The sequence below is a fragment of the Vicia villosa genome, linkage group LG6, assembly GCF_029867415.1.
Source record: "Vicia villosa cultivar HV-30 ecotype Madison, WI linkage group LG6, Vvil1.0, whole genome shotgun sequence".
Lineage (NCBI taxonomy): Eukaryota > Viridiplantae > Streptophyta > Magnoliopsida > Fabales > Fabaceae > Vicia > Vicia villosa.
In genome coordinates this window covers 151,030,176-151,174,354 of record NC_081185.1, presented here as the reverse complement: position 1 = coordinate 151,174,354, position 144,179 = coordinate 151,030,176, and the positions used below count along the sequence as shown (strand labels likewise).

The following is a 144,179-nucleotide window of genomic DNA, read 5'->3' as shown; positions in this document are numbered from 1 at the left end:
ACTGCCCTGAAAATCAAGAGGGTGAATGTTACTGTCAACTAGATTCTGCCATTAGGAAGGCAAGAATTTCTTTGCCAACTTTTAAAACATTCAAATTCAGAGATTATCCTATATCATTAACTAATTTGCTTAAACATGGACTGGTAAGTGTAATTAATGTTCCACCATTATATGACTTCACTCCTTATTTACCAGCATTTCTAGCAGATACATTAGAAACTATAATTCCAGAATTTCCACAAAATGCAAAACTGGAAATAACATCGTTATATCCAGATTTTCACAATAATTGTCCAAGTCATCACTTAATCTGGCTATATTTCAAGAATTTGGACATTGAATTTGAAGAATTCCAAGTACAAAATTCTGGTCCAAAGACCTTACACTTGGAAGACCTCCCACAACAGATAGAAATTGCTAGAGCCAAAATAATTTCCAAAGACTTTGGCTGGTCCAAATACAAAATGGACGAAAAGAATCTTCTAAGAGAAGATAAAACAGGGAAAATTTATTGTAATTCAGATATTACAAAAAATTTCTTTTTCCCTTTTGAAGTCAAACATTCAAGGCCGAAATTGGTAGAGGCATATAGAAGAAGAAGCACATCATGGGGAAAAAGATCAGCATCCTCAGAATCCTCACAGGATAATCCTCTAATTGTGTAAATTTCAAAAAGGATACGTCACTGATGACGTAAAATTGGGAGAAATTATTGCCGACAAGAAAAAGGCTAAAAAAGATAATTATTAAGGGAACAGTTACTTGACCCTTCAAAGATATGAAAGGGTAATTCTGACACAAAAGGCTACGAAAGGGGGCATGTCCCTTTCAACTTCTATCATGTACATTACTAATAAGTGAAGTTAGGTGTAAAATTGTCTTGTTTGTATTAAAGTAAATAGTACTTTAGATAAGGCTAGATATTAGTATCTTATCTTTTCATAATGTACAAATAATAAAGTATTGTTCTCTAGAGACTTCCCCTTTACTTATAAAAGGAAGCTCTCACCATGTTTGAAAACACACCACTACGAATACTACTTCTCATAACTCTTCATATGCAATCAAATATAACCTATGTTTTTCAACATGCTTAGTTTCAATTTCCAGCACTAAATTCCTTATTCCTAATTCTTATTGCTCTCAAAGGTATGAGTTTTTAAGCAATTAGTTTAACTTGTTTATGTATGTTTATCTTATTACTAGTATTAATTCATGTTTATTTTACAATCAAAAGACGTAAATCCTGTTTGAACCGAATGTGTTCTAGTCTAAAGAAATAATCCGATAGGGAAAATCCAGAGAGAAAAATAGTACCGCTAGGATGAAGTTCTTAGACGATAAGGAACATTGACACAGAGGTTGTCTCTGGAAGAAACTCTGTGGAAGTAGGTTAGGGATGAAAAGGTGAGATTCTTAGATAAACAAGGACTATTTACTATTAATATGAATAAACATACATAAATAAGTTAAACAAGTGTGAAGAACTTATACCTCAAGAGAAACAAGCAATAAGAAGAAGGAATATTTTCATAAAACAAAAACACCTTTTACTCAAAAGAAAATAAATTTACATTATGGAACTAGAAAATAAAAATTCTAATTTCAAAACACAAAGGTATTTTTCAAATTATTTTGGATTTGATTATTCTGAACTTAATTCCACCAAACAATTATCAGGACTCGTTTTTATCCAAAATTTTGATGAAAAAATAACATACTTACTTCAGGCATTCCCATACCCTGATCTAGTTAAAATTATTCTAAAGAAATTAAAATTTTCCTATTTTCAAGAAAAAATAACATTAGAGACATTACAAGACATAATAGAAAAAGATTTTGAAGAACATGAATTGAAATGTCTAGTTAGTAATCTAAATGAATTCACTTCCACTTCACTTCATTTAGACTTTTTTGAAGGACATTTTTATGGAGATCATTCACAGGTATTTTACAGAATGAGAAACCATAGAAAAATTCAACCAAGAGTAACTCTAAATTTTAGGAGGTTTAATCCTACAAATTCGGATGGTTCTATAAATTTTGATGAAGATGGATATGAGACAGACTAAATTATCTCAACATAACTCTGATCACATGTATCTGACATTTACATCACTTTACATTTACAATTTTACCTATCACACTATTTAATAGTAATCTAAATGAATTCACTTCCACTTCACTTCATTTAGACTTTTTTGAAGGACATTTTTATGGAGATCATTCACAGGTATTTTACAGAATGAGAAACCATAGAAAAATTCAACCAAGAGTAACTCTAAATTTTAGGAGGTTTAATCCTACAAATTCGGATGGTTCTATAAATTTTGATGAAGATGGATATGAGACAGACTAAATTATCTCAACATAACTCTGATCACATGTATCTGACATATTAATTATTGTCTCTTAATATTTGAGTGAAATCTGAGGCATTGATTTTAAATCGTATGGTTATTATTGAAAGTTCTCAGTTCTTATAATAACCAAAGTTCTCATTTGATATGTCCCCTATATATATATATATATATATATATATATATATATATATATATATATATATATATATATATATATATATATATATATATATATATATATATATATATATATATATATATATATATATATATATATATATATATATATATATAAAAGATTCACTCATAATCTCCACCATTGATTTTAAAATCCAATGGTTCAGATTCATTCTCACATTCTCATATAAATATGTCATTCTCATATGATATGCCATATATATATATATATATATATATATATATATATATATATATATATATATATATATATATATATATATGATATATTCAGACTTATGATTGAGAATGATTTTAAATTTTTAATTTACATGATGACTCATAAAATCACATTTTGTCTACTTTGGTCCGATGAAAGTTTGTGAAAAAAAGATGGATGTGTCAATTTAAATCATACTTAAGCATAAAATAAATTATTGTGCAAATTAGTTTTCAATTGTCATTTTTGACTTATACAATATGAATCTACTCATCTTTCACAATATTCCTTCGAATCAGGACCGGTCCAAGGGTAAGGCGGGCTAGGCCCTCGCCTTGGGCCTCAAGAAATTTTTTTTCAGGTATTTTAAGCCTCAAAAAATTTAAAATTTAGTATATTTATTCAAAAACGGAAAATTATGTTTAGATGCTTGTTTAGCTTAGTTGGTAAAGAAATAATGTTTTATTTAGAATGTCATGTGTTTAATTCTAGTATGACCCTTTTTATTAGAACTAATGGCTTTTTGGAGGAATATATTATTTCTCTAGAGTAATTTAAATACATAAATCATAATTGAATAAATTTTTTTTATATATAATCATAATATCAATTTCATATTTAATTTTTAAATATATTTTATGTTTTAATAGTCTCCTTAGGTCTCACATTACTTTGGGTCGATCCTGCTTCGAATGAGTTGAATATTCTAGTATTATTTAAGGATGTTTTTAGGGTGTATTTTTTTAGGCTTATTAGAATTTCCTTTTAGTTGATTTTCTATTTTCTATTGTTTTTTCTTTGGATCATAAACAATCACCAATAACAAACATTAAAAGCAGAAACACTAATTCAAAGAAAAACTAGTAAGAAAAATATAAGTACGTTTGCACAATCCTGAATTAGAGAAAAATAAAAGACACAATTACAAACACAAAGATATATTGTGAAAACTCTAAAAATGAAAAAAAAAATAATCATGGTCATTACTAAATGACAACAAAAAAATAATTTTGTAAAAATTGTTACAACACATAATTCACTTTCAACCACCTTTGGGCTCCAATACATCCATACATCCAAAATAAATATAAATATTTAAATATATTTCAAAACACTCTAATACAAAAATATAAGAGAACAACAAAATCATATACAATCTTGAAGTGCTTTTAACTTATGCATTTTGTAATGAAGAACTTGAATTATATCTATAGCCTTAAACTCCTTATTTCTTTATAAAACTAAGTGATGTGAGTCTTCTTCACCGTGTATATTTTCAACTAACATCAATTGTTTGATGGTTTAGACCTTAATTTAAGTAATCAATAGTAAGTTTAAATTTCAGTTGGCATAAGTTAACCAGGAAAAAAATAATTGGATGGTGTCATACCCCAAATTTGTCCTACCCTTTTACTTTCATCTGGCTTAGGCTTATGCATTTCATAATCTCATGTACATACCTCCCATTAGGTCATATAACTCATCATGCATTCATTAACTAATAAAATTGACATCGGGATCAAGGATCTTGAATCATTAAGGGTTCATAGTGATTTTGAGGTGTACATATCAAATATCACTAATTCATCGAGTGCTCCTCAGAGCATTGGACTGTGAGAGTAAGGTCTGGATTCATGGTTATTGTGTACTTCAGGGCAAGGCCTCCCTCTATGCTTCAAATCTCTAGGGAGAAATTTTGTCAAGACAAAAGGGATCTATGGATTGCAAATAGTAAGTTAGAACGCAAGGATGAGGTTACAGATTCATTTTTGTGATAAAGGTATTATTATTACTTGTCACTTGCTATGTGGGCGTGGCTTGAAAAAGATGGAAATTAAAATCAAGATTTCGTTAATGCAAGATTTTCCCTAATATTCGAGATTTGGATCAAAGGTCATATTGGAAAATTCAAATTACAAAAAGTAAGAAAGAGATAAGTTCAGAACTTTCGAGTGGCGAGGTTCCACATCAAGTGATCGTGGTTTTCATCTCATGAATACCATTCCTATTGGATTTCCTCACTCAAATGTGCAAAGATGAATGAGAAGTCGAATTAATTATTTGAGAAGCAAGCTGCAAGTATAAAAATTCAGAAATTTAAATTTTATTACAATGTTGAGGAGCATTCATTACAAAGTTACAAAGTTGCAGTACAAAAACTACAAAAGGAAAAAGAGATCATAAGTCTATTCCTAATGTTCTTATACATGTTTCATTCTTCAAATTTTGCCAGGTGCGTAGTAAAGCCGAGCTCACATACCAATACCGAAATCCAAATAATAACTAGCAGTGTACAAATGACTACCATAACCTTCTTCACTGAGCAGAAAAATCCAGAAGAAACATTCAGCAGCATCACCTTTTACTCAGACTCAGTTCAGCAAAAGAAAAGCACAACCATTAAATTCAGCAACTGATCTTGCAACCTGTCATCAATACCAACCAGAATTTCAGCATACATAAATGGCATCACACTTTATCATGACAAAAACTAGCCTTGCAGCATACACGCACACATATCAGCTCTGCACGTTTGCTATCATATTCCAAACAAATTCAAACCATTGCCATACATACAGCCATTCACAAACTGAGCAATCGCTATACCCAACTTGGCCCTGCACCCTTACAAAGACAAATCTCAGTTTCACTATAACCTATTTCCATTCTAACCTAACTCCTATAACTAACTTCAAAAACAGAATTCCCTAACTTCTCATAACCTCCCTAACCTCTATAACAAACTTATGACAGCTTTGTAACTACCACTCTAAACTTTCTAACCATACGCTTTAACCATCATTCATACTGTCATAACAGGGTTGTCATAACTAACTGTTAACCACCAATAACCCATTCAGTTACTATCTAACTAACTCACTCAACTTCCCTAACAGAATTTCTCAACCACCTATAACTACTAACCACCTCTAACAGATTCCCTAACTACCTTCTAACAGAGCTAACAGAATCATAACCAAACCTATAACTAACAGGTAGCCAATTTGTAACTAACTGAAAACAGAATTGAAAACAGAAAAGAGGAGGTGATGAGAAAGAGAGGATATCAGAGATGCAATAGAAACCAGAAGAAAACTCACCTATATAATCCAATCACCACCTTCATTCTTCGGATTCCTTCATAACCTTCATCTTCATTCTTCTCATTCCTCCATTCAGCTTCCATAACCATCTTCAATATTCATTCTTCACCATTTCTCCACAAACTGTCACCATTCTCTTTGAATCTTCACGATCCATCTTCAACATCCTCCACCATCTCATACTCTTCCTCTGGCTCATTCTCCTCCATCTCCTCCACATACCTGCTTCAATATCTTCACCATTCATCAATCAAAAAGCTTCAGAATCGAACCTCTTGATCTTTCTCTTCAAGACGCCATCAATCTTCATCTCTCTGGATTTTGCAATTCTCTGCAACGAGGAAGAAGAGAACAGAAAATCACCATAGCTTCGTTCTTCATCTGTGACACAACAATAACGCTACAAGCATCAGAATATCGCTCCTCACGAAATCGCGATAACGACAATTTTGCGCTCAGAAAAAGAACGAAGAACGAAGGGAAAGACGTCAACCAAGACGTTTACCTGAAATCGTGGAGCTTCCTTGGATTTCCACCTCCATCGCCGTTGATTTCGAAGCACCATTGTCGGTTGAGTCGAGGAAGCGCCGCCACCTGAGCTCGAATCGAAGATGAGAGAGGTATTGAGAGCAGAAGAGAGATGAGAAGAGACAACGGGAGGTCGATTGTTGGTGACCGAAGATTCATCGGAGAAGGAGCTTGAGTCGCCGCCGCCGTCGTTGCTGAAGGAGAGTGAGAGGGGCGAGAGCGACGTAAAGCTGAAAGGTCATATCTCAAACCCTAAATCCCCTTTTCATTTAATTATTTTTAAGTTTTATTTTAATTCTTTTTTGAAAACAAAATATAAAATCTGAATAATAAAATGGATCATAATAATTGGAACAAACTTCTTTGGGCCTCATCACGAATTGCTGTTCATCACCCCCCCTAAGGCCCACGCGCTCCATCTTTGGTGTGCTAAAGAAACTTTGAAAACTTCCTCTGGGCCTGATTCTATTCGCACCCCCATTTGGCCCATGCTGTACCGTTTTTGGCAGGCTAGGTAACAACAAAAATAACTCTTCCGGGCCTCCCTGTTTGGGCCTGCGCCCTGTTGCTTATGACACCCCTGCAACTCAGGATTGCACCCCTTGTTTCCTTTTTTAAATTGTTTCTTTTGTGTTTTAAATAGATTTTTTGTCATTTCTTTTAGACATTAAAAATACTAATCTTTCTCATACATTTTAGACCTTTAATCCAATTTTTGACATAAAAATAATCACTAAAAATATTAGTTTTTAGGATATTTGTTTTTAGTCTTTTTACTTGACTTGTAATTCAATTTCTCTCATAAAAAACCCATAAAAAATAATAGTACTTTTAATTCACTCTTGTGCTATATTTTGACTCATGCTTTTATGCTATTTTCAATATTCTACTTACCGCTTTATTTTTCATGTTTCTTTTATTCCTAACCTTAGGTAGAAACCATGATAACATTAGGTCGAAATTCCCTTCATACTTAGGCTAGTTTCTTTTTCTTTTACAACATTAAAACATTTAAAAATACTTGAATAAACTCCCATAAAAAATACCAAGAAAACTCATAAAAAATGACTAATAAATACTTTGACTAATAAAAAGGGAATGATAGCTTGTAACTTCCCTTGCTTAAGGGATGTTCGAGTGCTTGGAGCTCCCTTGCTTAAGGGTTCCATTCAAGCGTAAGTTCCCAACCTTTAAAAAACACAAACCAAAGAGTAATTCGAGTTTCCCTTGCTTAAGGGATTTCCTCGAAACACTCAAACTCTCTCTCTCTTCTCTCGCTTTCTTAAGGGCACCGTTATTTCCGCTCCATTGCATCCTAGGCTGTCCCCTTGTGCAAGAGCGCGAACGTTAACGCCGCCCAATTAAAAAACACAAAAACAAACAAAACTAAAGAGCCGAACTACGGCGCTCTGATTCCTGAAAAGGATACGTAGGCATCAAGTCGCGGGGCTTGAACGAGCACATTTGTAAATAATTCCTTCTTTTCCCCGTATTTTCTTTTGCATTCATTCGCATGTAGACATAGACATAGTACACACCCTTTAGATAGAAACAAACATAGGTGGATACCATCGAGTACGATGGGCGTGAGGGGTGCTAGTACCTTCCCCTCGCGTAACCGACTCCCGTACCCTATCTCTGGTCGAAAGACCTTTTCTTATCCTTTCTTTATTCCAGGTTTTCTGATATTCCTTTCCCTTTGGGATAAATATATTGGTGGCGACTCTGTCTGATTTTCGCGAGCGTGCGACAGCTGGCGACTCTGCTGGGGATACCTAAGCAAGTCGATCCTAGCCTTTGTTTGTTTTATTTTATTGGGTGTTTATTTGTTTTATGTCTATATCTTGTATATATGTTTGCATGTTATTTTCTGCTTGCATATCATGTTTATTTCTGCTTGCACATCATGCATATGGATTATATTTTGTGTTCCTTGGGGTCTTCTGTTCTGTTTTGCAGGTGGGGGGTTTGTGTGAGGTAAAAGGCCCACTACCCAGGCCAAGTGACACATAGGATTAGTGTGGATGCTCATGTTGACTACCGTAGCGCTTGCTATGGATGAGTTCAATATGGGGTACCACAACTGGGCGAGGTTCTTTCATGGAACACTGTGTCTGGCACGCTTGTTGCCTCAAACACTTTGTACCCCATGGGAACTGTAGACCCTGGTGACCATTAGGGACCACTTGTCCGTGTCTAGACTTCATACCCGTGAGATTGGGGTGGGACAGGAAACCTTGGCTCCTACATACCACTGCTTCTTCATATTTGAGGTCGGACCTTTATTTGGTCCGTTCTCATGGTGCTTGATATTCTGGTATTCAAAAAGGCGTCGAACCTTTGATCCTGTGACACTTGGCCTGTACAGAAGCTTCACATCAGTTATTCAGAGGATTGTGTGGTGGTTACTCAGATCATATGGACCTTGATCCCATGCTTGCATTGCATAACATCATTGTTTTATCCAATTCATTTGTGAGGAATTCTAAAGTCTATTTCCAAAAAAGAAATGAAAAGAAAAAGGAAAAAAGAAAAGAAAAGATTCTATAAAAAAGAAAGCTTTGGTTTCAAAAAAGGATAAAAGAAATAATGTGTGAAAAGACTTTAGGATTCCTCGGAAATGAAACATTGCATTCATATCATATTGCATGTCATGGTTCCACATCAGAAGCTAATTGGGGTCCCTTTCAACAGATTTCTGCTTCATCATCAAAGCTGACTTCCCTACATTCGTATCATACAAGGATTAATCAGAGGAGAATCATGGACCATCTCGAACAGAATCAGGCTGAGCTTCGTAAGGATTTGGATACTATGGGTGAGAGGATGACCCAACTCTTGGAGACTCTCAATGTTGTTGTTCAGGGACAAGAAGAGCTTAGACAAAGTGTTGTTAAGTTGATCAATGATACTCCGACCACTGTTGCTAATGGGGGACCAAAACCTGTGCCCGTGGAAGTTCCAAATAAGGAGGATTCACATTATGAGAACGATTCTGAACTCGAAGCTTTCAAGTTCCCGATCGAAGAAAATGAGAGAAAATTCCACCTCCTGGAAGAAAGATTGATGGCTTTAGAAGGTCGAGGCTCCTCTGGTTTAAATGCTATTGATTTGTGTCTAGTGCCTGATATCAAAATTCCTGCTAAGTTCAAAGTTCCCAGTTTTGAGAAATACAAGGGTATCACTTGTCCGATGAGTCACATTAAGGCATTCTGCAACAAGATGGCTCCGTATGCGGAAAATGATAAGCTTCTAATGCATTTCTTTCAAGATAGCCTCAGTGGAGCATCCCTTGAATGGTACACACGACTTGAACGAACCCACATCCGCACATGGGATGAACTAGCAGAGGCTTTTCTCAAGCATTACAAGTATAATAGTGACATGGCTCCTACTAGACTACAACTCCAAAGTTTAACTCAGAAGGTTGGTGAGTCTTTTAAAGAGTATGCACAAAGATGGAGAGAATTAGCTTCCAGAGTTCAACCTCCTCTTTTAGAACGAGAGCTTGTAGACATGTTCATGAATGCTTTGAAAGATCCATATCTCAATATGATGGTTGGATGTGCTTCCTCCGAATTCTCAAGTTTGGTTGTCGTAGGGGAACGAATTGAAAACGCCTTAAAGATGGGTAAAATCCAAGATATGGCCAATGCTTCTGAATTTACTGAAGAAGAGAAAAGTGAAACAAACTCAATCTCTGAGATTGAAGAAGAGGAAGTCCCTGCTTATCCTCAGGTTCAGGTTCCTAACTATCAGATGGTCCTAGTTTCTCCTGGCCAATATATTCCACAAGCCTTTGCCACCACTATCAGTCAACAACCTCAGATGGTCCAACAACAACCAATTCAGTATTTGCCGCAAAAGCAAGGTGCTCCACATCAACAAGGTCACCCGAATCAACGCCGACCTAGAAATAATTTGGAACGAAGAAATGCTCCTTTGGACCAGATTCCTATGACATACAGTAAACTTTTGCCATATCTAGTTCAAAGCTTATTGGTGAGTCCCAAATCTCTAAAGCCTCCACCACAACCGTTTCCACCTGGGTATGACCCTAATGTGCAATGTGGATATCACGCTGGATCAGCAGGGCACTCAACTGAGGACTGCAACGCTTTCAAAGCCAAAGTACAACAGTTGATTGATGGGAAGCATATAACCCTTCAGGAAGGAAACATGTGGGTGAATGGAATTCCTTTGCTCGAATGAGTGCCTAGATTTCAGAAAGTATCCAAAATCAACCAATTCGCTGTTTAAACTCGTTGGTAGGATAATAATAAAAACACCTCTCCTTCTCAAGGTTCTTGTGCTCAGTTGTATCCCTGAGAGTTGTTGTTTCAGTTGGTGTTTTTGGTCTTTCCTTGCAACAGATAGCTTTTCTAAAGTTTGATGGCCATGCAAGGTTCCTCCATGATTGATGGCAAATACTTCTCTAACATCTATGCTTGGGGCTCCCGCACGAGGGATAAGCAAGACGTACTCTTATCTTGAGCATTGCATCACTCGCATTGCTCGAATCCCTAAAGTAACACAAAGGTTCACAACTCTTGGATGAATTCGTTGGAATTTTCTTTTGAAGTAACCTGAAGTGTTTGGAAGGAATTGCAAAAAGTATTCAAGATCAACAAGTCCAGACGGAGCCAAGCCTCCTCAACAATGGCAATCATCAATTCATTTCTGCATTTTCATTTGTAATTTTCTTTGTTTTGTTAAATGTTTTTCCATGTAAAACTTGTTTGTTTTCAATAAAAAAAAAAAATGCACGGCATATGCTAGTTTCGAATCAATCCATTCGTGTTCACTCATATCTTTCTGTCTATCGATATCAAACTCTGGTTTAAGCAAAATATCAAAAGGAGAATGATGAAAAAATAATAAAAACGCAAATTGTGTGCTTTTGAATAAAACTCTGCTGAGGATGTACAGGCATTGTTTCTAATCCCCAAACACTGGAGATATAAGGAGATAGACCATCGTTAACCCCTTTGAGCCTTGAAGTAGGAGTTTCTTTTCTATACAAAAATATATATAAGAAAAAACCCTCACATTTAACCCAGGGGCAGGTTAGCGTTCAATTAACCTGATCGAGCAATCAAAATTCATCAAGAGTTTGCATCCAAGGATACAACAATGGTTATCCTTCAAAAGGTTTAGAAAAGTCAATACCACAATGGTAATCCCTCATCAACCAAAAAATGAGGCAGTCACAATCACCTCCCACAAATCGAAGATTCAGGATCACACGACTTGTCCAAAAAAAAAAGATTGAATAAAAAAAAAAAGAGCCCGCTAAGTCAATAACTCGAAAGCAAGTGACTTAGGCAAAAATTAGGGCATCCCGCTGGACTTCAAAATAAACTTCAAAATAATTTGTCCAGGCAAAAGTCAGGGAAACAAAAAGCAGAAGCGAAAAACGAGGATTACAACGTAAAGATCCTCATCAGAGGAACAAAGTTGTGTGATCAGACACCAAAAAAAAGTGAGTGACTGCCATGTCCAAGAAGACCTCATTGGTTCCTCGATCATCTCAAACTCCTCTTGAAGGATGAACGCTCGTATCAGGTTAAGTTGAACTCAGGACTGGAGAACATCACGAAGAATGGGTGGGTTAGGTTAGACTTTGAGCCTTAAATCCTTTCTTTCTAAAACCGTGAACCAGGCCACGTTACAACCCTTGAAAGACCTAATTGAAGCTGGGTTTATTTCGAAAGCACACCACACCAAGTTGTGTAAAACTGACTCCTAGATGTTTGCTTACCATTTATGTTGATATCGATATGACAAATAATTCAAACACTGAATGTCACAACTTTGTTTTAATAATTTTGATCTCGAAGCTAGCATAAGCATTGCATTAGGATCGTCATCTTCAAAACAAATATCTTTTACTTGTGAATAAACACTTGACATCAAGGAAGATCAAACAATGAACAACTGCAGAAAAAGTTGATCGATTCCATGAGCCATTCACTTCAAAGGCTGATTACTCCAAAGGGCGAGTTGTGTGAAGACTCTGTCAACTGAGGCATCCATTCAAGTTTCCATCAATCTGGGGCAATCAAGTCGAGGAATCTCTCTTGGGGTCAATTAATCTGGGGCAATTACGTCGAGATTTGACAAATCTCTCCAAGGATTCTCTGGGGCAAATTCCTTCGTAGTCCACGAATCTTGGGGCACAATCTTCTGAGTTGTATTGCTCTCCCCGATCATAGGAGTTTATTTCTCCTAGAACTTCGGTCTCTCCCCAAGCACATGAGTTTATGGGAGTTTGTTCCACTCCCCCCAACCTGGTCTCCTTGTCTGAATTTCTCATCCTCAACATGCTGAATCGAGGGAATCTCCTCAAGCTCACCATCCCCAAGCAATTCAAGATGTAGGGAAAGTCAAATGAAGTCACTTCCTCCCCAACAAAGCTACATTCCAACCCTCAAGGCAGTTGCCAATAATCTTTGGTACTGTAGGGTTTCCAACACCGATTCATATTGGCACCTCAAGACAATAAGCAACGGACCCCAATGATCATGCTTCACCATCACTCTAACGCCTTTATTTGGCACTTCGCATATAGAATCCATTGCATATAGCATTGCATTCTCAAAAGCGTAGCATATCCATCAAAATGGAGCATTACGCCACAGGAAAATTCAAACATGCATACAAAGCATAAGCCAGATAATACAAATCAACACTCAATCAAGACGACGGTACTTCCCCACATAAAAAGTTGTCCTTACAAACTCCGATTGATATCTGCTACTACATCACAAATCTTCTCAAAGCCCAATTCCCGCCTTGGCAAACTTTTTCAAAGTCCAGTTCTCGCCCTGGCAAACTTTTTCAAAGTCCAGTTCTCGCCCTGGCAAACTTTTTCAAAGTCCAGTTCTCGCCCTGGCAAACTTTTTCAAAGTCCAATTCCCGCCTTGGCGAACTTTTTCAAAGCCCAATTCCCGCCTTGGCAAACTTTTTCAAAGTCCAGTTCTCGCCCTGGCAAACTTTTTCAAAGTCCAGTTCTCGCCCTGGCGAACTTTTTCAAAGCCCAATTCCCGCCTTGGCAAACTTTTTCAAAGCCCAATTCCCGCCTTGGCAAACTTTTTCAAAGTCCAGTTCTCGCCCTGGCAAACTTTTTCAAAGTCCAGTTCTCGCCCTGGCAAACTTTTTCAAGGTCCAGTTCTCGCCCTGGCAAACTTTTCAAAGTCCAGTTCTCGCCCTGGCAAACTTTTTCAAAGTCCAGTTCTCGCCCTGGCAAACTTTTTCAAAGTCCAGTTCTCGCCCTGGCAAACTTTTTCAAAGTCCAGTTCTCGCCCTGGCAAAAATTTTCAAATTCCAGTTCTCGCCCTGGCAAATCATTTCCATCATTTTCAGTCCTCGTCTAATATCCTACGGTGAAGTCAGTTCCCGCCTGACAACCACCATTCATCCATAATTCTTGCACTAGAAAAACAAAAATAAATTTCTCTTTCCCCAGCAGATATCAAAACAAAATAGAATAAAGATAACACTTACACCGTCTTTTCAGGACAAATTTCTGGTCTTGGTATTTAATCTTCTTCTACCTCGAATGTTTGAAAGGCTAACGCCAATCTCACATTCAGGTATAAGACGATTAAATAGGGGCAGCTGTCATACCCCAAATTTGTCCTACCCTTTTACTTTCATCTGGCTTAGGCTTATGCATTTCATAATCTCATGTACATACCTCCCATTAGGTCATATAACTCATCATGCATTCATTAACTAATAAAATTGACATCGGGATCAAGGATCTTGAATCATTAAGGGTTCATAGTGATTTTGAGGTGTACATATCAAATATCACTAATTCATCGAGTGCTCCTCAGAGCATTGGACTGTGAGAGTAAGGTCTGGATTCATGGTTATTGTGTACTTCAGGGCAAGGCCTCCCTCTATGCTTCAAATCTCTAGGGAGAAATTTTGTCAAGACAAAAGGGATCTATGGATTGCAAATAGTAAGTTAGAACGCAAGGATGAGGTTACAGATTCATTTTTGTGATAAAGGTATTATTATTACTTGTCACTTGCTATGTGGGCGTGGCTTGAAAAAGATGGAAATTAAAATCAAGATTTCGTTAATGCAAGATTTTCCCTAATATTCGAGATTTGGATCAAAGGTCATATTGGAAAATTCAAATTACAAAAAGTAAGAAAGAGATAAGTTCAGAACTTTCGAGTGGCGAGGTTCCACATCAAGTGATCGTGGTTTTCATCTCATGAATACCATTCCTATTGGATTTCCTCACTCAAATGTGCAAAGATGAATGAGAAGTCGAATTAATTATTTGAGAAGCAAGCTGCAAGTATAAAAATTCAGAAATTTAAATTTTATTACAATGTTGAGGAGCATTCATTACAAAGTTACAAAGTTGCAGTACAAAAACTACAAAAGGAAAAAGAGATCATAAGTCTATTCCTAATGTTCTTATACATGTTTCATTCTTCAAATTTTGCCAGGTGCGTAGTAAAGCCGAGCTCACATACCAATACCGAAATCCAAATAATAACTAGCAGTGTACAAATGACTACCATAACCTTCTTCACTGAGCAGAAAAATCCAGAAGAAACATTCAGCAGCATCACCTTTTACTCAGACTCAGTTCAGCAAAAGAAAAGCACAACCATTAAATTCAGCAACTGATCTTGCAACCTGTCATCAATACCAACCAGAATTTCAGCATACATAAATGGCATCACACTTTATCATGACAAAAACTAGCCTTGCAGCATACACGCACACATATCAGCTCTGCACGTTTGCTATCATATTCCAAACAAATTCAAACCATTGCCATACATACAGCCATTCACAAACTGAGCAATCGCTATACCCAACTTGGCCCTGCACCCTTACAAAGACAAATCTCAGTTTCACTATAACCTATTTCCATTCTAACCTAACTCCTATAACTAACTTCAAAAACAGAATTCCCTAACTTCTCATAACCTCCCTAACCTCTATAACAAACTTATGACAGCTTTGTAACTACCACTCTAAACTTTCTAACCATACGCTTTAACCATCATTCATACTGTCATAACAGGGTTGTCATAACTAACTGTTAACCACCAATAACCCATTCAGTTACTATCTAACTAACTCACTCAACTTCCCTAACAGAATTTCTCAACCACCTATAACTACTAACCACCTCTAACAGATTCCCTAACTACCTTCTAACAGAGCTAACAGAATCATAACCAAACCTATAACTAACAGGTAGCCAATTTGTAACTAACTGAAAACAGAATTGAAAACAGAAAAGAGGAGGTGATGAGAAAGAGAGGATATCAGAGATGCAATAGAAACCAGAAGAAAACTCACCTATATAATCCAATCACCACCTTCATTCTTCGGATTCCTTCATAACCTTCATCTTCATTCTTCTCATTCCTCCATTCAGCTTCCATAACCATCTTCAATATTCATTCTTCACCATTTCTCCACAAACTGTCACCATTCTCTTTGAATCTTCACGATCCATCTTCAACATCCTCCACCATCTCATACTCTTCCTCTGGCTCATTCTCCTCCATCTCCTCCACATACCTGCTTCAATATCTTCACCATTCATCAATCAAAAAGCTTCAGAATCGAACCTCTTGATCTTTCTCTTCAAGACGCCATCAATCTTCATCTCTCTGGATTTTGCAATTCTCTGCAACGAGGAAGAAGAGAACAGAAAATCACCATAGCTTCGTTCTTCATCTGTGACACAACAATAACGCTACAAGCATCAGAATATCGCTCCTCACGAAATCGCGATAACGACAATTTTGCGCTCAGAAAAAGAACGAAGAACGAAGGGAAAGACGTCAACCAAGACGTTTACCTGAAATCGTGGAGCTTCCTTGGATTTCCACCTCCATCGCCGTTGATTTCGAAGCACCATTGTCGGTTGAGTCGAGGAAGCGCCGCCACCTGAGCTCGAATCGAAGATGAGAGAGGTATTGAGAGCAGAAGAGAGATGAGAAGAGACAACGGGAGGTCGATTGTTGGTGACCGAAGATTCATCGGAGAAGGAGCTTGAGTCGCCGCCGCCGTCGTTGCTGAAGGAGAGTGAGAGGGGCGAGAGCGACGTAAAGCTGAAAGGTCATATCTCAAACCCTAAATCCCCTTTTCATTTAATTATTTTTAAGTTTTATTTTAATTCTTTTTTGAAAACAAAATATAAAATCTGAATAATAAAATGGATCATAATAATTGGAACAAACTTCTTTGGGCCTCATCACGAATTGCTGTTCATCACCCCCCCTAAGGCCCACGCGCTCCATCTTTGGTGTGCTAAAGAAACTTTGAAAACTTCCTCTGGGCCTGATTCTATTCGCACCCCCATTTGGCCCATGCTGTACCGTTTTTGGCAGGCTAGGTAACAACAAAAATAACTCTTCCGGGCCTCCCTGTTTGGGCCTGCGCCCTGTTGCTTATGACACCCCTGCAACTCAGGATTGCACCCCTTGTTTCCTTTTTTAAATTGTTTCTTTTGTGTTTTAAATAGATTTTTTGTCATTTCTTTTAGACATTAAAAATACTAATCTTTCTCATACATTTTAGACCTTTAATCCAATTTTTGACATAAAAATAATCACTAAAAATATTAGTTTTTAGGATATTTGTTTTTAGTCTTTTTACTTGACTTGTAATTCAATTTCTCTCATAAAAAACCCATAAAAAATAATAGTACTTTTAATTCACTCTTGTGCTATATTTTGACTCATGCTTTTATGCTATTTTCAATATTCTACTTACCGCTTTATTTTTCATGTTTCTTTTATTCCTAACCTTAGGTAGAAACCATGATAACATTAGGTCGAAATTCCCTTCATACTTAGGCTAGTTTCTTTTTCTTTTACAACATTAAAACATTTAAAAATACTTGAATAAACTCCCATAAAAAATACCAAGAAAACTCATAAAAAATGACTAATAAATACTTTGACTAATAAAAAGGGAATGATAGCTTGTAACTTCCCTTGCTTAAGGGATGTTCGAGTGCTTGGAGCTCCCTTGCTTAAGGGTTCCATTCAAGCGTAAGTTCCCAACCTTTAAAAAACACAAACCAAAGAGTAATTCGAGTTTCCCTTGCTTAAGGGATTTCCTCGAAACACTCAAACTCTCTCTCTCTTCTCTCGCTTTCTTAAGGGCACCGTTATTTCCGCTCCATTGCATCCTAGGCTGTCCCCTTGTGCAAGAGCGCGAACGTTAACGCCGCCCAATTAAAAAACACAAAAACAAACAAAACTAAAGAGCCGAACTACGGCGCTCTGATTCCTGAAAAGGATACGTAGGCATCAAGTCGCGGGGCTTGAACGAGCACATTTGTAAATAATTCCTTCTTTTCCCCGTATTTTCTTTTGCATTCATTCGCATGTAGACATAGACATAGTACACACCCTTTAGATAGAAACAAACATAGGTGGATACCATCGAGTACGATGGGCGTGAGGGGTGCTAGTACCTTCCCCTCGCGTAACCGACTCCCGTACCCTATCTCTGGTCGAAAGACCTTTTCTTATCCTTTCTTTATTCCAGGTTTTCTGATATTCCTTTCCCTTTGGGATAAATATATTGGTGGCGACTCTGTCTGATTTTCGCGAGCGTGCGACAGATGGGTGCCACGATGGAGGAGATGAACTCCTTGCAAAAAATCAGACATGAGAGCTTGTTTAACTTTCTAGGGGGAGAAAGGTCATCATCAGTTGTAAGTGAGTGTTCAAGAGAAAAGTAGTAGTAATAGAAAAAGATGGGAAAAAAATTCAAGACTCATCTTGTAGCAAATGAGTACTCATAGTAGAAGAGGATTGACTATGATGAGATTTTATCTCTGGTCATCAAATACACTTCTATTTAAGCTGTGGAAATGTGTTAGCCTTAACAGTCATCCAAGATATGCATTTAGAGTAAATGGATATAAAGACAAAATCTCTTCATGGTAATCTAGATGAACAAATTTGTATGGAGTAGTCAAAGGAGTTCATTGACACTGGATATTACAGACTAGTTTATAAATTTAAAAGGTACTTGTATGTTTTAAAGGAGTCTTAAAGACAATGATACAAACACTTTGATTCATACATACTTCGGATTTGCTACATAAGGTATGAGTGTAACATCCATATATAATATAGTCTAGAAATACATTATATGTAGTGTTAACTGGTACTGATACAACGTAAGAGTCTATCGGCATTCATTATATATACTTGTCCAAAACAAAATATCAATTATGACACATAATATATAAGAGTGTCTAATTAGCGTAATGCCAGAGTGTCAAAATTATTTATTAATTTAAAATATTTTTTATTAATTTCCTCACTCGATTTAAACATGAAGCTCTAATAAGTACTCCCTCCGTTTTTTATTATAAGTTGTTTTGGAAAAAAATTTGTATTTAAATATAAGTCGCTTTACAATTCCAATGAATAATTAATGTTATTTTTCCTATTATATCCTTAAATATTTATTATTCTCTCTCCTTTTAATTGTAATAATTTATCTTCCACATGTCATTAATGAAGAATAATTTTGTAAAAACATTCATAATTTCTCATTTTCATACAATTATTATTATTTTTCTTAATCTGTGTGAAAAGTCTAAAACGACTTATAATAAAAAACGGAGGGAGTAATGAATTAGGTATATATTAGAATTTCTGAAAAAATAATTAACAAGACCTTTCTATATTTGCAAAAATCCATACTTTTTTTTAATGAAAAATGCAAAGAAGGAAAGTTACAAAATAAAAAGGTTTGGCTCATATAGACTATACTCAACTTAAAGTTGAGAAATAGTACATCTTAACTTATATGATTTGGAAATATACTCATTGTTCAATCTCAATCAATTATAATTAAGCCAAAATCACAATTAATGACAAGACACAACTAGTTTTGATTTGTATACACACTGAAAGCATTTTCTCTTATATATCACATCTTGAATAATTATTGTATACTTTATTATTGTTAAGTAATCAAATCATATGAATAATCTACATAAAGCTCATAATGTATATCGTAATAAAGCCAAACATGTCACTGTTTATACGGGTGATTATGGACCTCACACTAATTAAGCAAAAACATTAGAGGGGTTAATACGGCATTATCTAAAGTTTTTGCTATAGTAGTAGTTAGTAGGTGATTGATTGTGTTTAATTGTCCCTATGAATTAATTTGAATTTTTGTTGTGATTAATTCATGATTTAATACAACACTGCAATTTGGATTTCACTAATTAATTGAAAGAAATGCTGTTTGTGAACACCAACAGTCGGTGTGAGAGGATATGATAGGTTAGTGTTCTGGCCTGGGCCGAGCAGGCCCAGCTCCTCTCACTAGCCGAGCAGGCCCAATCCATTGGGCCCATTTACTGGATAACCGTCAAGGAGTTATCCACGCGCGAAGACCACGCGTCACGCAGCGGGGGATTCGGTCAACCACCTCCGAACCCTACGCTATGATCATCCGGAACGTGAGTCTCCTGCTGACTCAGCCCTAGCATGGGACGTTCTGGCAGTTCCCTAGCACGTGGGCCTCCAGTTGGATTTGGCCCATTTAGGGAACCTTGGCCCAGCGTTGGGGGCTATAAATACCCTCTTTCACTAGAGGGTCAGGTATTCTATTCTTCACTCTCAACCCTCATTCTCTGATAGCTACTAACTTAAGCATCGGAGAACCTTGCAGGTACCCCCCCCCCCCCATCTTGCTCTCCAAGCCAGATTCTGCTGCCTTGACGATTCTTCTGATCAGGTACGATCAGTGGCGCCGTCTGTGGGAATCTTGCTCCCCCTTCTTTAACAAAGATCAAAGCATAACCTTTCACAATCGTCATGGCTAACAACAACATCCCAAGCTCCGACCCCTTCCTCCTGGAACATCTGATCGAAGATTCCACCCGCGAGGTGACGAATCGCCGCCGGCAAGAAGAACCTCAACATGCCCTTGCCGGACAGGGAAGGTCGAGACATGAGACTTCGCAACCTAGGAGGCAGCGGGTCCAGAACGTCCAGCAGCTGCAGGGCCTCCAACAGGTTCAGAATGTCGAACAAAACCCTCCCGAGGGACACGTTCAGAACGGGGAAGACCAGCAGGCCCGAACCCACAATGGGCCTGAGCGCCCCCAGAATGAGAATGAGACCGACGCCAGAGATGGGCACGCTGCTTCCTCATTCACCCACACCTCCGACAGGCAGAGGACCCGTCATGTAGAAGAGGAGGAACCGCTCAACATCCCCGAGGATGCTGACCCCGTCACTGTCCTCCTGCTCAAAGAACTGCAAAAGACGAACAGCCTCCTCCGACTTCAGGACGACCGTATCCACGAGCTGGAAAGGAAGCGACGGTACCGCTCCCCTCCACGGAGACATTACCGGTCGCGCTCCTATTCCTCCTCGCGCTCACCTCCGAGGAGGCACCGCCGGCGTTCCCCATCCTCTTCACGCTCGCCACCTAGAAGACACCGCCGTCGGAGATCATATTCCCGCTCTCCACCGAGAAAGAGCAGGAAGAACCAGAGACCAGATGCCACTGAAGCAAGAAGCCTCTCCCCCGAGCAGGGTCATCAGGGCCCCTCCAAGGCTGTGCTGAAACCCCGGGAGCGTCCCTCTCCTCGGGATAATCGCGCCGGTCCCAACAATGACCAGGAAAGACCCCGGCGAGGCAGACATTCAACTTCACCAAGACCGAGCGACGAAGAGGACTTCCGCAGCCCTTTGTCCGAGAACATCCGAAGAGCCCGCCTTCCTCGAGGGATGGAAAAACCCCCGGCGTTGGACCAGTATGATGGAACCACTGACCCCGACGACCATATTCGGAGCATCGAAGCGGTCATGGACTACCACGTCGTCAAGGGCTCTATCAAGTGCCGCATCTTCCCGACCACCCTCAGGAAGGGAGCAATGACTTGGTACAGAAACCTCCGCCCTAACTCCATCCATTCCTGGACCGACCTCAAGGAACTCTTCCTGAGCCATTTCACAGCCTCCCGACGACAACCAAAATCAGAGGCCAATCTCGAGGCCGTGATACAAGGGCCCAACGAACCTCTTCGGGATTACCTCGACAGGTTCAACAAGGAGGCCGTCCAAGTACAAACAGAAGACTACATGAAGAGATACCTCTTAGAACGGGGACTTCTCCCCGGCAGTGACTTTAAGAAGGCCATTAAGATTGAAAAGGTCCACTCCATGAACGCCCTCCTTCGCAAAGCTCAAGCGTTCATCGCGTTCGAGGAAGGAGAGGCTGCTGCCATCAAAGCCTCGCGAGGCAGTGACGCCGCTCGCAGTTCAAACTACGAGCACCCAGGTTCGAAGAGAGGGCATGAAAAAAGGAAAGACGACAGATCTCTCGACATCAAAGAGCGCCGAGGACCATCTGGTCGCTTCAATGACTACACCCCTCTGAACACCTTCTCGGCGAAAAACTTGCTCGACCTTGGAACGCCGAAAAACTCAGACGCTACTACAGTTAGAAACAACCTAACGCTGCCCGGCCGCTCGTAACGAACACGAGGAAAAGCTGGGCAAGGACTCGCGCCATGGTACAAGCGCGTATGCTCCACGACAGCTTCAGTCGGATAACCCCACCAGGAGGCAAAGCCGACTACGCGGCGGGCCTTACACACAGACCCTCCGCGGAAGTACCTGCACGGCAGAACCCCAGCTCGCGATGGGATCGTTCACGCCACGAGCACCTGGCCCCGACCGCGGCCTCGAGCTCGCTTATAGCGCACACCTGCTCTGCGCACCCGGACCGTTCCCCACACGCCCGGGCCATAAACCTCGGCCGAGCACAAACATAAATATTCGATTAACAGATAAGCATAAATATTGGAACATAAAACGCAGAACAATATTAAAAACCGACCAAATTGGCCGGGGATATCCAAATATTACAAAAACTATCCGGGCGTCGCCCAACTAACTACATTGGCGCGCAGGCCACAAAACATTGGCACGCAGGCCACAAAACATTGGCACGCAGGCCACTATCATGAAACTGTCTAGACATCACAATCCTCCTCCTCGGCACCGTCGTCCTCACCCTGGGGCTCCTGCTCGTCTTCCCAGACCTCGAACTCCGAATTTGACTCAATCCGACCGTCCACAACCTTGTTGTACGGACCGATGCCCTTCGTCACCAAGCGCGGATTGAGGACTTTCAGCTGATCCACTGCGGCTTTAAATCCAACCCCCAAGGTAGCGACACAGTCAACCTCCAGCTCCCTCACCTTGCCCAGAAGCTGGGAGCGGGTCACCAAAGCTTTCTCGTCCTCATCCTCCTCGGCAGCAGGGAGATGAGACCTCTCTAGCTCGGCAATTCGCTCACGGAGCCTTTCCCCCTCGGCCTCCAAATCCCTGACTTTGTTCCGCTCTTTGCAGAGTTCTTCGACGATGCCGCTCTGAACCTCGTACTTATCCTTGTACTGTTCGAACTCGTGCTCCAGCTCATCATACTTGGTCTGCAGAGCATCATAGTCCTTCTGCGGGCAGACCCTTTGGGCATTGAGGGCCAAGGCCAGGGCGGCCACCCTCATCATTCCTTCAAGATCCTCGGACAAGTCCTTATCCCGGGCCGCCCGATCACGCCTGACTATATGCCTCACCTCCTCGCGCTCCAGCAACACATTCCTCTTGGAGAAGATCCCCCTGTGCAGAGTACATGAGGGCAGCACAATGTCCTCCTCGGACGGGTTGTCATTGATAAGGGGGCGGAGTTCGGGAGTCCCCTCGTTCTTTTGTTTTTTCCCGGCCGGAGAACTCCCCGAAGTCGTCCCAACCGACGAAGGGGAGCCACCGTCAGGCGCACCCGCAGCAGCCGCCTTGACCTCCTCTACCCGAGATCGCTTCACGGTCAGCTTGATGGGCCCCTTGTTCTTTGCCCTCATCTTCATAATCTTGTCATGCAGGTCGGCCATTTTTCCTGCAAAATAAAGAGTTAGAACCGAAAGGATATTATTTGAACAGGAAATAGTTATCTCACCTAACAAGATTATCGCATCCCCGTAACTCCCACACTCGAGGATGGCTTTTGTGTTGATATGCCGAGGCTCCAGCATAGGACCTCCATCTTCCTCGACTAAGGGATCCCCGTTGGGATAGGTACATACTGCCGGTCTAAACCCGTCCACGAAAGAAGCGAGCCGCTGACACCCCCCCCGTATCACGCTCATTGAGATCCTCGTCCCGGAAGATGTAATAGTCAGTCCCATGCTCGAAATGGTCGGGTTGCCACTCTAACGGGAACCGAGCAGCTGGGCCCACTCTCCTCACCCCATCCTCAATATACTCGCGCTCCTCGAACAAATGATTCTCGGCATCAGGAGTGAGCGGCTTAATTATAAAATACCGACTCTTGAAATGCTTGATAGAGTCCTGGTAAATGGCGAACAGCTTCTTCGGCTGCTTAAAGGACACCCAACTCCACTTGCCGTCCGGATCGCGCAACCTCTGCAAATGAAACACTCTGAAGAAAAGAGGCAGAGTCGCTTCGACCTCCAAGTACCCGCATACGACCTCAAAGGCCCTTAAGAACGCTAAAGCGTTGGGATGAAGCTGAGACGGGCACAGGCGCAACCAACTGAAGACACTCCGTTGCAAATGAGTGAAGGGGAGACGGAGACCAGCCTCCTTAAAGACGAACTCATACATAGCGAAACGGGGACCGGGGAATTGCAAGCAGATCCTCTAGTGAGATTTGGGCACAAAGGCGCCCCAAGAAGGCTCCTCGTCTTGGTCAAGGTCCTCGATGACGTTAAAGGCTTCCTTGGGACGACTCGTGAAGCGCGATGCAATCGTCCTCGGAGCAACGGCCACCCATTCCTCAAGTTTCCTCGGGGAAGTCTCGACGACGGGAACACCCTCGTCCTGCGAGCAACCAACAGCTTCATCCCCGTCTGATATGTCGAAGACGACATCGTCTTTGTTCTCGTCGGTCATTTACCTGAAAAGCAGAGGAAACAGTGAATTCGACTGGTCAAATCCACCCTTCCACCGCAAGTCAAGTGAAAGGGCGAGGAAAAGAGACGAGGAGAGAATTCCACCCTCCTCGGACAACGACGAGCCAAATTAGAAGCACCCGCGAAGTAAAGCCGCCACATACGACGATGGACGGCAGGTGCATCTAGCTCCCCGGCAAACTCACACCCTAACTGAGGCATGCCGTCTCCTTCGCTCGTCTCGCGCAAATTGTTCACTATTAAATCTAAAGCATGGACGTCTAATTCAACTATTCCTGTCCCGCTCACTCAAATCTTACTCGGAAAACACATGAAAAAAATAACGATCTCCTACGACTACTCGGCAAACTCATGAAGCTTGCTCGACGCACTCATCAATCCTGCCCGCCGCACTCGAAGCTAAAACATAAAACTTAAATAAAAGCAAGGAGGAGACGAGGAACTTACTTGAAGTAGCAGAGGAAAGAAGTGCGAGACGAAGAGGAGAGCTGTGAGCGAGTCTTGTAGGTTTGCAAAATGTTAAGTGACAAATGAATGGTCTTCTCTCTCTTTATATAGGGAAAGGAGGCCAAAGGGTGTCATGATAGCCTAGGCAGCCTAGGAGACGCCATCATTGATTACACCCCCAAGGCAGCTCCATCCACGAAAGGGTGCCACGTCACGAAACAACTTTAGAAACCCAAACGGCGCAGTCTGCATTTATACCCAAAAACGGCGCTGCAATGATGACACTCTCCAAAACTGCCACCTGTCAGCCACACTCTGACAAGCAGCAACCAAACATGCCAAGAGGAAACCAAGGGACAGCCATCTCCTCGACGGGTCTTCGAGGACACCATCCGACCACACTTGGCTCTTATCCCCGGCAGCAACCTTTCCCCTCGCAGACGTAGTCGTACGACGAGATCCCAATTGACGACCAACATTCGTGCTCTTGCTCGGCCAGCCTCTTGGCTAAAGTCATCACTCTCATAAGACTAATGACTTGGGGGGGCTCCTGTTCTGGCCTGGGCCGAGCAGGCCCAGCTCCTCTCACTAGCCGAGCAGGCCCAATCCATTGGGCCCATTTACTGGATAACCGTCAAGGAGTTATCCACGCGCGAAGACCACGCGTCACGCAGCGGGGGATTCGGTCAACCACCTCCGAACCCTACGCTATGATCATCCGGAACGTGAGTCTCCTGCTGACTCAGCCCTAGCATGGGACGTTCTGGCAGTTCCCTAGCACGTGGGCCTCCAGTTGGATTTGGCCCAATTAGGGAACCTTGGCCCAGCGCTGGGGGCTATAAATACCCTCTTTCACTAGAGGGTCAGGTATTCTATTCTTCACTCTCAACCCTCATTCTCTGATAGCTACTAACTTAAGCATCGGAGAACCTTGCAGGTACCCCCCCCATCTTGCTCTCCAAGCCAGATTCTGCTGCCTTGACGATTCTTCTGATCAGGTACGATCAGTTAGTAATCAATATAACTTCTCATTTCTTTTTTTAAACTTTTTTAGACCCTATAAAATTAATTTTAGTTTTTGATGTTAGGTAGACATGCATTTCTGAATGATTTATTCCAAACATCCTTACAACATCATAAAAAGTTATTTAATAAAAAATAAATTTAAACAAAAGTTTGATTGATATATTTTTATACATGAAAAAAATATTTATGATTCAAATATTTTTTATTCAAAAATAATATACGAGAAAAAATCTATTATTGATATAAATATTTTTATATACGACAATTTATTATTCATCCAAATTCAAATATTTTTTTTAAATCATACTGAAACAAAAATAATATTTGTATAAGGGAAAAAATTTATTATTAATCTAAATATTTTTATATACGAAAAATTGTATTTATGATCAAATAGTTTTGATTCCAAAATGACATACAAGAAAAAATTATTATTGATTTATATTTTTATATATATAAACATTGAACTAAATATTTTTTTTTAACCTTCTATTAAAAAGACTAAAAAAATATTGCATAAAAAATGATATTGAAAATTTTTTTCTCCACTAAAATTACATTGGCTTTTCTTATTCATCTTCTCGTTTTTAAAAATAAAAGTTATACCGTTGAGGTCTGCACTTGCAGTACACGTATTCCCAAAGGGTTCCCGCCGGCCATTCTTTCAAACTCGACACAATCAATGAGCAGAAGTAGAAGCAGCAGCAAAGCCACCATGAACACCACCCCTAACGGAACCGAAACCTCTAACCCTCCACCACCCACTTCCCTTGATCTATGGTCACAAATCGTCGCCGGTGAAACCCAAAACCCCGGCAACCAAATTGACGTCGTTTTTCGCAGAAGAAAGCCTCGCAACGACTCTAACAATGCCAACTCGTAACTCTTTCCTTCTTCATTTCATCTCTGTTTTGTTTTTGTTAATTTGTTTTAGGTTTTGAAACAGTTTTTTATTTTGATTTTTATTCTTGCAGAATGGTTTCCGATGATGTTACCCGGCGTCCGAGTCGGGTGAGTTTTGCTGACCCAAATAAGCGAATTAGTTGGAAACGCTCTCTCTCTACCAGGTTTGTTCTCAGTTTCTCTAAAGTTTGATGCTTTAATATTTTTTTAGTAAAACCCTTTTTTGTTTTCAATTTCAGTGAAATGATTGATTTCAATTGTTGAAATTCATTCCATAGTATTTTGCTGTACTCCCTTTATTCCAAATTTAGTTAATTTTGTATAAGAACATGTAAGTTGTGATATAGCAGTTTTAGCTAGAATGAGATATATTTTGGGAACCTAGGTAGAATTTGTTAATTTTCATCTAATTTTCGGAAAATTACTTTTAACAACAGAGGGAGAATAAGTATAGCTGTTGGTTCTTCTATGGTTTATCAGCCTGAGCTAAAGAAGGATAAAAGAAAAGGCAAACCACCTGCTGTTCCCAAAGTATGTTTTTTTACCTTACACTTTGATTTTTCCAATTAATCGTCTTATATTTGTGTAAGATGATTTTTCAAATCCATGTTGTTCTATTCTAATAGACTTAAATTGTTTGTTTGGTATGTATAGGGTAAGAATGTTAAAGCTCCCAACTTTGACAAGGAAAGATTATACTTTCAAGAGGTTGATGCTTTTGAGTTGATGGAGGAGAGTCCCTCTCCGAAGAAAGCTGGCACATGGGTTGTAGGCAATAATATGGAAGAGGTCCCATTACCAACACTATGCTCTAGGTTGGAAAGATGGTTACATTCCAGAAGATTAAACCCCAGATGTGGTCCCTCAAGCACACTATCCAAAATCCTTGATACGCCAACAATGAATTTAGAAGTTAGATTGAGATCGGTGGATCAAAGTGGGCTAAACAATTTACAATTGAGTAACTTTAAATCTGGAGAAAGTAATAGAAGTTTAAACAATGTGAGTCTTATTGAGAGTGAAGGTTGTGAAGAAGATATAGAAGCTGGTGTAAAGAAACTTTCTCTGACTTCAACAACATCCTCAATATATGATGACCAAAATAATCCATTTTCTGTTCTATTAGAAATTTGTGGGCAGTCCGCACCTTCCTTGTTACAAGATTTGTTCTCTAGGTATAGGTATGTTTCTCGTTTCCTAGTAGCATCATATCTGGTATTTGGGTTACAAAGGTTTGCGTAAGTTAGTGCTCAGAGAGACATATTTTGTTACTTTATATGCGACACACTTCTTTAGTACTCTATGTACAATAAGTGTTTTTGGTGCTTCATATTATTATTAGGTTGGAATTGCATGAGAATTTTGTTTACAATGCCATTTTTACTTCAATCCAAAAGGATTTTTTGTTCGTATAGTCGTATCATTATATGCCCTCATTTATATAGGGAATACCATTTTTCTTTTTTCCAGTGGTTCTGAAACTGTTGTGAAAGTTGGCGAAGGAACATATGGAGAAGCTTTCAAGGTTGGGAATTGTGTATGCAAAATAGTTCCTTTTGATGGGGATCTTAGAGTGAATGGAGAAATCCAAAAGGTAACAGTAGCATTTATATTGTAATGTTTTTGTCCCCAAGAGCAGTTTTTCGAATAATACTATGGTCATCCTACTTCATTTAGAATATTTGATGAAGCATGATCATTTCTTTGTTAAATTTAATTGAAGTGGTTGGATGTTGCGGTCACGGATAAACTAAATAGTATTGTTATGTTAATGGACTTTATGTAATTACAGAAATCAGAAGAATTGCTGGAGGAGGTGCTTCTTTCCAAAACTCTGAATCAATTGAGAGGAAGTGATGGAGTTTCTAATAATAATCTATGCAGAACATTCATAGAATCCAAAGAGTGAGTTTCCAACTTAAATAACTTTAAAATGCTGATCAAGAATATTTTCCATAGGAACTAAATTTTATTCAATTTTCCACTAACCATAGGTTTTTACTCTTCCACTTTTGGGCTTGTATTTTTGTCATTGTGGCATGGGTGATTCTAGAAATGTGATGACCAGAACATTCTATTCCATCATTCACAACTTAATAATTGTTTTGCTCGGTGCCTTGAGCATAACTTTCTACTAATTTTTCCCATAAGCACTATAGTCTCTCATCTATCTATGGTTCGTGTTCATGACAGATTTAGAGTATGCCAAGGTCTATATGATGAGGTTCTGGTTCGAGCATGGGAAGAGTGGGATCACAAGCATAATTCAGAGAATGATCACCCAAATGAGTTCCCTGAGCAACAGGTTTCCTGTTTTTCCGCGTTGATTATGGACCTTGCATGTATTTCTAATTTAAATTTCACTTTACAGTAATATATTGTTGTGAACATAAATGATGGGAACAAGTTTTTAAGATACTAGCTTCTTATCTGAAATACGTCGTTTTTAGTTATTTCCTACTCCCAAGTGTTACATGAACAAACGGATTTGAAAGAATAGAATGTGGATCTACTCTTTGGTTGCCCACTTCACTATATTTGCTGTTTTAAGTTGAATGTGCATAATTTCATTACACTAACTTGTGGTCACGTTTAGTGTTACATGGTCTTTGTGCAACAACACGGCGGCAAGGATCTTGAAGGTTTTGTGCTCCTTAATTTCAATGAGGCAAGGACTTTGCTTGTTCAGGTATGTTTTACTTGTTATTATTGCACATGCTTAATGCTTGCAGCTTAATGAGGGATTATTGCTATTGCTGAATGCTTGCAGCTTAATGAGGGATTGTTAATTTTTTATTTCCATCATAAAATACAGGTTGCAGCCGGGCTTGCTGTGGCTGAGTCTGCCTTTGAATTTGAACATCGAGATCTTCACTGGTGGGTATTCATGCAGTGCCGTTATAAATTCAATCATTATATTTGTAAGATTACTAATTTACAAATATCCATTTGGTTAGGGGAAATATACTTGTCAGTCGAAGTGATGATTCAGCAACGTTGCAGTTCACTCTTGATGGAAAAAACTTATTAGTCAAAACATATGGATTGATAATATCTATTATTGACTTTACGCTATCTAGAATGAACACTGGTGGGAGTTTGAATTCTTGCCTTAAATATGCTATTGTATAGTAAATTTGTCATTTACTATGATTAACTGTTGTCCTATTTACACAGGTGACAGCATACTGTACTTAGATCTTTCCGCCGATCCCGACCTATTTAAAGGGCCAAAAGGAGACAAACAGGTAAGAAATGATTACTTTGGGTCGTAAGCATTCTGTCTGATTGAATTAACGTATCTAATCTAACTATCACATTCACATGCAGTCAGAAACATATCGGAAAATGAAGGAAGTGACTGAAGATTGGTGGGAAGGAAGGTAAGATTTTCATATTCATTTATTATAGCCAATTACCTGGCAAATGATAACTTGAATGTTAGGTTATAGTTGTCACATTTTGTGTATGCGCGTGGATTGTTCATTTTAGTTGTAAGAGTGATAAGTGTAAAATACATCTTTGTTGTACTGCTCTGGGCAGAAATATATCAATGCGATGTTAGCATGCCATTCAACTAATTCAAGAATTGTTCGATGCCAATATCATAATTTGCTTTAGTATTATAAGTTTTGGCAATATCTTGACATTAGTCCTGGTATATAAGTTGCAATGCTCGTTATTGTTTTTTGTATTCCGCAGAACTAAATCTCTGTTCCTTTTTCAAATTTGCAGTTTTCCTAAAACAAATGTGTTGTGGTTGGTCTACTTGGTAGATATACTACTGACGAAGAAAACATTTGTAAGTCTAGTCTCTATTTTTAGCAAACCACTTTCTAGTTTTTGCTTATTTTTCACATGGACATTGAATGTTACAGAATTGCAATTTTCAGGTTTAGATATAACTCAGCAAATTCTGCCATGCATACTTTTGGTGTTATACACCACTGACCACTCTGCATCACCCTTTTGCAATATATGTTCGCTGTTATTATAGTTGATGATGCGAAAATCAGTCATATAATTGTTTAACAGTAAATTTTATGCAATGAGTTCACTCTAGTCTTAAACTAATTCAAGATTAGCTGAACTTATTTCTGTTAAAAAAAAAGAAGCAAATGATTGAACCAAAAGAAATGAGTGTATAATAATGAACAACTGTTATTGCATATGCAGGAACGTACTTCGAAGGACGAGAGAGAACTACGGTCGTTGAGGAAACGTCTGGACAAGTATAATTCAGCCAAGGAAGCAGTTTTTGATCCTTTCTTCACTGAATTGTTTGTTGAGTCAAACCCAATGGCTTAACAAAGATAAACCACTGCTATTTACATGTTAGTTAGGGTAGATGTTAGTTGAGCAATTGATATTTTTGTTAACTTGTTAGATTCCTGTAAATTTATATGGATTCCACTAAACTTTTGTGGGATCAACATAATTTAACGAGATTAATTCAAATTAATGAACTTTAAGCTTTCTTAATGATATATTTCTATAATTTCAGTTGCTTAACTCAAGAGGAAAACAATTGAAGGACAGTATTGTTGTGGTTTTAAGATTCACTGGCCCCATAATTTGCTCTGTCTTGCTTTGCTTTCGGCTAGAAACACCTACTCATACAGTAACCACTTTATTTCTCTCTAATTTTTATAAGGATGTAGACAGAAATGTAGAATAGAATATTCCACGTGGGTTGTCCCGTTCAAAATGCATTTTGGGTAGAGATTTTTTTATAATGTTAGGAAAAAGAAAAGAACATACCTTTAGTTCTAAATAATTTTGCACTATTAGTTAAATGTCGATACATACTTTTTTATTGTTAGAAGTTCTACTATTACATTTTAGTGATAGTAATGGCTTTTGCTTCTATAGTAGAACTTGAACACCGTCGACAAAACTTTAGATTCTGAATCTTTAATATATACTTAAACCGACACCATGCACATGCTCTAATTATTGTTTTGTTAATATTTATTTTTGTTTCAATAATCACCGCCCCATTATATATCTATTTCTCTACTTTTCTATATTATATTTTGCTTTTTATATCATTCAAAAAACATTAGTACGTGCACATTAGTGAGACATGTTTTTTTAACCAGCATTGCTATTTTTACACTAGAAAAATGACATCATTGTTTACACTGTAGAAAATATCGTCTATTTTGGGTTGTTTTTGTCAAAAGAAAGAAAAAATAATTATTAAATAATTAAAAAAAAACAAAACCGTATAATGATGATACGGTGTACGAGTTATTAACGGTCTTTTAAATCTGAAATAAGAAAAAAAAGTAAATAACATAATAAGAAATTTAGAAGTTATTAATAAAATGACTATTTAAAACAAATGAACTAATTAGTTTAAGATTAATATTCATTTTTTAATACTGCACTAACTGTTTATTTTTTTATGACATATAATTTTTAAAATCATGCGAAATTTCTATATGATTATTTATTACATTTCACAAATAACAAATAATTTAAAAATAAACACCATTAATTGTGATAAAAATATAAGAGAGAATGAAAAAGTCACCGAATTTGAAGCAGAGATAAACAAAAAGTGATTGAATTTGAAATAGAGATATAATATAGTAGTAGCAATCAATACTTCAATTAAAACAAAAAAATAGTTTAATTACTTGTATTTTTAGCTAAGATTTTCGAATAATTCTGAATTTACATGTTAATTAATCCTAATTCCTAACGTTTGTAGCAGTACTTCAAAAACATTAGTACGTGCACATTATGAGACATGTTTTTTTAATAGATACTTCATTTGTCTCATAATAAGTGTCTTATTTGAGCTATGCACAGTTCTTAAGAAAATAATTAGATGTGTTGATTTTAATGATAAAGTTAATATCATTTACTAAAGTACCCTTATTTATGTAGAGTTGTTGAAAAACGTGAAAGTTAATATATAGGGGTATAGTAGTGGAAAAAAATAATAAATGTTGCATTGGTATTCTAAAGGGACATTTATTTTGAGACATAGAAAAAGTGGAAGTGACACACTTATTATGAGATGGAGAAAAAGTGGAGTACTAATTATTACTCCCTCCGTCTCACAATAGGTGTCTTCTTTGAATTTTCACACTTTTTAAAAAATGATTAATTATGTTGATTTCAATGATAAAATGAGTCTCATTTACTAAAATAATCTTATTAATAATAGATAGTAGAATACTTAAATGAATTAAAATACAATAAATAAGGGTAAGTTAGTGGAGAGAAATAATAAATATTACATATTCTAAATGGACAAATAATATGAGACAAATAAAAATTGGAAAGAGAATACCTATTGTGAGACGGAAGTAGGGATGTCAACTTGCCTCCGTTAGTGGGGATCCCGTGGGGATTCCCCGTTTCGGGCCCCAAAGACGGGGAATTTTTCTCCTGCAGGGACGGGGAACAAAGTCTCCCTGAAGGCACTTTGGGGACGGGGGTGGCGTAAATATCCCCCGCCCCGTGGAGTCCCCGCCCCGCTTAAAATAGCACAATCCTTAATTTATATATACATTTTAAATTATTATGTAAGTTTATTTGTCATTTTATATAATTAATCTTATACACAATTATAAAAATATATATATATATATATATATATATATATATATATATATATATATATATATATATATATATATATATATATATATATATATATATATATATATATATATATATATATATATATATATATATATATGTGTGTGTATTGTTAGTAAAAGACTGAGATCTAAATGATTATTTCAATTTTTTTTAAGTTGAAATTTTGGTGTTCATGACACTTAATATTATAGATTAAATATTATTAAAACAATATATTTATCATAAAGGAATAATTTCTAAATTTTTTGTGGTTAGTTTTTGAAGCTTTTACTATTAATTTGGTTTTAAATAATAAATAAAAAGTCATGTTTATGGATCTCGGCATGAACCTTGGGAATCAGTGAGGATCCGCGGGGACGGGGATGGGGGACAAAATCTCCCCGTAACGGGGATTTGAAGCAGGGATGGGGAATAGATTCGAGGGCGGGGATTGTGATGGGAATGTTTCCCCGTCCCCGCCCCGCTCCATTGACATCCCTAGACGGAAGGAGTAGCTGTCTTGTAATTTGATATAAGAAAAAACGTAAATAACATAATAAAAATTTTAGAAATTATTAATAAAATGGCTATTTAAAACAAATGAACTAATTAATATTTATTACATTCCACAAATAACAAATAATTTAAAAATAAACAACATTAATTGTGATAATAAATATAAGAGAGAATAAAAAAGTCACTCAAAAACAAAAAGTGATTGAATTTGAAATAGAGGGATCTTCATTTCTTTAGAGAAATGGAGAGGATCTCCACTCCATAAAAATTATAGTACTTGTGTTCTCCATTTCTTTAGAGACTCATATAATAGAGGGATCAATACTTAAATTAAAACAAATAGGTTTAATTACTTTCATTTTAAGTTAAGATTTTCGAATAATTCTGAATTTACATATTAATTAATCTTAATTCCTAACGTTTATATAGTACTCCTTTTGTCTTAATTCAACAAGTGGCACTAGATCATGCGTCTGGTACATGAACCAGTCATCATTCATGACTGAGTCGGTCAGGGAATCCAACGGCTATAAACATCGTTATCTGTGCACACTCTAAATTAAAAATCAATATCAACGGAACAGAGCATGTGTGTCCCAGTCCCTCATAAACCAACATCTGTTAAATTCAATGCACATGATTTATTTGTGTCACCTAGTTGTGTGCTACTAGTTCTAATAAAGGAGTATTAAAGCTTCACAAAGTAGTAGAAAGAAAAAAAGCCATAACATAAAGCCATTTTGATTGTGCTTCTTTGTGCCAACAAATAGTTCTATCACCAAACCATTTCCTTAGTAACAAAGGAACATCTTTTTCTCCTCATTACAACTTAATAAAACATCCTTTTCATTCTCTCATTTCTCACTTCTAAATTCCTCAAACACCACTTCACCATGGCAAATCAAGCTTCATTACGCTTCTTGTTCTTCTCTTTTCTCACTCTCTTTGCAGCAAACAATGCATTATCAACACAATTTCTTCAAAAAAGCAAGATCTCAAAATCTCAGATTCAGTTTTTTGCAACTAGGAGAACTCTACAATACACAAATCCAGCATCAACTTCACCAGCAATCATCACTGTTCCTTCAACGAATCCAGGTGCTACAAATCTTGTCCCTTCCACCACACCACCAGTTTCATTAGCACCACCAACAAATCCAGCAAACTCACCAGTTCCTGTCACAAATCCCGTTACAGCTCCTATAACAGTTCCAGGAACTGGCACTGGAACTGGAACTGTTCCTGTGAGTTCTTATCCACCACCTTCACCGTTATCTGGAACTGTTCCTGGTACAAATCCTCAGATTCAGCCTCCTCCTTCAACCATGAATCCTCCTCCATCTTCATCTTCATCTTCTCAAGGAGGTGGTAGTGGTGGTGGTAGCTGGTGTGTGGCTAAACCTGGAGTTTCACAGACTACACTTCAAACTGCATTGGATTATGCTTGTGGAACTAATGGTGCTGATTGTACACAAATACAACAAGGCGGAATCTGTTATAATCCTAATTCACTTCAAAACCATGCTTCTTTTGCTTTCAATAGCTACTACGTGAAGAATCCTGCTCCTACTAGCTGTGACTTTGGAGGGGTTGCTACCATTGTTACTACCAATCCTAGTAAGATCTTAGTAGTTTTATATCCTAATTTTTCATATTATGCTTCATAAAGTTTTATGAACTGTCCTGATGAACTCTCTTTTGAATTGTGAATAGGTTCTGGTACTTGTGTCTTTCCATCATCTTCAGGAGGAGGAACAGGCTCATCCGGGTAAGTGAGAACTGTGAATAGAAAGCTTTCATTACTGATAGATTTCTTTGAATCCTTTAAGCCTATAAGATACTAACTCAACTCAATAGTGTACTCTGGCATAGATGCCTTTGAAAAAAGGTGTCTGGTGTCTGAAATGTGTTGTCATGTTTACTGTATCCGTTAGAATATTGTTTTGGTATATTCTCTGCACCGATATCTCTGGAAAAAGTGTGTGTTAGTGTCTGTCTAAGGTGTCTGAAACGTGTCACTATTGTGTTTCAGATATCCGTGATTCGTAGATAGTATATTGGTTTATTATTTCTTAATTAGTTCTTGCTATGTGTGCACTAAGCTTATAACATCAATAGATATGGAACAAGGGAGCACTACTAGTACTAACCATGTTCATTATTCACATCTTTTGCAGCTCTGGTTCTAACTCACCTTCAATAGGTTTTGGTGGGCCTTCAGCCTCTCCGGATACCTCTCATTCAACTGGTCTGAGGCCTTTCCTAAGCTGCATGATTCTGATGACACTACTGGCCAGCGGAAGACTCGGCATGAGTCCATAGATTAACTTCAATACAATTCTACATTTTGGAGTTTGTTTGTATACAACTCTACATGCAGGTGTAGAGAAGTAGAAAGATAGTAGAGTAGAAGAGAGAGTTTGTGATGATGATGATTATAGCTGAACAAGTTCCTCGATCCGTTTAACTTTTGCGTAAGAGAAAGAACTTCAGCTGCAGAAATAACTAAGGATCTCTTGGCTATAATCAGGTTCAGGAACTGTAGTATTTTAGGACTTAATGTAGATCAGTGTGTGTATTGTTTGTTGTGGAAATTCATTTGCATATAGAATATGTTATTCAAGAAAATAAGTCATGTGGTACTAACTAGTAGATGTTCAAGAGAAGACTTTCCTATATCATGAGAAAGAGACTATTATGAGCTTGTCAAGATTTAGATTATTACTGAAGTTTCACTGTTCTTATTATGAGCTTGTTAAGATTTAGTACATTCAGAAACAGTTTATCTAAATGAGTAACAATGTGTTATGCTGTGTTTTTATTGTTTTATTTTGTGTTGTGGAAGTTCACTTGCATCAGTGCCATCACCTTTGCACAATTCGCAATAATCATAAGTCTTGCCGTTCCACCAGAAAAACACACCATTGGTGAAAAATGTATAATTAAATCATTTGATCTTTTCCTTCATCCATGCAGCTTTATATGTTCCATTACTCGATAGATATAAGATATCAATTTACTGCTGACAAAATATTATAGTATTCCTTAATTTCCAAATGCCCTCTAAGGCCGAATTGAAACATGCTGGCAAAATATTTAAAGAATTTGAAATTAACATTTTTACTATGAAACGTACCTATGTTAGTTTGTTATATATAACCAGTCTCAAGCTCGTATGAAAAAAGAGTTGTGTTAGACAGTCAACGGTTAGTAAAATTTTGTTGAATTTGTATGACATGATTAAATACAATAAATTAAGAAATATAAAGAAAGAGACTAAAAATTGCAGTGAGCAAATCAAGAATTCAAGCTCGTATGAAAAAAGAGTTGTGTTAGACAGTCAACGGTTAGTAAAATTTTGTTGAATTTGTATGACATGATTAAATACAAAAAATTAAGAAATATAAAGAAAGAGACTAAAAATTGCAGTGAGCAAATCAAGAATTCAAGCTTTTGACAGATTATATATCAAACCTTAGAAACTAAGAAGGAAGAAAAATCTACATAGAGAAAGAAAAACAATATATTTAGATCATATAAAACATGTTAAAGATGGAGACAGATTATATCAAACCTTAGGAACTAAGAAGGAAGAAAAATCTACATAGAGAAAGAAAAACAATATATTTAGATCATATCAAACATGTTAAAATGGAGAAGGAAAAATATTAGTTTAGAAAAATGATGTAAATGATAGATGGAAACGTATTTCTACAATTTATTTAATGAATGATATGAGATCTTACCAAAATCTAACATGCTAGACATTAGAGATAAAAAATAATTCTATAACTACTATCAACGAATTAAAAAACCCGAGATAAAAAAAGTTGAAAAGGATGAGTAATAACTTGGAGGTTGGGGGAGACTTTACACCTATTAAAGTGTGGAAAGTATCAGAGATCGAGTTATTGAATGACTCACTAAACTTTTTAGCAAAATTATGAGATCAAAGTAAATGTAAGAAGAATTGAGAATAAGCACATTAATTTCGATATATAAGAGCAATGAGGATATACAAAATTGTACAAACTATAGAGGGGTCAAACTTATGAGTCATACCATAAAATTATGGGAACGAGTGATTGAATAGACACTAAGAAAATATGATCTTATGTATGAGAGGTCAATCATGAAAACGATCTATTTACTATGATAATAGAAAGAGTAATATCAGAGGGATCAACAAGACTTGCACTTAATTTTTATTGACTTTGAAATGACACGTGATAAAGGGTCTAAAAATATTTGTGAAAAACATTGGTGTAGAAATGCTAATGTAGTAAAATTGTGGCAACAAAAATTCACAAGTGGTAAGTGAAAATTATTTTATTAGATAACAAATATTTTATCAAGAATATTTTATCAAGATCGAAGGAATTATACTTTCTATTAGATAACAAATGACATAATTATAATTATATCAGGGGGTTATGCATAACATAATTTGATTAATTATGCAATAATTGTAAAAATTAACTAACAATTGGATATTTTAATTAGAGAAATGACCAAATCCCATTTCGAATCTTTTGACCTTAACATGTGGTTAACCCCTTCCTGAATCTATAATGATTGTGTGTGATGTCTCGTTATGGAAGCCACCATAGGATATGAAACCCGCCTCATTTGATCTTCTTTGGTTAACATAGATTGACCGATCACACACTTTATTTTAACCGATTTTCCTTTCATATTAATCAATCAATTTTGACACTTAACAATTTTTTTTCACACTAAAAACCCTTTTTCATTCACCAAGAGTTTCCACACATCCTATCCTATCACATGTACATAAAAGTAAAACCCACACAAACTTACTACACCAACGAAACCCTTAAACCTTGTTTCAGATATGCAGTCATTAGCAATTTCCATATAAACAGTAGCCATTGTTTTTCAAGCCTAACATACATCTTGTCATCATCTTTACTAACCTTCCATTATGTTACAAACCTGTCAATTTACAAACCAAAACCTCTAAAAAAAATGGATGCCAAACCTTACACAAGCCATCCATCAATTTTCACAAGCCTGTGCACAAACTCTTAAACATCTCCATTATCAACATCAATAACATTCCAACATACAAAATCACGAACCTTCACTTACAACAACAACTTGTACATCTAACTTAAGCCAAAGCCATACCACACAATCACCCCACTTTCATTCTCTTCAACCATTTTTCTCATTCACTTAAACTAAAAGCAAAATCATAATTCATAAACCATAGTACTACTACTACATGAACAAAACCATTACCGCAACCGTATGTTGTTATTATTTTTGGTGAAGGATAACATGGTGAAGTTGAATTATTTCTCCATCATGGTGAACTATTAAAATAACCAATGATTTAATATTAAACAAATTGAATGGACAAGATTGCTTATGGGTGACTTACTAACCAAGTAGTAAGTAAAAAAACAAATATTTACATTTATATCCAAAATATATATTTTTAACTAAACCCCAAATTTTATTTTAACAAATTCCACTAAAAATTTAAAAAGCTATATACATTAAAGCATGTCTCGGGAAGAAGTGAGAGGCACATACACTTTGAAATTTTATTTTATTTTGATAGCAATCTTATAGAAATGTACATTATTATTATTATTATTATTATTATTATTATTATTATTATTATTATTATTATTATTATTATTATTATTATTATTATTATTATTATTATTATTATTATTATTATTATTATTATTATTATTATTATTATTATTATTATTATTATTATTATTATTATTATTATTATTATTATTATTATTATTATTATTATTATTATTATTATTATTATTATTATTATTATTATTATTATTCAATTTCCTTAAAAAATTCACAAATTATATATAGAACTCCGGCCATTTTATTTTATATTATTCTATTAATTTGTACATAAATTTTAAAAAAATAAATAGATATATTGATTTTATTAATAAAGTAAATTTTATTTATTAAAATATGTTTATTAGAGTAATTATATGAACTGAAATAAATAAATAGTAATATTTTGTCAAGTTTTTTTTTTATATGTTTAAAATGACAAAAAAGAGAAGATATAAAATTATTAAGAAATACTTATAATTTGACAAAAAAAAGTATTATATTTCATTGATTTTTTAAATTATCATAAACATTTTGGAAGGAAAGAAACTAGTTTTAAAGTATTCGAAAATTTAGTCAAACAAAACAAAAATAAATATGATTAAATAATTCTTTTAATATTAATAAAAAGTGGAATTTACTTCTCCGCCATGTTCTTTATTCTACTGTGTTTTTTCAGAGATGAAAATGTTGTTTAGTTTTTTAATTTTATGTTTTAAAATTTCATTTATTATTGTTTATGTAAAAGTATAAAGTAATTAAAAGTATATATTGGTCTTTTATTTAAATTGATAAAAACTTGTTTAACTTGTAATAGTAAGTCATTTTTCGTTCACCTTCACCGTGATTTTTTTCCTATTTTATGGTATAATATCCCATGTGTCGGCTATTGATTGACACTTCATTTTATAGAAAAGTCAAAGATATAAGTGGGGAGGAGGCTTTGATTTCATTTTTTAGGGTTTATTTTGGGAGTGGGCCTAAATGGCTAATTTTGGTTTCTATACTCTTCTTTCTACTAATTGCACCCATGCGTTTATTTATTTGATTTGATTTTTAGCATATTTAAGTTTTATTATTTGATTTACTTTTGGTTATTTAAAAAAAAAAAATTATTGTTAGGTTATTTTATTCAAAGTATACAAAATATAAAGAATATGTATTCAGTTTTTTTTTTTTTTTAAAAAAGAACTAACAAATTTGCACATTCTCTAGTTTTCGATAAAATCCAACATTCACTTGCTTGTAAAATATTCTGCGATTAAATTGTATATAGTTAATTTGCTTCTCTCATCCGCTTAACTAAAGAATAGCAAAAAGACAAAAAACATCTTTGTTTTAAAATTCATTCTACTCATCAAGATTGTTTTTGTATCCATTAAGACAAACTCTCGTCCTGTGCGATGAAATATTTTTCATAAACTAAAATCAACCAACCAACATACAACTGAACTAGACTCTAACTTTCTCATCTATCGATGAGTATACGTAGGCATAAGGTTGCAAAACCACGTAGACTCTAACTTTCTCATCCATGGATGATGCAAAACCAATGCAATTCCTCTAACACAATATCGAGATGCATTTATGAACTATTTTTTTCCTTAAAAAATGAGGTCACATTCAGAATGTAGGAAGGATATTGACATAGTTCTGAGTGCATTTGAATATGTATTTCCAGAAGATGCTTAAAGAACAAAATCATATTTTCAAAGATATGATATACTCATTCTTATAAGACCATTTACAATGGTTTCAACACTCAACACCCACTTTTTCAACTCCTAACACTCCACATCATTTTCTCTCTCTTCCACCTAATAACTCAACACTCATTCAACTTTTACCTTCTCCAATGGTTTTTCACTCAACACCCTACCCCACCACTTTTTATTTTCATATTCTTATTTAAATTTTATTTTTATTTTTATAATTACATAAAATTATAATTATCGATTAAAATTAAATTAAAATAATAAATACTTAACAATTTATTTTTTAATTTTTTGCAATAAAAACAAAATTAGTTGGAATTTTGATAATTGTTGGGATTTTGAAAATTGTTGGGATTTTGGTTAAATGGAAAATTAGCAGAATTTTGAGTGTTAAAATGATTATTGGGATCCATTTCACTAAAAAAAGACACTTAACTTCAAAATAAACACTAATAGAAAGATAATAATAAGATTAAGATAGTGAAAAACTTGGTTTTTTTTTCTGTGTCCAAATCAAATGAACAAAGTCTCTATTAATAGAGAAAAAAATCATGAATTTTGGTAAAAAAAAATAATAATTTGCAACGAAATAATTGAGTTCAAAGTATTAAATGGATAAAAATCTGGCCAGCCAATCAGAAACTGCCACATGCCCCCTGCGTCAGCCTCAATTGTGCTGAGTTTTTTCAACACCTCTCTCTTCCACCTCACACTCAACACTACTCTAAACATCCATTGGAAGAGATTTTGCATGTTGAGTTCAACTAAACACACCCATTGCACATGGTCTAAGAGGGGAATGAACATTTAAAAAAAGGAAAACCCATGTATACACTCTAAGACATGAATAACCCAAATATGGAAAAGCCCATAGATGCACTTTAAAGCACGAATAACCCAAGTGATACAAAATTCCATAGACCACAAAACACATATAATTCGTAAAATATTTAGGAAATTAGTTCGAAGGTGGCGTGTAATGAGACAAAAGCACAATAATTCCAAAATATAAAAAAAATGGAAGTAACCAAAACAAAGCAAAGAAAAGGAATCAAACCTTCCCCAAGTCCCACGCACTAGTCCACGATCATGACACATTGACCCAAGCCATCAACAAAGAATTTTCACAACCACTCAACTCAATCTCAACCCATCTATCACGTAACGTGAACTTTTCCACACCCCACCCAAAGACTAAGCTCATGCTTAATTCAATTTTAAATAGATAATAAATTTCATTTTAACCAATAATAATGTAAATAAATACTACTGTTCTTCTGTAAAAAAAAAAATAAATACTACTGTTCTAATTATTAGATGAAATTAATTTTAACAAAATAGATGATTGGGTGTTCACACGACAGAAATTGAAAAAGGGTAAATGAGTCAAAGCACAGTACATCTCTTGGGCTATCTCTCCCCTCCACCAAAATGAAGATAAGCTTACTCTAGAATCTTCTAACTCAACCAGCGTAGTTAACAATACAAAACCCTCTCTCTCTTATACTACATAATATGCTTTGACGCTTCAGCTTCTCCCATCATCAAATGAAAATCAAACTCACTGTATAAACCAATATAAACCAAGCTTTGTACAGTTACATCTATCTTCTAGTAGAACGAACGAACGAACGGATCGTTGATCTTTGAAATTGAACTTCAGGAATCAAGATCGGAGATCATCGGATTCGGATTCAGATTCAGCTAACATGGGCGGAGTTGGAGCAGCAGCACCGAATTCGGAGGTTCAATACACCACGGCCAAGATATCTGTATGGTGGGATATAGAAAACTGTCACGTTCCCAAGGGTTTCGATCCTCACCAAATCGCACAGAATATCAGTTCAGCGCTTGTGAGGATGAACTTCTGCGGTCCCGTTTCGATCTCTTCTTACGGCGATACGACTAGAATTCCTGCGTCGGTGCAGCATGCTCTCTCCAGCACCGGAATTTCCCTCAATCATGTTCCTGCTGGTAACTATATATAATCAATTTTAGCATAAATTGAAATTGGAGTTTTGTTATGAACAGTGTGTTTTCCAATTTTGTGATTTATTTCTTTAACCGCACATAAGTCCAATTTTGTGATTGGAATTTAATGACTGTTTATGAATTTTCATGATTACTTACTAATTACTATATTTTTTATTAAAATTGTATTTACTATCATCATCTATAATTTAGGGTTAATCTAGTATAGACCTTGATTTAAAAATGGTCCAAATATAGATCTTATCATTTTTAGTAATTATTTTATCACAATAAGAATGAAAAACAAATCATAATGTTAATAAGCTATGTTGCACTCACCGTGACGGTCTGACATTTGTGATTACATTTAATTTTTTAAATTATTACCGGAATCACCGTGTCTTTGTTTTTCAGTGTTGTTTGGGACAGTTCGGGGTGTCCGTGATTCGTAGGTGTACAATTCTATCAATTCTCTTAAGCTTTAAACTAAGATGGTTTCATTTTATTGATCTTAACATGCCCTTAACATTTTGTTCATAATAATAATTTCAAACATTATCATGGCCAAAGTTTTATTGTACTATGTTGTCTCTTTTAAATATTTAGAGACGGCTGAGTTTTTTTTTGTTCACATAAATAATGACTCAGACTAACTAGCAAGTTGTAGAACACTCAATCATTAGAACTATTATATTTCTATGTCTTAAATAAAAAATCCTTCTATAAATATTAGATGGCACTGGAAATACTTTTTTTTGTAAAACATTCTCTAAAATTCCCCTGAGCTGCATGCAAGCCAATATCTAGTTTCTATTTCTATGATTTACAACCGCAGCGTAATTGTGGGCTAATGCCTACCACCGCAACTGCAATATTAGGGGCTTGCAATTTAAAGCCTTGATTTGAAGGTTGATATGGCATTAACAATCTGATTTGTAGAATTACCTAAAATTTTGATGACTTGCCTGTCCTTTCTTGACTTTTTCGGGCATGATCTATTATGAATTTACTGCATTGCAGATAGCGTGAAGTTTGGATGCATTCATATTTTTGTGTTAAAGTTTTTTCTTTATATCTGGTAATAGGTGTGAAAGATGCAAGTGATAAGAAGATCCTTGTCGACATGCTGTTTTGGGCAGTGGACAACCCTGCACCTGCAAATTATTTATTGATTTCAGGTGATCGAGATTTCTCTAACGCCCTCCATCAATTGCGAATGAGGAGGTATAATATTCTTCTTGCACAACCTCAAAAAGCATCTGCTCCCCTAGTCGCAGCTGCTAAGAACGTATGGCTTTGGACTAGTCTCTTATCTGGAGGACCTCCATTATCTAATGGAGAATCACAACAGCTTGGTAATAGTAGCCTCCTATCATCTTCTGAAACTTTACAAGTTCCTGTTTCAAATGCCCCTCAGACACAACAACAAGGGGGTCCCTACTCTGAGGTTCATCCTGGAAATTCAAAATTTCAAAATGGAGGAAGGGGATTTGATTCTAGATATCAGGGGAGACCGAATTGGAGAAACCCAAATCAACCAAATGGGTCCAAAGCCATGAGTCCACCCCCAGTTGGTCCTCAAGATAACCGTAATAACGTAAACAATTATCGACCAGGCAACTATAATCCAAATGTTCCTCATAGCGGATCCGCCACAAATTTTGTCCGCCCCAATTCTGATCAGTTATGGAGCAATAATGGTAATCAACATCCTTATTCGCAACCATTAAGACCGAACGACTTTCCATTGCAGCCTCCTTTTGCACCTAGTAATTCATTTCCTCCAAATTCCCATACTTTTGCAACTACACCGGTGCCACCTAGGACAAGTGGCCCCAATTTTGGTACAGGATCAAATACATCTATGCCAAATATTGGTAATCTGAACATTTCAGGTCATCCTAATAATGCTCATAACCCCCGTACTGTTCCGCAACGGAATGGAGAGATGAAACCTAATCCTAAGGGTAGTGCTCCACTTCTGGTAAGATCAACGAATGAACAAAATGGACATATGGTGCATAGCAGTAGCACGCAAGGCTATCCACATGGTCCAGAATATCAACCTACATCGTCGGCAGCAATGGGTAATAATAATAAACTTCCTGCTAATGGTAAGTGGGGATCTTCAGGAATTTCTAAACCTTCTGAATATGTACAAGGCCTTATAGGGGTTGTATTACTTGCCCTTAACTCACTAAAAAATGCCAAGATGATGCCAACTGAGAAAAATATAACTGATAGCATCCGTTATGGAGATCCCAAGCATCGCAACACTGATGTTAAGAAGGCTCTGGAGAGTGCAATTGAGCAGCAGATGGTGGTGAAACAGAATTTAGGTACTCTGACGCTGTATGTTGGTAAGAATGATAAACTTTGGAAATGTGTAAATCCTTTAGGTGGAAATCCTAAACAGCACTCAAAAGAAATTTGGGATGAAATTCAAAATTTTTTAACAACCCCTGCTGGAAAATCAGCAATAATGGCTACACAGTGCAAGTAAGAATATTTATGCTTAGAATATAATAATTGACTAAAATAAACTATTCATTTTCTAAAATGAGTCTATTCTTTTTCTTTAGGTATGAAGCAGGTATGCTGATAAAGAACATGTGCTTTAAAGATCTTGCTCTGGGCGACGTCCTTCAGATATTGAATATGTTGATTCTCCATAAAAAATGGATAGTTCATCAGCAGTCTGGCTGGCAACCACTCATCCTTACTCTTCCTGAGTCAAATCTTGATTCAGCAGGGGTCACCGCTGGTGCATAACCGCACACCGATTATGGTAATAGAATCTTGAACGGCAGCCAGAGAAAACTTATAAAAGTCATTGAATATATCCCGAGCCAATTGGATCAGTAATTACTTGAATAATTCTCGTTTTTCTCGTATGAATCAAACCATAGGTAGTAATGTTGAACACTAGTATTCCAGTATCATTAGTATATTTTTTTTTTTATCAAAGCCTTCACTTCGTCTTGGGAGATAAGTAAAAACAGAAATATTAAAACAGCATTTTGACGATCCCCGAAAATACCAAATACTACAGTTTGGTGTGGTTGCTGAGGTTTCTACTATGTCCTGCAATATATCACAGTGGATCTATCTTGGAATTACTTTTCGTTCGCGTGTCTAAAGCTTCTGCTCAACTTCAGTCTTCCTACAAATATTGCAAGGAGATTTCCTTATTGAACTGAGTTACTTGGTTCCTTTTAGTGGTATATTTGATATATGTTCGAGATATTAGCTAGATTCTTTTTTCCGGAAGTGATATGGACTTTCAATCTAGCTCGGTAACCAACATTGGTGCTGTTTGTTTATCATTTAAGAACTTCCAAGTCCGATTCTCCAGTGGATTTGTGTAATGGAAATCCAAAATCTTTTTCATATGAAGTTTCAAAGTTGCAGGAAGGTTAATTACTGAAAAGAGAACACTAAACAAAATTGGAACTGCACTCAAACTCCTACATGAAGCTCTTAATTTGTTACCTGAACACAAATACAAGGTATGTTTATTATGATGGAATTTGATTATGAGAAATCACATTTATACAATTTTCAACATGATTCAAAGATAGTGAAATAGTGCATCTCATTGCACGTCTTGTTGCTGATGGTACTCATACGATGTTGAATTTTGTGTGAAATTGGCTTTTGGATGTCTGGCTCAATATGCTGAATTAGTTGATTCAGTCGCGAATTGATCTCTGGTCTTTCTGCTTTCTATTGCCTTTTAATGTTGGTAACTGCATGTATAATCCGCATTTAAATTTGCTTTGTACTTGTATAAGTTGTTTAATGTTTTTTATTTTCGCTTTTATTTTGGTATTGGGAATATCTTTTTAAATGTACTCGGAACTAAAACATCGATCAATTTGTTTGATCTGATTTGTAATCAAAACATTGTTATTACCAGTTTTCTCTAGTAATGGTTTTACCATTTCATTACTTGCTATCTAAAATTTTTAGTGCAACATGGTAATGATATTGTGAAAAGTGGTTGAGGAGTATTTGAAGTTTACAAAGTCATAACTTCATTCCCTTCCTCTCTAAATAAGGATATCATTGCTGCATGACCCTCACAGGTCTGGAAGTATCATCTGGTTTCAAAGAATAGAATGCACAGTTTCTTTTTATATTGACGTTGAACTATGGAGTTATTTGAGAAATCAAAATATATTTTGCTTGAGAATTCGTCTGCCCAATAAGCTATACTCAACAGCTCAAATTTTCAATTTAAACTAAATAAATCTCAACCCTTTATAATGGATGTAGCCGAAGAGAAATGTAGATACAACAAATTTCCTTATTAAAATATTCTTTCGTCCTACCAACTCTCTATCTTTCTTATATTCTTCATCATCTAGCGGTATTATTAGCAATCTCTTACTCTTGGTTTAGAATTGGGGTATTATCGAAATGCTATCCATAATATCCAAAAGATTAATATTAATTAGTATGATATGCAATCTTAACATGGCTTCAACTTTGTTGCACACTCTAGATGAGCGTGAAAGTCGTTTCGACAACCTCTTTACTCAAATGCAGCTTTAGCATAATGTTGGCATGAATGAGATTTGTACCTTGCTTCGTGCTCATGTTGATCACTATTCGTAAGACTCAAACGACCATCATGGTTCCGGTGGACCTCGCACTGGAAATCAGAACGTGTACTCTATCCAGATCTCCGAGGTAGAGTTTCCCTGACTTAATGGTAAGATTGATTTGATGGTAAGAGCGTTCGTGACTTTTGATGGAGTTTCCCTGATTATACATGATCAAGTTTTCCCCCTAATTATACAAGTATAATCAATTTTTTCTCCTCGATGAAACTTCAGCAACTTTGAAGGCGTGTCTTGCTTCAATTCACCTTGATGGCTTAACTTTGCGGTGACACTTGAATTATATGCGTTAGAAGTTTGATGTTTACCCACCATAGACTCCGACAAGTTTTAAGATTACATCAATTAATTTGAGTTGGTTCTAACGCAAGTAAACCTGGTCGATCCTAAAGTATTCATTCATTATTTTTCTGGCTAGGCTTTAACATCACACCCAAAATCCTTTTTCGTTTTACTCATTTCACCAAAAAATCAAGGTCTTTTTAACAATCCCTTTTTCACAAATTCATTAACTACTTCATCTTCACCCACTATTACTGCACCACTTGAAACTCAATCCGACACACCTAATCCTACACCCAAAAGTGAGGAAATCCATATTTTGTGATGAGCTATTTACTTTGGGTCATCATCATTTTCTCCCATCATCGCTTGAAATCAAGTTTAGCATTGTTTCGTTCAGACTTAGATAAGATGGGTGGAGTTGGAGCAGCAGTACCAAACTCAGGTGGCACAATACACCAATGCGAAAGTATCTGTCTGGTGGAATCTAGAGAGTTGCCATGTCCCCAAGGATGTAAATCCTTCCTTTATTGAACGTAGTATCCATTCAGCACTTGTTAGGATGAACTACCATGGTCCCGTTTCCATCTTTCCCGTACGGCGATGCAAGTAAAGTTCCTGAATATGTAAAGTGTGTTTTCCGCTTCACCGGATTTCCCATGAGACATGTTCCAGCCGGAGTTGAAATTGGACTTCAGTTATGAACTATCTATGATTTATTTGTTTAGGGTTTTGTTAGAGTAAGTAGTACTAAATGATTGTGTTCAAAGTGGTTAATAATAATAGTAAGGTGTGAAGCTTTGATACATTCACATTTTTTTTGTTCCAAAGTTTATTTCATGTCTGGTATAGATATAAGTGTTGAGACGATGCTTGTCGACATGCTGTTTTGGGCATTGAGCAACCCTGCACCTGCAAATATTTTACAGATTTTGGGTGATGGCCGTCTCTCTAGAGCCTTCCATCGTCTGGGAATGAGTAGGTATAATATTCTACTTGCTACATAGCCCCAAAATGTATTTGCAAGCCTACTTGCAACTACTAAGAAGGCATGACTTTGGACTAGTCTCGCATCTGGAGGACCTACATTATCCGACTTATACGTATCTAACAGCTTGTTTCAAATGGCATAAGCTTTTTTAATAGCATAATGCTATAGGCCCTATAGACGGATCTGACCTATTCTCACCGCTAATCATAAATGATGACAAACTTCTCTAAATCTAGATAGATGTTAATGAGACAACTCATCGTGATTCATTGATAGACAACTCTAATAAAATAATTTATTTCAATAACATTTAACTATGATATATTTTATTAATAATTAATTATGTCAAATCCATAATTAATTAATAAAATTATTAATCAACAGTATATTGAATAATTAGAAAAACTAAATGCCGTGAATAATCTTAACTCGAAATTAGTGGTAAATTTTAGAGTTGGTTGAAATGAGACGTTAATATGTCTAATCCATCGACTGAAATCAATACATAACTGTTTTTCTACTAACTAATTTTACATGTTTGTCGCAATATTTACCCGAATCAATAACATCATAGCAACACATTACAACGCATGAAATTTGTTAGGTACTTGATACACCTTTATCAACAAATAATTCAGTTATTTGAAAATCGTTTTTTAGTCAATTATGTAAAATGCCATTACATAGGTATTTAAGAAAAATTCCAGCTAAGATAATATTTGTGTATTCTCTAAAAATAGTAGTTCAGTCATGTAGCTAGCTAAAACCACCATGTCCTCAAAACTCTATATGATAACCTAAACAAATCCATAATCATTATCATTCATCAAATAGTTGCAATATCAATCATATTGATATTGTCTTAAAACAAAAGTGGTACGTATTCATGCATTGTTAAGTATTGTAAAATTAAATCAGCGTACAACACGTTGTACGTTGGTTTAATTGAATATGAAATATGGTGATCTTGAACACGTTCATAACAAAATGGATGTTCATAACAAAATGGATGGTGATTCAGAAGAAGAAGAGGACTTCGCCACCAACATAGTAATCATGGGTGTCTCCATGTTACTTCTTGCATTGGTAATGATTGCTGTTTTTGCCAACCTAAGTGGTGGCGCCAAAGAAGAAAGAGATTTTAAGAGCATTAACTCTATCTGTGCTAAAACAGAATCACCAGAAGCTTGTCTTCATGTCTTGAAACATGTAGGCGAAAGAGCTCCGCCTTCGAATTATATTAACGCGGCGATTAATGCAACTCTTGAAGAATTAATGATAGTTAATATACCAAAACCTGATGCTGAGAAAAGCTTGACTCCTTTGCAGACGGAATCGTATAGAGATTGTTTGGAATTGTTGAGTATGGGAAAAGATGAGCTCGAACATTTGAACTTTATGGCGAATTCGAATTCGTCTATGGGATCAATAGAAATTATCAATAGTCTAAGCGCGATCATTTCGTATCAACAAACTTGTACTAATGAGTTGTTGAGAACTGATAACTTTGATATTTTGGGATATTCTTTGAAGATGCCTATTCTTCTTTCAAGGATTACATTAGCAATTGTTGATAATTTCGTTGAGAAGCCGGATTCGGACGAAAGGTTTAAGAAAACGGTCACCAGAGGAAACCGTCAAGCTATGGAAGTTGATCATGAGGACAATAGACTAATCGTTGCTCAAGACGGCCGCGGCCATTTTACAACGATAACCGAATCAATCAATGCTTGCGTGAGGAATATAGAATGTTCATGTGTTATTTATGTGATGAAAGGTGTGTATAAAGAGAGAGTTGTGATACCTCAGAGTTTAGAGAAAGTGTTCATGTATGGCGATGGCCCTACGCAAACCGTTGTGACCGGGCTCAACACGAGAGGCTCGACGATTGTTACAACGCCTTTTCGTTCGGCTAGTTTTGGTAATTATCTTAAACTCTTTAACCTTAATTCAAAGTATATGAATTGTTAAAAAAAAAAAAAATAATCTTGATTTTGAGTTATGTGAAATAATGCAGTGGTGAAAGGGAAAGGATTCCACTGCAAAGATATGGGATTCACTGCACCTGCTAACATAGCAGGTGCACCTGCACTTCTTGTGTTTTGTGATCATGCAGCATTCTTCAACTGCAAAATCGAAGGAAAAGAAGGAAGTTTATACGCGGTGGCGCATCGCCAATTCTATGGAAACTGCGAAATTCATGGAAGTGTAGACATTATAAAAGGCGACTCAGCGACTATAATTCAAAACTCGCGAATCATAGTGAAGCGTCAAATTTCTCCTATTGTTCCAAGGAAAAAAGTTGTGAGTTTTCAATCACGAGTAGACAAGCATGAGAGCACTGGTTTTGTGATGCAAAACTGCAGCATTGTAGCAGAAGAAGGCGAAACCGATGATAATAATAATAGTCTTATTGGTTCGACGTGTTTGGGAATACCGTGTAACGAACATTCGAGAACAGTCGTGATGGAATCGTTTCTCGGCGACGTGATTCGTCCGAGAGGTTGGTGTAAATGGAGTGATAATTATGGAGTTGATACTGCAAGTTTTATAGAGTATAATAATAGAGGAATTGGTGCAATAACTCGTAAGAGGGTGCATTGGGAGAGTTATAGAGAAGTTTCTCAGAAACAGAAAAGTGAAATGGTGAGGTTTACAGCTGATAAGTTTATTCAAGCTGATCAATGGTTGAAAAATACTGGTATTCCATATGAATCTGGACTTTTCTTTCCTAAATAGATTATAATATAGGATCATAACTCTTATTTTGATTGTATATAGTATATGTTGATGCTAGATTCAATGATTTTAAAATGTGAATATATATTTAGTTCACAAATTGAATGGTTCAAAAGTAAATCAAGGAATATTTGTTCCATACTAATCAAATGTTATCGGACACGCAATTTCAGATACCGATGATATCTGACACGATAATGTCAAAATCATATGAGAGCGACGATGTTATAACAAAATGAGATATGAATATTTTTTAAATTGAGAATCAAAATATATTGTGCACGATTAATTTGATTCAATATGAAAATGATATTACTTTAACAAGAGAGTTATTTTCTGGTATCCTCATTTCTTGCATTATCTGAGTCTAATATATCCCATGATTGGTTTCTTGTCATGATGATCTATTTTGAATTTTAAACTAGTTGATAAAGAACCATCCAAGTATTTCTAAGATCCACTTGAGTGTAGACCAACACAATGGTTCTAGATCAACCATAAATCTACTAACAACATTCATATCATAGGCCAAACCATTCCATACATTATGCTACATACAGCAACTGCATATGAATGGTACTTATTATTATCATTTGCTCACATGTCTTAGGAGCATCCATTCTATTGTTTGAGTTTGATTGAATAATTAAGTCAGTGGAATTTTTATTTTGAAATTCAAAATAAAATTTAAATTTTTCTCTCTCTTCATGGCTATTGGGACAAAATTGTTGGGATGAGATATGACTTTTGGAGTAAGATGTCTATAAAAATAGGCACCATTAAAAAAGAAAAAACAATTTTTCTTATTCTTTCTGTTTTCTCTCAAACAAAATAAAATAGTATTTTAATCATCAAAGATACATATGAATGAAGAAGGAAGAGAAGAGAGAAGAATTCAAATAAAAAAAATCAAAAATCGAATAAGAATCCTCATCATAAATTCAGGTATGTTCTTAGTGTTTCTCACAGGGAGGCAGGGCAGAGGCAGGGCTTGTGAAATCCATTCTCCTTTGGGGGCAGGGGTGGGTGGTAAGTTTTTACCCCGACTGGGTTTAGAGGTAGGGGCGGGTCTACTATAGGGAGGCAGAGCAGGGGCGGGGCTGGTGAAATTCACCCCCCTGTTGCCATGTCTACCTGGATTTGAGGAGCTAAGTGCCGACATCTGAGCGTTGTTTTGTTCTTTTTCCTTTTACTTTCTCCTGTAATATCTGATTGGGATTTGATCCTCGATCTGTAAACAATATTTTTAATATATATTTCAATTTTTACATTTGCATGCTTATGCCTTTTGGTATAATATTGTTCCTTTTTTATCCGTCGTCATTGTCCGCCTGGGATCCGAGGATAATTTAGATCCGAGGATAACTAAAGATTGCTTTATAACAATCTAATTTGCATAATTGTTGTAAAAGCGATAAATAATAGTTGTTTAAAGTGTAAATGACCTTAAGTATTTTGAAGAGTCGTGTATGATTGTTTCTCCTGGAAGCGGGTCGCGTTAAGATGTATGTGATGTCTTGATAGAATGTTGAGGTAGTAGCACATGGTTGTGTTCGGAATGTGCTTGCTCGGGGGAAGTGTTTTTTGTAGTTGAAGTGTCTGTATGTCGGATTGAGACTGGTGGAACATGAGATTGACTTTGATCATTTATGCTCTCCGTCGTACCTGTAGGTATTTCATGCCATAATCATGTTTACGCGGATAAGGTATGATGCATGTTAATCATGTTTTGAATTGTACTTACAGACGAGGCACATGAAACCGGTTAGATGCGTCCATATTTTGAACTACGCTCCGCATCACATAGGATCTTACATGTCAAGAGGTAGAGGATCCCCATCTCTACCCCGAGGCTATAGCTCGGATCGAGGTGGATGTCTTGAAGCTTTACCACGCTCGCCCTCAGATCTAGAGGCGGATGCACCATAGGTGCTGTGGGGAATTGATTGTTGTAATCATGCACTTGAAGCGTATCTGACAGAACCCCTAACTTCTGAAGGCGCACGAGGCGTTGTGGGGAGTTGATTGTTGTAGTCAAGCACTTAAAGCGTATACGACAATACCCCTGACTTCTAAATAGGCATAATACGTTGTGGGGAATTGGTTGTTGTAGTCGGGCGCTCGAAGCGTATTCGATAGCACCCATGAATCTTCACGTGTGCAAAGTTTCAGGGGTTTTAATGTTGTATTTGAATGGGAAAAAGGTCTCAGATAGCACCCCTAGATCCTTAAGATGGGCATTAACTGTGTTGCTTGCTCCCCGGTTCACTGCAATATACATTTGCATTTTTGTCTAATATATTAGTGGAGTTCAACTTACTCCAAGAGTACGTTTTTTTATCTTACTCCAAATCATAGCCTTTAAATTAGATTTAATCAAATGGTTAATTAAGTAAAAATGTTAATTACAATTAAATAAAAATGTTAACCATTAGATTATATTCAATTTAAAGGATATGATTTGGAGTAAGTAATAAAAAACTTACTCTTGGAATAAGTTGAATCCCACTCTAATTAGTTTACACATACATTAATTAAATCTTGCGGTCGGCCACAAGTGTATACCAGACGCCTGGAATTCGGGAGGTTTGATGTTCAGCTAGCTTTAGAGGGCTGAGCTTTTGGCTTGGGATGTATTTGGCCTCTGCTGTACCTTTCCAAGTCTTCTTTCCGGGGTTGAAGTGGCCCGAGTTACTTGGGCCCAGACCTCTTTGAAATCTTTCTGATGCTTCTTCCGGGTGGAAGATTTGGGATGATGCATTCCTTGATGCTCACCCCTTCCCGAACAGATGTGTCAGACTATATACGGAGCTGAATACTGAAAGGTCTTCCATTAACCGGGACTCGGGAAGTCCGTTTCTAGATAAATCTAGGTGCTCCCTGCTTTGTTATTTGGTCGCTGGAAGCCATGAGTGCATTCAGTGGAAATTTTAATATGTCCTCATGATGCACCACGATACCTATTTGGCGCCCGGTGTTAACTACTAGCTCGTGCCACCTGGGCGCCATTAACTACGAACTAATGTCACTTGCACGATGTCAGTTTTTCCCCTTATCTCATCCTTGGTGGAAATTGTTAGTATCTTCGCTTTGCCACTACTCGAAGGGGTTGATGCCAAGTCTTCTTGGGTGCCAATTTTGGGATCCAACGAGACCTTAAAGCTGAACTGGATGCCATGAAACTCATCGACTTTGAAGTTGTTGGGAGAGTCGTAGGCCTTGTTGAGGGAAATGCTTGGTTTGTTGGTGACCCCTGTAAAGGTAGCCCTCGAATCTCAACTCCTTTCTTGCCATTCGAATTTCGGTCGGTCGCACGTCCAAATCATAGGGGGTTTCTTCGTGAACCTCAGCGGGAGTTGGAGATCAATATTTCGGGTTGGCCTAAGTCTAAACTTTTTCTGGCCGACTGGACTGCCCTAGATCTGAGATATCATTCAGAGATCCCTTATGGTGTCTTTTCATAGTTGTTGGAGGTGGAAGCGGACGATCGAACAGTGTTGTACTGAAGTTTGATCGATTGAAACGTCGTTGGTCTAAGATCTCTCCAGTGTGAAGTCTCACTTACTTCGTCGAATATTTCTTAGAAGCTCAGATTTGAGGATCAGACATGAAATTCTTGGAAATCAAAAGTCTAATCTCATAGACGACGCAATTGTTTCTTTGCGGAACCAGAAATGGTGATGATTGGATAAACTACAGAAGATTGGAGCTTCCATGCACTACGTTGTTGCGACACCGTAGATCAAAGGTTGCGAACACGGTGCTTCTTGAACCAAAGGTATCGGTCTTGATGCGGTGTCGTTAACCGGTGTTGTTATCTCCGATACGGCGGACCTAAGGGGTGGTACCTACATGGTTAGCACTAGAACCCTTTACGAAGGTATTAATACTTTGGGCCTGGTCGAATAGGCTAGATAATGAGCCTCGTGTTATCGGGGCCTTTAGCCGATGCAGAGCAATGGATCCCGGATCGTTGGCCGACACGAAACAATAAGCAAAAGTCAATAACTTTTAAATTAATTAATGCATGTATTACTAATATACTTCTAGACTTTGTTTACAAGTTTGGAGCGGAGGAGGAGTTTGACCGACACGGAACAATAAACAAAAGTCAATAAATTTTAAATTAAGTAATGCATGTAATACTAATATACCTTTATTACTAAATACATGTTACTTTAACCACAAGATATAAAAAAATATTAAATTATAAATGATATAAATAATATTAAATAAAAGATACAATTGAAAATAAAATTGTATTACAAATTGAAAGTGTTTCATTATTTTAATATAATTTTTGTTTAGAATTGAAACTAGTAAACAATAAATATCAGAAACAGTTAACTGGCTCTTTACTTAGGTTAACAGTCGGGAGTTGTCGGCCACTGAAATTAGTTCCAGCCGTGAACTTCACCAAATAGTTTTAGTTTTAGTGCCTAGACATCAACTTTAAAACATTCCATACATAAAAAAACATTCCTTAGATAACATTAAGTCATTAACACTACATTTCTTGAACGAAGAGATGTCCCATGCACAACACTAATACTACATGATCTTAAATATAGAACTATTTGAGATTTTGTTGTTGTCATGTTTTGCATGAGTCTTTTTAAAATTTTAACTTATTAATTATCATTTTATTAATATACTTTTAATCATATTATATCTTTTTTAGAAAAATATTGGTATGGTGAATTTTTTATTAAGAATGTTCACAAAAATTGTTAACTAATTTATATTGTCACAAATGGCATGTTTGTTTTATTTTATTTTTTAAAATTAATTTTTTATGATTTTATATATTTTGGGTTTATAAATTTTTTAAATAAAAAATTCAAATGAAATTTGGTTTGAATAGTATTCTAAAAATGTTATAATATTTTAAATAGTTTTTTTTATAAAAATTATTTTAAAGATATACTTTTTTTTAAAAAAATTACAATTTTAAATATATTTTGATCTTCAATAATATATATTTATGTTATAAAATGTCAAAATTAATCTTTAAATTTACAAGAAAAAAATTTAATATTTAAAAATACAAAAATATTTTTTCTTAGCGAAACTAGTGACTTTCATTTTCTGTCATCTATAATATTTCTTTTTCTCTCCTTATAATATTTCTTATCTATCAAATACCATCTATAATATTTCTTTTTCTCTCTTATAATATTTCTTATCTATCAAATACCAAACATATTAGTGCCTTTCATTTTCTCTCCTCTATAATATTTTTTTCCCCTCTATCATTTTTCATGTGTATCAAATACCAAGGTTTAGTTCCTTTGAGACTTATTTTGTGATTTTATGAAATTTTGATTTTATAGTTACAAAATTAAATTTAAATTCTCTTCTTTTATTATTCAATAGGAAATTCATTTGTGTACAACTTTTTTTTGGGTACTCTCTTCCTTTTAAATTCCATGATTTACTTATAAAATATATTACTAAGTTAAATTTTAAGTACACTACTCAGATTACAAAAATATACTAAAATAAATTTTGAATAATCAAGAAAATAAGTCAAAATGATAAAAATATTAAGTGAAAATGATAAAAACACTTTCGTTAAAATTAAATCCTTCAATCTTAATTACTTATTTTTATTACAAGTTTGCCATTACAAAACAATTTGAGACCTTATTTTTTATTCAAAATGTTTTACTCAAAATTTAACTGACAAGCCTTACTATAAAACTCTCTTTAGTCGTACTTTAATTGTGACTCTATTTAAGCAAAGTTTAAGTGTGACAATCTAGCTATAAAACTCTGTTTAATCACAATTTAATGGTGACAAACTTGAGAACATGTATTGTAAAAAGATGATCATGTAATTCAAATTTAACTTACCTTAAAAGAAATATAACAACTTATAAAATTCAGTTTGGAAATATACTTATATTCATTTACATTTTTACTACTTTTAAGTGTTAGTAAATTTTGTATTTTTAATTATTTATCGTTTTAAAAGTTAATCTTAATTATTTATCATAGTGAAAATAGATTAAAAAAAATAAGAAACAATTAATGGCAGTAGTGAAAAAGAAGAAAAAAAACAATGTTGCAATTTTGTCGGACAATTGGAGGATGAAGACAAGAAATCAAGTTTATTGGCTGTTTGTTACTGGTTACATTAGGAATCAAGTTTTGCGTTATTAAAATGAGATTCCCAATTATCCCAGATTTCCTTTTACTTTTTCCAAAAAAAAAAAAAAATCATTAGAATTGTTTTAATAATTAAAATTAATTATAAACATAAAATTATAAAGCATAGAAATGGCCAACTTCAAATATAAACCTGAAGAAGCAGTTGGCAACTTCAAATGACAGTGAAAATCATTACACCATGAGAGAATCAAACCGAATTTTACTACATGGGTTCTTTAACAATTTCCAAAGAATTTGCTGCCTCTACTCAAATGCAGGAACAATAAAACAACATATGATCACAGACAAACATCAAAGTTATCACAGACAAGTATTTCTGACAAGTATTTATTGATTTCAACAGAAATTCATGGAACTGCAAAAACTTATCAGATTGAAAAGAAAACAGTGCTAGGTAAGAGCAACAAGTATTTATTGATTTCCACAGAATTTCATGGAACTACAATAAATTATCAGATCGAAAAGAAAACAGTGTTAGGTAAGACCAACACAACGTCATGGTTGCGGATTCACAACAAACATTATAGTCAAGATTCAACAAACAGTAAATGAATGTAATTAATAGAAGTGTTGTCGATGGCAGATGGCGGAGAGCCATAATCACACCTTATTGTCCGCTAAGTGATCACCGGCCAGGAGAACAACAAAATGGCATAATCAAGGGTTCGCGTCAAATATCATAATCAAAATTCAACAAAACTAAATGAATGTAACTACTTATAAAATTCAACTTTAAGTAATTTAAGATTTCTGACACGTATTTACACAGATATTGGTTTCAACAAAAATGCATAGAACAACAATAAGTTATCACCAGCACGGAGAACAAAACGACATGATCAAAGCGTCACGACAAACATCGTAATCACAATTTAACAACAAACAAGGCAAGTAATTAATGCAACTTATAAAATTCAAATTTAAATCAGTTTAATATTTCTGACCTGTATTGGTTTCAACAGACATACATATAACAACAAGTTATCACCAGCTCTGAGAACAACAAAACGACACAATGGGTCACAACAAACATCGTAATCAAAATTTAACAACACCCAAGGCAAGTAATTAATGCAACTTAAAAAATTCAAATTTAAATCAGTTTAATATTTCTGACAGGTATTGGGTTCAACAGACATGCATAGAACAACAATAAGTTTTCGCCAGCACGGAGAACAACAAAACGACATGACCAAAGGGTCACGATAAACATCGTAATAAAAATTTAACAACACACATGGCAAGTAATTAATGCAACTTATAAAATTCAAATTTAAATCAATTTAATATTTCTGACATGTATTGGTTTCAACAGACATGCGTAGAACAACAATAAGTTATCACCAGCACGGAGAGCAACAAAACGACACAATCAAAGGGACACAACAAACATCGTAATCAAAATTTAACAACACCCAAGGCAAGTAATTAATACAACTTAAAATATTCAAATTTAAATCAGTTTAATATTTCTGACATGTATTGGTTTCAACAAACATGCATAGAACAACAATAAGTTATCACCAACACAAAGAACAAAACGACATGATCAAAGGGTCACGACAAACACCGTAATCAAAATTTAACAACACCCAAGGCATGTAATTAAGACAACTTATAAAATTCAAATTTAAATCAGTTTAATATTTCTGACAAGTATTGGTTTCAACAAACATGCATAGAACGACAATAAGTTGTCGGTTTGCATAGAAAACGACGCTAAATGATCACCAACCAGGAGAACAACAAAACAACACGATCAAAGCGTCACGAGAAACATCGTAATCAAAATTTAACTACACCAAAGGCAAGTAATTAATACAACTTATAAGATTCCAATTTAAATCATTTAATATTTCAGACATGTATTGGTATCTGGTTTTAATAGACATGCATAGAACGACAATAAGTTGTCGGTTTGCTTAGAAAACGACGCTAAATGATCACCAACCAGGAGAACAACAAAACTACACGAGCAGAGGGTCACAAGAAACATCGTAATCAAAATTTAACAACACCAAAGACAAGTAATTAATACAACTTGTAAGATTCAAATTTAAATCATTTAATATTTCTGACATAGTATTGGTCTCTGGTTTTAATAGACATGCATAGATCGACAATAAGTTGTCGGATTGCATAGAAAACGACTCTAACGATCACACAAACGGAGAATAACAAAAAGACACGAACAGAGGGTCACGAGAAACGTCGTAATCAAAATTTAACAACACCAAAGGCAAGTAATTAATACAACTTATAAGATTCAAATTTAAATCATTTAATATTTCGGACATGTATTGGTCTCTGGTTTTAATAGACTTGCATAGAACGACAATAAGTTGCCGGTTTGCATAGAAAACGACGCTAAATGATCACCAGAACGGAAAACAACAAAACTACACGATAAGAGGGTCACGAGAAACATCGTAATCAAAATTTAACAACACCAAAGGCAAATAAGTAATACGACTTATAAGATTCAAATTTAAATCATTTAATATTTGTGACATGTATTGGTCTCTGGTTTTAATAGACATGCATAGAACGACAATAAGTAGTTGATTTGCATAGAAAACAACGCTAAATGATCACCAGCCAGGAGAACAACAAAACGACACGATCAGAGGGTCACGAGAAACTTCGTAATCAAAATTTAACAACACCAAAGACAAGTAATTAATACTCCAAATTATAAGCTTCAAATTTAAATCATTTAATAATTCTGACATGTATTGATTTCTGGTTTTTATACACATGCACAGAACAACAATATGTTGTCGGTTTGCATAGAAAACGACGCTAAATGATTACCAGCAAGGAGAACAACAAAACGACACGATCAGAGGGTCACGATAAACATCGTAGTCAAAATTTAACAACACCAAAGCAAGTAATTAATATAAGTTACAAAACTCAAATTCAAATCATTTAATATTCCTGACAAATATTTTACACAAGAACAAGTATATTACACAAGAATATGCTATGCATGTAACCGAACAATAAGTTAGAAGTTTGCAAGGAAATGGCACTTAGTAATCATCAGCCAAAATATAACCCTTGCATGTGTAAGAGCAAGGGGATGTGGCGCCAAATTAAGACACAATCACCAACCTAATCGTTGCCGGTTATCAATGCAAAACAAAATTCATATCATCATACAATTATTGCAAAATTAGAAGTATTGTCAAAAGGGAATGTGAGCAAACCTTTTCAGTTGGAAAGACAAGTACAAGCAAACCCATATTATCCACGAGTTGGTTAACATATCTCTAAACTTGTAATAATCCTCGACTTTGCTGCCTCTATACTAAAATGCAGGAAAGTTTCAACAAGTTTACTAGTGGAACAAAAAGGCACATTTGATTTGCTCTATCCCATGGTTCTCAAGAAAATATTAACTACTTTCAATGATAGTTTTGTTTATGAAGGAAATAATAAGTTGGCAAAGGAAACATCCCTAAGAGATCAACAGCCCCAGAATAATAAAACAACATATGATCACTGACAAACATCATAATAAATGTTCCTGATAAGTATTTATTGATTTCAACAGAAATGCATGGAACTACAATAGGTAATCAGATTGAAAAGAAAACAGGGTTAGGTAAGAGCAACAAAACGACATGACCGCGGATTCACAACAAACCTCATAATCAAGATTCAACAAACAGCAAAGGAAAGTAATTAATAGCAGTGTTTTCGATGGCGTATGGCGGTCCATGACGGACAGTCAAAATTACAACTTACTGCCCGCTTTGCGACGCCGTTATATCAGATTATGGCGGAAAAACTCCAATACTCACCGATATTTACCATTGCGGCAAGCCCAAAAACAGACATGTATATCTGCTATGGCGCCGCTATTTCATAATACTGATTAATAGCACTTACAAATTCAAATTTGAATCATTAAATTTTCCTGACAAGTAATTTACCCATGTATTGGTTTCAATAAACATGCAAATTACAATAGTAAGCTATCAGTTATTAAAAAAAATCAGTTTGAAAATACAACAACGCTAAGTGATCATCGGGCAGGAGAAAACAAAATGGCATGATCACGGGTTAGCGTCAAATATCATAATTAAAATTCAACAAAACTAAAGGAATGTAACTAATACAACTTATAAAATTCAACTTTAAGTCATTTAAGATTTCTGACAAGTATTTACACGGAGATTGGTTTCAAATGACATGCATTGAACAACAATAAGTTATCACTAGCACGGAGAACAACAAAACGACATGATCAGAGGGTCAAGAGAAACATCGTAATCAAAATTTAACAACACCAAAGGCAAGTAATTAATACAACTTATAAGATTCAAATTTAAATCATTTAATATTTCTGACATGTATTGGTTTCTGGTTTTAATAGACATGCATAGAACGACAATAAGTTGTCGGTTTGCATAGAAAACGACGCTAAATGATCACACAAACGGAGAACAACAAAACGACACGATCAGAGGATCACGAGAAACATCGTAATCAAAATTTAACAACACCAAAGGCAAGTAATTAATACAACTTATAAGATTCAAATTTAAATCATTTAACATTTCTGACATGTATTGGTCTCTGGTTTTAATAGACATGCATAGAACGACAATAAGTTGTCAGTTTGCATAGAAAACGACGCTAAATGATCACCAGCCAGGAGAACAACAAAATGACACAATCAGAGGGTCACGACAAATATCGTAATCAAAATTTAACAACACTAAAGCAAGAACCTAATAGAAGTTATAAAACTCAAATTTAAATCATTTCATATTCCTAACAAGTATTTTACACAAGAAACCGCTATGCATGTAACAAGAAACCGCTATGCATGTAACAAGAAACCGCTATGCATGTAACGGGAAACTGCTAATATAAGTTATAAAACTCAAATTTAAATCATTTAATATTCCTGACAAGTATTTTACACAAGAAACCGCTATGCATGTAACAGGAAACCGCTATGCATGTAACAGGAAACCGCTATGCAAGTAACAAGAAACCGCTATGCAAGTAACAGGAAACCGCTAATATAAGTTATAAAACTCAAATTTAAATCATTTAATATTCCTGACAAGTATATTACACAAGAAACCGCTATGCATGTAACAGGAAACCGCTATGCATGTAACAAGAAACCGCTATGCATGTAACAAGAAACCGCTATGCTGCTATGCATGTTACAAGAAACCGCTATGCAAGTAACAGGAAACCGCTAATATAAGTTATAAAACTCAAATTTAAATCATTTAATATTCCTGACAAGTATATTACACAAGAAACCGCTCTGCATGTAACAGGAAACCGCTAATATAAGTTATAAAACTCAAATTTAAATCATTTAATATTCCTGACAAGTATTTTACACAAGAAACCGCTATGCATGTAACAAGAAACCGCTATGCAAGTAACAGGAAACCGCTAATATAAGTTATAAAACTCAAATTTAAATCATTTAATATTCCTGACAAGTATTTTACACAAGAAACTGCTATGCATGTAACAAGAAACCGCTATGCATGTAACAGGAAACCGCTATGCATGTAATAGAGCAACAATAAGTTTATAAATTTGCAAGGAAAATGGCACTTAGTGATCATCAGGAAAAATATAACCCTTGCATGCGTAAGAACATCTTAAGGGGGCGTGGCGCCAAATTAAGACACAATCACCAACCTAATCGTTGTCGGTTATCAAAGCAAAACAAAATTCATATCATCATACAATTATTGTAAAATTAGAAGTATTGTCAAAAGGGAATGTGAGCAAACCTTTTCAGTAGGAAAGAAGAGTACAAGCAAACCCATTATCCACGAGTTGGTTAACAGCATTCCTAAACGTGTAATAATCCTCGACTTTGTTGTAAACATGATGAGAAATCCGAGCATACCCCGTCACAGGCTCCACTTTTCCATCTCTAGGTGGTCTATAGTATATAGGAACTTCAACTCTAAAAACATCCCTAAAATGTGTCCTTAACTTGAGAGCATCAGAATCACTACGAATCCCCAAACATTCAGGCAAAACAACCCTAATCATGCTAGCACACATATGTGAAGGACTCCCGAGATGAGTTCCCCAAGCCTTAGCCAGCATCTCTCCCATCTCAATAACAGCTTCATGATTCCTCTTCTTAATCCCTTCAATACCACCTTCAAACCTATTCACAAATTCCAAAACATCAGGCACAAGGCATAACCAACCGAGAACTATAATCCCTTGTCCCAATCCACGAACTTTCCACAGCCAATCCATTTTCATACTCATAAGACACCACAGGATGAGGCAAATCACCACCACCAGAGTTAGGGTTTTTCCTAGAGTACAAAAACCACTTATGCAAATTACTAATGTAATAATCAGCACCAATCTCTTGCATGTCAACATCGGTACACCCAATGGAATGAACAGCATCAACAAAAACTTGTTCAACAACTTCCTCTCTACAAATTTGAATCAACTCCTTCACAGAAATCACAACACACGGCATAGAAGTCACATGATCAATCACGGCTAACCTAATCTTTTTACCATCACTTTTTCCCATCTCCAAAGCCTTTCTCTTCATTAGAACTCATCGGAAAAGGATGAGGAACTTCAATCACTTTTCAACGGGCACGAGTGACGTAAGCCTCCATCGATTTCTTAACCGAACCGTAAGCATAATAACAATGTCTCCTTTGTCGAACATTCCTTCACGGAAACATGGGTTGAAGAACAATAGTGGCGGCTGTGGTGACTTGCGCGTAGGTCTTTGATAATCGAACCGAATTGTCGATAAGTGACGGAGGTATTTGAGTTGCCATTTTTGTTGAGCGGAGATGACGGAGGAAGGACATGAACCGAAACTGCCGTCGTTGATACGAGCCACGGTGGCGTCATGGAGAGAGAGTTCAGATTCAATCTCGGAAGCGGGAAGCAGTTATGGCGAAGAATGAAGGTGAAGAGAATTTAGGTTTTTTGGGAGTGGGGTGAGAGCCCTTGATGTCTGGAAATTAACGGTCAAAACAAAATATCTATTTCGTCTTATTGTTGGAGAAATCAACTATCTATCTAACTAAGATTAAAAAATGCTATTTTCTCTTCCTAATTTATCCTTTAACTCAATTTTCGATTACATTACATTTTACCCTTAGCTGTAATTTATTAATTTAAAATATATTGACTAATTAAAGTTGATCGGAAGATCGTCAAGGTCTGCAACATGTTGGATTCCTATGAATTAGAGGGGTGTACCTGCAAGGTGCTCTAATGCCAAAGTGAGAAGAGAGAGCAATCAGAATGCAAGTATAAGGTAAGAGTGAAAATGAATGAAGTTACTTAACCCTCTAGTGAAGAGGGTATTTATAGCCCCAGCGTTGGGTTAAGATCTCCACATTAGACTGGATGCCCAGGCCTAATTTAGAGACGGTCAGGATCCTACGTGTGTAGTGGAGACCAACACGAGGTCTCCATCCTGCCTCAACCACTCCGAAGTTTAAAGGGGAGCACGGTCTTTTAGGGAGTGTGTGGACTCCGCTTTATTCAGAGGGTTGAAAGTGAAAGAACCCTACGGGGAAGAGGGTCCTCGGACGGAAGGGGTAGGCAGATATGCTCGCAGGGAGCGCCTAGTCGACTATCTGCTTAATTCTGCTCAAGGAGCTCGTGGACTTGCCAATTCGAACCAAGAATGGCACGGGCCCGGTGTACGGGCAGGTCAGCGCCCAGGTGACGAGGAACTAGATTGGGCTTTTCCCTTGGATTAGGCTGAAGTTGGGCCTCTTTATGTGTTTGGGCCATGCATTGGCCCAGTTTAGAACAAAAACATTGCTTTTTGACAAGTGGCAGAAGTATGTCATGCTTTCATTTAACCGTGTCTCTTCAAAAAAAAAATCTCTCACTTTTCCCTTTCTTCCTCCTCCTCTATCCCGAAAAGCTAGCCCATGTTCTCTCCACTTTAAAAAAATATATATTTCCCTCTCTTTTATCTCTTTCGATTTCTACTTTAAGCTCCCCTCTTTTCCTTTCATCATAACCATTTTCCATTTCAGTTCTCTCTATTCTCTTTCCCTTCCTCATTCTTTTCTTATTTTCTTTTTCTTCTTCTTTAAATCTCAAAGTCGAATATTGTGAAGTTGTGTGAAATAATAAAGTCTTGACGGTGAATGATTTCGTGGATGATTCTCGCGGTGGAAGAAACTAAAAGAATCTCTTGTTTAAGTATGGAAAAACATAAAAAGATGAATTTTGGGTATGATATTATAACTTCGTGTGTTTTTTTGTTTCTATTTGTTTTTTTACTGTTCTTGACGGTGAATGATTTCGCCGATGATTGTAGCGGCAACCGGAACAGAAAGAGTCTCTAGTTTAAGGTTTGCGGTAAACATATTTTTAACGTTTTAAGGTGAATGGATGGACCGAGAAACAGATTAAGAAACAGTACAATGTCTTTTGTTGTTTCGGTTTGTAGATTAGTGAGTTTGCTAACCGATTGTAATTTGGTAAAATAAATTCAACATTATGTTGTTGAATTTCAGTTTCACATAAGCATGGAAGTGTGTTTGACTCTATGTTTTATTGAAGGTCCGTGGTTTTCTTGTGTCGTTGATATGTTATTTTCATTCATGGGTTAAAAATTTTGAATTTGATTTTGTTGTATTTCAGTCACACATAAGCATGCCATGTCTTTGATTCTATGTTTTATTGAAAGTTTATGGTTTTCTTGTGTTATTGATATGTTATTTTCATCCTGGGGTGAAAAAAATTGAATTTAATGTGGTTGTATTTCAGTTTCGCATAAGCATGTTAAGTTTTCTATTTTGTAAACTCAACATAAAGACCACTATGATCAAATAGTAGTATACAACATGTTAAGTTCTATATTGTGAAGATAATTTTCTATCCATGTTTCATGCTTTTAATACAAATACAAATTGAATTATGATTTGGATGGTTTTTTCAATTGCATCATGAGTTTAATCCGAATTGCTAACTTTGTGAATCATGTTGTAAGTTATGATATGAATTCCATATCCAAATGGATGTCTAGAAATGGAAGTTTTGTTCAAATATTGCGGATCATTTGTGAAATTAAGGATTTAATCTTAAAGCAATGGTAAGTCCTATACATGTATGAAAGTTCAAGTAAAATAATTTAATTTCTTTCCTCTTGATAACTTTATTGATTGACCGATAACTAATACATAATACTTTATTTACTTACTCAAGACCGATGTTTTACTCAAGCTTCTAAAATAGAGGTATCTGATATCCAATGACTTTGGATCTGAAATCATTTGGGCATCAGTGAAGGAATATATTGCCCAATTAATATAAGTTTGGTAGAATAAATATACCTCATTTATTTGTAGAGGTCATAAAAATAAAGGTAGAAGATTTATTTTAGGCATTTTTTTCAGAGACTATTGGGAAGACATTGAAACAATACAATCATTTTACGGTGCTAACATGGCTCTTATTAAAGAGGTAGGTTGAAGAAGCATGAGTAATTGCAAATATCTCCCTATCATGAAACTAACAATATTTATAATATATGTTACTCTTGTATAGCCCAATGTTTAAGTTTTATGATCCAAATACACATATTTTCACTTCTCCGGGATTCTTACCAACAACAAAGATTGATAAATGCAGGGTATGGCTATGATCATATCTCTTGGTTTTTGAATTAACTGTGAGTCCTTTGAATACAATATTTTAACTTTAATAAATTTTTTCCATGCTATATTAGTTTAAGGCTTATTTTTCATCAGAGCATACTGAATTTCCCCCGCCAATTATCTAGATAGGTTAAAAGTTGAAACTTAACGGTTGGATTAAATTGAGCATACTGATTTTGATGTGGTTGTGATTTTAACACTCTTTTAATTAGGATGCCATATAAGATGGATTTTACAATTCTACCCATATCTTTGGGAAATTGGTACTGGTACTTATTTGTTCTTCATCCAGAACTGTGATTATCAACTGAAGTTTTATATTTCCCTTCTTTTTTTCAGCTGTGATGCAAACTGATGGTTTCGAGTACTTGAAGGAAAGTTGTCCATCTATTTTGACTGCGCTTTTGAAGTACTTGGCTTTATTTACTGAGCAATCAGACTTTTTAAGCAATCATATGAATGAAGCAATACTCGACGGTAATGATGTAAATGGAAGGCAGATGAAGCAAAGACTATTCATTGAAAATGACCAAATCACCAAAGAACCATGGATAAAGGGATATGATAAGCATTTATAGTATTGGTAGAAATTTTTATTTGTCGTAGCTTACTCAATATCTAGATGTAAATGTAACGTGTTTGGTGTTGTTGCAGGTTTGTCTTTGATAGGTTTCTCATTATCTCTAACATTGTGTTCTTTATTGAAAATTATTAATGACTTTGTTGTAGGTTTTGTGGAGACCTAGATGAGTAATTTGCATGATCACTTGGAATGTTGATCGGTCACCATTTCTATTAAGTTTCCATCATTTATCCGGCACAAATTCATCACTTTGGTAATACTTTTGGCCGTTTTTATTTGTTTTCAAGTAAGTTTAGTGTGTTTCTCAATCTATAGCATTGCATTGCATTTTTTTAAAATTTTATGTCAAAAGATTCTTTTTATGCCTTTGTCGGTAGTGTTAGTGTTTCAGGTTGATGTGTCAGACTTTGGGGACTCTGGAAGGCTGAGGGATAGAAGTTTTTTTGGAGAATCAGGAGGTCAACACGGGCCACCGTGTGCATCAACACGTCCCGTGTTGCAAAGCTACAGAAATGCATGCAAAAGCTGAAGTCAGAGGTTCAACACGGGCCCCCGTGTGCATCAACATGACCCGTGTTGATTGGTCGAATGCAAAGTTGCAATGCCACAAGGGTCAGGAGATCAACACAGGCACCCGTGTGCATCAACATGGCTCGTGTAGATGGATGCGGATGTAGAATTTCACTTGGTGATTTGTTTTAATCTGTATTGTCATTAAGGGTACTTTTGACTATTTTGCTGACACGGAGACTGATGTTGACACTATTTGAACGAAGCTTGTGTAAGGAGAGAGGGAATTTTTGGACGTACAAGAGAAAATATCACCAAGGAGAAGATAGCTATCACGGAGGATTCGTAGATAGAGAGATTCAAGGGCAGCCACCATTGAAGATCAACGTCATCATTATTCTTTGTAGTGTTTAACTCCTATACTATGTTTTCTTTGAATATTGTGAGAGGCTAAACCCCCCAATGCTACGGGGTGGTCCTTATTTGATATTTGTAATGAAATCGGATATATTATTTCCTTAATGCACCGTTTATCTATTTCAATTCAATTGTGTGATGTTGTTATGCTTTTGTATTCAGATAAATACAGATAGATCTATGACTAACAGTTAACAGGATTGTGATTGTTAGGGTTTTCACACAATTAGGTTAATAGGGGTACCACCTAGGACTAGGATCTCTTGTTAATCACCATTAACCTTGATTATATTCATGGTTAAAATCAAGAATTGTTTGAATGGTCATTCGAATAAGGATTGGTAGTTTAATAGTTTCTTTCATTAAGGACTTAAGGAAGAACACTTTAAGGTTAGTGTTGTAAGTATATTGGAGTACTTTTAGTTTATCATTTCCATAGGGATTGGTGTGATATTACCGCCGTTCTACAATTTATATTGTCTTGAGTTAGAGTTACTTTGGATTTGGTTTGATAAAAGATCATTCACAAGTTTTAGTAGCAAAGATTTAAATTAGGAAAGTTCTAAAGTTATAAAGAAGTATCAAGACTTGATTTCATCAACCTAAAATTGTATGTCTTCCTACGAATATGCATATGAATTTGTTATCAATCAATAACTTCACGTATCGTTCGTCTATACCATTCGTTTTCGCAATGTTATAGCAAGTTTTACTGTATTGTTCAGCCAATGATTTCTCAACCGATTGAACAACACAAATAACATTTATAAACCGATACAAAGTGAATATCAACCATTAATTCCATGTCTAGACTTAATGTTTGATAGATGATAGAGTTAGATCAAGATGTAAATATTTTATTTCACAAACATTTAAACCATAGAAATTCAAGAGTAAACAAACTAGATCATCTATATTGATTCATAACTTGTTCATACACAATATTCACAAGAAAAACATACAAAATGAAAGGAAGATTACATCTTGTCTTAATATCAAAGGGGTTTAGCTATCCATAGACATGGTAGCTTGCACAAGAAGGAAGGAATGAAGATTAACAAGCATCAACGGTGATTTCTCGACGATCAATGCTCTGATTCTTCGATTCTAGGTTACTATAGTGATATATGCTCTTTGTTGCTCTTAAAATGGTCTAACTCTCACAAAATTATGATCTGATCCTTAAATAGAAACACAAAATATCGCAGACCGCGCTAAGCACCATAAAGCCCTCTTAGCGCGCCCTCAAAAATTGCTAAACCGCCCTAATTCGCGCTAAGCGCGCTACGACCGGGCTTAGCGCAGAAGTTATTGCCAGAACCTTTTGCTTTTCACCAAAACCGCGCTTTGACCGCGCTAAGCACGCCTTGCAGCCCAGAAATTCTTCTTGAAACATCTTAAAATCCCTTCTAAGCACTTTCCATGGTTCAAGCTTCCATCCATCAAACAAACCTACAATTTTAGACAAAAAATGAGCAAATAAGAACTATTCAAACGATAAAATAAATATACGATTATATATACGAATTCAAAGAGAAATAACTAATAATTTGCAATTAAACGACTCGAAAGTTACCAAAAATTAAACTAGATATTAACACATTTTGGTAACTAACAGTTAGGTAATTGAAAGTTTCATGTGTATTGAGGAAATCTTGATTTGGATCATGACTTGTTGATTCAACCACTCATCCTATCATGCTTTTTCTTAATAGAACAATTGTCACTATATTGTTACGTTTATCATTTAAAGTCTTATAAATCAAACCAACCAGTGTTTTTGTTCATTAGAATCAAGAGTAAAATAGGTATTTACTACGCATTCCTCGAGATTGATATTGGGAAAACTCACTATAACTACATCGGTAAAAATAGTACACTTGCTATTTTTCCGATCAAATGTCTTAAGGACTTATGGTTTAAGATAGTCTAAAACTCAGGTGGAGAAATAAAAATCCACTATTGATTCTCTGGTATTCAGAAGTTCTGGGATAGACTTGGGAACAAAAGACATTATATTCATGAAACAACTGGTTGGAGGAAGTTGGGCACTATTTATTGCTAATGTAAGAGCTTATACTTCCTTCATGAACTTGTGATTAATTCTGGCATAAAAAATTTGGCCATACAGTGCACAAACAAATAGGTTATCACAATGAATGCTAAATACACAAAAAAGGTGGTTAACATCATCCATTACGTCAAGTTGCAAATAACAAAATGAAGCCAAGTTCAAGACTCTACATTTAATAACACATGAATCAATGAGGTAAAAATATTTTTAGAAATGTTAATAATTATTACAATCAAGGTGCCAAGCCTGGGAAGCATTATAAGAAACAAAACTATACATAGGAAATAGGAAGAAATCAAGTCGAAGCTTCTCGAGGTACCAAGATCACCCTCTTGAGTCACCTAGGAAGCATCATGAAATGGGTTAAACGCCTCAACCAAAATAATGGCGGCAGGGCATAACTTCCTCGCATGCTTCACGACTTGGTCACGAACCCCAAACACGGACTATAAAATCTGCTGAAAGGAGTCACATAGTGCATACCTCAGGCTGACAACTTCGCCTTTAAAAACGTCCATGGTCTCGACGTAAGCCTCGACTTTCTGAAAAAGAGTCTTCTGATGCTACTTTCCTTGACGAGGCTTCTCCTCAACAGCATCTGAGGCATCCTGATACTGCTTTTTCGCCACTTTGAGGGTATCCTCCGACTTAGTTACCCGAGCATCCATAGTAGAAGGGGAGTCGTGGTTTTTCTCCTCCTCTTACAAAAAGTCAGCACCTTTTACCTTCTCCTACAATGCAATATGTTTCTCTTGGACAGTAGAACACCTTTGTTCCATAAATTCATATTTACTTTTCCAAATGTCCATTTCCTTGGTGTGATTGCTTAGATATAACACGTCTCACTTGTTAATAGAAACAAGGGAGAATAGAGAAGCAACCTAGTACATACTATGAGTAATCTCGGAGATGAGTTCCATATTCTCCTTCTCTGAGAGATTTTGAACAAAAGATAAATCCCACTTCGAGACAGTAGTGACATCCTTCTCAAGAGTGCTTGAAATCTAGGAAGATAAGACATTCAACATCCCTATGTAGGGGTTTACTTCCCCCGAAGAAGCATCCAAGCGAAACAATTCCGTTTTAGAGAACCCTCTTCCCGGGGATCTTTGATCTTCATTCCATGCCCTCTTTATGGAAACTAGAGGCAAGGATGACTCCTCCATAGTCAAACTGGCCACAACATCCACATGTTGATATACCTCCAACACAGAAGTAGAAGTATCAGTAGTCGAAAATGGAGCAGGGGTCAGACCAGAAGCAGCGGTCGCTAGAGAAGGAACCATGACTTGAATAACTTGAGCACTAGCAAGGTCATAGAGAATATGCTACTTTCCCATATTATCTGCAAAATACAATCATACATGTAAAAAAAGCATGAGGACTTCTTCCACGCCAAAAATATTTTTCCTCTTCCCTTGATTGACAATACTCGCAATGATGTAAGTGTCAATTTTCCTTTTCCTCGCCTCGGTAGGGGGCACCTCACATGGGCCGAACCATTCCTCATAGCCGAGCCTCTAAAACCAGTAATGCAAGTCTTCCTTCATCACCGCCTCATCATGAGAAACATGACCCTGTAACATCCTAATTTACTCCGTTGAATAATAATAAAATCAGAGTACAAAGTTTCATTTAAAGCAATCCATCTCAAAACTAGGATGTCACATGTCTTCATAACATAACCATTACTCGTAATTATTAACGGAAACATAACACATTCAATGTCGGATGAACCGATCAAAACAATATAATATTAAAAACATCTTTTATTACGCAGCGGAAATTATTCATAATTCAATTAAAATCAACATAGCAACTTAATTCAACAATGGCCAACATCAATATTTGAGAAGGCCTCAATAATTATTCAAAATCCAACAAAGAAAACAATTAAGCGTCCATCCCCACTAGTGTTATGTATCAGAGGAATGACGCCGACTCGAACTAACAAAGGAACCGATTCACAAATAACTCATAATTTCATCAAATAATTCACAAACAGTTAATTAAATAATCGAATAAAAATAAACGGGCGTTATAGACCCAACCTGGTGTGGTAGGAATGAGTGTCCCGAGTAAAATGAATAGAAGACCAATACTTTGAGAAGGAACCCCGACAAAATAAGGAGAATCTAAAGGATTGTAGTTAAAAGCGAGATGAGCCGCAGGCATGAGGGGATTTATCATAAAATTGCCCCAGTCCGGGGTGAAAGGGAAGAACCAAGGATTGTCCGGTAGAAGGATAATGAGCCTTTGGTTTTGGAATTTGTCCTGTGATGAACACATCAGATGGAACAGATTGAAAAACAACCCATGAGAAGGCTTCCAAGACTTATATTCAACACAATTGAAATTCCCTCAGGTAAACCCAAGATGTCGAATGGAGTTAGGATGGGACAACTTTTAAATGCTTCAAAACAGTTATCTCGAAGTCAGAAAAGGACAACCACAAGATAATTCTTGTGAACAGACACTCGTATAGGGTGATCACACAATCATCAAAGGAACTGCATATCTTTATTTCTGGCCTAACTAGAAGAGCTAGCCATTCAAGGAAATCATAGACCATGATTCCAACAACATTTATGGTAGCCTTAGTGCTCAGAGCAGATGAAATGCATGTTATTATTGTGTCTATCCAGCCATGGTCCGCTGCATTTGGCCTGTCTTGAAGATCCAAGTAGGCCCTCACGTGAACATTCTTGGGATTTATCCCCAAACAAATTTGTATATAGCTTTTAGCACGTTCTCTCCTCTACCCATTTGCTTGCATTTCCTCCTCTTTCAAGATGGGATGGGCATGGACTTTAGCGCTATTAACCTCTCCGTCGATAGTTGACAAAAGGGCTTCTAATGAATTAGACGAAGAAGTCCCCTCTTTTAAAGAATCCCCATATACCCTTTTCGAATCAGAATCATCAAAAGAAGTATCGCTCTTATAATCACTATTTAGGTTAGCAACACTATCACTCATCCTGAATAGAAAACATGAAATACTGAAGAAAAAGCTTAAGTTCAGGGAGGTACTTGAGGTGTGAGATGGATGAAGCGGAATAAATGAAGGAAGAAAAATATTTTGAGTAAAGAACTACAACTATTCCGATTAATTCTTTAAAGGGAGAAGAAACGAAGGCGTCTACTAAGGTAGTGAATATGAGCGAACTCGAATATCGGTGTTTGTGAAAGATTTCCAAAACGCTCAACTCCTCCTAATTATAGGCAAAAACAGAGGAACAGTCTAGATCGATTAAGGGAAGTGGTTAGGAGATCCATAGCTAAATTCCTCCTTAGAAAAACACTATAAGCCTCTCAATGCCCTAACTAGTCACGTCACCACACGTGTTAGAAGAAGGCTATGAAACGTTTCAATGATCAGATTATCTTTAATGCACTTGTTCTCCACTACTTTTCAACTAATTCAAAGTGTTTCAGTTCTATTTCACATCGGACAACATCCCAGAGGCCAACCAACACCTCTTAAGGCTTTCCCCGACTCCTTCAATGTCCGACAAAGTCTTGAGGACAAGTGTTCTAGATCGGTCAGAGGCCGAAATGACTAAAACCCAATTCTTCTCAATTCAATTTCACTTGACCCAATATATAAAATCGGTTCATAAACAAAGAATAATGTACATTATCTGATCTTCACTTTTCACTATACTCATTTTGAATATTGAACTGACTTAGATGTTGGAGTGTTAACCATGCAGGTCCACCCCGTGCCGTCGTGACAGAGATCAACATCACCATTTTAAAATCATTTGTTCTTCAACTACATCCATTTCTCGTTCTTGAATATAACATTAATAATAAAATAAATAATTTTTTTAATATAGTGAATAATAATTTAAACAATTAAATAAAACAAATAGTAATAAATATTTAGATAAAATTACTATAAAATTAAGTATGAAGTAGTTTAGCCATAGACACACCAAATATTAAATTAAATAATATATACATGCTACTTTAACTAGGAGATTAGATATAAACAAATTATTAAATAAAAAATGATGTAATTAATATTAAATAAAAGATACAATTGAAAATAAATTTGTATTACAAATTGAAAGTGTTTCATTTCATTTTGAAATAATTCTTGTTTAGTATTGGAGCTAGTAAACAATAAATATCAGAACTAGTTAACTGCCTCTTTAATTATGTTAACAGTCGAGAGTTGTCGGGCATTATTGAAATTAGTTCCGGCCGTGAGTTTCACCAAATACTTTTGATAACAAAAGATTTCATAGATAAGAAAACATTCCTTTTGATAACACTAACATTACATTTTTGGAACTAATAGATCATTCATGACAAAATATGTCTCATGCATAACACTAATACTACTACATGATCTTAAATGTAGATCTATTTGAGATTTTGTTTTTGTCATGTTTTGCATGAGTCCTTTTAAAATTTTAACTTATTAATTATCATTTTATTAATATACTTTTAATTATATCATATCTTTTATAGACAAATACTATTAACATGGTGATTTTTTTTTTAAAATGCTCATAAAAAATAATTTATAAATAATATCAATTGTAAACTAATTTATTGCTATTATAAAAAATGGCATTTTGTTTTAGTATTTTTAAATGATTTTTAAAAATGTTTTTGTTTGATTTTTTTTATAAAAATTAAAAAAAATGATTTTAATAGTTATTCTTAAAATATTATTTTAGGTATTTTATTTTAATATTTTTGGATATCAAAATTTCAGAAAATTACTTAATTTTAAAGATATTTTAATTAATTTTTTATAAAAATTATTTTTGAGATACAATTTCTTTTAAATACAATTTTTTAAAATTACAATATATTTAATAATGTATATTTATGTTTTAAAATGTCAAAACTAATCTTTAAATTTATAAGAGAACAAATTTAAATTTTTTTATATTTTAAAAAAATATAAAAGTTATTTTTTAAAACAAAATTTATTTTATTAAAAACAAAACAAACTTAACCAAACACTTAAGGTCAAGTGGTAAACGAATTTCTGCAAAAAAACGAAAGTGGTAAGTACCATGACCTTTCGACATGAGCTTCTATAAACCAGAGTGTGAAAAGCATAGAAAAAGTTTCAAATTTTTTAATTTATGTACAAAATTCTACATTTATTATCAAAACTTATTTTTTGATTTTATGAAAGAGTTTAATTTTAAAATTAAAAAAATTAAATTTAAATTCCTTTCACTTTATTATTATTCAATAATAATTTCATTTATCTATAAACTTTTTAGCACTCTCCGTTTTAGATTCAATGATTTACTTATAAAATATACTACTACATAAATTTTGAGTACCGCATTCGGATTATAAAAATATACTAAGATAACTTAAGTCGGAATGTTTAAAATATTAAGTAAAAATGATTGAAATAATTTAGTTAAAATTAAATCCTTCAATCTTAGTTACTTATTTTATTGAAATATAAATATGTACCACTCACCTTTATTTTGATTAAAAAATTAACAATTAGAGAACTTATTTATTAAAAATTTAACCGTGACAGCTTTATTATAAAACTCTATTTAATCATAATTTAATTGTGATTCTATTTAATTTAACTATGACAAATTTGAGAATATGTGTTGTAACTAATCTTATACAAATTTGAGATGATCATGTAATTCAAATTTAACTTCACTTACTGAAATATAATTAAAACAACTTATAAAATTTATTTTGGATGCATACTCATATTCATTTACTTTTTTAATACTTTTACGAGTTACTAAAATTTATATTTCTAATTATTTGTCGTTTTAAAAGTTACCCTTAATTATTTATCATACTGAAAAATAGATAAATAAGAAATTAATAGCAGTTGTGAAAAAAGAAAAATAATATTGCAATATTGTCAGACAATTGGAGGGTGAAGACAAGAAATCAAGTTTATTGGCTGTTTTTGGTTCCATTATGAATTAAGTTTCCAAATGAGAGTTACTCCCGGATGACAAATTTCCTTTTACTTTCCAAAAAAAATCATAAAATTAGTTTTAATAATTAAAATTAATTATAAATATAAAAGTATAAAGCATAGAAATGGCAAACTTCAAATATACTAGTAGAACTTGATATTAATTAAACCTGAAGAAGCAATTGGCAACTTCAAATGACAGTGAAAATCATTACACCATGAGAGAATCACATTACATTTACAATGATATTGTTCACTCCCTAGATCTCACCATTGAAGTTGCTCACTCCCTAGATCTCACCATTGAAGTTGTTCACTCCCTAGATCTTACTATTTAAGTTGCTCACTCCCTAAGGATTTCTACTCAGCAAATCTAACATGGATGATTGCTGAAGTTTACCTGCAAAACATGCAGTCTATGGTACCAAACCGACCACCGAAACCATCACAACTACCAAAGCTTGCAAGAAAGCTAGCAGCAATTACAACATCCATTGCTTTTATTCATCAGAAACACACACTTACGCCACACTTCTAAGACACACTTACGCTACACTTCTAACCTGCAAATAAACAAAATATTGTTCAGTTATGAGTGAAAATACATATAACATAACTAGAAGAGTAAACAAAATCAAACCAAACTTCAAAAAGGTACATTTGATTTACTCTATCGCATGGTTCGAAGCATGAGAACATAGTAACTTCTCTCTACTTTCAATGATAGTTTTGTTTATGAAGGAATAATATGTTGGAAAAGAAAATAACCTTGACAGATCAACAGCCAGCAGAGCAATAAAACAACATATGATCACAGACAAACATCATAAGTGATCACAGACAAGTATTTCAGACAAGTATTTATTGATTTCAACAGAAATTCATGGAACTATAATAAATTATCAGATTGAAAAGAAAACAGTGCTAGGTAAGAGCAACAAAACTGACATGATTGCAGATTCACAACAAACATCAGAATCAAGGTTCAATAAACAGTAAAGGAATGTAATTAATAGCAGTGTTATCGATGGCGGATGGCGGTCCATGGCGGAGAGCCAAAATCACACCTTATTGTCCGCTTTGTGGCGCCGTTATATCGGATTATGGCGGAAAACCCCCCAATATTGACCGATATTTACCATTGCGGCGAGTCCAAAAACCGCCATGTATATCCGCCATGGCGCCACTATTTGATAACACTGATTAATAGCACTTACAAATTCGAATTTGATTCATTAAATATTCCTGACAAGTAATTTGCCCATGTATCGGTTTCAATAAACTTGCATTTTACAATAATAAGCTATCAGTTTGAAAATACAACAACGCTAAGTGATCACCGGGCAGGAGAACAACAAAATGGCATGATCAAGGGTTCGCGTTAAATATCATAATCAAAATTCAACAAAACTAAATGAATGTAACTACTTATAAAATTCAACTTTAAGTCATTTAAGATTTCTGACAAGTATTTACACAGATATTGGTTTCAACAGACATGCATAGAACAACAATAAGTTATCACTAGCACGGAAAACAACAAAACGACACGATCACAGGGTCACGAGAAACATCGTAATCAAATTTAAATCATTTAATATTTCTGACATGTATTGGTTTCTGGTTTTAATAGACATGCATAGAAAACGACGCTAAATGATCACCAGTCAGGAGAACAACAAAATGACACGATCAGAGGGTCACGACAAACATCATAATCAAGATTTAACAACACCAAAGCAAGTAATAAATCTAAGTTTTAAAACTCAAATTCAAATCATTTAATATTCCTGACAAGTATTTTACACAAGAAACCACTATGCATGTAACAAGAAACCGCTATGCATGTAACAAGACAATAAGTTATAAGTTTTGAAGGAAAATGACACTTAGTGATCATCATCCAAAATACAACCTTTGCATGCGTAAGAACAAGGGGACGTGGCGTCAAATTAAGACACAATCACCAATCTAACCGTTATCGTTTATCAATAGTGCAAAACAAAATTCATATCATCATACAATTATTGCAAATTTAGAAAAACTGTCAAAAGGGAATGTGAGCAAACCTATTCAGTTGGAAAGATGAGTACAAGCAAATCCATTCTCCACGAGTTGGTTAACAGCATCCCTAAACTTGTAATAATCCTCGACTTTGTTGTAAACATGATGAGAAATCCGAGCATACCCTGTCACAGGCTCCACTTCTCCATCTCTAGGTGGTCTATAGTATATAGGAACTTCAACTGCAAAAACATCCCTGAAATGTGTCCTTAACTTCAGAGCATCAGAATCACTATGAATCCCCAAACATGTAGGCAGACCAACCATAATCATGCTACCACACATATATGGAGGACTCCCAAGATGAGTTCCCCAAGCCTCAGCCAGCATCTCTCCCATCTCAACAACAGCTTCATGATTCCTCTTCTTAATCCCTTCAATACCACCTTCAAACCTATTCACAAATTCTATAATATCAGGAACCACCAACTGAGAACTATAATCCCTTGTCCCAATCCAAGAACTTTCCACAGCCAGCCCATTTCCATACTCATGAGACACCACAGGATGATGCAAATCACCAGCACCACCAGTGTTATGGTTTTTCTTAGAGTACAGAAACGCAACCGAAGGCGGACAAAAAAACCACTTATGCAAATTACTAGTGTAGTAATCAGCACCAATCTCCTGCATGTCAACATCAGTACACCCAAGGGAATGAGCAGCATCCACAAAAACCTGTTCAACACCTTCCTCTCTGCAAATCTGAATCATCTCCTTAACAGGAATCACAACACAAGGCATAGAAGTCACATGATCAATCACAGCTAACCTTACCTTTTTCCCGTCAGTTTTTCCCATCTCCAAAGCCTTTCTAAACTCAGTAACAATCTGTTCGTTAGAAGAGACCGGAAATGGAAGCTGAACTTCAATCACTTTTCCACCAGCACGAGTAACATACGCCTCCATTGATTTCTTAACAGAGCCATAAGCATAATGAAGCATAACAACAATGTCACCTTTCTCGAACTTCCCTTCGCGGAAACACCATGCAGTATGTTGAAGAACAATAGCAGCAGCAGTGGTGGCGTTATCGACAATAGAGATTTCGTCAAGATGTTCCGCGTTGACTAAGTCTTTGATAATTGAACGCGAATTGTCGATTGCAGGTTTGAGGTGGTTGAAGTAGAAGTGATCAGGATGACGGAGGTACTCGAGCTGCCATTTGTGTTGAGCGGAGATGACGGAGGAAGGACAGGAGCCGAAACTGCCGTTGTTGATGCGAGCAACGGCGGCGTCGTGGTGGGAGAATTCGGATTCAATTTCGGAAACGGTTATGGCGGAGGAGGAGAGTTTAGGTTTTTTGGGAGTGGGGTGAGAGCCGTTAGGGTGGTGGTGATTGTTGAAGGCCATTGAGAAGGAAATGATTAAACGGTTGAGAATTGTTGAAAAAGAGAAAGAGGGGTGAGAATGGTTTAGAGGGACTGAGGAAGTGAGGAAGTGAGTGCGGTGCGATTTTAAAGTGGAGTCCGGTTAGGAAATCTGGACAAGTGGGTTAAGCACATAAATGTTATCCTCATTTACGAAACACGCCTTCAGTTAGTTACAGTACCATTGTAGTATATCAAAAAAATCTGGACAAGTATTTATTGATTTCAACAGAAATGCATGTAACTACAATAGCTTATCAGATTGAAAAGAAAACAGGGTTAGGTAAGAGCAACAAAACGACATGATCGCAGATTCACAACAAACCTCATAATCAAGATTCAACAAACAGTAAAGGAAAGTAATTAATAGCAGTGTTGTCGATGGCGTATGGCGGTCCATGACGGACAGCCAAAATTACAACTAACTGCCCGCTTTGCGACGCCGTTATATCAGATTATAGCGGAAAAACCCCAATACTCACCGATATTTACCATTGCGGCAAGCCCAAAAACCGCCATGTATATCTGCCATGGCGCCGCTATTTCATAACACTGATTAATAGCACTTACAAATTCAAATTTGAATCATTAAATTGTCCTGACAAATAATTTGCCCGTGTACCGGTTTCAATAAACATGCATATTACAATAGTAAGCTATCAGTTATTAAAAAAATTCAGTTTGGAAATACAACAACGCTAAGTGATCACCGGGCAGTAGAACAACAAAATGGCATGATCACGGGTTAACGTCAAATATCATAATTAAAATTCAACAAAACTAAAGGAATGTAACTAATACAACTTATAAAATTCAACTTTTAAGTCATTTAAAATTTCTGACAAGTATTTACACGGAGATTGGTTTCAAAAGACATGCATAGAACACAACAATAAATTATCACTAGCAAGGAGAACAACACCAAAGGCAAGTAATCAAAACGACGCTAAATGATCACACAAACGGAGAACAACAAAACGACACGATCAGAGGGTCGCGAGAAACATCGTAATCAAAATTTAACAACACCAAAGGCAAATAATTAATACAACTTATAAGATTCAAATTTAAATCATTTAATATTTCTGACATGTATTGGTTTCTGGTTTTAATAGACATGCATAGAACGACAATAAGTTGTCAATTTGCATAGAAAACGGCGCTAAATGATCACCAGCCAGGAGAACAACAAAATGACACGATCAGAGGGTCACGACAAATATCGTAATCAAAATTTAACAACACCAAAGCAAGTAACTAATAGAAGTTATAAAACTCGAATTTAAATCATTTAATATTTCTGACAAGTATTTTACACAAGAAACCGCTATGCATGTAACAAGAAACCGCTATGCATATAACAGGAAATTGCTAATATAAGTTATAAAACTCAAATTTAAATCATTTAGTATTCCTGACAAGTATTTAACACAAGAAACCGCTATGCATGTAACAAGAAACCGCTATGCATGTAACAGGAAACTGCTAATATAAGTTATAAAACTCAAGTTTAAATTATTTAATATTCCTGACAAGTATTTTACACAAGAAACCGCTATGCATGTAACAGGTAATCGCTATGCATGTAACAGGTAATCGTTATGCATGTAACAAGAAACCGCTAATATAAGTTATAAAACTCAAATTTAAATCATTTAATATTCCTGACAAGTATTTTACACAAGAAACCGCTATGCATGTAACAAGAAACCGCTATTCATGTAACTGAAAACCGTTATGCATGAAACAAGAAACCGCTAATATAAGTTATAAAACTCAAATTTAAATCATTTAATATTCCTGACAAGTATTTTACACAAGAAACCGCTATGCATGTAACAGGAAACCGCTATGCATGTAACAAGAAACCGCTAATATAATTTATAAAACTCAAATTTAAAACATTTAATATTCCTGACAAGTATTTTACACAAGAAACCGCTATGCATGTAACAAGAAACCGTTATGCATGTAACAGAGCAACAATAAGCTATAAGTTTGCAACGAAAATGGCACTTAGTGATCATCCGCCTAAACCCTTGCATGCGTAAGAACATTTTAAGGGGGCGTGGCGCCAAATTAAGACACAATCACCAACCTAATCTTTGTCGGTTATCAAAGAAAAACAAAATTCATATCATCATATAATTATTGCAAAATTAGAAGTATCGTCAAAAAGGAATGTGAGTAAACCTTTTCAGTAGGAAAGAAGAGTACAAGCAAATCCATTCTCCACGAGTTGGTTAACAGCATCTCTAAACTTGTAATAATCCTCGACTTTGTTGTAAACATGATGATAAATCCGAGCATACCCCGTCACAGGCTCCACTTTTCCATCTCTAGGTGGTCTATAGTATATAGGAACTTCAACTCTAAAAACATCCCTAAAATGTGTCCTTAAGTACAGAGCATCAGAATCACTATGAATCCCCAAACATGCAGGCAAAACAAACATAATCATGCTAGCACACATATGTGAACGACTCCCAAGATGAGTCCCCCAAGCCTTAGCCAGCATCTCTCCCATCTCAATAACAGCTTCATGATTCCTCTTCTTAATCCCATCAATACCACCTTCAAACCTATTCTCAAATTCCAAAACATCGGGCACAAGGCACAATCAACTGAGAACTATAATCCCTTGTCCCAATCCAAGAACTTTCCACAGCCAATCCCTCCATCGATTTCTTAATCGAACCTTAAGCATAATAACAATGTCACCTTTGTCGAACTTTCCTTCACGGATTGAAGAAGTTTAAGGTGACGGGGGTATATTTGAGTTTCCTTTTTTGTTGATCGGAGATGACGGAGGAAGGATATGAACCGAAACTGCCGTCGTTGATACGAGCGACGGTGGCGTCATGGTGAGAGAATTCAGATTCAATATCGGAAGCGCTCCGGTTATTTCGGAGAATGAAGGTGAAGAGAGTTTAGGTTTTTTTGGGAGTAGGGTGAGAGCCGTTGATGTCTGGAAATGAACGGTGGTGATTGTTTGAGTCTGGAAATGAACGGTCAAAACAATATATCTATTTCATCTCATTCTTATAGAAATCAACTGCCTAATCAAATATCTAACTAATTGCAGAATTGTATTCACATGTCTATTTCCTTATTTCCTGAGTAACTCATCATAAAATAAAATAAAAAAATTATTTTATTGTATTATTATTAATTTCATTTTTTTATTGATTATTTCTATTGTTCTACAGTTATTTTTTATTGTTACATTGTCAATCAATAACAACCATGTATCTTACCAAGTCAGCCTTTAAATATTAAAATATTGAAATGATTTGGCACTTTAAAATAATTTGATAGAATGTCTGTGTAATACTTCTTTACACTGACAGTGCACTACCATTAAACTCTTATTATTAATAAATTGTCTAAAAATATATCAATTAATTTAGATGAGTTAGAAATGATTGTAGATAGAAGAAAGATGAGTTAAATAATATAACTTAGTTTGCACCACTTGATTCTACTCTTAAGATGTGAAATAAAAGAAAAATATATATACCAATATAATTAATTAATAAAATAGAAAATGAGAGACATAATGTTTAAAGTGCAATTTTTCATCCATGACATGTTTATAGCTACATATAAATATTCATGACATGCTAATGCTAATATATGGACACAAAAAAAATAAAGAAATTAAAAAATATGAAAATGTCTTAATAAATAATAATAAAAATACATATAATAATAATACATGCAAAAAAGTCACGGCATGCTAATATATGGACACACAATAAAAAATAACTGTAGAACAATAGACATGTGAATACAATTCTGCATTTGAGTTCTAAAGTAGAAGATGTCAATCTTAAATACAAAATCTCTGTCTAATTGTGTACTCCATTATATAAGTTCATCCATAAGAGGCTAATAATACAATTTGTATGCATGTCTAACTTCGGGATATACTACATAGCTTTTTGGTCAAGGGAAGATGAAAGATCAACAATCTTGCAAACTTTGATTTCAAAAAAGCTCTCCTGCCGCACGTACCCTCCAAGTGAGAGTGAGAGTTTGATGACGACAGTTCCATTTTCAAGATAAAAATGAGATGTTGTTTTAAAAGTGTAAAATAGTTGAGAATTTATATCATTGAGTTAGTGGAGAATTTATAAAAGTGAGTTAGTGGAAATTTTTTAACTAAATAGAAAGAAAGTGTAGAGAGAAGTTGGAGATGTGATCAAAACTTATTTAATTATTAATTTGTAAAAGAAAATTGAAAAAAAAAAAACAATGAAGTTCTCATTGGGTGTCTTATTTATGTGGGATCTAGGCGGGAAATTTTTAATGGAGACCTTCTAGGATTATAATTATTAAGTATGATTATTATATTAACTATAGAATAGTATTATTATTATTATTTAATTAATTAATTATTTATTATGATTATTATTATTTAATTAATTATTATTATTATTTATTATTTATTATTATTAATATTATTTATTTATTATTATTAATATTATTCATTAATTGAGATTTTGGACGAAAATTTAGTGAGAGAAGTTATAGGATTATAGAATAGTATAGATAGATAGATAGAATAGTATAGATTGGAGAATAGGGGATGGTGCAAAGATCAATCCATGGAAGCAATGCTGGATCGATAAAGGCTTGCTCTTCGCTGACTCAGGGACTGCTATTCCTTGTGAGATGGCTAATTTAACTGTTAAAGACCTCGTAGATAATTCGGGAGAGTGGAATTGGAGTGTTTTGAGCTGGCTCCCTTACAATATCCAACAAAAGATCGCTGCAATTCTCCCTCCTAGGGTGGATAATGGTAGTGATCAGTTTGTTTTTGCTACTGATGAAGATGGCACCTTTTCTATTAGCAAGGAGGGGATGGTTCGAATTGTGATATTTGGAAAGGTATCTGGAAGCTTAGTGTTCCTGAAAGAGTCAAGACTTTTGTGTGGATTTTCTACCATGACCGTCTGCTCACCAATCACCGTATCAATGCTTCTGGTTTTGGTCAGGATGGTTGTCAATTGTGTGGAGTTGTTAGAGATACATCATTGCATGCGTTGAGAGACTGCTACATCGTGAAGGGCTTTTGGGATAGCATTATCCCTGTTTCACTAACTTATGATTTCTTTCATGCAGGTTGGCAAGAGTGGATCAAGCTTAACATTTTCAGTAACATTGTAGATCATCCTGATTGGTGCAATGTTTGGGCTATCAGCTGTCACACCCTTTGGTCTTGGAGAAACAAAAAAGTGGATGATAGTAATTATGCTCGTCCTGCGATGGCTAGAGAAGTGATAGAAGATAAAATATTCTAATACAATCAGGCTATGCTTTTGAGGAACAAAGCCATGGAGAGATTTCAAGAGCCGCTGCTCGTTCATTGGAGTGCTCCTGCAACTCCCTTTGTGAAGCTCAACGTTGATGGAGCTCATGGAAGTGATGGAATTTCTGGATGTGGTGGGATCCTTAGAAATAATCAAGGTGAATGGTTAGGAGGTTTTGCCAAAAATATTGGTTACTACAGTGATCTAATGGCAGAAATTTGGGGCATCTACATTGGAACCAAATTGGCTATTGGGCTTGGTGTGCAAAGTGTTGTTATTGAGTCCGATTCTCACAAAGCTATATAGTGTGTCAAGAGGGGCAGGAATGGTAGCATCGGTGGGGGAAGCTTGATAACTAGCATTAGTAAGATGTTTCATCATTTGCATAAAGTGGAAATTCGACATATATATCGAGAGGCAAATAGTTGTGCTAACCTTCTTGCTCAAGAGGGTAAGAAGTTGAGAGTAGAGAGTATTTTTTTATAATAATGCTCCAACGTGGATGTTACTTCTTATGGAAAGAGACACTCATGGTGGCTCTAGGGTTAGAATTGTTCCTGGGTAGTTTTCTTGTTTTTTGGGCTTAGGCCCTCCCTTGTACCAAAAAAAAAAGAAGAATAGTATAGATTATTATTATTATTATTATTATTATTATTTAATTAATTATTTATTATTATTATTTATTATTTATTAATTGAGATTTTGGAGGGAAATTTAGTGAGAGAAATTATAAGATGATAGAATAGTTATTATTAATATTATTTATTAATTGAGATTTTGAAGGGAAATTTAGTGAGAGAAGTTATAGGATTATAGAACAATAAAATTGTTGCAATATCTAAATTTATAATTTAAATTAATTTTTAATTTTATTAACTACTTAAATTGACTTAGTGGGGTGTGGGGAGTTATGTTTTGTTTTATTTTATTTTAATTAATTATTTTAATTAGTTATTTTTAATTAGTTATTTTTCTTATTTATTTAATTTATTATTTGTAGAAGTTAAAATACCAATATTAACCTTACAAATTTTGGAGGGAAAAATTAGTGGGAGAAGTTATAGGATTATAATTTAGTATTAAAATACCAATATTAACCTTACAAATTTTGGAGGGAAAAATTAGTGGGAGAAGTTATAGGATTATAATTTATAATAATATCATCAAATAAACAGAGCTGAATAGAGTGGAGTGAGTGAGATAGAGCGGAATAGAGCTGAGCGGAAGGAATAAATTATTTTATTGTTTCAAAATTTTAAGACGGAATAAGGTAAATTGTTTATTCTGCCCAAACCGGAGAGGAGGGAATATGGTAGTAAATAGGGGTGTTCGCGGTATAGTTTGGACGGTTTTGATGTAAAAAATCACCCGAACCGCAAGAGAAAAAAGTGTGCGGTTCGGTTTGGTTCGGTAGACTTTTAGAAATAAAACCAAACCAAACCAATGCGGTTTGGATTGGTTCGGTTGGCTCGATTTTTTTTTACAAAAATTTATTGAGTCATACATACACATATTGATGGCAACATAACTTTGTATTTAGTCATTTATACGTTATCAAATAACACAACAAAATTCATCATATTTGGATAACAACTTTTCATTTAATATACAAAAATAATATTAGATAAAAGTCATTTAATATACAAAAATAATATTAGATAAAAGTGGAATAAAAAACATAAAATAGTAGCATAAAATAGTATCAAAAACATTATAATGAAATATTAGAGAAGATGAAAAAAAAACAGAAGAAATGCGATTAGATAAGAAGATGAACATTAAAAATGTAATTGGAAGAGAGAACGGTAAAATAAAAATAATAAGATGAAAAAGAAAGAACTTAAGAGATAAAAGACTAGAAAAGAATATGTGATATGTATTTGGAAAAGAAGATGAGAAGAAGGTGCAATACCGCTAAGAGAGATTTGAGAAGACTTAAACTGAAACCTTAAGTGTAAGGAAGAGAAAATCATTTGTAATTGTAAGGCTAAGGCATAATAGGTTTGAGTTAGATATAAGTTAATTGAAGTTTAGGGGGTTGTAACATATGCGGTTTGGTTCGGTTTGTAAAATACAAACTGCAAACCGAACTGAACCGCGCGGTTTGTTATAAAATGGCTCAAACACATCCGAACTAAATGCGGTTTTATGCGGTTTCCGTTTGGTTTGGTTTTGCGGTTTTCTATTGGTCTGATTTGGTTTTAAACACCCCTAGTAGTAAGTGATGGAATCCATATCACTTTATTCTGCTCCGCCCCATCCGTTTTTAAATTATCCAAACAATAAATATCATTTTATTCCATCACATTCTACTCTGCTCCATCTGATTCCATCAATCTAAATTTAGCTCAAATTTTGACTACATTACATTTCGCCCTTAACTGTAATTTACTAATTCAAAATACATTGACCAATCAAAACATTCCTTTTTTATAAGTGGCTGAAGTGTTTCATGCTTTCATTCAAGTGTGTCTCTGCAAAAAAAAATCCCTCACTTTTCCCTTTCTTCCTCTTCCTCTGTCCCGAAACACTAGCCCACTCTCTCTCAACTTTAAAAAATATTTCCCTCTCTTCTCTCTCTTTCGAATTCTGCTTCAAGCTCTCCGCTCTCTCCCTTTCATCATAACCATTTCCCATTTCAATTCTCTCTATTTTCTTTCACTTCCTCATTATTTTTTTCTTCTATAAATCTCAAAGCTGAATATTGTGAAGTTGTGCGAGATAATGAAGTCTTGACGGTGAATGATTACGTGGATGATTCTCGCGACGGCAGAAACTTAAAGAATGTCTTGTTTAAGTATGGAAAAACACATAAAGTGGGTTCTGGGTATGATATTATAACTTCGTGTGTTTTTTTGTTTCTATTTATTGTTTATTGTTCTTGACGGTGAATGATTTCGTCGATGTTTGTAGCGGCGGTCGAAATAGAAAGAGTCTCTGGTTTAAGGTTTGCGGTAAGCATATTTTTAACATTTTAAGGCGAGTGGATGGACCGAGAAACAGATTGAGAACCAATACAATGTCTTTTGTTATTCCAGTTTGTAGATTAGTGAGTTTGCTAACCGATTGTAATTTGGTAAAATAAATTCAATATTATGTTGTTGTATTTCAGTTTCACATAAGCATGGAAGTGTGTTTGATTCTATGTTTTATTGAAGGTCCATGGTTTTTTTTGTCGTTGATATGTTATTCAAAGGTTAAAATTGTTAAATTTGATGTTGTTATATTTCAGCTTCACATAAGCATACCATGTGTTTAATTCTATGTTTTATTGAAAGTCCATGGTTTTCTTGTGTTGTTGATATGCTATTTTCAACCATGAGTGAACAAAATTGAATTTAATGTGGTTGTATTTCAGTTTCACATGAGCATGTTAAGTTTCCTATTTTGTAAACTCAACATAATGACCGCTATGATCGAATAGTACTATACAACATGTTAAGTTTTCTGTTGTGAAGATAATTTTCTATCCAAGTTTCATGCTATTAATACAAATAAAAATTGAATGATGATTTGGATGTTTTTTCAATTGCATCATGAGTTTAATCTGATTAATTAACTTTGTGAATCGTGTTGTAAGTTATGATATCAATTCCATATCCAAATGGATGTCTAGAACTGGAAGCTTTTTTCAAATATTGCAGACCATGTGTGAAATTGTGAATTTAATCTTAAAGCAAAGGTAAGTCATATACATGTATGAAAGTTCAAGTAAAATAATTTATTTTCTTGCCTCTTGATAACTTTATCGATTGACCGATAACTAATACATATTACTCTATTTACTTATTCAAGATCGATGTTTTACTTAAGCTTCTAAAATAGAGGTATCCGACATCCAATGACTTTGGATCTGAAATCATTTCGACATCAGTGAAGAAATACAATGCCCAAGTAATATAAGTTTGGTAGAATAAATATACCTCATTTCTTTGTAGAGATCATAGAAATAAAGGTTGAAGATTTATTTTAGGAATTCTTTTTCAGAGACTATTGGGAAGACATTGGAACAATACAATCATTTTATGATGCTAACATGGCTCTTATTAAAGAGGTAGGTTGAAGAAGCAAGATATTGAGTAATTGCAAATATCTTCCTATCATGAAACTAACAATATTTGTAATATATGCTACTCTTTTATAGCCCAATGTTCAATTTTTATGATCCAAATACACATATTTTCACTTCTCCAGGATTCTTACCAACAAAGATTGATAAATGCAGGGTATGTCTATGATCATCTCTCTTGCTTTTTGAATTAACTGTGAGTCCTTTGATTCCAATATTTTCACTTTAATAAATTTGTTTCATGCTATATTTGTAACGCCCCGAACTTAATTAATTATTTAATTAAATTGATCAAGGATTTATACGTTGGAATTAGTCGAAGTAGGTATTTATCGGTATTATTCTAAAGGCGTAATTTGGATTAATATGTTATTTTGAACAGTTAAGTTGTGGTCGGATTTATTAGTCGGATTAGTCAGAGAAGTACAATTGCGAGTTGGTATTAATTAAGTTAAGGAGCAATTGTAGTTGAGGAATATTATTGGGAATAATATTCGTTATGTTATGTGATTATTCAATTACGTGTATTATTCGGATTAATTGAGTGATTAAAGAGATGTTATGAATTGGGCCTAAGTGGAAAGAATATAACACAATGGGTGGGTTATGGGTTAAGCCCATTAGTGAGAAAAGATAGTAAGAGTTAGGGTTTTAGAGATTAAACCTCATAACTCATTTTGTGGAAAAGAAGAGAAAGAAGAGAGGAAGAGGGAAAGTTATGGCATGAAGAGAGGGATGACTCCATTGAAGATGAAGCTTTTGCTAAGGTAAGGGTGGGGTTCTTACTCTCTAAGGGTTGGCATGATGATGTATATGGTGGGTTAGATTGTATGTTATTCTCCATGGAAGTTGTGTGTAGAGATGTTAGGGTTTATGAACAAATGTGTAAATTCATGATTTGAAATGTGTTTTAATTGATGTTTGATGATTGTTATGATGTTAGAAGATCCATAATATGTGTTGTATTTGTGTTTATAACATGTATTCCATTGTTGTTCATGATGGTTGGTGTTTTCAGCTTGATTGGGTTGAGTTTGGGTGTTTTTGGATGGGTTTCGTATGCTGTTTTCTGTGTTTTGGAGGTTTCTGAAATCGCCAGTTCGCGCTGCGAACTACTGTTCGAGCCGCGAACTGCTTGGCAGAAAGTTGGGAATTTTTGAATTCGCTCAGTTCGCGTCGCGAACTTTGTTGGCGCCGCGAACCCTGTTTTGCAGAACTTTTTCTAAACTTTGAAATGATGTAACTTTTGATCCGTAACTCCGTTTTATGTGTCGTTCGAAGCGTTGGAAAGCTAACGCAATGAACTATACCATGATGCAATAAAATGATCCATATGATATAGTTTCCTATCATGTTTATTAGGATTAAGTGATGAACTATGTTGTGTTAACATATGAGGTATACTCTTTGCGACGAATTGACATAATTGTGTTGTAGTATAACTTGATGTATGTCTTCTTATGATGATACAATGTTATTGAGATGATGATAAGTAACTTCCTTATGATGAATGAGATAATGATGTATGTGATGATATGCATGATTAATAAAGATGTTGTATGCTATATGCGATTAATTGTGCGTATTTGATATGTATGAGTCGACGATGATGCCATGCGATGACTTAACAATATATATGAAATTGAATATAACTTATTATAATGATTAATTGAATTAAGGAATATAATGAATGTGTTGATGTTGTTGGCAATATGATGAATTGTTGATGTTTGTTGTTGTTGTGCAATATAATGAATTGTTGTTGTTGTAACATGATGAATCGTTGTTGTTGTTGTAACATGTTGATGTTTGTTGTTGTTGTGCAATATAATGAATTGTTGTTGTTGTAACATGATGAATCGTTGTAGTTGTTGTAACATGTTAATGTTTGTTGTTGTTGTGCAATATGTTGAATTGTTATTGTAGCTATAACATGATGAATTTGTCATTGTTGTTGTAGACTCTATGGTCACTATTGATAAGTTGTATTATGTTGATAATAATGAAGTTGAATACATGTTGTATGTCGATATGATTGTGATGATGTGATTGAGATGTGGTAAATACTATGATACGGTTATTGCCATAGAACCTTGGCATTGAGTTGATGTTGTTTAAGTTGATTATGTTGTTCAAGTTGATTATGTCGTTTAAGTTGATTAAGTGGTTTAAGTTGTGCTTGTGGATGTGCATCATTTGAGTCGCATCCATTGCATTATTTGAGACGGCCCTTGTGGCAATTGTTTGAGACGGCCCTTGTGGCAAATGTTTGAGACGGCCCTTGTGGCAAATGTTTGAGACGGCCCAATGGCAAACTGTTTGAGACGGGAGTTTTACTCCAATGGTACCACATGCATATGCATAAGTTGAGTCGCATTTGAATTGCATTTCAATTGTGTTTGGATTGTTGATATGACGAGGTGTTTGTTGTGACGTGATAATGATATAATTGTTGTGACGTATTTGATATCATACTTGTATATTTGAATATGTGATTAATGACCTCGTTGTGTTTTGAGAGTTGTATTATATTGATAAGTTGTTTTGCGGTGAAACTTGTTGTAAGATGTTATGTGATGCGAAGTGGTGAAATTATGTATGATCTATATCTCCTATATTATTTATCATGCATTCCTTTATATTGTAAGATATCTCACCCCTTTGCTGATATTTCCCCTATCATGGGAAATGGGCAGGTACTCAAGATTAGTCCTGGATGTTCGAGGTTATTAATGTGAAGTCTTGATGTTGCTTTATGGCAAGTCGAGTCGGTGTCCATTGCTCTGATACGTAGCCCTCGGGGGGGATTAGTCGTTATTACTTGATTGTTGTATTATATGATGACATTTGTGTTAAGTCAAATATAAAGATGTTTATAAGTTGAAATTGGAAGATGTTGGATAAAGTTTTGTTTTCCGAATGCTATGTATCTGTGTTGATTGCAATATGCGTATGTTTGTTGGTTTAAGTCGAATTGTGACATCCCATCGTTTGATGAATAATTTTAAATGCACTCTGATTTTCGCTTATAATTGTGGGGTAGATTTGGGGTGTTACAATATTAGTTTAAGGCTTATTTTTCATCTGAGCATACTGAATTCCCCCCACCAATTATCCAGATAGATTAAAAGTTAAAACTTAACAGTTGGATTAAATTAAGCATACTGATTTTGATGTGGTTGTGATTTTAACACTCTTTTAATTAGGATTCCATATAAGATGGCTTTTAAAATTCTACCCATATCTTTGTTAAATTGGTACTGGTACCTATTGGTTCTTCATCCAGAAATGTGATTATCAACTGAAGTTTTATATTTCCTTTCTTTTTTTTAACTATGATGCAAACTGATGGTTTCGAGTACTTGAAGGAAAGTTGTCCATCTATTTTTACCGAGCTTTTGAAGTACTTGGCTAGATTTACCGAGCATTCAGACTTTTTAAGCAATCATATGAACAAAGAAATACTCAATGGTAGCGATGTAAATGGAAGGCATATGAAGCAGAGACTATACATTGAAAATGACCAGACACCGAAGAACCATGTTTCTCTCACATTAAAAATTACAGTGAGCCATGGATAAAGGGATAGGATAAGCATTTATAGTATTAGTGGCAATTTTATTTGTCGTAGCTTACTCAATATCTAGATGTAAATGTAATGTGTTTGGTGTTGTTGCAGGTTTGTCTTTGATAGGTTTCTCATTATCTCTAACATTGTGTTCTCTGTTGAAAATTATTGATGACTTTGTTGCAGGTTTTGTGGATACCTAGATGAGTAAATTTTGCATGATCACTTGGAATGTCTTAAGGACTTGTGGTTTAAGATAGCCTAAAACTCAAGTGGAGAAATACAAATCCACTATTGATTCTCTGGTATTCAGAAGTTCTGGGATAGACTTGGGAACAAAAGACATTGTATTTATGAAACAGCTGGTCGAAGGAAGTGGGACACTAGTCATTGCTAATGTAAGAGCTTATACTTGCTTCATGAACTTATGATTAATTCTGGCATAAAAAATTTGGCCATGCAGTGCACGAACAAATATGTTACCACAATGAATGCTAAATACACCAAACAAACATGACAACCAAAAAAGGTGGTTAACATCATCCATTACACCAAGCTACAAATCACAAAACTCAAAGAACACGTCTCTCACTTTGTTGCAATAAAGTGCTCATTTTCTTTTTCTCTTCATAAAGGCAGAAAACACTTCTCACCATACATGGAGCAAACTCAAGGCTACCCTAATGAACACCGATGATGCACCCGAGACAGCCAAACTTTGCATTGCAGGGATAACAAGTAAGCCTTGACATTACAACAATTCGTAAACAACCAGGGTCACAACATAACAACAATAACAAAATGAAGCCAAGTGCAAGAATCTACATTTAATAACACACGAATCAGTGAGGTAAGAATACTTTTAGAAATGTTGATCATTATAAAATCAAGGCGCCAAGCCTTGGGAAGCATTATAAGAAACAAAATTAAACATTTGAAATAGGAAGAAATCAAGCCGAAGCTTCTCGAGGTACCAAGATCACCCTCTTGAGTCGCCTCGGAAGCATCCTGAAATGGGTTAAACGCCTCAACCAAAATAATGGCGATAGGGCATAACTTCCTCGCATGCTCCACGACTTGGTCACAAACCCCAAACACGGCCTGTAAAATATGCTGAAAGGAGTCACATAGTGCATACCTCAGGCTGACAACTTCGCCTTTAAAAGCTTTCATGGTCTCGACGTAAGCCTTGACTTCATGAAGAAGAGTCTTCTAATGCTACTTTGCTTGATGAGTCTTCTCCTCAACAACATCAGAGGCATCCTAATACTGTTTTTTTCCATTTTGAGGGCATCCTCCGATTTAGTTACCTGAGCATCCATAGTAGAAGGGGAGTCGTGGGTTTTCTCCCCCTCTTGCAAAAATTCAGCACCTTTTACCTTCTCCTACAATGCAGCAAGTTCCTTTTGGAGAGTAGAACACCTCAGTTCCATAAATTCATATTTACTTTTCCAAATGTCCATTTCCTTGGTGTGATTGCTTAGAGCTAACACGTCTCACTTGTCAATAGAAACAAGGTAGAATAGAGAAGCAACCTAGTACATACTACGAGTAATCTCGGAGATGAGTTCCATATTCTCCTTCTTTGAGAGATTTTGACCAAAAGATAAATCCCACTTTGAGACAGTAATGGCATCCTTCTCAGGAGTGCGAGCAATCCGGGAAGAGAAGAAATTCAACATCCCTGTGTAGGGATTTACTTCCCCCGAAGCAGCATCCGAGCAAAACGAGTTCGTTTTGGAGAACCATCTTCCTGGGGATCGTTGATCTTCATTCCAAGCCCTCTTTATGGAATCTCGAGGCAAGGATGACTCCTCCATAGTCAAACTGGTCACAACATCCACATGTTGATATACCTCCAATGCAGAAGTATAAGTATCGGTAGCCGAAATTGGAGCAGGGTCAGACTAGGAGCAACGGGTCGCCAGAGAAGGAACCATGACTTGAATAACTTGAGAACTATCAAGGTCATAGAGCATATGCTACTTGCCCATATTATCTGCAAAATGTAATCATACATGTGAAAAACCATGAGGACTTCATCCACGCCAAATATCTTTTTCCTCTTCCCTTGATTGACAATACTCACAATGATGTAAGTTTCAATTCGCCTTTTCCTCGCCTCGGTAGGGGGCACCTCACATGGGCTGAACCATTCCTCATAGCCAAGCCTCTAAAACCAAGAATGCAAGTGTTCCTTCATCATCGCCTCATCATGAGAAACAGGACCCTATAACACCCTAATTTACATCGGCGAATAATAATAATAAAACCAGAGTACACAATTTCATTTAAAGCAATCCATCACAAAACTAGGATGTCACATGTCTTCATAACATAAACATTGCTCGTAATTATTAACAGAAACGTAACACATTCAATGTCGGATGAACCGATCAAAACAATATTATATTCAAAACATATTCTATTACGCAGCGAAAATTATTCATAATTCAATTAAAATCAGCATAGCAACTTAATTCAACAATGGCCAACATTAATATTTAAGAAGACCTCAACAATTATTCAAAATCCAACAAAGAAAATAATTAAGCGTTCATCCCCCCTAGTGTTACATATCAGAGCAACGACGCCGACTCGAACTAACTGAAGGTAATCATCCTTCACTCCTGATCATCTGCATGTTACCAACGTAAAGGTAACATTCAAACAAAATGGGTAAGATATCATAACAATACAAAGAAACGTATGGTAATAAGTATATGAAAAATAAAGTCGTACACATTCCACCATTTCACAAAATCATCATCACCATCCGTCAACAATTAATATACAAGTATTCAACAACAAACAACTCATCATCACATCATTGGTTATAAAATGCAATTAGACAACACCGACTAAAATGCATGTGGTGCCAACATGGTATAAGTCCTCAACATAATATCAATAAATAGAGGCAGCAACAAGGAAAGAGCATTCAACAATTTGCCAATTCAGGTCAACAACAGAGCATAAGCCCTCAACGATGCAATGTATGTGACGCCGATGTGCAACAACACAATCATGTAACCACAAGGCATAAGCCTTCTACAAACGTCAACACAGGTCATCACCTCTTCATCATCATACATCCACATCATACAATTATTAACAACAATCAACAACAAAGTTCAAGATATCTTTCTCAAACAACCATCCATTCCAATGCAAAAACATAGAAATTTCAAGTATTCGATTTTTATCGAAACTCAGCTCAAAGACCATTCAAACAACTCCATTCAATTCTAGAAAATTCACTAAAACTCGTGATAAACCACTATTGTCAAAGACCTAATTCAATTTTTTAAAATATAAAACTTTTTATTCCAGTGCTCGCTAAGCGAAGCCCCTAAGCTCGCTAAGCGAGAGTGTGATTATGCAGAAAAATTCTGCTACGGCCAACTATTGTCCAAGCCAGTTTTTCCACCAAAAATCCATCTTAAATAGTTCATTTTTACGAAAGAATCATATATTCATGTTCCTCTATTCATATAGCATCTATTGGGATCATAAAAACACAATTCTACGACGTCACTTTCAATGCCAATTTTACTGTCAAAACACGAAATTTCACGAAAACCAACAATGAGACCAAATTTCATACAAGATAAGTCATACAACACATATGCAACACGTAGCAAAAATAATCATCATCAAACATGCATCAATTTATCAATCTCATGGAATCCCTATTCAAAACCTAAGAATATCAACATAGAACCAAACCCCATTCCTATTTACTAATCACCATACCCAACCTTATAGAGTTAGAACTCCGCTCTTACCTTAGATTGGTGATTTTCTACTCTTTCAATGGGTTCATGCTCTAGCATTCTTGTGCCTCTTCTCTTCTTTCACGATAACCTCTATATTCCAAGTTCTCTAACTTTCTTCCTAATTCTTTTCTCTCTCTTATTTCTAATTAACCTTTTACTAATGAGCTTAACAACACCCCCACTATTACTCATACTGACATAACATAGGCCCAATTACTCATTTAATTATTTATTCTATTATTATAATTAATCAACTTCTAATAAAATAGCATAAACACTAATGTCTAGCCACATTCACATGTTCCTACACTTTTAGACATACACCCTTCCAACCACACCAATTCACAAATAACTCATAATTTCATCAAATAATTCACAAATAGTTAATTAAATAATCGAATAAAAATAAACGGGCGTTACAGGCCCAACCTCGTGCAATAGGAATGAGTGTCCCGATTAAAATGAAGAGAAGACCAATACTTTGGAAGGAACCCCGACAAAAGTTAGGAAAATCTGAAGGAATGTAGCTAAGAGCGAGATGAGCCGCGGACATGAGGGGATTTATCACAAAATTGCCCCAATCCGAGGTGAAGGGGAAGAACAAAGGATTTTTCGGTAGAAGGATAATAAGCCATTGGTTTTGGAAGTTGTCGTAGGATGAACACATTACATGGAACAAATTGAAAAACAGCCCATGAGAAGGCTTCTGAGACTTATATTCAACACACAACTAAAATGCCCTCATGTAAACCCAAGATGTCGAATGGAGCTAGGAAGGGATAACTTTTAAATACTTCAAGATAGTTACCTCAAAGTCAGAAAAGGAAAATCACAGACCAATTCTTATGAACAGACACCTGTATAGGGTGATCACACGATCATCAAAGGAACTGCATATCCTCTTTTCTGGCCCCACTAGATGAGTCGGCCATTCAAGGAAATCACAAACCACGATTCCAACAACATCTAAGGCAACCTCAGTGCTCAGAGCAAATGAAATGTATGTTATTATTGTGTCTATCCAGCCATGGTCCGCTGTATTTGGCATGTCTTGAAGATCCAAGTAGGCCCTCACATCTACATTCTTGGGATTTGTCCCCAAACAAATTCATATATAGCTTTTAGCATGTTCTCTCATATACCCATTTGCTTTCATTTCCTCCTCTTTCAAAGATGGGAGGGGAAGAGACTTTAGCGCTATTAACCTATTCGTTGATAGTTGACAAAAGGGCTTCTAATAAATAAAATGAAAAAGTCCCCTCTTTCAAGGAATCCCCATTTACCCTTTCCGAATCAGAATCATCAAATTAGGGTATGACTTTTGGTTCCAGATGATCGTGATCAATAAGAGGGAGATGAGAATCAGGGGTATCCCCATTCTTGAAACAAAATAAGTATCACTCTTAGAATCATTATCTAAGTTAGCAACACTATCACTCATCCTGAATAAAAAACATGAATTGATGAAGAAAAAGCTTGAGTTCAGGGAGATACTTGAGGTGTGAGATGGATGAAGCAGAATAAATGAAGGAAGAAAAAGATTTTGAGTAAAGAACTACAACTGTTCCGATTAATACTTTAAAGGGAGAAGAAACAAAGGCGTTTACTAAGGCAGTGAATATGAACGAACTCGAATATCGATGTTTGTGAAAGATTTCAAAAACGCTTAACTCCTCCTAATTATAGGCAAAAATAGAGGAACAGTCTATATCGATTAAAAGATGGGGTTAGGAGATCAACGACTAAATTCTTCCTTAGAAAAACACACAAACTTGAGTGCACTCAAGTACACTATAAGTCTCTCAATACCCTAACTAGTCACATCGCCACACGTGTTAGAAGAAGACTATGAAACATTTCAATGATGGGACTACCTTTAATGCACTTGTTCCCTAATACTTTTTCAACTAATTTCAATTGTTTCAGTTCTATTTCACATCGGAAAACATCCCGGAGGTCAACCAACATCTCTTAAGGCTTTCCCCGACTCCTTCAGTGTCCGACAAAGTCTTGTGGACAACTGTTCTAGATCGGCCAGAGGCCCAAATGACAAAAACCAAATTCTTCTCAAATCAATTGCACTTGACCCAATATATAAAATCAGTTCACACACAAAGAACAATGTACATTATCTGATCTTCACTTTTCACTATACTCATCTTGAATCTTGAACTGACTTAGACGTTGGAGTGTTAACCATGCAGGTCCACCCCGCGCCGTTGTGACAGAGATCTGTATCACCATTTTAAAATCATTTATTCTTCAACTACATCTATTTCTCGTTCTTGAATATAACATTAATAATAAAATAAATAATTTTTTTTAATATAATGAATAATAATTTAAATAATTAAATAAAACAAATAATAAATATTTAAATAAAATTACTATAAAATTAAGTATGAAGTAGTTTAGCCATAGATACACCAAATATTAAATTAAAAATATATACATGCTACTTTAACTAGGAGATATAAAAAAATTATTAAATAAAAAATGATGTAATTAATATTAAATAAAAGATACAATTGAAAATAAATTTGTATTACAAATTGAAAGTGTTTCATTTCATTTTGAAATAATTTTTGTTTAGTATTGGAGCTAGTAAACAATAAATATCAGAACTAGTTAACTGCCTCTTTAATTATGTTAACAGTCGAGAGTTGTCGGACATTGAAATTAGTTCCGGCCGTGAGCTTCACCAGATATTACTCTCTCCGTCCCACAATGAGTGACCCAGCACACCATTTCACACAGTTTAAGAAAAAGGTATAAAAGTAAGAAAAAGAATGTTGTTTTTACTATACTACCCCTATTATGTATTGAAAAAGTGTATTGAAAATTGAAATGGGTCATTCATTTTGGGACATCATTTTATTCCAAATGGGTCACTCATTGTGGGACGGAGGGAGTAAAAGATTTTATAGATAAGAAAACATTCCCTTTTGATAACACTTACATTACATTTTTGGAACTAATAGATCATTCATGACAAAATATGTCTCATGCATAACACTAATACCACTACATGATCTTAAATATAGAACTATTTGAGATTTTGTTGCTGTCATGTTTTGCATGAGTCCTTTTAAAATTTTAACTTATTAATTATCATTTTATTAATATACTTTTAATTATATTATATCTTTTATAGACAAATATTAACATGGTGATTTTTTTTTTAAATGCTCATAAAAAATAATTTGTAAATAATATTAATTGCAAACTAATTTATTGCTATTATAAAAAATGGCATTTTGTTTTAGTATTTTTAAATGATTTTTATAATTGTTTTTTTTATTTTTTTATAAAAAATTAAAAAAAAATGAATTTAATAGTTATTCTTAATATGTTATTTTAGGTATTTTATTATTATATTTTTGGATATCAAAATTTCAAAAAATTACTTAATTTTAAAGATATTTTAATAAATTTTTTATACAAATTATTTTTGAGATACAATTTTTTTTAAATACAATTTTTTAAAATTACAATATATTCAATAATATATATTTATGTTTTAAAATGTCAAAACTAATTTTTAAATTTATAAGAGAACAATTTTTTTTAATATTTTAAAAAAATATAAAAGTTATTTTTTAAAACAAAATTTATTTTATTAAAAATAAAACAAACCTAACCAACCACTTGAACTCAAGTGGTAAACGAACTTCTGCTAAAAAACGAAAGTGGCCAGTACCATGATCTCTTGACATGAGCTTCTAAGAACTAGAGTGCGAAAAGCATAGAAAAAACTTTCAATTTTTTTAAATTTATGTACAAAATTCTACATTTATTATTGAAACTTATTTTTTGATTTTATGAAAGAGTTTGATTTTAAAATTAAAAAAAATAAATTTAAATTCCTTTCACTTTATTATTATTCAATAATAATTTTATTTCTCTACAAATTTTTTAGTACTCTCTCCGTTTTAAATTCAATGATTTACTTATAAAACATACTACTACTAAGATAAATTTTGAGTGCACTATTCGGATTGTAAAAATATACTAAGATAACTTAAGCCGGAATGTTTAAAATATTAAATAAAAATGATTAAAATAATTTAGTTAAAATTAAATCCTTCAATCTTAGTTACTTATTTTATTGAAATATAAATATGTACCACCCACCTTTATTTTGATTAAAAAATTACCAATTACAAAGCAATTAGAGAACTTATTTATTAAAAATTTAACCGCGACAGCCTTATTATAAAGCTCTATTTAATCACAATTTAATTGTGATTCTATTTAAACATAATTTAGCTATGACAAATTTGAAGACATGTGTTATAACTAATCTTATACAAATGTGAGCTGATCATGTAATTCAAATTTAACTTCACTTACTGAAATATAATTAAAACAACTTATAAAATTTATTTTGGATGCATACTCATATTCATTTACCTTTTAAATATTCATTTACTTTTTTACTACTTTTCCGAGTTACTAAAAAAGTAGTTACTAAAATTTATATTTCTAATTATTTGTCGTTTTAAAAGTTACCCTTAATTATTTATCATACTGAAAAATAGATAAATAAGAAATTAATAGCAGTTGTGAAAAAAGAAAAATAATATTGCAATATTGTCGGACAATTGGAGGGTGAAGACAAGAAATCAAGTTTATTGACTATTTTTGGTTACATTAGGAATCAAATTTTCCGTCATTAAAATGAGATTATTACCATTTCAATAAAAACAGTTAATTGGCTGTTTTTGGTTACATTATGAATCAAGTTTCCAAATGAGATTATTCACAGATTTCCTTTTACTTTCCAAAAAATTAGTTTTAATAATTAAAATTAATTATAAATATAAAACTATTAAGCATAGAAATGGCAAACTTCAAATTTATGGTAGAACTTGATACTATTAAACCTGAAGAAGCAGTTGGCAACTTCAAATGACAGTGAAAATCATTACACCATGAGAGAATCACATTACATTTACAAGAAGTTGCTCACTCCCTAGATCTCACTATTTAAGTTGCTCATTCCCTAGATCTCACTATTTAATTAAGTTGCTCACTCCCTAAGGGTTTCTACTCAGCAAATCTAACATGGATGATTGCTGAAGTTTACCTGCAAAACATGCAGTCTATGGTACCGAACCGACCACCGAAACCATCACAACTACCAAAGCTTGCAAGAAAGCTAGCAGCAATTACAACATCCATTGCTTTTATTCATCAGAAAGACACACTTACGCCACACTTCTAAGACACACTTACGCTACACTTCTAACCTGCAAATAAACAAAATATTGTTCAGTTATGAGTGAAAATACATATAACATAACTAGAAGAGTAAACAAAATCAAACCAAATTTCAAAAAGGTACATTTGATTTACTCTATCGCATGGTTCGAAGCATGAGAACATAGTAACTCCTCTCTACTTTCAATGATAGTTTTGTTTATGAAGGAATAATATGTTGGAAAAGAAAACAACCTTGAGAGATCAACAGCCAGCAGAGCAATAAAAACAACATATGATCACAGACAAACATCATAAGTTATCACAGACAAGTATTTCTGACAAGTATTTATTGATTTCAACAGAAATTCATGGACCTATAATAAATTATCAGATTGAAAAGAAAACAGTACTAGGTAAGAGCAACAAAACTGACATGATTGCAGATTCACAACAAACATCATAATCAAGATTCAATAAACAGTAAAGGAATGTAATTAATAGCAGTGTTATCGATGGCAGATGGCGGTCCAAGACAGAGAGCCAAAATCACACCTTATTGTCCGCTTTATGGAGCCGTTATATCGGATTATGGCGGAAAACCCCCCAATATTGACCGATATTTACCATTGCGGCGAGCCCACAAACCGCCATAAAACCGCCATGTATATCCGCCATGGCGCCACTATTTGATAACAACGATTAATAGCACTTACAAATTCAAATTTGAATCATTAAATATTCCTGACAAGTAATTTGCCCATGTATCGGTTTCAATAAACTTGCATATTACAATAATAAGCTATCAGTTTGAAAATACAACAACGGTAAGTGATCACCGGGTAGGAGAACAACAAAATGGCATGATCAAGGGTTTGCGTCAAATATCATAATTAAAATTCAACGAAACTAAATTAATGTAACTACTTATAAAATTCAACTTTAAGTCATTTAAGATTTCTGACAAGTATTTACACAGATATTGGTTTCAACAGACATGCATAGAACAACAATAAGTTATCACTAGCACGGAAAACAACAAAACGACACATTCACAGGGTCACGAGAAACATCGTAATCAAATTTAAATCATTTAATATTTCTGACATGTATTGGTTTCTGGTTTTAATAGACATGCATAGAAAACGACGCTAAATGATCACCAGTCAGGAGAACAACAAAATGACACGATCAGAGGGTCACGACAAACATCATAATCAAGATTTAACAACACCAAAGCAAGTAATAAATATAAGTTTTAAAACTCAAATTCAAATCATTTAATATTCCTACCAAGTATTTTACACAAGAAACCACTATGCATGTAACAAGAAACCGCTATGCATGTAACGGAACAATAAGTTATAAGTTTTGAAGGAAAATGGCACTTAGTGATCATCATCCAAATATAACCTTTGCATGCGTAAGAACAAGGGGACGTGGCGTCAAATTAAGACACAATCACCAACCTAACCGTTATCGTTTATCAATATTGCAAAACAAAATTCATATCATCATACAATTATTGCAAAATTAGAAAAACTGTCAAAAGGGAATGTGAGCAAACCTATTCAGTTGGAAAGACGAGTACAAGCAAATCCATTCTCCACGAGTTGGTTAACAGCATCTCTAAGCTTGTAATAATCCTCGACTTTGTTGTAAACATGATGAGAAATCCGAGCATACCCTGTCACAGGCTCCACTTCTCCATCTCTAGGTGGTCTATAGTATATAGGAACTTCAACTGCAAAAACATCCCTGAAATGTGTCCTTAACTTCAGAGCATCCGAATCACTATGAATCCCCAAACATGTAGGCAGACCAACCATAATCATGCTACCACACATATAAGGAGGACTCCCAAGATGAGTTCCCCAAGCCTTAGCCAGCATCTCTCCCATCTCAACAACAGCTTCATGATTCCTCTTCTTAATCCCTTCAATGCCACCTTCAAACCTATTCACAAATTCGATAATATCAGGAACCACCAACTGAGAACTATAATCCCTAGTCCCAATCCAAGAACTTTCCACAGCCAGCCCATTTCCATACTCATGAGACACCACAGGATGATGCAAATCACCAGCACCACCAGTGTTATGGTTTTTCTTAGAGTACAGAAACGCAACCGAAGGCGGACAAAAAAACCACTTATGCAAATTACTAGTGTAGTAATCAGCACCAATCTCCTGCATGTCAACATCAGTACACCCAAGGGAATGAGCAGCATCCACAAAAACCTGTTCAACACCTTCCTCTCTGCAAATCTGAATCAGCTCCTTAACAGGAATCACAACACAAGGCATAGAAGTCACATGATCAATCACAGCTAACCTTACCTTTTTCCCGTCAGTTTTTCCCATCTCCAAAGCCTTTCTAAACTCAGTAACAATCTGTTCGTTAGAAGAGACCGGAAATGGAAGCTGAACTTCAATCACTTTTCCACCAGCACGAGTAACATATGCCTCCATTTATTTCTTAACAGAGCCATAAGCATAATGAAGCATAACAACAATGTCACCTTTCTCGAACTTCCCTTCGCGGAAACACCATGCAGTATGTTGAAGAACAATAGCAGCAGCAGTGGTGGCGTTATCGACAATAGCGATTTCGTCAAGATGTTCCGCGTTGACTAAGTCTTTGATAATCGAACGCGAATTGTCGATTGCAGGTTTGAGGTGGTTGAAGTAGAAGTGATCAGGATGACGGAGGTACTCGAGCTGCCATTTGTGTTGAGCGGAGATGACGGAGGAAGGACAGGAGCCGAAACTGCCGTTGTTGATGCGAGCAACGGCGGCGTCGTGGTGGGAGAATTCGGATTCAATTTCGGAAACGGTTATGGCGGAGGAGGAGAGTTTAGGTTTTTTGGGAGTGGGGTGAGAGCCGTTAGGGTGGTGGTGATTGTTGAAGGCCATTGAGAAGGAAATGATTAAACGGTTGAGAATTGTTGAAAAAGAGAAAGAGGGGGTGAGAATGGTTTAGAGGGAGTGAGGGAGTGAGGAAGTGAGTGCGGTGCGATTTTAAAGTGGAGTCCGGTTAGGAAATCTGGACAAGTGGGCTAAGCACATAAATGTTATCCTCATTTACGAAACACGCCTTCAGTTAGTTACAGTACCATTGTAGTATATCAAGAAATCTGGACAAGTATTTATTGATTTCAACAGAAATGCATGTAACTACAATAGGTTATCAGATTGAAAAGAAAACAGGGTTAGGTAAGAGCAACAAAACGACATGATCGCAGATTCACAACAAACCTCATAATCAAGATTCAACAAACAGTAAAGGAAAGTAATTAATAGCAGTGTTGTCGATGGCGTATGGCGGTCCATGACGGACAGCCAAAATTACAACTAACTGCCCGCTTTGGGACGCCGTTATATCAGATTATGGCGGAAAAACCCCAATACTCACCGATATTTACCATTGCGGCAAGCCCAAAAACCGCCATGTATGTCTGCCATGGCGCCGCTATTTCATAACACTGATTAATAGCACTTACAAATTCAAATTTGAATCATTAAATTGTCCTGACAAGTAATTTGCCCATGTACCGGTTTCAATAAACATGCATATTACAATAGTAAGCTATCAGTTATTAAAAAAATTCAGTTTGAAAATACAACAACGCTAAGTGATCACCGGGCAGTAGAACAACAAAATGGCATGATCACGGGTTAGCGTCAAATATCATAATTAAAATTCAACAAAACTTAAGGAATGTAACTAATACAACTTAAAAAATTCAACTTTTAAGTCATTTAAAATTTCTGACAAGTATTTACACGGAGATTGGTTTCAAAAGACATGCATAGAACACAACAATAAATTATCACTAGCAAGGAGAACAACACCAAAGGCAAGTAATCAAAACGACGCTAAATGATCACACAAACGGAGAACAACAAAACGACACGATCAGAGGGTCGCGAGAAACATCGTAATCAAAATTTAACAACACCAAAGGCAAGTAATTAATACAACTTATAAGATTCAAATTTAAATCATTTAATATTTCTGACATGTATTGGTTTCTGGTTTTAATAGACATGCATAGAACGACAATAAGTTGTCAATTTGCATAGAAAACGGCGCTAAATGATCACCAGCCAGGAGAACAACAAAACGACACGATCAGAGGGTCACGACAAATATCGTAATCAAAATTTAACAACACCAAAGCAAGTAACTAATAGAAGTTATAAAACTCGAATTTAAATCATTTAATATTCCTGACAAGTATTTTACACAAGAAACCGCTATGCATGTAACAGGAAACCGCTATTCATGTAACTGAAAACCGTTATGCATGAAACAAGAAACCGCTAATATAAGTTATAAAACTCAAATTTAAATCATTTAATATTCCGGACAAGTATTTTACACAAGAAACCGCTATGCATGTAACAAGAAACCGCTATTCATGTAACTGAAAACCGTTACTTATGAAACTAGAAACCGCTAATATAAGTTATAAAACTCAAATTTAAATCATTTAATATTCCTGACAAGTATTTTACACAAGAAACCGCTATGCATGTAACAAGAAACCGCTATTCATGTAAGTGAAAACCGTTATGCATGAAACAAGAAACCGCTAATATAAGTTATGAAACTCAAAATTAAATCATTTAATATTCCTGACAAGTATTTTACACAAGAAACCGCTATGCATGTAACAAGAAACCGCTATTCATGTAACTGAAAACCGTTACGCATGAAACAAGAAACCGCTAATATAAGTTATAAAACTCAAATTTAAATCATTTAATATTCCTGACAAGTATTTTACACAAGAAACCGCTATGCATGTAACAGGAAACCGCTATGCATGTAACAAGAAACCGCGATGCATGTTACAAGAAACCGCTAATATAAGTTATAAAACTTAAATTTAAAATATTTAATATTCCTGACAAGTATTTGTAACAAGAAACCGCTATGCATGTAACAAGAAACCGCTATTGCATGTAACAGAGCAACAATAAGTTATAAGTTTGCAAGGAAAATGACACTTAGTGATCATCCGCCTAAACCCTTGCATGCGTAAGAACATTTTAAGGGGGTGTGGCGCCAAATTAAGACACAATCACCAACCTAATCGTTGTCGGTTTTCAAAGAAAAACAAAATTCATATCATCATATAATTATTGCAAAATTAGAAGTATTGTCAAAAGGGAATGTGAGCAAACCTTTTCAGTAGGAAAGAAGAGTACAAGCAAACGCATTATCCACGAGTTGGTTAACAGTATTCCTAAACTTGTAATAATCCTCGACTTTGTTGTAAACATGATGAGAAATCCGAGCATACGCTGTCACAGGCTCCACTTCTCCATCTCTTTGTGGTCTATAGTAGATAGGAACTTCAACTGCAAAAACATCCCTAAAATGTGTCCTTAACTTCAGAGCATCAGAATCACTACGAATCTCCAAACACGCAGGCAAATCAACCATAATCATACTAGCACACATATGTGAAGGACTCCCAAGATGAATTCCCCAAGCCTTAGCCAGCATCTCTCCCATCTCAATAACAGCTTCATGATTCCTCTTCTTAATCCCTTCAATACCACCTTCAAACCTATTCACAAATCCCAAAACATCAGGCACAAGGCATAACCAACCGAGAACTATAATCCCTTGTCCCAATCCAAGAACTTTCCACAGCCAAATCTGAATCAACTCCTTAACAGAAATCACAACACACGGCATAGAAGTCACGTGATCAATCACGGCTAAACTAATCTTTTTACCATCACTTCTCCACGGGCACGAATGACGTAAGCCTCCATCGATTTCTTAACCGAACCTTAAGCATAATAACAATGTCACCTTTGTCGAACTTTCCTTCACGGATTGAAGAAGTTTAAGGTGACGGAGGTATTTGAGTTTCCTTTTTTGTTGAGCGGAGATGACGGAGGAAGGACATGAACCGAAACTGCCGTCGTTGATACGAGCGACGGTGGCGTCATGGTGACAGAATTCAGATTCAATATCGGAAGCGCTCCGGTTATGGCGGAGAGTTTAGGTTTTCTGGGAGTAGGGTGAGAGCCGTTGATGTCTGGAAATGAACGGTGGTGATTGTTTGAGTCTGGAAATTAACGGTCACAACAATATATCTATTTCATCTCATCTATAATATATAAGAAAATAATTGGTTTTGGTTTTTACAGTATTAGTTAATTTTCTTACATCTATTAAATTATTGGCTTTTTTTGTCTATTCATACAATTGTCTACTATAATTTTAATATTTTATTCAACACTATTATAATTTATAAATTATTCTCTCTCATTTTTCACCATTTTTTCTCTCTCTCTCTTCACCTTTCCATTATTATTTTTTAAAATCAATCTAAAGTTGATTGAAATAATTATTCTAATTATTAGATTTAAAAAAATTTTCATCCGACATAAAATATGAAAAAAATAGCAATAAAAAATCTATTTTATTTATTTGTGTCCAGAAGCCACTATAATTAATTCTGAAAACTACCATTATTTTAATGTCAAAATATATTCAAAATGTTTTTAATCGTTGAAGATTTGTTTTCTTTTTAAATGTGATTTCAAAATTTGCATTTATGTAATTAATTTTTATGTCATTATCAATACTATAAGTCCCTTTTATGGAAAGAAAAAAAGAGAGATAAATAAACCAACGAGAAATCAAATTCAAATTTCAAAATCTTATTTCTCCCCCTCTTTTACTCTATTTTTTTTATATTTTATATACGAAAATTTACTATTGATCCATATATTTTTGTAAACAATACCTAAACAAAAATAATATTAGCATAGGTGAAACAATTTTTTATTGATCTAAATATTTTAATATACGAAAAATGATATTTATGATCCAAAATTTTTTTACTCAAAAATGGAATACGGGAAAAAATTTATTATTTATCTACATATTTTTATATACGAAAATTTATTATTGATCCAGTATTTTTGTAAACAATACCTTAATAAAAATAATATTGTTATACGGGAAAAAATTTATTATTGATATAAATATTTGTATATATGAAAAATGGTATTTATGATCCAAAATGTTTTATTCAAAAATGGTATACGGGAAAAAATTTATTATTGATCTCCATATTTTTATATACGAAAATTTACTAGTGATCCAAATATTTTTGTAAACGATACCTAAACAAAAATAATATTTGTATACGTGAAAAAATCTATTATTGACTTAAATATTTTTATATACAAAAATTTACTATTGATTCATATATTTTTGTAAACGATAGCTAAACAAAAATAATATTTGGGAAAAAATTATTATTGATATAAATATTTTAATATACAAAAATATGGTATTTATGATCCAAAATGTTTTTATTCAAAAATGGTATACGGAAAAAAATTTATTATTGATCTACATATTTTTATATACGAAAATTTATTATTGATCCAGATATTTTTGTAAACGTTACCTAAACAAAAATAATATTTGTATACGGGAAAAACTTTATTATTGATTTAAATATTTTTATATACGAAAAATGGTATTTATGATCTAAATTTTTTTTCAAAAATGGTATACGGAAAAAAAATTATTATTGATCTAAATATTTTAATATATGAAAAATGGTATTTATGATCCCAAAAAATTTATTAAAAAATGGTATACAGGAACAAATCTATTATTGACTTAAATATTTTTATATACAAAAATTTACTATTGATTCATATATTTTTGTAAACGATAGCTAAACAAAAATAATATTTGGAAAAAAAATTATTATTGATATAAATATTTTAATATACAAAAATATGGTATTTATGATCCAAAAATTTTTTATTCAAAAATGGTATACGGAAAAAAATTTATTATTGATCTACATATTTTTATATACGAAAATTTATTATTGATCCAGATATTTTTGTAAACGATACCTAAACAAAAATAATATTTGTATACGGGAAAAACTTTATTATTGATTTAAATATTTTTATATACGAAAAATGGTATTTATGATCTAAATTTTTTTTCAAAAATGGTATACCGGAAAAAAATTATTATTGATCTAAATATTTTAATATATGAAAAGTGGTATTTATGATCCAAATTTTTTTTATTCAAAAATGGTATACAAGAACAAATCTATTATTGATTTAAATATTTTTATATACAAAAATTTACTATTGATCCATATATTTTTGAAAATGATACCTAAACAAAAATAATATTTGTATACGAGAAAAAAATTATTATTGATCTAAATATTTTTTATATACAAAAGATGGTATTTATAATATAGGGTTCTGTGCTCTGGCGATTGAACGGCGATTCCCGACGAGACTCTGCAAAGCTTGACACCACCGATTACCCCCTCTTACCCCCACCTAGTTGAAGTGGAAAGATCCTCCATGTTGGTTTAAATTCCTAATCTTAGGGTTAGGGACCACTTGGTGGATTGATTCACGGAAGCTAGGGACCATGGGTCGTGGCCGGCCAAAGAAGAAGGCGGTTATGACCACCCCGGCGAGAACACGAGTCTTCTCACCACCAATAGAAACAGAGAATAGCGCTAGTACACTGAAGGGGAAATCACCAACACCAGCCCTAGAAGTCATTGTAGAAGAACCTAAAGGAGAAGAGCAACAGGGAAGAAATGGACCTCGTATTGAAGGTACCCCACAACTTTGGGTAGATGTGATTAAGGGTAACCGTATGAATGGTAGAGAAATTGAGTATTCTGTGCCCAAGGTCGTTAATGGCGATATTGAAGTGCAACTTGAGGAACAGGATCTTGTCTCAGAATTGCAATTTTGGGAAAATGCCCGTATCATGTATGCAATAGGGGATGAACTTTCTATGAATGGTGTCCGAAAATTTATGATGAACTACTGGAATTTTGTGACTCTCCCGGACTTGTACTACAATGAGGAAGGCTTCTTCCTAATCAGGTTCAGCACGAAAGAAGATAGGGACCAAGTTCTGATGTGAGGGCCTTACACCATATACAAGAAACATATGCTGCTGCATAAATGGACTCCTAATTTCACCCTTCAGGATGACATTATGCGTGTGCTATCCATCTGGGTCACCTTTCCACAGCTACCATTGGTGATGTGGGGTGACAAAAGTATAGGAAAAATAGCCAGCGCCTTAGGGAAGCCTATCATGGTTGATGAATGTACTGCGAAGAAACTACGTGTCACCTATGCCCGTGTTCTAATTGAGATAGATGTTACAACAGAGTTGAAGAATTACATCAACATCAGGGATCCCCAAGGAAAACTCTTGAGCCAGCAGGTACACTATGAATGGAGACTGCCGTTTTGCAAAAAATGCAATAAGGTGGGACATGAATGTAGGCAAAATGAACCCAAGCCGAAGAAGAAACCTGAGCCGCCACCTGCATGGACCAAAAAGAAGGTGATAGAACCTGGAGAATGCAGCCAGAAAAATGACACTGAGCCACACAAGGGAACTTGGCAAGAAGTTCCAATTTCAAACAGGAAAAAACAAGAGGAAAGTGTTGATAAGGGGTCTCAGCTAGAGTGCAACAATGACTTCACTATCCTCAGAAATGGGGGAACTGAGGGGATTGTGGATATCCTAGTCCCATGATCATTAGCTGAAATGTAAGAGGGCTAAATAACAAGGCAAGATGTAAAGAGGTTGCAGCCCACCTCTTGAAACTCCAAGCATCTTGTTGCATTTTGATTGAGACTAGAGTAAAAGAACATAATGCTAATAAAATCCGCAGCTGGCTGGGAAATAATTGGAATTTTGCTGACAATTATAGCTACCACCCTAATGGTAGATTGTGGATTGTCTGGAAAAGGACCAATGGGATATCCAAGTCACACACCAATCTGATCAACATATCCACTGTGTTTTGAAGCATGAACAGGTACTTATGAACATTACTTGGGTGTATGGGCACAACCAACTGGAAAACCATAGGAAACTGTGGAAAGATATCCAGATGATCACTCCTCAGGTCCATGGCCCTTGGATGATAATTGGTGATTTTAACAACGTGCTGAAAATAGACGATAGAATTGGTGGAAATGAAGTTCACAGGGCTGAGTACATTGAGTTAGAAGAGCTGATGACCAACATTGGACTGTATGAACATGACACTAGGGGCAGCCATTACACTTGGTCCAATAAGCAGAGCCAAGGCACCATATATAGCAGAATTGACAGGGCAATTTGTAATGGGGAGTGGCATACCACATTTCCAAGATGTGAGATAGAGGTCCTTAATCCGCATATTTCTGATCATTCTCCCCTAAGAGTGAGGCTGGATCATTCCAGTCCTACTAATAGAATTAGGCCTTGCTTTAAGTTCACTAACTGTGTGACGGAAAGAACTGATTATCAGGATATCATAAAAGAAAACTGGCAGGTGCCTATAATGGGTAGCCCTATGTATACTTGCTGGAGAAAGCTTATGAGACTTCAAAGGACCTTGTCTCTTCTTAATAGAGAGGCTACTGAAGGTGTAAAGAACATCCAACATAGTAGAGATAAGCTTATGAGGGTCCAAGAAATGCTGGAACATGATAGGTTCAACCAGGGCCTCATCGAGCAAGCTAAATTCTGGACAGAAGAGATAATCAAAGGAACAGAAATTGAAGAGAAAATTCTGGCCCAAAAAGCTAAAGTGGACTGGCTTCAACTAGGTGATGGGAACAATAGGTATTTCCATGCTATTGTTAACCAAAAGAATAAACAGAAGAGTCTAATTCGGCTAGAAACACAACAAGGCACTTCTCTTACCGAATTTCAAGACCGGGAAGAGGAAATCCTGACTTTTTATGGCAATCTGGTGGGGACTGCAGCTGCCAGCCTTGAGCATGTGAACATTACAGCATTGAGGAGTGGTGCACAGCTGAGAGAGGATCAAAGAGTAGAGCTGGAACAACCTATTACTGACAAAGAAATTATAGCTGCCTTGAAGACTATTGGTGACAACAAGGCTCTGGGAATTGATGGCTACAATGCCAAATTCTTTAAGGCTAGTTGGCAAGTTATTCGAAATGATGTGCTCAAGGCTACTAAAGACTTCTTCAACCACAACAGAATGTACCCTGCTGTTAACTGCACCCTAGTAACTCTTATTCCCAAGCATTCTGAGGCTAGAACAATGAAGGATATGAGACAAATAGCTTGCTGCACCACACTATACAAAATCATATCTAAGATCTTAACTACCAGGCTGAGCAGAGTGGTTGGATGCCTTATTGATTCTAGTCAATCTGCCTTTGTACCTGGCAGGGTAATCCATGACAACATCCTTATGGCTCAGGAACTGTTAAGAAGGTATAATTGCAAGAACCTATCCCCTAGATGTGCCATACAGATGGACCTCCAGAAGGCCTATGACACTGTGGAGTGGTATGCCATGGAGTCCATATTGAGAGAAATGAATTTCCCTCATAAGTTTATCAATTGCATCATGATATGTATGACCACAGTGTCCTACAAATATTCCATCCATGGTAGACAGAGCAGAATTCTTAAGGCAAAGGGAGGACTTCGCCAAGGAGATCCAATCTCCCCTCTCCTCTTTGTCCTTATTATGGAATATTTGCATAGATGCTTGAGCAACCTCAAATGTAAGCCTAAGTTCAAATTCCATCTTAAATGTGAGAAACTAGGTGTTACTAACATTTGCTTTGCGGACGATCTCATTCTATTCACTCGCGGTGATACCATGTCTGTACAGCTGATGATGGAGGAGGTTAGAAGATTCTCCCAAGCCACAGGTTTGAAAGCCAACCCACATAAATGTAAGGTATATCTTGGTGGTGTGAGCAGTGATGTGAAAGAAGATATTATGGGTATTACTGGTTTTACTGCAGGTACATTACCTTTCAAGTACCTAGGGGTTCCAATCACTAGCAAAAAGTTACATATAGCCTTGTATCAGCCTCTCATTGATAGGACAGTGCAAATAATCAATTCTTGGACAGCAAGCGTGCTGAGCTATGCGGGCAGAGTACAATTGATCCAAAGCGTGCTTAACTCTATGACAACATACTGGATGCAAGTATATCCTATGCATAAAAAAGTCATTCATCACATATGTGCTATTTGTAGGTCCTTTTTATGGTGCGGCAGTAGTGACATAAGCAGAAAATCTCCTATTGCTTGGGAATCAATTTGCGAGCCAAAAAAAGCTGGTGGGTTGAATCTAATAGAGCTGCACTGCTCGAATAAAGCCACCATCATCAAGCTTCTTTGGAACCTCCAGGCCAAGGCGGATAAGCTATGGGTTATGTGGATGCATACATACTACTTAAAGGGCAAGGATGTAACTACATGGCATGTTCCTACTAGTGTTTCATGGATCATGAAAAAGATGCGGAGCTATAGACAGGAGCTGGAGCAGAGTGCATATTGGCAAACTGCGGTTCAGACCGGAAAATACTCCACAAAGCATATGTATCAAGAACTTAGAGGTGGCAAAGCCAATAACCCTTGGTATAAACTTTTCTTTCATAATGCTGCGAGACCGAGGGCGAAATTCACCCTATGGATGGCTCTATGGAATCGGCTGCCAACAAAGAGTAGATTGGCAAGGTTTGGAATCGCATCTGATGGTAAATGCTGTTTCTGCAGTAGTGAAGAAACACAAGAACACCTTCTCTTTGATTGTAGAATCACGGGTGACATTTGGCAAAAAAAATTGAATTGGATCGGGATTAACAGGGTGCCCCTGGGCTGGAACCATGAGAAAGAGTGGGCTGCTATAGAGGCTTCAAAAAAAGGGTGGAAAAGGCTCATCCTCAAGGTAGCTTTTGCGGAAACAATATATACTATCTAGAATTCTCGAAATGCGACTATCTTCAAAGACCAAAACATGGAGGATGACATACATCACAGGATCAAAACTATTGTTGCTCTTAGATGTAGTGTGATCCCTAAGCTTTCTCTTCATGTTAATCTAGAGGAGCTTAGTATTAGGTAGTCTAGCTTTGTTGATTTTATGGGTGCTTAGTGATTTGGATTACCTGGATCCCTATGGATCGGTTGTGTAAAACTGTTTTGGTTTAGTAATAAAGTCTACTTCTATTCCAAAAAAAGATGGTATTTATGATCCAAAAATAATATACGAAAAAAATCTATTATAAATTTAAACATTTTTATATACAAAAAAATATATATTATTGATCTATTTTTTTCTTTTTTCACCTTTGATTTAAAATAAATATATTAGGTAAACAAATGTGCGTACCAGATCAGTACCCGTGCGTATGCACGGGTTTGTTACTAGTTCTTATAGAAATAAAATGCCTAATCAACTATTTAACTATGAGTTTAATTTATATGCACCGACTGTAAAACTATTTTACACTGTTATCCAATAAAAAACAAATAAAGTGCATTGTCATTAAAAGAATTTTTAAATTAAAGTGTGATTTATTCTGATACAAGGTTATGATTGGTTGACAGTGTAAAATTATTTTACACTGTCAGTGTTGAATCTTTTTCTCTTTAACTAATTAATAATTAGAAAATGTCATTGTACTCCTTATGTTATATGTTATGTTTGAATATCATCAAATAAACGGAGTGGAATAGAGTGGAGTGAAGTGAGATAGAGCGGAATAGAACTGAGCGGAACGAATATATTATTTCATTGTTTGAAAATTTTAGGACGGAATAAGGTAAATTGTTCATTCTGCCCAAATCGAAGAGGAAGCAATATGGTAGTAAATAAGGGTGTTCGCGATGTAGTTTGGACGGTTTTGACATAAAAAAATCACCCGAACCGCAAGAGAAAAAAGTGTGCGGTTCGATTTCGTTCGGTTGACTTTTAAAACTAAACCAAACAAAACCAATGCGGTTTGGATTGGTTCGATTTTTTTTTACAAAAATTTATTGAGCCATACATACACATATTGATGACAACATAACTTTGTATTTAGTCATTTATGTGTTATCAAATAACAACAAAATTCATCATATTTGGATAACAACTTTCCATTTAATACACAAAAATAATATTAGATAAAAGTGGAATAAAAAACATGAAATAGTAGCATAAAATAATATCAAAAACATTATAATAAAATAGAAAAAAAGAGGAGATGAAATATTAGAGAAGATGAAAAAGAAAAAGCAGAAGAGATTCGATTAGATAAGAAGGGGAACATTAAAAACATAATTGGAAGAGAGAACGGTAGAATAAAAATAATAAGATGAAAGACTAGAAAAGAATATGTGATATGTATTTGGAAAAAAATATGAGAAGAAGGAGCAATAACGCTAATAGAGATTTGAGAAGACTTAAACCGAAACCTTAAGTCTGAGGAAGAGAAAATCATTCGTAATTGTAAGGCTAAGTAATAATAGGTTTGAGTTTAGGTTAGATATAAGTTAATTGAAGTTTAGGGAGTTGTAACTTAATGCGGTTTGGTTCGGTTTATAAAATACAAACCGTAAACTAAACCGAACCACGCGGTTTGTTATAAAATAGCCCAAACATATATGAACTAAATGCGGTTTTATACGGTTTCGGTTTGGTTTTGTTTGGTTTTGCGGTTTTCTATTGGTCCACTTTATTATACTCCCCTCCATCCGTTTTTAAATTATCCAAACAATAAAATATCATTTTATTCCATCACATTCTACTTCGCTCCATTTGATTTCATCAATCTAAATTTAGCTCAAATTTCGACTACATTACATTTTGCCCTTAACTGTAATTTACTAATTCAAAATACATTGACCAATCAAAACATTCCTTTTTTATAAGTGGCTGAAGTGTTTCATGCTTTCATTCAAGTGTATCTCTTCAAAAAAAATTCTCTCACTTTTCCCTTTCTTCCTCTTCCTCTGTCCCGAAACACTAGCCCACTCTCTCAACTTTAAAAAATATATATTTCCCTCTCTTTCGGTTGCTGCTTCAAGCTCTCCGCTCTCTCCCTTTCATCATAACCATTTCTCATTTCAGTCCTCTCTATTTTCTTTCCCTTCCTCATTCTTTTTTCTATTTTTTCTTTTATAAATCTCAAAGTTGAATATTGTGAAGTTGTGCGAGATAATGAAGTCTTGACGGTGAATGATTTCGTGGATGATTCTCGTGGCGGCAAAAACTTAAAGAATCTCTTGTTTAAGTATGGAAAAACACATAAAGATGGATTCTGGGTATGATACTATAACTTCATGTGTTTTTTTTCTATTTGTTGTTTATTGTTCTTGACGGTGAATGATTTCATCGATGATTGTAGCGACGGTCGAAATAGAAAGAGTCTCTGGTTTAAGGTTTGCGGTAAGCATATTTTTAACATTTTAAGGCGAATGGATGGACCGAGAAACAAATTGAGAACCAATACAATGTCTTGTGTTAGAACATGAAATCTTCTGATCAATATTTCTAGTTTTGATGATAACATTATATATGAATTTTGTATAAGACAATGTGGTACTCTAATTATTCACGTTTTCCATTTCAGGAAAAGTCAAAAAGAGTATGCACAAAATTTCATTCAGAAGCTCTGACCTAGAAGAACTGGATGCCTTCATCAGAACATGGTCTGGAAGACATCAGAAGATGGTCTTAAAGAAATCAGAACATGGTCTTGAAGGCATCAGAAGATGGCAGTCAGAAGCAAGGCTCTGAAGATCTGATGGTATCACGCTACAAAGAACTTCCAAAGTATGATGATTGAAGTTGCATCTACACCAACGCTAAAGACTCTGATATTCAAACGTCATTCTAATAGTCTGAGTCCAGAAGCAAGTACAAGATGAAAAGGCTACAACGTCAAATCTGTTTGACTGACAAAAGGAACGTTAGAAGCTACAAAAGGCAAAGTCAGCAAGAGCAGTTGAAGCATGGCTCGAGGTAGTTAACAAAAGAGTGAAACATTAAATGCATCAGTGTACTATTCATGCAAAGCATTAAATTCTACTCAACGGTCACATTTCTCACTGCCTATATAAGAGAAGTTCTGATGCTGAAGCAACCAATAACTCTTGCTCTAAGAAACCTTACGCTGCCAAATTATCTCCAAACGTTGTCACACAAAAACAGCAAAGAAACTTCATCTTCAACCTCACAACTTGTAATATCTTAGTGAGTGTTAGAACTTAATCTCGAGAGAAAAGTCACTTGGTGATTATAGCTTATTAAGAAGCACTTTATACTCTTGTATTATTGTTTACTTTTGTAAAAGGAATTTCCTAAAGTGATCAAGTTGTGATCTGTATACTCTAGAAGACTTAGAAGTTGTCTAAGTGGAAAACCATTGTAATCAAGGTTGATTAGTGGATTAAATCCTCAGTTGAGGTAAATCACTCTGTAAGGGGTGGACTGGAGTAGTTTGGTTAACAATGAACCAGGATAAAAATATCTGTGTGATTATTTTTTATCTGCCATTTTTAGAAATAACCCTTATTCAACCCCCCCCCCCCCCATTTCTAAGTGTTTCTCACTCCTTCATTTTGTTATTCCAGTTTGTAGATTAGTGAGTTTGCAAATCGATTATAATTTGGTAAAATAAATTCAACATTATGTTGTTGTATTTCAGTTTCAAATAAGCATGGGAGTGTGTTTGATTCTATGTTTTATTGAAGGTCCATGGTTTTCTTGTGTCATTGATATGTTATTCAAGGGTTAAAATTTTTGAATGTGATGTTGTTATATTTCAGTTTCACATAAACATACCATGTGTTTGATTCTATGTTTTATTGAAAGCCCATGGTTTTCTTGTGTTGTTGATATGCTATTTTCATCCAGGAGTGAACAAAATTGAATTTAATGTGGTTGTATTTCAGTTTCACATAAGCATGTTAAGTTTTCTATTTTGTAAACTCAACATAATGACCTCTATGATCGAATAGTAGTATACAACATGTTAAGTTTTCTGTTGTGAAGATAATTTTCTATCCAAGTTTCATGCTTTTAATACAAATAAAAATTGAATGATGATTTGGATGGTTTTTTCAATTGCATCATGAGTTTAATCTGATTTACTAATTTTGTGAATCATGTTGTAAGTTATGATATCATGTCCCTCTTAATCTGATTTACAAATAAAAATTGAATGATAATTTATTTTCTCGCCTCTTGATAACTTTGTTGATTAACTGATAACTAATACATAATACTCTATTTACTTATTCAAGACCGATGTTTTACTCAAGCTTCTAAAATAGAGGTATTCGACATCCAATGACTTTGGATCAGAAATCATTTCAACATCAGTGAAGGAATATAATGCCCAAGTAATATAAGTTTGGTAGAATAAATATACCTCATTTCTTTGTAGAGATCATAAAAATAAAGGTTGAAGATTTATTTCAGGAATTCTTTTTCAGAGACTATTGGGAAGACATTGGAACAATACAATCATTTTACGATGCTAACATGGCTCTTATTAAAGAGGTAGGTTGAAGAAGCAAGATATTGAGTAAATGCAAATATCTTCCTACCATGAAACTAATAATATTTGTAATATATGCTACTCTTGTATAGCCATATGTTTTTTATGATCCAAATACACATATTTTCACTTCTACAGGATTCTTACCAACAACAAAGATTGATAAATGCACGGTATGGCTATGATCATCTCTCTTGCTTTTTTAATTAACTGTGAGTCCTTTGATTCCAATATTTTCACTTTAATAAATTTGTTTCATGCTATATTATTTTAAGGCTTATTTTTCATCTGAGCATGCTGAATTCCCCCCACCAATTATACAGATAGATTAAAAGTTAAAACTTAACGGTTGGATTAAATTGAGCATATTGATTTTGATGTGGTTGTGATTTTAACACTCTTTTAACTAGGATGCCATATAAGATGGCTTTTACAATTCTACCCATATCTTTGATAAATTGGTACTGATACCTATTTGTTCTTCATCCAAAAATGTGATTATCAACTGAAGTTTTATATTTCCTTTCTCTTTTTCAAATATGATGCAAATTGATGGTTTCGAGTACTTGAAGGAAAGTTGTCCATCTATTTTTACCGAGCTTTTGAAGTACTTGGCTAGATTTACCGAGCATTCAGACTTTTTAAGCAATCATATGAATGAAACAATAATCAATGGTAGTGATGTAAATGGAAGGCAGATGAAGCAGGGACTATACATTGAAAATGACCAGATTCCGAAGAACCATGTTTCTCTCACATTAAAAATTACAGTGAACCATGGATAAAGGGATAGGATAAGTATTTATAGTATTGGTAGCAATTTTTATTTGTCGTAGCTTACTCAATATTTAGATGTAAATGTAATGTGTTTGGTGTTGTTGCAGGTTTGTCTTTGATAGGTTTCTCATTGTCTCTAACATTGTGTTCTCCGTTGAAAATTATTGATGACTTTGTTGCAGGTTTTGTGGATACCTAGATGATTAAGTTTTGCATGATCACTTGGAATGTCTTAAGGACTTGTGGTTTAAGATAGCCTAAAACTCAAGTGGAAAAATACAAATCCACTATTGATTCTCTGGTATTCAGAAGTTCTGGGGTATACTCGGGAACAAAAGACATTATATTTATGAAACAACTGGTCAGAGGAAGTGGGACACTAGTCATTGCTAATGTAAGAGCTTATACTTCCTTCATGAACTTATGATTAATTCAGGCATAAAAAAGTTGGCCATACAGTGCACAAAAAAATATGTTACCACAATGAATGCTAAATATACCAAACAAACATGGCAACCAAAAAAGGTGGTTAACATCATCCATTACGCCAAGCTACAAATCACAAAACTCGAAGAGCACATCTCTCACTTTGTTGCAATAAAGTGCTCATTTTCTTTTTCTCTTCGTAAAGGCAGGAAACACTTCTCCCCAGACATGGAGCAAACTCAAGGCTACCCTGATAAACACCGATGATGCACCCGAGACAGCCAAACTTTGCACTGCAGGGATAACCAAGTAAGCCTTGGCATTACAACAAATTGTAAACAACGAGGGTCACAACATAACAACAATAACAAAATGAAGCCAAGTGCAAGACTTTGTATTTAATAACACATGAATCAATGAGGTAAGAATATTTTTAGAAATGTTAATAATTATTACAATCAAGGCGCCAAGCCTTGGGAAGCGTTATAAGAAACAAAATTATACATATGAAATAGGAAGAAATCAAGCCGAAGCTTCTCGAGGTACCAAGATCACCCTCTTGAGTCACCTCGGAAGCATCCTGGAATGGGTTAAACGCCTTAGCCAAAATAATGACGGTAGGGCATAACTTCCTAGCATGCTCCACGACTTGGTCACAAACCCCAAACACTGCCAATAAAATCTGTTGAAAGGAGTCACATAGTGCATACCTCAGGCTAACAACTTCGCCTTTAAAAGCTTTCATGGTCTCGACGTAAGCCTCGACTTCCTGAAGAAGAGTCTTTTGATGCTACTTTGCTTGATGAGTCTTCTCCTCAACAACATCAGAGGCCTTCTAATACTGATTTTCGCCACTTTGAGGGTATCCTCCGGTTTAGTTACTTGAGCATCCATAGTAGAAGGGGAGTCATGGGTTTTCTCCTCATCTTGCAAAAATTCAGCACCTTTTACCTTCTCCTGCAATGCAATAAGTTCCTTTTGGAGAGTAGAACACCTCAGTTCTATAAATTCATATTTACTTTTCCAAATGTCCATTTCCTTGGTGTGATTGCTTAGAGCTAGCACGTCTCACTTGTCAATAGAAACAAGGGAGAATAGAGAAGCAACTTAGTACATACTACGAGTAATCTCGGAGATAAGTTCCATATTCTCCTTCTCTGAGATATTTTGACCAAAAGATAAATCCCACTTCGAGACAGTAGTGGCATCCTTCTCAGGAGTGCGAGCACTTTGGGAAGAGAAGACATTCAACATCCCCGTGTAGGGATTTACTTCCCCCGAAGCAGCATCTGAGTGAAACGAGTTCGTTTTAGAGAACCATCGTCCTAGGGATCGTTGATCTTCATTCCAGACCCTCTTTATGGAATCCAGAGGCAAGGATGACTCCTCCATAGTCAAACTGGTCACAACATCCACATGTTGATATACCTCCAACACGGAAGTAGAAGTGTCGGTAGCCGAAATTAGAGCGGGGGTCAGACCAGGAGCAACGATCGCCAGAGAAGGAACCATGACTTGAATAACTCTAGAACTAGCAAGGTCATAGAGCATATGCTACTTGTCCATATTATCTGCAAAATACAATCATACATGTAAAAAAAACCATGAGGACTTCATCCACGCCAAATATCTTTTTCCTTTTCCCTTGATTGACAATACTCACAGTGATGTAAGTGTCAATTCGCCTTTTCCTCGCCTCGGTAGGGGGAACCTCACATGGGCCGAACCATTCCTCATAGACAAGCCTCTAAAACCAAGAATGCAAGTCTTCCTTCATCACCACCTCATCATGAGAAACAGGACCCTGTAACACCCTAAGTTAGCAACATTATCACTCATCATGAATAAAAAACATGAAATGATGAAGAAAAAGATTGAGTTCAGGGAGATACTTAAGGTGTGAGATGGATGAAGCAGAATAAATGAAGGAAGCAAAAGATTTTGAGTAAAGAACTACAACTGTTCCGGTTAATACTTTAAAGGGAGAAGAAACGGAGGCGTCTACTAAGGCAGTGAATATGAACGAACTCGAATATCGATGTTTGTGAAAGATTTCCAAAACGCTTAACTCCTCCTAATTATAGGCAAAAAACAAAGGAACGGTCTAAATCGTTAAAAGATGGGGTTAGGAGATCCACGACTAAATTCCTCCTTAGAAAAACATGCAAATTTGAGTGCACTCAAGTACACTATAAGCCTCTCGTTACCCTAACTAGTCACGTCGCCACACGTATTAGAAGATAACTATGAAACGTTTCAATGATGGGACTACTTTTAATGCACTTGTTCCCCAATACTTTTTCAACTAATTCCAATTGTGTTAGTTCTATTTCACATCGGACAATATCCCGGAGGTCAACCAACATATCTTAAGGCTTTCTCCGACACCTTCAGTGTCCGACAAAGTCTTGAGGACAACTGTTCTAGATCGACCAGAGGCCGAAATGATTAAAACTCAATTCTTCTCAAATCAATTTCACTTGACCCAATATATAAAATCAGTTCACAAACAAAGAATAATGTACATTATCTTATCTTCACTTTTCACTATACTCATCTTGAACTGACTTAGACGTTGGAGTGTTAACCATGCAGATCCACCCCGCGACGTTTTGACAGAGATCTGTATCACCATTTTAAAATCATATGTTCTTCAACTGCATCCATTTCTCGTTCTTGAATATAACATTAATAATAAAATAATTTTTTTTTTTAATATAATGAATAGTAATTTAAATAATTAAATAAAACAAATAATAAATATTTAAATAAAATTACTATAAATAATATATACATCCTACTTTAACTAGGAGATATAAAAATATTATTAAATAAAAAATTATGTAATTAGTATTAAATAAAAGATACAATTGAAAATAAATTTGTATTACAAATTGAAAGTGTTTCATTTCATTTTGAAATAATTTTTGTTTAGTATTGGAGCTAGTAAACAATAAATATCAGAACCAGTTAACTGCCTCTTTAATTATGTTAACAGTCGAGAGTTGTCGGACATTGAAATTAGTTCCGGCCGTGAGCTTCACCAGATACTTTTATTTATACTGCCTAGACATTAAGTTTAAAAGATTTCATAGATAAGAAAACATTCCTTTTGATAACACTAACATTACATTTTTGGAACTAATAGATCATTCATGACAAAATATGTCTCATGCATAACACTAATACTACTATATGATCTTAAATATAGAACTATTTGAGATTTTGTTTTTGTCATGTTTTGCATGAGTCCTTTTAAAATTTTAACTTATTAATTATCATTTTATTAATATATTTTTAATTATATTATATCATTTATAGACAAATATTAACATGGTGATTTTTTTTTAAAATGCTCATAAAAAATAATTTGTAAATAATATCAATTGTAAACTAATTTATTGCTATTATAAAAAATGGCATTTTGTTTTAGTATTTTTAAATGATTTTTATAAATTTTTTTGTTTGATTTTTTAATAAAATATTTAAAAAAATGATTTTAATAGCTATTTTTAAAATTTTATTTTAGGTATTTTATTATAATATTTTTGGATATCAAAATTTCAAAAAATTACTTAATTTTAAAGATATTTTAATTAATTTTTTATAAAAATTATTTTTGAGATACAATTTTTTAAAATTACAATATATTCAATATATTTATGTATATTTATGTTTTAAAATGTCAAAACTAATCTTTAAATTTATAAGAGAACAAATTTAAATTTTTTTATATTTTAAAAAATATAAAAGTTATTTTTTAAAACAAAATTTATTTTATTAAAAATAAAACAAACTTAATCAAATACTTAAATTCAAGTAGTAAACGAATTCGTGCTAAGCAACGAAAGTGGTCAATACCATGATCTTTCGACATGAGCTTCTAAAAACAAAAGCACAGAAAAAGTTTCAAAATTTTTAATTTATGTACAAAATTCTACATTTATTATCAAAAATTATTTTTTGATTTTATGAAAGAGTTTAATTTTAAAATTAAAAAAATTAAATTTAAATTCCTTTCACTTTATTATTATTCAATAGTAATTTCATTTCTCTATAAATTTTTTAGTACTCACTCAATGTTTTACTTATAAAATATACTACTACTAAGATAAGTTTTGAGTACACTATTCGGATTATAAAAATATACTAAGATAACTTAAGCCGGAATGTTTAAAATATTAAGTAAGAATGATTAAAATAATTTAGTTAAAATTAAATCCTTCAATCTTAGTTACTTATTTTATTGAAATATATATATGTACCACCCACCTTTATTTTGATTAAAAAATTACCAATTAGAGAACTTGTTCATTAAAATTTTTATAAAACTTTATTTAATCATAATTTAATTGTGACTCTATTTAATCATAATTTAACTATGACAAATATGAGAATATATGTTGTAACTAATCTTATACAAATTTGAGATGATCATGTAATTCAAATTTAACTTCACTTACTGAAATATAATTAAAACAACTTATAAAATTTATTTTGGATGCATACTCATATTCATTTGCTTTTTAAATATTCATTTACATTTTTACTACTTTTACGAGTTACTAAAATTTATATTTCTAATTATTTGTCGTTTTAAAAGTTACCCTTAATTAACAGCAGTTGTGAAAAAAGAAAAATAATATTGCAATATTGTCAGACAATTGGAGGGTGAAGACAAGAAATCAAGTTTATTGCCTATTTTTGGTTACATTTTTTTTAATAAGCTATTTTTGGATACATTAGGAATCAAATTTTCCTTCATTAAATGAGATTATTACCATTTCAATAAAAACAGTTAATTGGCTGTTTTTGGTTCCATTATGAATCAAGTTTCCAAATCAGATTTAATAAAAATCATAAAATTAGTTTTAATAATTAGAATTAATTATAAATATAAAACTATAAAGCATAGAAATGGCAAACTTCAAATATACTAGTAGAACTTGATATTAATTAAACCTGAAGAAGCAATTGGCAACTTCAAATGACAGTGAAAATCATTACACCATGAGAGAATCACATTACATTTACAATGATATTGTTCACTCCCTAGATCTCACCATTGAAGTTGCTCACTCCCTAGATCTCACTATTTAAGTTGCTCACTCCCTAGATCTCACTATTTAAGTTGCTCACTCCCTAAGGATTTCTACTCAGCAAATCTAACATGGATGATTGCTGAAGTTTACCTGCAAAACATGCAGTCTATGGTACCGAACCGACCACCGAAACCATCACAACTACCAAAGCTTGCAAGAAAGCTAGCAGCAATTACAACATCCATTGCTTTTATTCATCCGAAAGACACACTTACGCCACACTTCTAAGACACACTTACGCTACACTTCTAACCTGCAAATAAACAAAATATTGTTCAGTTATGAGTGAAAATACATATAACATAACTAGAAGAGTAAACAAAACCAAACCGAATTTCAAAAAGGTACATTTGATTTACTCTATCGCATGGTTCAAAGCATGAGAACATAGTAACTCCTCTCTACTTTCAATGATAGTTTTGTTTATGAAGGAATAATAAGTTGGAAAAGAAAACAACCTTGAGAGATCAACAGCCAGCAGAGCAATAAAACAACATATGATCACAGACAAACATCATAAGTTATCACAGACAAGTATTTCTGACAAGTATTTATTGATTTCAACAGAAATTCATGGAACTATAATAAATTATCAGATTGAAAAGAAAACAGTACTAGGTAAGAGCAACAGAACTGACATGATTGCAGATTCACAACAAACATCATAATAAAGATTCAATAAACAGTAAAGGAATGTAATTAATAGCAGTGTTATCGATGGCGGATGGCGGTCCATGGCGGAGAGCCAAAATCACACCTTATTGTCCGCTTTGTGGCGCCGTTATATCGGATTATGGCGGAAAACCCCCCAATATTGACCGATATTTACCATTGCGGCGAGTCCAAAAACCGCCATGTATATCCGCCATGGCGCCACTATTTGATAACACTGATTAATAGCACTTACAAATTCAAATTTGATTCATTAAATATTCCTGAAAAGTAATTTGCCCATGTATCGGTTTCAATAAACTTGCATTTTACAATAATAAGCTATCAGTTTGAAAATACAACAACGCTAAGTGATCACCGGGCAGGAGAACAACAAAATGGCATGATCAAGGGTTCGCGTTAAATATCATAATCAAAATTCAACAAAACTAAATGAATGTAACTACTTATAAAATTCAACTTTAAGTCATTTAAGATTTCTGACAAGTATTTACACAGATATTGGTTTCAACAGACATGCATAGAACAACAATAAGTTATCACTAGCACGGAAAACAACAAAACGACACGATCACAGGGTCACGAGAAACATCGTAATCAAATTTATAAGTTTTGAAGGAAAATGACACTTAGTGATCATCATCCAAATTATAACCTTTGCATGCGTAAGAACAAGGGGACGTGGCATCAAATTAAGACACAATAACCAACCTAACCGTTATCGTTTATCAATAGTGCAAAACAAAATTCATATCATCATACAATTATTGCAAAATTAGAAAAACTGTCAAAAGGGAATGTGAGCAAACCTATTCAGTTGGAAAGATGAGTACAAGCAAATCCATTCTCCACGAGTTGGTTAACAGCATCCCTAAACTTGTAATAATCCTCGACTTTGTTGTAAACATGATGAGAAATCCGAGCATACCCTGTCACAGGCTCCACTTCTCCATCTCTAGGTGGTCTATAGTATATAGGAACTTCAACTGCAAAAACATCCCTGAAATGTGTCCTTAACTTCAGAGCATCAGAATCACTATGAATCCCCAAACATGTAGGCAGACCAACCATAATCATGCTACCACACATATATGGAGGACTCCCAAGATGAGTTCCCCAAGCCTCAGCCAGCATCTCTCCCATCTTAACAACAGCTTCATGATTCCTCTTCTTAATCCCTTCAATACCACCTTCAAACCTATTCACAAATTCTATAATATCAGGAACCACCAACTGAGAACTATAATCCCTTGTCCCAATCCAAGAACTTTCCACAGCCAGCCCATTTCCATACTCATGAGACACCACAGGATGATGCAAATCACCAGCACCACCAGTGTTATGGTTTTTCTTAGAGTACAGAAACGCAACCGAAGGCGGACAAAAAAACCACTTATGCAAATTACTAGTGTAGTAATCAGCACCAATCTCCTGCATGTCAACATCAGTACACCCAAGGGAATGAGCAGCATCCACAAAAACCTGTTCAACACTTTCCTCTCTGCAAATCTGAATCATCTCCTTAACAGGAATCACAACACAAGGCATAGAAGTCACATGATCAATCACAGCTAACCTTACCTTTTTCCCGTCAGTTTTTCCCATCTCCAAAGCCTTTCTAAACTCAGTAACAATCTGTTCGTTAGAAGAGACCGGAAATGGAAGCTGAACTTCAATCACTTTTCCACCAGCACGAGTAACATACGCCTCCATTGATTTCTTAACAGAGCCATAAGCATAATGAAGCATAACAACAATGTCACCTTTCTCGAACTTCCCTTCGCGGAAACACCATGCAGTATGTTGAAGAACAATAGCAGCAGCAGTGGTGGCGTTATCGACAATAGAGATTTCGTCAAGATGTTCCGCGTTGACTAAGTCTTTGATAATTGAACGCGAATTGTCGATTGCAGGTTTGAGGTGGTTGAAGTAGAAGTGATCAGGATGACGGAGGTACTCGAGCTGCCATTTGTGTTGAGCGGAGATGACGGAGGAAGGACAGGAGCCGAAACTGCCGTTGTTGATGCGAGCAACGGCGGCGTCGTGGTGGGAGAATTCGGATTCAATTTCGGAAACGGTTATGGCGGAGGAGGAGAGTTTAGGTTTTTTGGGAGTGGGGTGAGAGCCGTTAGGGTGGTGGTGATTGTTGAAAGCCATTGAGAAGGAAATGATTAAACGGTTGAGAATTGTTGAAAAAGAGAAAGAGGGGGTGAGAATGGTTTAGAGGGAGTGAGGGAGTGAGGAAGTGAGTGCGGTGCGATTTTAAAGTGGAGTCCGGTTAGGAAATCTGGACAAGTGGGTTAAGCACATAAATGTTATCCTCATTTACGAAACACGCCTTCAGTTAGTTACAGTACCATTGTAGTATATCAAAAAAATCTGGACAAGTATTTATTGATTTCAACAGAAATGCATGTAACTACAATAGCTTATCAGATTGAAAAGAAAACAGGGTTAGGTAAGAGCAACAAAACGACATGATCGCAGATTCACAACAAACCTCATAATCAAGATTCAACAAACAGTAAAGGAAAGTAATTAATAGCAGTGTTGTCGATGGCGTATGGCTGACGGACAGCCAAAATTACAACTAACTGCCCGCTTTGCGACGCCGTTATATCAGATTATGGCGGAAAAACCCCAATACTCACCGATATTTACCATTGCGGCAAGCCCAAAAACCGCCATGTATATCTGCCATGGCGCCGCTATTTCAAAACACTGATTAATAGCACTTACAAATTCAAATTTGAATCATTAAATTGTCCTGACAAGTAATTTGCCCGTGTACCGGTTTCAATAAACATGCATATTACAATAGTAAGCTATCAGTTATTAAAAAAATTCAGTTTGAAAATACAACAACGCTAAGTGATCACCGGGCAGTAGAACAACAAAATGGCATGATCACGGGTTAGCGTCAAATATTATAATTAAAATTCAACAAAACTAAAGGAATGTAACTAATACAACTTATAAAATTCAACTTTTAAGTCATTTAAAATTTCTGACAAGTATTTACACGGAGATTGGTTTCAAAAGACATGCATAGAACACAACAATAAATTATCACTAGCAAGGAGAACAACACCAAAGGCAAGTAATCAAAACGACGCTAAATGATCACACAAACGGAGAACAACAAAACGACACGATCAGAGGGTCGCGAGAAACATCGTAATCAAAATTTAACAACACCAAAGGCAAGTAATTAATACAACTTATAAGATTCAAATTTAAATCATTTAATATTTCTGACATGTATTGGTTTCTGGTTTTAATAGACATGCATAGAACGACAATAAGTTGTCAATTTGCATAGAAAACGGCGCTAAATGATCACCAGCCAGGAGAACAACAAAACGACACGATCAGAGAGTCACGACAAATATCGTAATCAAAATTTAACAACACCAAAGCAAGTAACTAATAGAAGTTATAAAACTCGAATTTAAATCATTTAATAATCCTGACAAGTATTTTACACAAGAAACCGCTATGCATGTAACAAGAAACCGCTATGCATATAACAGGAAATTGCTAATATAAGTTATAAAACTCAAATTTAAATCATTTAGTATTCCTGACAAGTATTTTACACAAGAAACCGCTATGCATGTAACAAGAAACCGCTATGCATGTAAGAGGAAACTGCTAATATAAGTTATAAAACTCAAATTTAAATTATTTAATATTCGTGACAAGTATTTTACACAAGAAACCGCTATGCATGTAACAAGAAATCGCTATGCATGTAACAGGAAATCGTTATGCATGTAACAAGAAACCGCTAATATAAGTTATAAAACTCAAATTTAAATCATTTAATATTCCTGACAAGTAGTTTACACAAGAAACCGCTATGCATGTAACAAGAAACCGCTATTCATGTAATTGAAAACCGTTACGCATGAAACAAGAAACCGCTAATATAAGTTATAAAACTCAAATTTAAATCATTTAATATTCCTGACAAGTATTTTACACAAGAAACCACTATGCATGTAACAAGAAACCGCTATTCATGTAACTAAAAACCGTTACGCATGAAACAAGAAACCGCTAATATAAGTTATAAAACTCAAATTTAAATCATTTAATATTCCTGACAAGTATTTTACACAAGAAACCGCTATGCATGTAACAGGAAACCGCTATTCATGTAACTAAAAACCGTTATGCATGAAACAAGAAACCGCTAATATAAGTTATGAAACTCAAATTTAAATCATTTAATATTCCTGACAAGTATTTTACACAAGAAACCGCTATGCATGTAACAGGAAACCGCTAATATAAGTTATGAAACTCAAATTTAAATCATTTAATATTCCTGACAAGTATTTTACACAAGAAATCGCTATGCATGTAACAGGAAACCGCTATGCATGTAACAAGAAACCGCGATGCATGTTACAAGAAACCGCTAATATAAGTTATAAAACTCAAATTTAAAATATTTAATATTCCTGACAAGTATTTTACACAAGAAACCGCTATGCATGTAACAAGAAACCGCTATTGCATGTAACAGAGCAACAATAAGTTATAAGTTTGCAAGGAAAATGACACTTAGTGATCATCCGCCTAAACCCTTGCATGCGTAAGAACATTTTAAGGGGGTGTGGCGCCAAATTAAGACACAATCACCAACCTAATCGTTGTCGGTTATCAAAGCAAAACAAAATTCATATCATCATATAATTATTGCAAAATTAGAAGTATCGTCAAAAAGGAATGTGAGCAAACCTTTTCAGTAGGAAAGAAGAGTACAAGCAAACCCATTATCCACGAGTTGGTTAACAGCATTCCTAAACTTGTAATAATCCTCGACTTTGTTGTAAACATGATGAGAAATCCGAGCATACACTGTCACAGGCTCCACTTCTCCATCTCTTTGTGGTCTATAGTAGATAGGAACTTCAACTGCAAAAACATCCCTAAAATGTGTCCTTAACTTCAGAGCATCAGAATCACTATGAATCCCCAAACATGCAGGCAAAACAACCATAATCATGCTAGCACACATATGTGAAGGACTCCCAAGATGAGTCCCCCAAGCCTTAGCCAGCATCTCTCCCATCTCAATAACAGCTTCATGATTCCTCTTCTTAATCCCATCAATACCACCTTCAAACCTATTCACAAATTCCAAAACATCGGGCACAAGGCACAATCAACTGAGAACTATAATCCCTTGTCCCAATCCAAGAACTTTCCACAGCCAATCCCTCCATCGATTTCTTAATCGAACCTTAAGCATAAAAACAATGTCACCTTGGCTTTGTCGAACTTTCCTTCACGGAGGAAGGACATGAACCGAAACTGCAGTCGTTGATACGAGCGACGGTGGCGTCATGGTGAGAGAATTCAGATTCAATATCGGAAGCGCTCCGGTTATCGTGGAGAATGAAGGTGAAGAGAGTTTAGGTTTTTCGGGAGTGGGGTGAGAGCCGTTGATGTCTGGAAATGAACGGTGGTGATTGTTTGAGTCTGGAAATTAACGGTCAAAACAATATATCTATTTCATCTCATTCTTATAGAAATCAACTGCTCTAATCAAATATCTAACTAATTGCAGAATTGTATTCACATGTCTATTTCCTTATTTCGTGGGCAACTCATCATAAAATAAAATAAAAAAATTATTTTATCGTATTATTATTAATTTTATTCTATTGTTTCTATTGTTCTACAGTTATTTTTTATTGTTACATTGTCAACCAATAACAACCATGTATCTTACCAAGTCAGCCTTTAAATATTAAAATACTGAAATGAATTGGCAGTTTAAAATAATTTGATAGAATGTCTGTATAATACTTCTTTATACTGACAGTGCACTACCATTAAACTCTTATTATTAATAAATTGTCTAAAAATATATCAATTAATTTAGATGAGTTAGAGATAATTGTTGATAGAAGAAAGATGAGTTAAATAATATAACTTAGTTTGCACCACTTGATTCTACTCTTAAGATGTGAAATAAAAGAAAAATATATATACCAATATAATTAATTAATAAAATAGAAAATTAGAGACATAATGTTTAAAGTGCAATTTTTCATCCATGACATATTTATAGCTACACATATAAATATTCATGACATGCTAATGCTAATATATGGACACAAAAAAAATAAAGAAATTAAAAATATGAAAATGTCTTAATAAATAATAATAAAAATACATATAATAATAATACATGCAAAAAAGTCACGGCATGCTAATATATGGACACACAATAAAAAATAACTGTAGAACAATAGAAACAATCAATAAAAGAATAAAATTAATAATAATACGATAAAATAAATTTTTATTTTATTTTATGATGCACTTTGTTAATGAGTTTCCCACGAAATAAGGAAATAGACATGTGAATACACTGCATTTGAGTTCTAAAATAGAAGATGTCAATCTTAAATACAAAATCTCTGTCTAATTGTGTACTCCATTATATAAGTTCATCCATAAGAGGCTAATAATACAATTTGTATGCATGTCTAACTTCAGGATATACTACATAGCTTTTTGGTCAGAGGAAGATGAAAGATCAACAATCTTGCAAACTTTGATCACAAAAAGGCTCTCCTGCCGCACGTACCCTCCAAGTGAGAGTGAGAGTTTGATGACGACAGTTCCATTTTCAAGATAAAAATGAGATGTTGTTTTAAAAGTGTAAAATAGTTGAGAATTTATATCATTGAGTTAGTGGAGAATTTATAAAAGTGAGTTAGTGGAAATTTTTTAACTAAATAGAAAGAAAGTGTAGAGAGAAGTTGGAGATGTGATCAAAACTTATTTAATTATTAATTTGTAAAAGAAAATTGAAAAAAAAAAGAAGCAATGAAGTTCTCATTGGGTGTCTTATTTATGTGGGATATAGGCGGGAAATTTTTAATGGAGACCTTCTAGGATTATAATTATTAAGTATGATTATTATATTAAATATAGAATAGTATTATTATTATTTAATTAATTAATTATTTATTATGATTATTATTATTTAATTATTATTATTATTATTTATTATTTATTATTATTAATATTATTTATTTATTATTATTTATTAATTGAGATTTTGGACGAAAATTTAGTGAGAGAAGTTATAGGATTATAGAATAGTATAGATAGATAGATAGATAGAATAGTATAGATTGGAGAATAGGGGATGGTGCAAAGATCAATCCATGGAAGCAATGCTGGATCGATAAAGGCTTGCTCTTCGCTGACTCGGGGACTGCTATTCCTTGTGAGATGGCTAATTTAACTGTTAAAGACCTCGTAGATAATTCGGGAGAGTGGAATTGGAGTGTTTTGAGCTGGCTCCCTTACAATATCCAACAGAAGATCGCTGCAATTCTCCCTCCTAGGGTGGATAATGGTAGTGATCAGTTTGTTTTTGCTACTGATGAAGATGGCACCTTTTCTATTAGCAAGGAGGGGATGGTTCGAATTGTGATATTTGGAAGGGTATCTGGAAGCTTAGTGTTCCTGAAAGAGTCAAGACTTTTGTGTGGATTCTCCACCATGACTGTCTGCTCACCAATCACCGTATCAATGCTTCTGGTTTTGGTCAGGATGGTTGTCAATTGTGTGGAGTTGTTAGAGATACATCATTGCATGCGTTGAGAGACTGCTACATCGTTAAGGGCTTTTGGGATAGCATTATCCCTGTTTCACTAACTTATGATTTCTTTCATGCAGGTTGGCAAGAGTGGATCAAGCTTAACATTTTCAGTAACATTGTAGATCATCCTGATTGGTGCAATGTTTGGGCTATCAGCTGTCACACCCTTTGGTATTGGAGAAACAAAAAAGTGCATGATAGTAATTATGCTCGTCCTGCGATGGCTAGAGAAGTGATAGAAGATAAAATATTCCAATACAATCAGGCTATGCTTTTGAGGAACAAAGCCATGGAGAGATTTCAAGAGCCACTGCTCGTTCATTAGAGTGCTCTTGCAACTCCCTTTGTGAAGCTCAACGTTGATGGAGCTCATGGAAGTGATGGAATTTCTGGATGTGGTGGGATCCTTAGAAATAATCAAGGTGAATGGTTAGGAGGTTTTGCCAAAAATATTGGTTACTGCAGTGCTCTAATGGCAGAAATTTGGGGCATCTACATTGGAACCAAATTGGCTATTGAGCTTGGTGTGCAAAGTGTTGTTATTGAGTCCGATTCTCGCAAAGCTATAGAGTGTGTTAAGAGGGGCAGGAATGGTAGCATCGGTGGGGGAAGCTTGATAGCTAGCATTAGTAAGATGTTTCATCATTTGCATAAAGTGGAAATTCGGCGTATATATCGAGAGACAAATAGTTGTGCTAACCTTCTTGCTCAAGAGAGTAAGAAGTTGAGAGTAAAGAGTATTTTTTTAATAATAATGCTCCAACGTGGATGTTACATCTTATGGAAAGAGATACTCATGGTGGCTCTAGGGTTAGAATTGTTCCTCGGTAGTTTTCTTATTTTTTGGGCTTAGACCCTCCCTTGTACCAAAAAAAAAAGAAGAATGGTATAGATTATTATATATAGAATACTATTATTATTACTATTATTATTATTATTATTATTATTATTATTATTATTATTATTATTATTATTATTTAATTAATTATTTATTATTATTATTATTATTATTAATATTATTTATTAATTGAGATTTTGGAGGGAAATTTAGTGAGAGAAATTATAAGATTATAGAATAGTTATTATTAATATTAATATTATTTATTAATTGAGATTTTTAAGGGAAATTTAGTGAGAGAAGTTATAGGATTATAGAACAATAAAATTGTTGCAATATGTGAATTTATAATTTAAATTAATTTTTAATTTTATTAACTACTTAAATTGACTTAGTGGGGTGTGGGGAGTTATGTTTTGTTTTATTTTATTTTAATTAATTATTTTAAGAGTGAAGACCTATTTTAGTCCCTCACAAAAATTAGAGAGCCCAAATTAATCCCTAAGAAAAAAAATCCCTATTTAGTCCCTTGTAAAATTTAAGTGAGCCATGTTAGTCCCTTTGTTAAAAAAAACTCAAATCGGTTTTTTTTCTACTTTTGAACCGTGACTGGACTGCATATGTGGACTTATTATTTTTAATTCCAATTATTTTTAAATCTATAAAATATTTATTTTCTTTATTTATTTATTTTAATTTTATTTAGTTATCAAATATAGCTTAAATAATCAAAATTTGAACGATTTTTTTCCTCATAAAATAGAAAGAGAGAATTAGGGTTTGTATTCAGCCTCTCATCAATCTCACCCTTTCATAATTTTTCAGTCTGATGGTGATGACAAATAATTCAATTAGAGAAGACGGCATACAACATACCGGAGACATAAACAAAGGTAAATTTCTTTTTATTATAATCTTAACAATTAGTTTACACAAGGCATGTATACAGTAGACTTGTAATTGATATTAAACTAGTTATATATCATAATATGAATCTAGTATATGAAATTTCATGAATTAGCTTGTTTCTGGCTTAACGTTGCAACACCGAACTCTTGCACTGTGACGGTAGTCCCATACCACTTAAATAAAAAAGGCAAAGAAACAATTAAATAATATGCATCATGCCACTTGTATAAATAATTATATATGTACTGCACATGTAAGTTGAAGAAAATAAAGATATTTTATGTACTGTACATGTTAGGCCAAACAAATCAAAAAAAATTATACTACACTTGTTAGACAAAGTAAACCAAAAAAAAAGTTGTAATGTACATGTTAGGCAAAGTAAACCAAAAAATAATGGTTTACTAACTTGTGACATAATATGAATCATATGACTTGTATAGATAATTATTTTTGTACTGTAAATCTTAGTTGAAGAAAATAAAGATATTTTTTGGACCATCCATAAACCTTGATGAAGAAACAATTAATTCAATCACAAGTTATATTAGTTTAAAACAAGAGTTTTTAATTTTGACAACGTGATTGAGCAATATCTTTTATAGAAATAATTCTTTCTATCAAAGTTTTCTTTGGTTAAGTGTCTTTTTTTTCTATGACACATGTCTTTTTATATTGTTTGACCAAATTTTTATATTGTATGTTTCTATGCAGAAGCGTTTGTAAGTGATTCTGAAAGAGACTCCGATAGCGATGACTTTGAGTCCGACAGTGAAAGTGATGAAAACAATGATGTTAATAGGAACCAAGGAAATATTGTTGGAAAGTTGGTTGAATCAAATGGGGAAGATAGTGACAGAGCTTCATTTGAAGTTGATGGACATGCATCATATTATGAGCATATGAGAACTCCAGAATCCACAGACGATGTGGGAAATTCAAAGTTTAAATTTCTTGTTTTTAACTCTAATGTTGTTTTTGGTGAAGTTAGGATAGAAGAAGGGATGGAATTTATAAAATTGGAGGATTTTAAAAATGCTGTGAAAGATGTAAACATTGCTCTTGGAAGGGAAATTAAGTGAAAGATGCAATTTCAGAAGATATGCCTGGGAGCGGAATAAGCCAGGTTAAAAGAAGATATGAAGTGATTTGCCCAAAGTATGGTGAAGCTGGTCATTATGAAAAGGCATGTAAAGGACCTCCAAAACCAGGATATGTGAAAAAAAACAAAAATTTAGCAAAGAAAACAACAACTATGGAAAATTGGTCACAGACTCAGCCTCAATCACACAGTTTGTCACAGGTAATAATTTGTCACTTCTACTTTTGCTTGTACTTTATTTCAATATAATATTTTGTTATTATTTATGCATCAGGAATCACCACGACCACAAGTTGTAAGGCCTCCTCCTGTTAGGCCACCACCACCTCCTTCTGTTCGGCCATCATCTCTTCTAGTTAGGCCGCCACCACCACCTTTCATTGCACGTCCTTCAATAGTTGGAACTTCATCGATCCGACCACCAACACCTCCATTTTGTCCTCCACGTTTATCTCAATCTCCACAAATTAGACCTATTAGTTCAAGATTCATGCCTACTCCTGGATTTACACAATGGTGGTCAACATGATGTTTCCTTCTACTTTATTTAGTCTGTCTTTTGGATTTGGTGGCATCATCATATGTTTTGCTTTTAAGTTGTAATTGTTGGTACATCGTTCTTTGCAATTTTAGGACACTTTGTTTGTTTTATTTTGGTGATACTGGATGTTTTAGATTTTTAAGTTCTATTTTTTTGTACTATAATATTTTGAATTTTATGGTACTATAATATTTTGAATTTTCTGGTACATCTATAACATATGTGATGATAATGTAGAATTTTTGCGGCTTGGTTTCAATGTGATGATACTATAATGTATGATTGAACCTATGGGACTAAGATTGAACCTATGATACTATAATGTATGATTGAACCTATGATACTATAAGGAATTAAAAATGATTTTTTTTGTTAGAGATCAAAATATATAAATTATTGCTAATAATTAAAATATAATAAAGAAATGTATTTATATAAGTGTTATTTGATAGTTAAAACAAGAAATATATATTGATTTAGTGGTAGAGCATATTACCCATCGACCAAAGGGTCCTTGGTTCAACTCTTGTTTGGTGCATTGTGAGGACTAAAATGGGTCTTCACTCTTATTTTAATTAGTTGTTTTTCTTATTTATTTAATTTATTATTTGTAGAAGTTAAAATACCAATATTAACCTTACAAATTTTGGAGGGAAAAATTAGTGGGAGAAGTTATAGGATTATAATTTAGTATAATATCATCAAATAAACAGAGCTGAATAGAGTGGAGTGAGTGAGATAGAGCGGAATAGAGCTGAGCGGAACGAATAAATTATTTTATTGTTTCAAAATTTGAAGACGGAATAAGGTAAATTATTTATTCTGCCCAAATCGGAGAGGAGGTAATATGGTAGTAAATAGGGGTGTTCGCGGTGTAGTTTGGACGGTTTTGACGTAAAAAATCACCCGAACCGCAAGAGGAAAAAGTGTGCAGTTCGGTTTGGTTCGGTAGACTTTTAGAAATAAAACCAAACCAAACCAAACCAATGCGGTTTGGATTGGTTCGGTTGGTTCGATTTTTTTTTACAAAAATTTATTGAGTCATACATACACATATTGATGGCAACGTAACTTTGTATTTAGTCATTTATACGTTATCAAATAACACAACAAAATTCATCATATTTGGATAACAACTTTTCATTTAATATACAAAAATAATATTAGATAAAAGTAATTTAATATACAAAAATAATATTAGATAAAAGTGGAATATAAAACATAAAATAGTAGCATAAAATAATATCAAAAATATTATAATGAAATATTAGAGAAGATGAAAAAAAAAGAGCAGAAGAAATGCGATTAGATAAGAAGATGAACATTAAAAACGTAATTGGAATAGAGAACGGTAAAATAAAAATAATATGATGAAAAAGAAAGAACTTAAGAGATAAAAGACTAGAAAAGAATATGTGATATGTATTTGGAAAAGAAGATGAGAAGAAGGTGCAATACCGCTAAGAGAGATTATAGAAGACTTAAACTGAAGCCTTAAGTGTAAGGAAGAGAAAATCATTCGTAATTGTAAGGCTAAGGCATAATATGTTTGAGTTAGATATAAGTTAATTGAAGTTTAGTGGGTTGTAACATATGCGGTTTGGTTCGGTTTGTAAAATACAAACTGCAAACCGAACTGAACCGCGCGGTTTGTTATAAAATGGCTCAAACACATCCGAACTAAATGCGGTTTTATGCGGTTTCTATTTGGTTTGGTTTTGCGGTTTTCTATTGGTCTGATTTGGTTTTAAACACCCCTAGTAGTAAGTGATGGAATCCATATCACTTTATTCTGCTCCACCCCATCCGTTTTTAAATTATCCAAACAATAAAATATCATTTTATTCCATCACATTCTACTCTGCTCCATCTGATTCCATCAATCTAAATTTAGCTCAAATTTCAACTACATTACATTTTGCCCTTAACTGTAATTTACTTATTCAAAATACATTGACCAATCAAAACATTCCTTTTTTATAAGTGGCTGAAGTGTTTCATGCTTTCATTCAAGTGTGTCTCTGCACAAAAAAATCCCTCACTTTTCCCTTTCTTCCTCTTCCTCTGTCCCGAAACACTAGCCCACTCTCTCTCAACTTTAAAAAATATTTCCCTCTCTTCTCTCTCTCTCTTTCGAATTCTGCTTCAAGCTCTCCGCTCTCTCCCTTTCATCATAACCATTTCCCATTTCAAGTCTCTCTATTTTCTTTCACTTCCTCATTATTTTTTTCTTCTATAAATCTCAAAGCTGAATATTGTGAAGTTGTGCGAGATAATGAAGTCTTGACGGTGAATGATTACGTGGATGATTCTCGCGGCGGCAGAAACTTAAAGAATGTCTTGTTTAAGTATGGAAAAACACATAAAGTGGATTCTGGGTATGATATTATAACTTCGTGTGTTTTTTTGTTTCTATTTATTGTTTATTGTTCTTGACGGTGAATGATTTCGTCGATGTTTGTAGCGGCGATCGAAATAGAAAGAGTCTCTGGTTTAAGGTTTGCGGTAAGCATATTTTTAACATTTTAAGGCGAGTGGATGGACCGAGAAACAGATTGAGAACCAATACAATGTCTTTTGTTATTCCAGTTTGTAGATTAGTGAGTTTGCTAACCGATTGTAATTTGGTAAAATAAATTCAATATTATGTTGTTGTATTTCAGTTTCACATAAGCATGGAAGTGTGTTTGATTCTATGTTTTATTGAAGGTCCATGGTTTTTTTTTTGTCGTTGATATGTTATTCAAAGGTTAAAATTGTTGAATTTGATGTTGTTATATTTCAGCTTCACATAAGCATACCATGTGTTTAATTCTATGTTTTATTGAAAGTCCATGGTTTTCTTGTGTTGTTGATATGCTATTTTCAACTAGGAGTGAACAAAATTGAATTTAATGTGGTTGTATTTCAGTTTCACATGAGCATGTTAAGTTTCCTATTTTGTAAACTCAACATAATGACCGCTATGATCGAATAGTACTATACAACATGTTAAGTTTTCTGTTGTGAAGATAATTTTCTATCCAAGTTTCATGCTTTTAATACAAATAAAAATTGAATGATGATTTGGATGTTTTTTCAATTGCATCATGAGTTTAATCTGATTAATTAACTTTGTGAATCGTGTTGTAAGTTATGATATCAATTCCATATCAAAATGGATGTCTATAACTGGAAGCTTTGTTCAAATATTGCAGACCATGTGTGAAATTGTGAATTTAATCTTAAAGCAAAGGTAAGTCATATACATGTATGTATTTTCTTGCCTCTTGATAACTTTATCGATTGACCGATAACTAATACATATTACTCTATTTACTTATTCAAGATCGATGTTTTACTTAAGCTTCTAAAATAGAGGTATCTGACATCCAATGACTTTGGATCTGAAATCATTTTGACATCAGTGAAGAAATACAATGCCCAAGTAATATAAGTTTGGTAGAATAAATATACCTCATTTCTTTGTAGAGATCATAAAAATAAAGGTTGAAGATTTATTTTAGGAATTCTTTTTCAGAGACTATTGGGAAGACATTGGAACAATACAATCATTTTATGATGCTAACATGGCTCTTATTAAAGAGGTAGGTTGAAGAAGCAAGATATTGAGTAATTGCAAATATCTTCCTATCATGAAACTAACAATATTTGTAATATATGCTACTCTTTCATAGCCCAATGTTCAATTTTTATGATCCAAATACACATATTTTCACTTCTCCAGGATTCTTACCAACAAAGATTGATAAATGCAGGGTATGTCTATGATCATCTCTCTTGCTTTTTGAATTAACTGTGAGTCCTTTGATTCCAATATTTTCACTTTAATAAATTTGTTTCATGCTATATTAGTTTAAGGCTTATTTTTCATCTGAGCATACTGAATTCCCCCCACCAATTATCCAGATAGATTAAAAGTTGAAACTTAACGGTTGGATTAAATTAAGCATACTGATTTTGATGTGGTTGTGATTTTAACACTCTTTTAATTAGGATTCCATATAAGATGGCTTTTACAATTCTACCCATATCTTTGGTAAATTGGTACTGGTACCTATTGGTTCTTCATCCAGAAATGTGATTATCAACTGAAGTTTTATATTTCCTTTCTTTTTTCAACTATGATGCAAACTGATGGTTTCGAGTACTTGAAGGAAAGTTGTCATATATTTTTACTGAGCTTTTGAAGTACTTGGCTAGATTTACCGAGCATTCAGACTTTTTAAGCAATCATATGAATGAAGAAATACTCAATGGTAGCGATGTAAATGGAAGGCAGATGAAGCAGAGACTATACATTGAAAATGACCAGACACCGAAGAACCATGTTTCTCTCACATTAAAAATTACAGTGAGCCATGGATAAAGGGATAGGATAAGCATTTATAGTTTTGGTGGCAATTTTATTTGTCGTAGCTTACTCAATATCTAGATGTAAATGTAATGTGTTTGGTGTTGTTGCAGGTTTGTCTTTGATAGGTTTCTCATTATCTCTAACATTGTGTTCTTTGTTGAAAATTATTGATGACTTTGTTGCAGGTTTTGTGGATACCTAGATGAGTAAATTTTGCATGGTCACTTGGAATGTCTTAAGGACTTGTGGTTTAAGAGAGTCTAAAACTCAAGTGGAGAAATACAAATCCACTATTGATTCTCTGGTATTCCGAAGTTCTGGGATAGACTTGGGAACAAAAGACATTGTATTTATGAAACAGCTGGTCGGAGGAAGTGGGACACTAGTCATTGTTAATGTAAGAGCTTATACTTCCTTCATGAACTTATGATTAATTCTGGCATAAAAAATTTGGCCATGCACTGCACGAACAAATATGTTACCACAATGAATGCTAAATACACCAAACAAACATGGCAACCAAAAAAGGTGGTTAAAATCATCCATTACGCCAAGCTGCAAATCACAAAACTCAAAGAACACATCTCTCACTTTGTTGCAATAAAGTGCTCATTTTCTTTTTCTCTTCATAAAGGCATAAAACACTTCTCACCATACATGGAGTAAACTCAAGGCTACCCTAATGAACACCGATGATGCACCCGAGACAGCCAAACTTTGCATTGCAGGGATAACAAGTAAGCCTTGGCATTACAACAATTCGTAAACAACCAGGGTCACAACATAACAACAATAACAAAATGAAGCCAAGTGCAAGACTCTACATTTAATAACACACGAATCAGTGAGGTAAGAATACTTTTAGAAATGTTAATCATTATAAAATCAAGGCGCCAAGCCTTGGGAAGCATTATAAGAAACAAAATTATACATATGAAATAGGAAGAAACCAAGCCGAAGCTTCTCGAGGTACCAAGATCACCCTCTTGAGTCGCCTCGGAAGCATCCTGAAATGGGTTAAACGCCTCAACCAAAATAATGGCGGTAGGGCATAACTTCCTCGCATGCTCCACGACTTGGTCACAAACCCCAAACACGGCCTGTAAAATATGCTGAAAGGAGTCACATAGTGCATACCTCAGGCTGACAACTTCGCCTTTAAAAGCTTTCATGGTCTCGACGTAAGCCTCGACTTCCTGAAGAAGAGTCTTCTAATGCTACTTTGCTTGATGAGTCTTCTCCTCAACAGCATCATAGGCATCCTAATACTGATTTTTTTTCCATTTTGAGGGTATCCTCCGATTTAGTTACCCGAGCATCCATAGTAGAAGGGGAGTCGTGGGTTTTCTCCCCCTCTTGCAAAAATTCTACACCTTTTACCTTCTCCTACAATGCAACAAGTTCCTTTTGGAGAGTAGAACACCTCAGTTCCATAAATTCATATTTACTTTTCCAAATGTCCATTTCCTTGGTGTGATTGCTTAGAGCTAACACGTCTCACTTGTCAATAGAAACAAGGTAGAATAGAGAAGCAACCTAGTACATACTACGAGTATTCTCGGAGATGAGTTCCATATTCTCCTTCTCTTAGAGATTTTGACCAAAAGGATAAATCCCACTTTGAGACAGTAATGGCATCCTTCTCAAGAGTGCGAGAAATCCGAGAAGAGAAGAAATTCAACATCCCCGTGTAGGGATTTACTTCCACCGAAGCAGCATCCGAGCGAAACGAGTTCGTTTTGGAGAACCATCTTCCTGGGGATCGTTGATCTTCATTCCAAGCCCTCTTTATGGAATCTGGAGGCAAAGATGACTCCTCCATAGTCAAACTGGTCACAACATCCACATGTTGATTTACCTCCAATGCAGAAGTAGAAGTATCGGTAGCCGAAATTGGAGCAAGGTCAGACTAGGAGCA

General features: G+C 34.8%; 7 protein-coding genes and 2 pseudogenes across 9 annotated transcripts; 5 read left to right on the top strand and 4 right to left on the bottom strand.

The window, feature by feature from the left end:
• Positions 1 to 26,419: 26,419 nt before the first annotated feature.
• On the top strand, positions 26,420 to 31,274 carry LOC131612771 (serine/threonine-protein kinase haspin homolog). The gene is made up of 14 exons (XM_058884520.1): positions 26,420 to 26,722; positions 26,818 to 26,910; positions 27,184 to 27,277; positions 27,401 to 27,927; positions 28,217 to 28,340; positions 28,539 to 28,651; positions 28,940 to 29,051; positions 29,343 to 29,435; positions 29,562 to 29,623; positions 29,704 to 29,837; positions 29,924 to 29,994; positions 30,077 to 30,129; positions 30,482 to 30,548; positions 30,923 to 31,274. The coding sequence occupies exons 1-14, from the start codon at positions 26,526 to 26,528 to the stop codon at positions 31,052 to 31,054; spliced, it is 1,872 nt and encodes a 623-aa protein (XP_058740503.1). The 5' UTR covers positions 26,420 to 26,525; the 3' UTR covers positions 31,055 to 31,274.
• A 3,245-nt stretch (positions 31,275 to 34,519) lies between these two features.
• On the top strand, positions 34,520 to 36,683 carry LOC131612770 (glucan endo-1,3-beta-glucosidase 12-like). Its single transcript, XM_058884519.1, has 3 exons — positions 34,520 to 35,479; positions 35,576 to 35,630; positions 36,040 to 36,683. Exons 1-3 carry the CDS (start codon positions 34,756 to 34,758, stop codon positions 36,182 to 36,184), a joined length of 924 nt encoding a protein of 307 aa, XP_058740502.1. The 5' UTR covers positions 34,520 to 34,755; the 3' UTR covers positions 36,185 to 36,683.
• Positions 36,684 to 42,630: 5,947 nt separating this feature from the next.
• LOC131610511 (uncharacterized) lies at positions 42,631 to 47,098 on the top strand. The gene is made up of 3 exons (XM_058882474.1): positions 42,631 to 43,173; positions 44,256 to 45,669; positions 45,753 to 47,098. The coding sequence occupies exons 1-3, from the start codon at positions 42,909 to 42,911 to the stop codon at positions 45,940 to 45,942; spliced, it is 1,869 nt and encodes a 622-aa protein (XP_058738457.1). The 5' UTR covers positions 42,631 to 42,908; the 3' UTR covers positions 45,943 to 47,098.
• Positions 47,099 to 50,055: 2,957 nt separating this feature from the next.
• Positions 50,056 to 51,810, top strand: LOC131612769 (pectinesterase-like). The gene is made up of 2 exons (XM_058884518.1): positions 50,056 to 50,989; positions 51,086 to 51,810. The coding sequence occupies exons 1-2, from the start codon at positions 50,056 to 50,058 to the stop codon at positions 51,805 to 51,807; spliced, it is 1,656 nt and encodes a 551-aa protein (XP_058740501.1). The 3' UTR covers positions 51,808 to 51,810.
• Positions 51,811 to 56,903: 5,093 nt separating this feature from the next.
• On the bottom strand, positions 56,904 to 72,519 carry LOC131614995 (probable L-cysteine desulfhydrase, chloroplastic; annotated as a pseudogene).
• A 4,772-nt stretch (positions 72,520 to 77,291) lies between these two features.
• Positions 77,292 to 83,655, bottom strand: LOC131610508 (probable L-cysteine desulfhydrase, chloroplastic). 2 transcript variants are annotated; one of them, XM_058882473.1, is made up of 3 exons: positions 83,182 to 83,655; positions 79,235 to 82,983; positions 77,292 to 77,728 (listed from the first exon to the last, which is right to left on the bottom strand). In XM_058882473.1, the coding sequence occupies exon 2, from the start codon at positions 80,580 to 80,582 to the stop codon at positions 79,239 to 79,241; it is 1,344 nt and encodes a 447-aa protein (XP_058738456.1). In that variant the 5' UTR covers positions 80,583 to 82,983; positions 83,182 to 83,655; the 3' UTR covers positions 77,292 to 77,728; positions 79,235 to 79,238. The 2 variants fall into 2 exon arrangements, with proteins under 2 accessions (XP_058738456.1, XP_058738455.1); XM_058882472.1 differs by having other exon boundaries at positions 79,235 to 83,655.
• An 18,514-nt stretch (positions 83,656 to 102,169) lies between these two features.
• LOC131610506 (probable L-cysteine desulfhydrase, chloroplastic) lies at positions 102,170 to 132,182 on the bottom strand. Of its 2 annotated transcripts, XM_058882471.1 has the most exons (3): positions 127,688 to 132,182; positions 126,424 to 126,459; positions 102,170 to 102,570 (listed from the first exon to the last, which is right to left on the bottom strand). In XM_058882471.1, the coding sequence occupies exon 1, from the start codon at positions 129,033 to 129,035 to the stop codon at positions 127,692 to 127,694; it is 1,344 nt and encodes a 447-aa protein (XP_058738454.1). In that variant the 5' UTR covers positions 129,036 to 132,182; the 3' UTR covers positions 102,170 to 102,570; positions 126,424 to 126,459; positions 127,688 to 127,691. The 2 variants fall into 2 exon arrangements, with proteins under 2 accessions (XP_058738454.1, XP_058738453.1); XM_058882470.1 differs by lacking the exon at positions 102,170 to 102,570 and having other exon boundaries at positions 126,023 to 126,459.
• Positions 102,446 to 107,716, bottom strand: LOC131610507 (probable L-cysteine desulfhydrase, chloroplastic; annotated as a pseudogene).
• A 5,181-nt stretch (positions 132,183 to 137,363) lies between the features above and the next one.
• Positions 137,364 to 137,892, top strand: LOC131614994 (formin-like protein 5). Its single transcript, XM_058886518.1, has 2 exons — positions 137,364 to 137,564; positions 137,638 to 137,892. The coding sequence occupies exons 1-2, from the start codon at positions 137,364 to 137,366 to the stop codon at positions 137,890 to 137,892; spliced, it is 456 nt and encodes a 151-aa protein (XP_058742501.1).
• Positions 137,893 to 144,179: the final 6,287 nt, after the last annotated feature.

Bases quoted from the DNA above. Each gene is read 5' to 3' on its own strand.
- LOC131612771 (XM_058884520.1), top strand. From the start codon at position 26,526: ATGAGCAGAAGTAGAAGCAGCAGCAAAGCCACCATGAACACCACCCCT. The intron at 27,278-27,400 runs GTATGTTTTTTT...TGGTATGTATAG, and splicing joins AACCACCTGCTGTTCCCAAA to GGTAAGAATGTTAAAGCTCC. The intron at 30,549-30,922 runs GTAAGTCTAGTC...TTGCATATGCAG, and splicing joins TACTGACGAAGAAAACATTT to GAACGTACTTCGAAGGACGA.
- LOC131612770 (XM_058884519.1), top strand. From the start codon at position 34,756: ATGGCAAATCAAGCTTCATTACGCTTCTTGTTCTTCTCTTTTCTCACT. The intron at 35,480-35,575 runs GTAAGATCTTAG...AATTGTGAATAG, and splicing joins CATTGTTACTACCAATCCTA to GTTCTGGTACTTGTGTCTTT. The intron at 35,631-36,039 runs GTAAGTGAGAAC...CATCTTTTGCAG, and splicing joins GGAGGAACAGGCTCATCCGG to CTCTGGTTCTAACTCACCTT.
- LOC131610511 (XM_058882474.1), top strand. From the start codon at position 42,909: ATGGGCGGAGTTGGAGCAGCAGCACCGAATTCGGAGGTTCAATACACC. The intron at 43,174-44,255 runs GTAACTATATAT...ATCTGGTAATAG, and splicing joins CCTCAATCATGTTCCTGCTG to GTGTGAAAGATGCAAGTGAT. The intron at 45,670-45,752 runs GTAAGAATATTT...CTTTTTCTTTAG, and splicing joins ATAATGGCTACACAGTGCAA to GTATGAAGCAGGTATGCTGA.
- LOC131612769 (XM_058884518.1), top strand. From the start codon at position 50,056: ATGGATGTTCATAACAAAATGGATGGTGATTCAGAAGAAGAAGAGGAC. The intron at 50,990-51,085 runs GTAATTATCTTA...GAAATAATGCAG, and splicing joins TTTTCGTTCGGCTAGTTTTG to TGGTGAAAGGGAAAGGATTC.
- LOC131610508 (XM_058882472.1), bottom strand. From the start codon at position 80,582: ATGGCCTTCAACAATCACCACCACCCTAACGGCTCTCACCCCACTCCC.
- LOC131610506 (XM_058882471.1), bottom strand. From the start codon at position 129,035: ATGGCTTTCAACAATCACCACCACCCTAACGGCTCTCACCCCACTCCC.
- LOC131614994 (XM_058886518.1), top strand. From the start codon at position 137,364: ATGCCTGGGAGCGGAATAAGCCAGGTTAAAAGAAGATATGAAGTGATT. The intron at 137,565-137,637 runs GTAATAATTTGT...TTTATGCATCAG, and splicing joins AATCACACAGTTTGTCACAG to GAATCACCACGACCACAAGT.